General features: G+C 55.1%; 7 protein-coding genes and 2 non-coding genes across 19 annotated transcripts; 5 read left to right on the forward strand and 4 right to left on the reverse strand.

Annotated features, from left to right (window-relative positions):
• The first annotated feature begins 270 nt into the window (after nt 1–270).
• Nucleotides 271–18,968, forward strand: MED1 (mediator complex subunit 1). The gene is made up of 17 exons (XM_059868948.1): nt 271–444; nt 2,524–2,630; nt 3,367–3,445; nt 4,062–4,116; nt 5,461–5,593; nt 6,310–6,338; nt 6,684–6,755; nt 6,928–7,002; nt 7,337–7,410; nt 7,628–7,717; nt 8,633–8,744; nt 9,370–9,494; nt 10,091–10,209; nt 11,118–11,319; nt 11,896–11,991; nt 12,093–12,198; nt 13,224–18,968. The coding sequence occupies exons 1-17, from the start codon at nt 417–419 to the stop codon at nt 16,468–16,470; spliced, it is 4,749 nt and encodes a 1,582-aa protein (XP_059724931.1). The 5' UTR covers nt 271–416; the 3' UTR covers nt 16,471–18,968.
• Nucleotides 18,969–19,147: 179 nt separating this feature from the next.
• On the forward strand, nt 19,148–57,621 carry FBXL20 (F-box and leucine rich repeat protein 20). Of its 4 annotated transcripts, XR_009489575.1 has the most exons (16): nt 19,861–19,978; nt 33,851–33,912; nt 41,315–41,369; nt 43,044–43,118; nt 45,463–45,557; nt 46,931–46,999; nt 47,328–47,423; nt 47,667–47,793; nt 48,259–48,333; nt 49,698–49,828; nt 50,965–51,025; nt 51,712–51,756; nt 52,703–52,759; nt 54,029–54,241; nt 55,329–56,635; nt 57,203–57,621. XR_009489575.1 is itself a non-coding variant. In XM_059868950.1 (15 exons), the coding sequence occupies exons 1-15, from the start codon at nt 19,255–19,257 to the stop codon at nt 55,434–55,436; spliced, it is 1,290 nt and encodes a 429-aa protein (XP_059724933.1). In that variant the 5' UTR covers nt 19,148–19,254; the 3' UTR covers nt 55,437–57,621. The 4 variants fall into 4 exon arrangements, 3 of the variants coding, with proteins under 3 accessions (XP_059724933.1, XP_059724932.1, XP_059724935.1); XM_059868950.1 differs by lacking the exon at nt 19,861–19,978 and adding an exon at nt 19,148–19,275 and having other exon boundaries at nt 55,329–57,621; XM_059868949.1 differs by having other exon boundaries at nt 55,329–57,621.
• Nucleotides 57,622–59,737: 2,116 nt separating this feature from the next.
• LOC132339081 (transcription factor CP2-like protein 1) lies at nt 59,738–63,207 on the reverse strand. Its single transcript, XM_059869121.1, has 14 exons — nt 63,103–63,207; nt 62,871–63,022; nt 62,723–62,793; nt 62,129–62,234; nt 61,957–62,063; nt 61,708–61,860; nt 61,418–61,528; nt 61,241–61,338; nt 61,115–61,169; nt 60,912–61,005; nt 60,747–60,837; nt 60,565–60,641; nt 60,191–60,336; nt 59,738–60,061 (listed from the first exon to the last, which is right to left on the reverse strand). The coding sequence occupies exons 1-14, from the start codon at nt 63,183–63,185 to the stop codon at nt 59,738–59,740; spliced, it is 1,668 nt and encodes a 555-aa protein (XP_059725104.1). The 5' UTR covers nt 63,186–63,207.
• An 848-nt stretch (nt 63,208–64,055) lies between these two features.
• Nucleotides 64,056–67,543, reverse strand: RPL19 (ribosomal protein L19). The gene is made up of 6 exons (XM_059869278.1): nt 67,455–67,543; nt 66,664–66,770; nt 66,047–66,169; nt 65,213–65,333; nt 64,764–64,874; nt 64,056–64,246 (listed from the first exon to the last, which is right to left on the reverse strand). Exons 1-6 carry the CDS (start codon nt 67,457–67,459, stop codon nt 64,123–64,125), a joined length of 591 nt encoding a protein of 196 aa, XP_059725261.1. The 5' UTR covers nt 67,460–67,543; the 3' UTR covers nt 64,056–64,122.
• A 208-nt stretch (nt 67,544–67,751) lies between these two features.
• CACNB1 (calcium voltage-gated channel auxiliary subunit beta 1) lies at nt 67,752–86,225 on the forward strand. 5 transcript variants are annotated; one of them, XM_059869273.1, is made up of 16 exons: nt 67,752–67,793; nt 68,890–69,103; nt 70,592–70,786; nt 71,942–72,028; nt 73,747–73,866; nt 74,574–74,696; nt 74,786–74,922; nt 75,020–75,096; nt 75,322–75,473; nt 77,795–77,875; nt 77,968–78,026; nt 79,049–79,158; nt 82,016–82,167; nt 82,261–82,356; nt 83,411–83,596; nt 85,209–86,225. In XM_059869273.1, exons 3-16 carry the CDS (start codon nt 70,700–70,702, stop codon nt 85,569–85,571), a joined length of 1,830 nt encoding a protein of 609 aa, XP_059725256.1. In that variant the 5' UTR covers nt 67,752–67,793; nt 68,890–69,103; nt 70,592–70,699; the 3' UTR covers nt 85,572–86,225. The 5 variants fall into 5 exon arrangements, with proteins under 5 accessions (XP_059725256.1, XP_059725260.1, XP_059725257.1 ...); XM_059869277.1 differs by having other exon boundaries at nt 67,758–67,793; nt 70,658–70,786; XM_059869274.1 differs by lacking the exons at nt 67,752–67,793; nt 75,322–75,473 and adding an exon at nt 77,636–77,655 and having other exon boundaries at nt 68,819–69,103.
• Nucleotides 86,226–87,259: 1,034 nt separating this feature from the next.
• On the reverse strand, nt 87,260–88,418 carry LOC132339082 (dickkopf-related protein 3-like). The gene is made up of 4 exons (XM_059869122.1): nt 88,227–88,418; nt 87,761–87,938; nt 87,426–87,621; nt 87,260–87,314 (listed from the first exon to the last, which is right to left on the reverse strand). The coding sequence occupies exons 1-4, from the start codon at nt 88,416–88,418 to the stop codon at nt 87,260–87,262; spliced, it is 621 nt and encodes a 206-aa protein (XP_059725105.1).
• Nucleotides 88,202–88,291, reverse strand: TRNAI-UAU (transfer RNA isoleucine (anticodon UAU)). Its single transcript is given in 2 exon segments — nt 88,202–88,237; nt 88,254–88,291. It is a non-coding gene; the product is annotated as a tRNA-Ile (tRNA).
• Nucleotides 88,419–94,872: 6,454 nt separating the features above from the next.
• On the forward strand, nt 94,873–94,944 carry TRNAC-GCA (transfer RNA cysteine (anticodon GCA)). The gene has a single exon. It is a non-coding gene; the product is annotated as a tRNA-Cys (tRNA).
• Nucleotides 94,945–95,176: 232 nt separating this feature from the next.
• PLXDC1 (plexin domain containing 1) lies at nt 95,177–119,587 on the forward strand. 4 transcript variants are annotated; one of them, XR_009489610.1, is made up of 16 exons: nt 95,177–95,328; nt 96,566–96,690; nt 98,485–98,628; nt 99,361–99,430; nt 100,029–100,151; nt 100,410–100,528; nt 100,628–100,727; nt 103,529–103,624; nt 104,407–104,488; nt 107,188–107,245; nt 110,586–110,721; nt 114,192–114,227; nt 115,272–115,420; nt 118,556–118,687; nt 118,756–118,799; nt 118,848–119,587. XR_009489610.1 is itself a non-coding variant. In XM_059869285.1 (15 exons), exons 1-14 carry the CDS (start codon nt 95,274–95,276, stop codon nt 118,673–118,675), a joined length of 1,413 nt encoding a protein of 470 aa, XP_059725268.1. In that variant the 5' UTR covers nt 95,177–95,273; the 3' UTR covers nt 118,676–118,687; nt 118,756–119,587. The 4 variants fall into 4 exon arrangements, 2 of the variants coding, with proteins under 2 accessions (XP_059725268.1, XP_059725267.1); XR_009489611.1 differs by having other exon boundaries at nt 118,930–119,587; XM_059869285.1 differs by having other exon boundaries at nt 118,756–119,587.
• Nucleotides 119,588–124,223: the final 4,636 nt, after the last annotated feature.

Below are 124,223 nucleotides of genomic sequence, written 5' to 3' on the forward strand. Positions count from 1 at the left end.
CCCTAGCGCCCGGCCCGCAACAAAGCTCCATGGCGGCGCCGCCGCCGCCCCGCCGGCCCGGCCTCCCGCCGCTCTCCCGCTCCGCCGCGCTGCGCTCTAAAGCCGCCGGCGGGTCGCTGTCGAGCCCGCCCCGGCGCACCGCCGGCTAACGGGCGGTTAATGCTCCGTTAGGGCTGCACAGCGACCGCCGCCGCGCTTCCAGCAGGCTGAGGGGGCGGGGCGTGCTGGCTCCCGAGCCACGCCCTCCCCTGCGGGCGCGGCGAAGTCTCGCGAGAGCGCGGCCGCGGGCGCAGCGATGGCGGCGGCCGCAGCCGTGTGAGGGCGAGGGCGGCCCGGCCGCCGCCCCCGCTGCCCGCCCGCTCCCGATCCCTCTCCGCTCCCTCTCCCTCTCTCGATCCCGGCCCCGGACCTGCAATATGAAGGCAGCGCCGGGCAGCGCCGAGGGTGAGTGCGGCGCAAGGGACGCGGGGGTTCCCGCCGGCCCCGTGAGGGAGCCAAGGGGGCCCTGTGGCTCCGGGGCTCCGGGGCTGGGCAGCCCCGGGCTGGGGATGAGGTGAAGCCCCGAAAGGTGAAAGGAGCGAGGGTCTTAAAGGTGATTTGAGGTCTGGGCCATCTCTGTGATGAGGAGGGAGCGCGGAGCCGGGCCTGGTTACTGTGGAGAAGGTTGAGAGGGGATCCCATAATCCGTACAGAAATCCTCAGAGGGTGTCAGAGCTTGGTGCCAGACTCTGTTCAGTCAGGGACAGGACGAGGAGCAAGGGCCAGAAACTGAAACACAACAAATTCCACCTCGGCATGAGGAAGAGTTTCTTTTCAGGAAGGTGTCAGAGCCTTGGAGCAGCTTCCCGGGGAGGGTGTGGGATCTCCCTCTCTGGAGAAATTCCACACCCACCTGGGCACATTCCAGGTGACCCTGCCTGGCCAGGGGGTTGAGCTGGTTGAGTGATCTGCAGAGGTCCCTTCCACTTCTCTCCTGGGATTATGGATAACTCACTGTTGGTTGGGGAGGGGGCTTGGACCAGCTGAGCACCAGGGGTCCCTTCCCACCTCCAGCATCCTGTGTTGATGCAGCTGAGAGGTATAAAGTGCCTGAAAACAAAACCCCAGAATAGCTGGGGTTGGAAGGGACCTCTGGAGATCATCACCAGTCCTACCCCTCTGCCAAGGAGCAGGGAATACAACTGGGTTTGGAATGTCTCCAGAGCAGGAGACTCCAGAACACCCAGCACACATTCATTCCTTCCTTACACTTGGATTTGGAGGACTCACTGTAAGGTCTGTGGGCTAGGAGAGCATCAGTAAGGAACCCAAACTGTGGAAGTTTGGCAGGTGGATCCTGTGAGGTGACACTAAAATGTCCTGTTTGCCTTGGACCCTCTGGAGCTGGGGACAGGGTTTATTCTGGAATGATGCCCACTGGGTTTTTTTTTTTTTTTTTGACATGAATGTGTGGAAAGCTCTGTCTCTTGGTAAAATACAGGATTTGAGTGCTCCTGAAAGCCATGTTCTCTCTGTGTCACCTTCCAGTCACTCATCCACTCCTTTGTCCCCTCCCAGCAGAGGGAGCCATGTCCTGGCTCTGGAGCAGCACTGAGGGGACACAGCCCTCAGCTTTGGAGGGATTGTGGAGTCATGGAATGTCCTGAGCTGGAAGAGACCCACAGGAGCATCAACATCCAGCTCCCAAAAATCCCACCCTGTCCCTCAGAGCCTTGTCCAAACACTCCTGGAGCTGTGTCAGCCTTGGGGCCATGATCATGCCCTGGGGAGCCTGGGCAGTGCCTGAGCACTCTCTGGCATAAGAACTTTTCCCAAAATCCGACCTAAACCCCTCTGGCACAGCTCCAGCCACTCCCCCAGGTCCTGCCACCCTCTGGGATAGGAACTTTTCTCAAAACCCAACCTAAACCCTCCCTGGCACAGCTCCAGCCACTCCCCCAGGTCCTGCCACCCTCTGGGATAGGAACTTTTCCCAAAATCCAACCTAAACCCTCCCTGGCACAGCTCCAGCCACTCCCCCAGGTCCTGCTGTGAGGCAGGAACGTGTCTGAGCACAGAATTTGTGACAACTGGCAACTGGGATGACTTGGTTGAGGTTTTTCGTGATGGAAGGTGTGAGGACCTTTCAAGAAGTTGGGAGAGAGAGCAGAGGGGGAATCCAGGACACAAAACCCACCTCGCTGCTTTAACCCTGTGTTTCCCAAACCCTCAGTTTCCTGCCCCAGGTCTAACCCTGGGGATCCTGTTCTGGCAGAACTGAAGTTGTTGAGGCCACATCACTCAGGGATGGTGCAGAACAGGAGCTGGGCATTTTCCAGACAGGAATTCCGTGGGATTTTCATGATCCTTTAGTTTTAACAACCTGGGATAGTCCATGACATTTACTTCACCTCGAGGTCTGGGGTTAAACCAGCAGAAAGAAAATTCTTTGAAATCATCTTCAGCTTAAAGGTGGAAAGTTTTCTGAATTGTAAAGCTTCCAGTATTGGCTCATTGTGTTTCCTGAACATTCCTGTGTCCCAGAGGCAGAGAAGCTGAACAAGATGAGCTCCCTCCTGGAGAGGCTCCACGCCAAGTACAGCCAGAACCGGCCCTGGACAGAAACCATGAAGTTGGTCCGGCAGGTCATGGTGAGCATTGCTGGGCTCTGAGCAGGACCTGCCTGCAGCTTCTCTGCTGATGGCTTTGTGTTGGGTTCTTAGAGCTCTTCCAGCTGTTTTTGGTTTGGTTTGGTTTCACTCTCTCCTGAGGGGTGCAGGGGAGGGAGGGATGTCCAAACCCTCCCTGCCTGTTGTGTCTTTCCCTCCCCCAATTACAGATTAGTGCCAGGGAAAGGGTCAAACTTGTATTTTTCTTCTACTTACCCTTCCAGGATATTGTTTCCTGGAGCAGTGACTTGTTGTTTTGTGGATATTGGTTTTGTTCAGTGACACTCAACACTCAGCCCTGGGCTTAGTCAAGAAATAGGCTTGAAATGTTGATGTGGGTGGGGGAAGGAGGAGCAGGAGGCAAGGGAGATCTCAGCAAAGCCTCCTGCCCATACTCAGGTGTTAAAAGTTTGCCCAGCTCTTTATTTTTCTGTCACCTCTTCTAAAACTCTCAGCTCAGGCCTATAAAAAGTTGCTACATTCTGTTCTTCCAGCTGGGCAAGTTGCTAAAAAGTAAATAACTCAATTCCAGGCCTGCCGTTGTAATCTGCAAACAGATACTGTTCACCTAGAGGAATCAAGATGTTGTAATTTGGGGATGAAATCTAATCTGCTTTAATTATCTAAATAAACCTCATTTGGCTGCTCAGAAGTTGCCATAATTCCCTTCTACTGAGGAACAAGGAAAAATGATGTATTTTTTTTCTGTCTGCCCTAGGAAAAGCGTGTGGTGCTGAACTCAGGGGGACACCAGCACCTGGTGAGCTGCTTGGAGACCCTGCAGAAGGCCCTGAAAGGTTGGTGTGTCCTCTGTGTGCTCTCCACAGGGTGGAAAATCCTATGGAAATGCTCCATAAAAACCACACAGGGTGTTGCTGCTGTGTTTCACAGTGTTCCTGGTGCTCAGGGGTTCGTCACACACTGAGCTCAGTGCCAGGCAGGACAGTCAGGCTGTGCTGCTTTTATTGGGAAAATAAAATTCTCTTTTTATCCAGAGAATCTGTGGCTGCCCCATCCCTGGAAATATCCAAAATTGGACAGGGCTTGGAGCAACCTGGGAGAGTGGGAGGTGTCCTGCTCATAGCAGGGTAGGTAGGACTGGATGGGCTTTAAGGTCCCTCCCAACCTAAACCATGCCATGATTCTCTCAGTGCCCATGCCTGGATTCCACTTGCAGAAGAAATTCCATTCTCTCCTTGCAGTTTGGGAATATTTGGATTTGGGAATATTTGGGTTTCTCTGTGCACACCCTCGTGTCTGTATTTGGGGACAGGTCCTGTGTGGCTGCACATGGGACAGTGTGAGCAGACATGGGAGGGAGTAACCAGCTGAGATTTGGTTTATTGCTGATGAGAATTCCTTAGGGAGTGTTGGATCATTCCCCTAAAGTTTGGTTTTTGTTCCCTCCATCAGTGTCATCTCTGCCTGCCATGACCGATCGCTTGGAGTCCATCGCCAGGCAGAGCGGGTGGGTCTGCTCCTCTGGCTCATGGAGAGACTTCTGCTGCTGCCCTGCCCACCCCAGAACCTTGTGCTGCTTGGGTTGGGGGGTTCTGTGTGCTTGGGTTGGGGGGGTTTTGTGTGCTTGGGTTCGGGGTTTTGTGAGCTTGGATTGGGGGCGTTTTGTGTGCTTGGATTGTGGGGTTTGTGATGGGTTGGGGGATTTTGTGTGCTTGGATTGTGGGGTTTGTGATGGGTTGGGGGATTTTGTGTGCTTGGATTTGGAGATTCTGTGTGCTTGGGTTGGGGGGTTCTGTGTGCTTGGGTTGGGGGGTTTTGTGTGTTGGATTATGGGGTTTGTGTGCTTGGATTGGGGGGTTTTGTGTGCTTGGATTGGGGGGTTTGGGGTGGGTTTTGTGTGAGTTTGTATGCTTGGGTTGTGGGGATTTTGTGTGCTTGGATTGTGGAGTTTGTGTGATGGATTGCGGGATTTTGTGTGCTTGGATTGTGGGGTTTGTGTGGGTTTGTGAGCTTGGATTGTGGGGTTTTGTGAGCTTGGATTGTGGAGTTTGTGTGCTTAGATTGGGGGGTTTGGGGTGGGTTTTGTGTGAGTTTGTATGCTTGGGTTGTGGGGATTTTGTGAGCTTGGATTGTGGAGTTTGTGTGATGGATTGCGGGATTTTGTGTGCTTGGATTGTGGGGTTTGTGTGGGTTTGTGAGCTTAGATTGTGGGGTTTTGTGTGTTGGATTATGGGGTTTTGTGAGCTTGGATTGTAGGGTTTTGTGTGCTTGGATTGAGGGGTTTAGGGTGGGTTTTGTGAGTTTGTATGCTTGGTTTGAGGGGATTTTGTGTGCTTGGATTGTGGAGTTTGTATGATGGATTGCGGGATTTTGTGTGCTTGGATTGTGGGGTTTGTGTGGGTTTGTGAGCTTGGATTGTGGGGTTTGTGTGGGTTTGTGAGCTTGGATTGTGGGGTTTTGTGAGCTTGGATTGTGGAGTTTGTGAGCTTGGATTGTGGAGTTTGTGTGCTTGGATTGGGGGGTTTGGGGTGGGTTTTGTGTGAGTTTGTATGTGAGCTTGGATTGGGGAATTTGTGTGGTGGATTGGGGGATTTTGTGTGCTTGGATTGTGGGGTTTGTGTGGGTTTGTGAGCTTGGATTGTGGAGTTTGTGTGATGGATTGCGGGATTTTATGTACTTTGTGGACTGGGGAGTTTGATGTGCTTGGATTGGGGGATTTTGGGTGAGTTTAGGGTGGGTTTTGTGTGCTTGGTTTGGGGGGTTTAGGGTGGGTTTTGTGTGTTGGATTGTGGGGTTCTGTGGGTTTTTTCTGTGCATCTCACAGCAATTTCTGTTCTGTTTCCTCTGGCAGCCTCGGGTCCCACCTGAGTGCGAACGGCACCGAGTGTTACATCACCTCAGACATGTTTTATGTGGAGGTGCAGCTGGACCCTGCAGGGCTGCTCTGTGATGTTAAGGTGGCTCACCATGGAGAAAACCCCGTGGTGTGTATTCCTGGGAAAGAGGAACCCTTGTGCTTTTGGGATTCCTGTTTATCTCCCTTTATTTTGAGTGGAGAAATGGGTTTTATTTAACATTCCCTTAGACCCGGAGTTACACCCTTGCTGCTCATTCTAGTGGGAAGTAAAATCCTCCAAGGAGTAGTTTGCTCCTGTGGGAATTTCTAATCAATGCACACTATGGGTTCACAACTTGCAAAATTATTTGGGGAAGTTACCTCAATTTTTCTGAGAATTTTATGGAAGTTTTTGCTGTGTTTCCAAGGAAAGGAAAAGGAAATTATTCTTACACAGCTCAGATCTGGGAATGGAAAGTTCTAAAATGTGAAATGCTGGGAGAAAATGCCCTTCTGCATGTGGAGGAGAGTTTAAGCTTGGTGTTTGATTGGCCTCTCCTCAAAACAACCCATCTTTAACATCCCTATGTAAGCTCATAGATTTTCAACCTAAATCTTCACAGCTTGAGAAGTTTATTTCAAATTAATAATTTAAGAGGAAATGTTATTACCTGGACTTGTCCCAGCAGAGCTTGAAGAGCACAAGTAGAACCACATCAAGTGGTTGTGAGCATTGTGTGGCTTCCCAGGAAAAGCTGATGCTTGGGAATTCCCCTGCCCTGATATTTCCCAGCTGCAGAGCTGCACAGAGCCTGGAGTGGCTGCATCCCACACTGACATCCTTGTGTGTTCTTTCCTTTCCAGAGCTGTCCAGAGCTGGTGCAACATCTGAGGTGAGTGACAGGGGTGGGTTGTTGTGTTTTCTCTTTGCTGTAAGGATCTGATGCTATTTGATGTCTGGAAACACGAAATTCTTCACAGCTGCTCCTTCCCCACAAAGTGTCTTCACTTCTCCAGGGGATTTTCTGGCTTTGGCTCAGATCTTGTGATTCTGGCTGCTGTGCAAGGTATCTTCAAAGCCCACAGCACATTAAAGCTGGAACATTTACAGAACACATTTTCATGTAGCAAAAGTCTTTTTTTCAAGTGGCTCAGCATCTTATTAATATCACTTTTTAAAATGAAACCTATCTGTTACTAATTTGAATACTTGGTAACTTCCTCCTTTTTCCTTTCAGAGAGAAAAATTTTGATGAGTTTTCAAAGCATCTGAGGGGACTTGTGAACCTGTATAAGCTGCCAGGGGACAAGTAAGTCCAGGGTATATTTATATCCACAGATATAAAATGAAATAACAAATCTAGAATACATTTATTTATGCACACATATAAAATTAAATAAACCCTTCAAGCTTGTAGATTTGCACTGCACAGTTCTTTCAAGTTTTCTTACATTTTTTTATTGTTTTTTTTTTTCCCTAAGCAAACTTAAAACTAAAATGTACTTGGCTCTGCAGTCCTTGGAGTTGGATCTCCAAAAGATGGCTGGGATGTATTGGTAAGTTTTGTGGTGTCTGTGTGGTTTTCTAAATATCTATAAATGCTTAGAGCTCTGAGAAATTCCTTTTTAACTGCAGGATTTGATTGGAAGAGAGTCTAAAAGGCAAAATAAAAGTTTGTAACCAGGTGGATTCAGTGATGATGTGGTTTAAATTGAGACTGCTGTAGAGGGTAAAGCAGCTTTTGTTTTGCCTGTACAGTGAGAAGTTTTGGATCAACCCCTCTTTGGGTCCCAGAAATGTGAATTTTGAGTTGAAATCAGTCTCAGCACATGGATTTTGGCTTCAGGTGTGACTGTGGCTTGTTTCAGACTGTGATTGCCTCTCTTGCAGGCAAGCCACCAATGCAAACCCCCTGGACAAGATCCTCCATGGCAGTGTTGGCTATCTCACCCCCAGGAGTGGAGGTACCTGTGATTCACTCTTAAAAAAAGGAATTAATTTTAATTAATAAGAAAAAAATATTTCTTCCTGGCCTCAAGTTTGGGTCATAGTTCCACATTACTGCTGACAAATAATAAAGTAAAAGAGGGACAAAGTCTTTGGGTGTTTGTGTGGCTTGGTGGGGTGGGGGTGATCAGGATGACTTCTCAGGATGCCTCATCAGGAGTTTCTCTCCCCCAGGTCTCCTGATGAACCTCAAATACTATGTCTCCCCCTATGATTTATTTGAGGATGGCACTGGAGCCCCTGTGGTTTTGCACGAGAACAATGGTAGGTGAGCTGTGCAGCTGCTGGGGGCTGCTGCTGCCTGAAGGAGGGAAGGGAGCAGAATTCCAGCCCGGCCTCTGCTGTCACCCTGTCCAGCAGGACAGTCACAGGCTGTCCTGTGGGTTTAATGAGCCCAGGTGTAGACACTGGCCCCGGGTGACCATTGGCCATTGTGGCTGAGCTCCTGTGGGCTCAAGGAGTGACAGTTTGCAGGCAGAGCCTTTTTCTTTGCAGTGAATCTCATTTTCACATGGAATTTGTTTTGTTACCTGAATAAAAACATAGAATCCCAGAATGGTTTGGGTTTAAACCAAGCTCATTCACTTCCAATCCCCTGCCATGGGCAGGGACACCTTCCAGTATCCCCCATCCAGCCTGGTGCCTCTCCCATCATACTGGAAGGTTGTTTTTATACATGGACATCTGGCTCTTGTTACAATGCCAAAACCAAGCTCCAGTTGTGAGGGAAATTTTCCAAAATCATAATTTGTTTTGCTTTGCAAAGAGCAAACTACGAACTCAAAAATGCATTTGGAAAATAATTTGAGGGTGATGCAATTGGTCCACCTGGCAAGAGGGAAAAGGAGATTTGGGTAGAACAGTCAGTTTGGCTGTTGTCCATTTGGGCCTAAAGGTAAACAGTGAACTCTGTGCCTTGTGGGGAAAGCCAGAATAATATTTTATGGAATCACAGAATATTTTGTGTTGGAAGAGACCCTAAGGCTCATCCAGTTCCATGGGCAGGGACACCTTCCACTATCCCAGGCTGCTCCAAGCCCCATCCAACTTGGCCTTGAACACTTCCAGGGATGGAGAATATATTTAATTCATATTCAATCCACAAAACTTGCCACTGGTGGGTTTTTTTTTCCATCAGCTCATGTCCTTGTTGTGCTCTTCTCCTGCTTCCCCCTGCAGTTCCTCGCTCGCTGGGGATGAACGTGTCGGTGACAGTGGAGGGAACCATGGCAATGCACAAACTTCCAATTGCTCCACTGATCATGGGCTCCCATCCTGTGGACAGCAAAGGGTAAGGGCAGCCCAGCAGGCCAGCACTCAGCTGGGGGAGTGTCACAGCAATACAAGAATTCCACACGTGCTGCCTTTAGGCCAAGAAACGCCTGTTTCAGTGTGGTGTTTTCTGAGACCCCCAAAGAAGGAACAGAGGAATCTGACTCCATGTTCTTAGAAGGATAATTTATTATTTGATGATATTATATAAAAGAATACTATGCTAAAACTGTACTAAAAAATAGAGTAAGGATACTTACAGAAAGCTTAACAAGATACTAATGAAAAATCAGTCACTCTTCCAGAGTCCTGACACAGCCTGACCATGATTGGTCATTCAGTTAAAACAACTCACATGCTGTTTAAAAAAAAAAATCTCCAACCACATTCCAAAGCAGCAAAGCACGGGAAAAGCAGATGAGATAATATTGTTTTCCTTTTTCTCTGGGGCTTCTCAACTTCCCAGGAGAAAATCCTGGGCAAGGGGATTTTTCAGAAAATATGACAGTGACATTTCAGGGCTGTCAGGTGCTTCTGAGGGGCCCCTTCATTTTTAAGGTGTATTTGAGCAAACATAAATGTTGTGTCAGGTGAGAGCAGAAGCCCTGCAGTTCACAGGAACTTTTGTCCTCCCATTCTTCCAGAACTCCATCTTTCTCCTCGATCACCAGTGCCAACAGTGTGGACTTGCCTGCTTGTTTCTTCCTGAAGTTCCCACGTCCCATTCCAGTGTCTCGAGCTTTCATCCAGAAGCTGCAGAGCTGCACAGGTGGGTTGCAGACCTGTCAGACACATCTCTGGGGTTTTATTAATGTTCCCTTGTGTCTATCAGTAAATGCTGCTGATTTTTAACATGTCCCAGGGGCGTTGCTCAGGGTTTTGTGCTTTTTTCAGTAACACCTGGACAGGCTTTAATTGTATTTGCCAGATCCCCAGACGAAGGAAGGAATGACGAATCTGACTCCATGTTCTCAGAAGGCTAATTTATTATTTTATGATACTATAATATATTAAAGAATGCTACACTAAACTATACTAAAGAATACAGAAAGGATACTTACAGAAGGCTACAAAGATAATAATGAAAACTCGTGACTCTTTCCAGAGCTTCAACACAGCTTGGCCCTGATTGGCCAATGAGTCAAAACAATTCACAGAAACCCAATGAAACAATCTCCAAACATACTCCAAATGAGCAAAACACATGAGAAGCAAATCAGATGATGATTGTTTTCCTTTTTCTCTGTAGCTTCTCAGCTTCCCAGGACAAACTCTTAGGCGAAAGGATTTTTCCAGAAAATATGACTGCCACAGGTTTTCCACTGGATTCAGGTGCCCTCATTCCATGCTGTCTTGTCCTTTCAGGTATCCCCCTGTTTGACACACCACCCACGTTTGTGCCCCTGTATGAGCTGATCACACAGTTTGAGCTGTCCAAGGAGGCCGATCCCCTGCCCCTGAACCACAACATGCGATTCTACGCCGTAAGTGTGCCCTCCCAGCCAGCCTGGGCCACCTCCACAGCACCATCTCAGGGCCTTCAGCTGCCTTCCAAGTGGGTTAAACAAAATGGGTTCCTTGTGCTCCCAATCACACACGTCTTGTGTTTATCCAGCAGTTCTGGAGCTGTTCTGTGGTTGTTTGGAGGAGGGAAGAACTCAGAGCCATGCTGAAAATTCAGTGCCAGATGTTGAACTGTAGCTACTTATTTTTGAGTTTGTTGGTTACACAGGGCTTTTATCACCTCAGTCACGTTCAGAACAGAGCAGGACATTTATTCACAGAGAGAACTTGTTCTTCAAGCATTAGGATTCATGTACAGGGTCCTGGCACAGGTTTCCCAGAGAAGCTGTGGCTGCCCCATCCCTGGCAGTGTCCAGTGCCAGGTTGGACAGGGCTTGGGGTAATCTGGGATTGTGGGAAGTGTCCCATTCTGTGGCACTGGATGCAATTTAATGGCCTCCCAAGCCAAACCATTCCATAATTCTGTGATGAGCATGGTGCTTAGGAAAATTAGGTATTGAAAGATGCTTTGCTGTTGGAGTGCAGCTGCAGGGAGGAGAGCAGAGGGGCTGAGCCTGTCCCTTCCTTTTGTCCCATGATGTGTGGCTGAATGAATTGCAGCATTTTGGGAGAAATCCTTAAATTTGTGGATGAGTGTTGACTCCAGAGGATTCTCTCCCCAGAAGGGAAGCCATCCAGTGTGAAACTGTTGTAGTGGGAGCAGTGAATGCTGTTGGGCAGTACTACTTCTGAGAAATTCAAATGTTTTCCTTGATCAGAGTGGAAGGAAAACATCCTCAGTGTTTGTCCAAAGGTGACATAGTGTCAGTGGCCTCTGAGCACTGCTGGGTGTCCATTATCCCCTTCTAAAGCAGGGATTGTTGGTCAGGCTCTTCCAGGACAGCAGCACTGTTACTTCCTGAACAAGGACGCGCCTCTCCCGGACGGACGGAGCCTGCAGGGAACTCTGCTCAGCAAGATCGCGTTCCAGCACCCCGGCCGGGTGCCCCTCATCCTCAGCCTGATCAGGCACCAGGTGGCCTACAACACCCTCATAGGCAGCTGTGTCAAGAGGACAGTCCTGAAGGAAGGTGGGTGCCACCTCCAGAGGAGTATCAAGTGGGAATGATGAACTCTGGGGGGTTTTCCTCATCAGAAGTGAAGCTTCTGCTGCTTCCCTTGGTTTTTTTCCCCATCTATGTGAGGTTTTGAGGCTCTGGTTTATTGTATTGGTGGCAGGAAGGAATGATCAATCTGACTCCATGTTTTCAGAAGGCTAATTTATTATTTTATGATACTATAATATATTAAAGAATACTATGCTAACTATACTAAAGAATACAGAGAGGATACTTCCAGAAGGTTAAAATGATAATAATGAAAACTTGTGCCTAACACAGCTTAGCCCCAACTGGCCAATGAGTGAAAACAACTCAGAGCAGAAACCAATGAAACAACCACCAGCTGGATAAACAATCTCCAAACACATTCTAAAGGAGCAAAACACAGGAGAAGCAAATCAGATTAATTATTGTTTTCCTTTTTCTCTGAGGCTTCTCAGCTTCCCAGGAGAAAAATCCTGGGCAAAGGGATTTTTCTAGAAAATGTGAATGCCACACTTTTTCATCTCCACTCTTCCCTCAGTTAGAAGTTCTTTTGTTTTTCAGATTCTCCTGGGATCCTGCAGTTTGAAGTTTGTCCTCTCTCTGACTCCTGTTTCAGTGTGTCCTTCCAGCACCCTGTGAATGACTCCCTGGTGTGTGGTGAGTGGCCTCAGGGGCAGCAGGAGCAGCATTTCTGGGAGGGCTGGCAGGCTTTCCTCACCCTGTGAGCAGGATTTTGATCTCTCCCTGCTCTCTTGCAGTGGTGATGGATGTGCAGGACTCCAGCCATGTGAACTGTAAGCTGTACAAAGGATTGTCTGATGCCCTCATCTGTACAGATGATTTCATTGCCAAGGTTGTTCAAAGGTAAGCTGGGATTTTGTTCACCTTGAGCTCCCAATCACACAGATGAGCTCTGCTCCATCTCGTGTTTATCCAGCAGTTCTGGAGCTCTTCTGTGCTTGTTTGGGGGAGAGAAGAACTCTGAGCCATGCTGAAAATTCAATGCCAGACATTGAACTGCAGCTACTTATTTCTGAGTTTGTTGTTTACACAGGGCTTTTATCACCTCAGTCACCTTCAGAACAGAGCAGGACATTCCCAGGGCACAGCACTCCTGTCACCTTTTGGGTGGGAACCACTGGTTTTGCTTCCAGCATGTTACAGACTTGTTATTCCTCAGGAGAATGTGGTGTTACCATTGATTTTTGAGCTCAAAAAGCTGCCCCTGCCCATGGCAGAGGGGTAGAACTGGATGGGCTTTAGGCTCTTCCAACCAAAGCAATTCTGGGATTTTTATAAGGTTGTAGGATATCACATTTACCAAGGTGTTTTCTGCCAGAATTGGAGGAACAACCCAGAATCCTTCAGAAGATAGGACAAGGGGAATGGCTTTAAACTGAAGCAGTAGTTCTAGGTGGGATGTTGGGAAGAAATCCCTCCCTGTGAGGGTGGGCAGGCCCTGGCACAGCTTGCCCCAAGAAGCTGTGGCTGTCCCTGGATCCCTGGCAGTGCCCAAGGCCAAGCTGGACGGGGCTTGGAGCAGCCTGGAACAGTGGGAGGTGTCCCTGCCATGGCAGGGGGTGGGACTGGATGGGCTTTAAGGCCCCTTCCAAACCAAAGCATTCCATGATTCTGTGCTTTTTAACTAGCAGATAATGATCTGTCAGCTATCAGTCATTAGAGATAATTGATTAATCCTCCCTCTGGGATTGCAAGTGCAGGTGACTCTCTGAATTCAAGCAGAACAGCAGGACATAAAACCTGGACCTGCTGCTCTCCTGTGCAAGCCCCTGGGTGCTCATTTTATACCTGCTGGAGGTGTAAAACCTCCCCAGTGGCCTTTGCTGAGGGCAGCCAGCCCCACCCTGACCCTGTGCTGTGTCTTGCAGGTGCATGTCCATCCCTGTCACCATGAGAGCCATCCGTAGGAAAGCAGAAACCATCCAAGCTGACACGCCAGCCCTGTCCCTCATTGCAGAGACAGTTGAAGACATGGTGAAGAAAAACCTGCCCCCAGCCAGCAGCCCAGGGTATGGCATGACCACAGGCAGCAACCCAATGAGTGGGACCACCACCCCAACCAACACTTTTCCTGGGGGGCCCATCACTACTTTGTTTAACATGAGCATAAGCATGAAAGAGAGGCATGACTCGGTGGGCCATGGGGAGGACTTCAGCAAAGTGTCTCAGAACCCTATTCTCACTAGTTTGTTGCAGATCACAGGGAATGTGGGGTCTACCATTGGCTCAAGTCCAACCCCCCCCCACCACACACCACCACCAGTATCCTCACCAGCCAGCAACACCAAGAACCACCCCATGCTCATGAACCTTCTTAAGGAGAATCCTCCTCAGGATTTCTCCACTCTTTATGGGAGCAGCCCTCTGGAAAGGCAGAACTCTTCCTCTGGCTCCCCCAGAATGGAAATGGGCCCTGGGGGGAATAAACAAAAGAAAAAAAAATCCCGCGTGCCGGCCGACAAGCCCAAGCACCAGACTGAGGACGATTTCCAGAGGGAGCTCTTTTCCATGGATGTTGACTCCCAGAACCCCATTTTTGATGTCAACATGACTGCAGACACCCTGGACACCCCTCATATTACTCCAGCACCCAGCCAGTGCAGCACTCCTCCTACCACGTACCCCCAGGCTCTGCCCCACGCCCAGCCCAGCATCCAGAGGATGGTTCGCCTGTCCAGCTCGGACAGCATCGGGGCCGATGTCACCGACATCCTCTCGGACATAGCCGAGGAGGCTTCCAAGCTGCCCACCAGTACTGAGGACTGCCCACCCATTGGGACTCCAGTCAGAGACTCTTCTAGTTCAGGACATTCACAAAGTGCCCTCTTTGACCCCGATGTTTTTCAGACCAACAGTAGTGAGAACCCCTACACAGACCCCGCAGACCTGATCGCGGACGCCGCTGTGAGCCCCAACAGCGACTCCTCCAACCATTTTTTTCCAGACGGGGTAGATTTCAACCCTGACTTGCTGAACAGTCAGAGCCAGAGTGGTTTTGGGGAGGAATACTTTGATGAGAGCAGTCAGAGCGGAGACACTGATGATTTCAAGGGCTATGCCCCCCAGGCTCTAACTAATTTGGGGGTGCAAGTCTTGGGGGGTGATGGGGGGGAAAATAAATTTAAGGGGAGCGCTCCGTCCGATACGGTGGATTTTAGTATTATTGCAGCTGCCAGCAAAGCACTGGGGTCCTCTGACATCATGGAGCACCACAGTGGAGGTCAGAGCCCTTTGCTGAACACGGGGGATTTAGGAAAAGAGAAGTCTCAGAAACGGGTAAAGGAAGGCAATGGGTCTGGAAGTGCCATGGCAGGTGCTGGGATGGATGGGAAGCCGGGGAAGCGCAGCCGGACGCCATCCAGTGATGGCAAAAGCAAAGAGAAACTTCCAAAGCGGAAGAAGCAGGAGACAGATGGGAAATCTCCATCCCACAGTTCATCCAACAGGCCCTTCACGCCACCAGCAAGCACAGGTGGGTCCAAATCTCCGGGGAGTTCGGGCAGATCCCAGACTCCTCCCGGGGTAGCTACTCCTCCTATTCCAAAAATAACCATTCAGATCCCAAAAGGAACAGTGACTGTTGGCAAACCGTCTTCACACGGCCAGTACACGAGTAGTGGTTCTGTCACCTCCTCCAGCAGCAAAAGCCATCATAGCCATTCTTCCTCCTCCTCCTCTTCTTCCTCCTCTTCAACCTCAGGCAAAATTAAAAGCAAATCAGAAGGGTCTTCTGGCTCAAAGATGAGCAGCAGCCTCTACTCCAGCCAAGGCGGCTCTGGCTCGGGTCAGTCCAAGGGCTCGGCCCAGTCGGTGGGAAAGCCGGGATCCTCCCCCATCACCAAGCACGGCCTCAGCACCGGCTCTGGCAGCACCAAGATGAAACCTCAAGGAAAGCCATCGTCCCTCATGAACCCTTCCATGAGCAAACCAAACATCTCCCCGTCCCACTCGAGGCCCTCGGGGGGTTCTGACAAACTCGCCTCTCCCATGAAACCTGTCCCGGGTACTCCCCCGTCGTCTAAAGCGAAGTCACCCATCAGTTCAGGTTCTGGTGGGTCCCACATGTCTGGGACTGGATCAAGCTCGAGCATGAAATCCTCTTCAGGAATGGGATCCTCCGGGTCTATGTCACAGAAACCGCCTCCCTCGTCCAATTCCTCCACGGCATCTTCATCTTCCTTTTCATCCAGTGGGTCTTCCATGTCTTCATCCCAGAACCAGCATGGAAGCTCCAAAGGCAAGTCCCCCAGCAGAAACAAGAAGCCATCTCTGACCGCAGTCATCGACAAGCTGAAGCACGGGGTGGTCACGAGTGGGCCTGGTGGAGACGACCCCATGGATGGGCAGATGGGGCCGAGTTCCAATTCCTCAAGCCATACAATGTCCTCCAAACACAACATGTCTGGGGGGGAGTTCCAGGGAAAGCGGGAGAAGAGCGACAAGGAGAAATCGAAGGTCTCCGTTTCTGGAGGATCCGTCGACTCTTCCAAGAAGAACTCGGATTCCAAAAATGTTGGAAGCACTGGAGTGGCCAAAATTATCATCAGCAAACACGATGGTGGCTCCCCCAGCATTAAAGCCAAAGTAACTCTGCAGAAACCCGGGGAAGGGGGCGGGGACGGGCTGAGGCCTCAGATGGCTTCTTCCAAAAGCTACGGATCGCCCCTGATCAGCGGCTCCACCCCCAAACACGAGCGCTGCTCGCCCAGCCACAGCAAATCCCCGGCCTACACCCCCCAGAACATCGACAGCGAGAGCGAGTCGGGCTCCTCCATCGCCGAGAAATCCTACCAGAACAGCCCCAGCTCCGACGATGGCATCCGGCCCCTGCCCGAGTACAGCGCCGAGAAGCACAAGAAGCACAAAAAGGAGAAGAAAAAAGTGAAAGACAAAGACAGGGACAGAGAGAGGGAGCGGGAGAAGGACAGGGATAAGAAGAAATCCCACGGGATGAAGCCTGAGAGCTGGTCCAAGTCTCCCATCTCGGCAGATCAGTCTCTGTCCATGGCGAGCAACGCCATCCTCTCGGCCGAGCGGCCGTCCCGGGCCAGCCCCGAGTTCCTCATCGGGGAGGAGGATGATGATCTCATGGATGTCGCTCTAATTGGCAATTAATTCTCTCAATGAGCTGTCTGCAAGTCCTGGAGGGAAGGAAGGAAGGATTCATCTCAAACCTGCCACACGGATCTTCACGGGGTGTGTGTTTGGAGAGGGGAAAAATAAGTATTTCTAAGGTATTTCCAAGTTTTTCAGACCACCAGGGTCTGTGCAGAAGGATGTGAGTGCCAGCAGCCAGGTCCCTGCCTGTGGCCTTCATCCTGTGGGCACTTCCATTCTTCCTGAATTTATGAGTATTATCATCCCTGTGGGAGTTCGTGGGGATGAAGCTGAGTGTGGGAATGTGGGAGCAGCTCCCAGACGTAGGCTTGTCTGGGAGATCCCAGCCCCTCTGCCCTCTTCCCATTCAGGATAAGGTCCTTTTGGATGTAGGAAGTTTTAAAGTAATTATTTTAGGAAATGTTTTAGGGCTGGGTTTTAATTCTTTGGAAGAAGGAAAACCACAAGGTTTTTAATTTATTTTATTCCCATGGCATTCCTTCATTCAATGCCTGGCTTAGCACAGTGCCTCTGGCACAAGCTGGGCACTGTTTCCTCATGGAAATCAGGATTTTATCCCAGGTCACAGCTCTGAGGGATTGCTGCTGCCTTGGGTTTGCCTTCCCATTTATTTTAGCTATTTATTCACCTCCATGTGGGAACACCTCATGCTCCTTGTTTTCCCCCAGTGGGAGTTTGGGTAGAGCCCAAATTTGGGGTTTGGGTGGCTCTGCAGCTTTGGTGACATTCCAGCACAGTGAAATTCCAGCAAATCTCAATGGAAAAGGGACTCCTGCCTGCACCAACAAGCTTCCCTGGAATCTCCTCGTGCTGCTGAAGCTGGGAATTGTGGTCACACACAGGAGCACTGCCCTGGGAAGGATTCTCCAGCTAAGGGAGCTCTGTCCTGCTTGGAAAACAGTCCCAGAGTGGCTCAGCTGGGATCAGAGCTGCAGCAGAAGTGTTGATTTCCTTAAAAGATGGATTTTCCCCTTTTGGCTGGAATTAGGAGCATGACTCAGGCATCCTCTCCGGGCTGATCTTGTGGTCCCTGAAAGGAAAAGAGACTCAGGAGAGTGTTTTATTTTTAAAAGCAGTTTCATCTGATTCACTGAAGTGGAATGTGGGAAATCAGGAGTTCTGCAAACAAATCTCCTGTGGAATTATGTACTGAGCAGGATCCTGCTCCCACTGGATTTTTCTGTGGGTGCTGGAGGCCAGGATTTCCCCGTGGGAATGAGGTTGTGCTTCACCTTGGGGGATGCAGTGTGAAAAGTTGGCAAGGATTGGAGTTTTTCTTTTAAACTACTGAAATTTCCCATCCTGGGCTGTTTGGTTTCCAGCTTTTTTGGAAAGTTTTTAGTAGGTAAATTGTAGGGATTTTTTACCCCTTCCTCCTGCCTCCAGTTTAATTCCAGGGTTCCTGCAGAGTCTGGGAGCCTGAATGTCTCCCAAACTTCCCCCAACTCTGGAGAACTTTTCCCTCCTTACATTTTCCAGTATTTATCCTTTGCTCCTGGTGTCTTGCACACCACAACCTCGCCCTCACCAGAGCTTGAAATGATAGGAAATGGGAATTAAATCCAAGCCTGGAGCAAACACTGATACCTGGCACAGTGTTGGAATTGTGGAGCTGTGGGGTGCTGCAAAGAGGATGTCAGGAACAAAATCCCAGAGGGATTCAGCTGGACACCCTCCTCCAGTGGCTCTCCAGCCTCTGGAGCTGCCCCCATCTCCTGCTTTTATTTAATCCATTTTTTTTGACAAAATCCCTCGGATTGAGTCGTGCAAGGGGGCACAAGCAGCCTTCCAAAAGAAGCACTTTCAAGTGGAATCCAGGCTGGGAATCCCCCAGGATGGCTCCCTGGACTCGTCCTCAGCCAGAGCTGTGTTTTCCTGCTGTGCTGCACGCTAAAAGTTGGAAGGGAAAGCAGCAAAATTGACACAAAAACCTGTTTTAAAAGGAACAAGCTGCACTCGTTTCCTCTCCCCTCACCCAGACCAAAGCTCAGTATCCAAAATTCCCCCTGTGGAAGGTGGGAACAGAGGGAACAACGTCTCCTCCAGCCCAAATTTAAAGCTTTTCACCCCATTTTGGTGCCCTGTCCCCTTCCAATGACGTCAGTCCTGGGAGAACTGAGGTGCATGACCACACAGAGGCTTTGGGGTGTCAGTGCTCGGGCTCTGAGAAATGGTTTATTTTTGGAATATTTTTGCTTATATTCTCAATAATTTTACATCTTTCAGTATTCAGAAAGATAAAAATAAAGTGAAAATTAAATATAAGCCAAACCTTTTAATCTCAGGTGGTGAAGTGAACACGGAGATTAAAAGAAACTGGTTCTTTTCCTCGAGTATCATGATGTACATAAATCCCTGGCTGGAAAATCGCTGGAATTGTAAATATCCCGGCTCCCGCAGCAGTTTTTTTTGGGCGGACAGTGAAATTTCAACTTTTTTGGAAATATCGCAGAGAACATGTTTATTTACATGCAAATAAACCCCTTTGGTACAAAGCGGTCTCGCCTCCGTGCTGGGGGGGAGGGTCACAAGGGCATCCCCGCCATGCTTGATTTTCCCGCGAGAATGACATCACCGTGACGTCATCCCCACGCCGAGCGCTGATTGGTTGAACTCGCTGCTCCCGGAAGGGACCGGAGGGGCGGGGGACGGCCCCCCCCCCCCTCCCGGGACCCCCGATCCCCGCAGCCCCCCGGACAACGGGGGGAGGATCCTGCGGGCCGGGGGGGTCCCGCACCCCCGGCACCGGGGCAGGGGGCGGGCGGACCCCACGGCGGCGCGATGGGGGCGGCGGCCTGCGGGGTAGGTGGGGTGGGGGGAGCCTCGGTCGTGTGTGTCCCCCTCCCCATCCTTTCACCCTCCCCGGGACAACCCCGGACCCCCATCCTCAAGGCAGCCCCGGTCGCGATACCCCCGGCTCCCCTTTTCCGCACCCATCTTTTCTTCCCCGGTGCGCTCCCGCTTCCGCCCTCCTCTCCCAAACCCCCCATTCCCCACCTCTCCCTCTCCTCGGTCCTCTGCCCCCTGCTCCGGGACCCCCTCCCTTCGCCAGCCCTGCTCTCGTCCCCCTCTTTCCCGCACCCACCTTTTCTCCCCGGGGTTCTCCCTTCCTCTCCCCTCGCTCCACCCAAACCCCTCATTCCCCACCCCGCTGCTCGCCCCTCTCCCTTCCCTCCCTCTCCCTCTCCCTTCCCTCCCTCTCCCTCTCCCCTCCCTCCCCTCCCTCTCCCCGATCCCCTCGTCCCCCCCCCCCCTCCCCGCGGCGCCCCCCCCTCCCCGCGGCGCGCGGCGGCCGCGCCGTCCAATGAGCGCCGCCGTTGCTGGCAGGTGCGGAGTGTTTTTGTTTTGGGTCGAAGTTGAGGCCGGAGCGGACGCGGCGGCGGCGCCGGGCGGAGGCCGCGGCTCCGGCACCCCCGAACCCCCCGGGCCCCGCGCCCCCCGCCGCCCCCGCGCCGGCCCCGCCATGCGCAGGGAGATGAACGGGGTCACTAAGAGCCGCTTTGAGGTGAGGCCCCGGCCGGTCCCGCGGGGGGAGGCCCGGCCTGGCCCGGTGGAGGAGGCGCGGGGGTGGCCCGGGCCGCGCTGTGAGCGACCCCCCCTGAGGGCCCTGGGGTCCCTCCCCGACCCCGGCCCTGAGGCACGAGCGGGTCTGTGTGAATGGCGCTGGGATGGGGGGTGGAGATTGAAGGCGGCCCGGGGGGCTCAGGGCTGTGCCCCCCGGGTCTGGGGGGAGCTCGGTGTGATATTTCTCCCCTCCACCCCCCATTTTTGGGGGGGATGCTCTGCTGACGGATGTGAACTCCCGCGGGGGGGTCTGTGAATGGGGCTGGGGGTCGGGGGTGACTTTGGGGACAAAGAGGAGAGGCTCAGGGATGTGACCCCCGGGTTTGGGGGGCTGGTTTTAAACTCCTCCCCGACCCATTTTGGGGGGTCCTGTGGGGGGCTCAGTGTGAACGAGGCTGGGGAGGGTCTGTCATGGGGGGGGCTCAGGCCTGGACTCCCGGATTTGGGGGGCGTTGGTGTGAAACCTCTTCCCCCTCCATCCATTTTGAGGAGGGGGTTCCTCCGTCTGCTTCTAACTCGAGGGGGGGCCTGGCCTGAATGAGGCTGGGGAGAACTGGGGGGGGGTGCGAGTCTTGGGGGCGGTGTGAAACTTCTCCCCCGCCCCATTTCGGGGGTCCCCCCGCCTGTTACACCATCCCGGGTGGGTTTGGGGGGCACAGAGCTGCTGCCAACGTGTTGCTGCGGGTGCGAGAGCTGCCTGCCAAGTTGATGATGGAGCAGGAGCTGTGGGAAAATGCGCCTGGAAAACACCACAGCCTTTGGGGAGCGGGGCTGGGGGGGCGTTCAGGGGGGAAAGGAGCCCCCAACGCCGCTTTTTTTATTTTTGGGGCAGTAGCCAGGGGGAAAAAAATTTGCTTACGGGGAGGTGGGGGATGGAGAGGACGGAAGGAGAGGAGGGTAAACAATGAGATCTATTCAAAGGCCGTGGCACAAAGCGGAGCGTGGAGCCAGGGCGATTCCAGCCGCATTGTTGTCCCAGCTGTCTTCCCGTGGGAGGAGGAGGAGGGGGTAGGGAGGAAGGGCAGCGGCGGGATTTACTTCCCATCGCTGCGAGAGGCTGTGGAGGATGGAAATCCCTGCTCGCTGCTTCTCCGGACTGCCCGGCCCGTGTGGGGGACAAAAAAGAGCCTGGAATGGTAAAGACGTGGCTGTAGGAGAGGGGTGGGATGGCGGTGCAGGGAAAATGCTGGTTAGTGGTGAACCGGAGAGGCTCTGGTTCCTCAGCTCTGGGGTTGAGAAAGGTGCAGGAAATGCTGGTGGTCTCACACTGCACGTGGGGTTGTTTTCTTCCTCCATCAGATCCGTGTGAGAGCTGTGAGATTGGGGTGGGCTCAGGTGCTTTAAATGTTGTGATATTCGTGTTCTGTAGCACTAAAAGCACCCTGGGAACTCCAGAGAGGAGCCTGCACGTGAGCCCTGCATTATCCAGGGTTATTGTATTTACTGTTCTGGGCTCTTCTTCCCTGCACTGATGTATTTATTTATTTTTTTTTACCCCCTGAGAGCTTTTTTTTTTTTTAATTTTGTACTGCTGCAGAGTGGCTGGATACAGAGTAAAAGCAGGTTGGTGACAGATTTTGGGGGGAATGTCTCCTAGGAAATCAACATCCTTTGCTTCCTCAGCCTTGCAGTGCTGGAGTTCATTCCAATTTTGGGAGGGTTTTCATCAGGGTTGCACCAGGACACGATGAACCCAGTTCACTGGGGAAAAAGAGTGGGGAAGAGCCTTGTTTGGCCTGTTTTGGGTGGGGTTTTTTTCTTTGCTGGAATGTTATTTTCTTCTCATAGTGAAAAAACAGACGAGCTGGAAAAGGAGCAAAATGCTCGAGGAGCCTTTGAGGCCTAAAATTAATTTTTAAAACCTATATTTATACAGGAAGAGTTGGTGTGTTATAGAAAGGATTATTTTGAGCTACAAGGAGTGCCTTTGAACATCATCCTGTTTCTTGGCTGTTTTGGTTGCCTTGTCCTGTGGCTGCCCCATCCCTGGAGGTGTCCAAGGCCAGGTTGGAGAGGGATAATCTGGGACAGTGGGAGGTGTCCCTGCCCATGGCAGAGGTGGCACTGGATGAGTTTGAAGGTCCCTTCCATCCCAAACCATTCCATGATTATAAACCCAAGGAATCCTTCATTCCCCCCATGGATTGTCTCTGACCCACTCACCTGGATAACCTGGAATGTTTCAGAGCTGTTTTCCTTTAAATCTGTGATTTTCCACTGAGGTTATGTTGGTCAGAAGAGTTTCCAAAATGTGTGTTCACACTTAGATTTATTTTCCAGAGGGGCAGAATGGGTGGAAATTCCTCTGTGCTTCCTAGAAACCAGTTTGTGATGGTTGTGCTGTGCAGGTGAAAGGTCTGTGAGAGTTCACATTTCATGGCACAGGGGGAAAATTGGGCAGAAATGTCTGGAGAGACTGGGAGCTGCTCTTCAGAGCTGTGGAATACATGAAGGCAATGGGTGTTTAGTTCTCCTCTTCCTCCTCCTCTTCCTCCTCACCTGTGGGTCCTGCCAGGGCAGTTCCCCAGGCTGAGCAGGGGGAAGTAGCCCCTTTGAGTCTGGAGTGTTATTTAGGGGTAAAAATAGCCCGATCTGGGGCTGTGACTAATATATTGTGTCTGTTTCAGGCTTGAAATAACGGGTGAGTTGTGGAGGGGGAGGCTGGGTTGGGTTTGCACTTGGTTTATTGTCTTTAGTGGAGCCACGTAAACAGATTCCTGAGCCATTGTTGTTGGGTAATTCACAAATCCAGTCGTGGGGGGGGTTAATAATAATAATAATTCCTTGTTGTAGGAATAAAATATGGGCAGAGCTCCTTCAATTGGACTTGCATGTGGGTTTCTGATTCCAGGAAGAGTGGAATTCTCTTTTTCCTGGGAATGCCATGGAACATATTGGGATTAGTCCCTTTACAGGCGGTGTGGCCACCACAGAGAAAATCAGCACTTACTGCAGCAGAGCAAACAAAAAGGGAAAACATTACCCAGATTGACTCCTAATTCTCTGTGGTGTTGGTTTCATACCCCAGCAGCTCCCAATCCATGCTTATGTGCTCATATTTGGGATTTCTCAGCTTCCTGCCTGATGAAGAGCAGCCAGATAACAGCAGAGAGGAGGGGAGGCATCTCCTGGTGCTTTGAATGACTCCTGATGCTCTGGGAGGACTCATCCACCAAGGCCCAAGTTCTCTTTTCCATCTTCTCATGCCCTAGGATGTCACCTGGAGCTGTCCTGGGTTTCCCTCAGCCACCTTGTCAGGATTAAGTAATTCCAGGGAATTTTTTTCTTCCTCTGTGAACCATCCGTGTAGTCTCCTCTACATCCTCAAAAACAGCAGCACACAAACAGCTCCATCCTTTCCAGCTTCCCTTGGGAGTCCCCAAAGCCTGCAGTGAGCAGGAGCTGCTCCTGGCTGTGAAGTGTGGGTTCCATGGGGCAATTTGTCCTGCTAGAAAAAAAAAAGTGAAATTTTGGCAACTCCAGGGATGTCTCTGAGGAATGAGAGTCTGTGGTGAGCCTTGTGAGCACCTTCAGCCTGAGAAATGCTCAATCCGTGGCATTTCTGTGCTGGATTCAGGGTCCTCAGTGGGAGGGAATCCTGACCTTTCTGAACTCCTGTAGTTCCCAGGTCTTGTTTGACTGCAGAGAAGTGACATGAGCTAAGCTGGATGCAAAATGGGAACCTTCAAGTGCTCCAAAATCGAGCTGCCTTCTAATAATTAATCCTGTCTGTGTTCAGAAATTGAATAATCTCACTGACCCTAATCCCATTTTGGAATCTGCTGCATCCCTGCCTCTGAAATGCTGCTGCTGTGTTTTCAGGGGGTTTGGCTCTTTAGGGCTGATCCTTTTGGGGTTTTCCCTGCTCCCTTTCCTGGGCTGTTGCTGTATTTTCAGGGGGTTTGGCTCTTTAGGGCTGATCCTTTTGGGGTTTTCCCTTCTCCCTTTCCTGGGCTGTTGCTGTGTTTTCAGGGGGTTTGGCTCTTTAGGGCTGATCCTTTTGGGGTTTTCCCTTCTCCCTTTCCTGGGCTGTTGCTGTGTTTTCAGGGGGTTTGGCTCTTTAGGGCTGTCCTTTTGGGGTTTTCCCTTCTCCCTTTCCTGGGCTGTTGCTGTGTTTTCAGGGGGTTTGGCTCTTTAGGGCTGATCCTTTTGGGGTTTTCCCTGCTCCCTTTCCTGGGCTGTTGCTGTGTTTTCAGGGGGTTTGGCTCTTTAGGGCTGATCCTTTTGGGGTTTTCCCTGCTCTCTTTCCTGGGCTGTTGCTGTGTTTTCAGGGGGTTTGGCTCTTTAGGGCTGATCCTTTTGGGGTTTTCCCTGCTCTCTTTCCTGGGCCGTTGCTGTGTTTTCAGGGGGTTTGGCTCTTTAGGGCTGATCCTTTTGGGGTTTTCCCTGCTCCCTTTCCTGGGCTGTTGCTGTGTTTTCAGGGGGTTTGGCTCTTTAGGGCTGATCCTTTTGGGGTTTTCCCTGCTCTCTTTCCTGGGCTGTTGCTGTGTTTTCAGGGGGTTTGGCTCTTTAGGGCTGATCCTTTTGGGGTTTTCCTTGCTCCCTTTCCTGGGCTGCTCCTTGTGCTCCTGGCTGGGGCTTTGCTGTTCCAAGGAATGGAGGTTGTGCAAACAGGGCAAGGAGCAGGGAAAACTTTGCTCTGACTCTGCTTGCAAAAACTGATGTAACACCATGGAATCTGATTTTATATGGGAAGAGAAACTGTTGGTGACATAACCCAGGGAACACCTGAGGTTGCACAGCTAAAACAGGTTCATTTTTTGATGGTATCTAACAATGTGGCTCATAGATAACGAGGAAAAACTGTAAAAAATAAAGATTTTGGGAGGAGGTGTCCAAGCTGATGGATTTTCCATATTCCTGTTCACTCCTCCACCCTCATTTATTTTTAATTTCAGTGTCGTGCCACATCACACGTAACACTTTTTAAACCAGGGCTTCGTTTGGGCAGGTGAATAATAAATAATAAACTGTTCATTTATTTGGTTCAAAGTGGTGGTTGAAACGATGAGATGGGCAGAGAGGTAAACCACAAGTTGTGTTTCACACCCCCACTGTGCTGCTGCTGTGGCTTGAGTAGAGGGAAGAGGGATTTGGAGCAAAAATTGGTTGTGCAAAAGGGAGACTGGGGGGTCCACTGGGAAAATGGCTTTTGGCCTCAGCCTGGGTGACCTGAGAGGCAGCTCTGGTGTCCCAAAATTATTTTTATTGCTATTTTTGCCTCAAATAGGATTCACTTCCTTCTCCCTCTGGCAGGGGTTGGGTGACAATGGGAGTGTTGGCAAAGTGCTTTTACAGAATCCTGGCACATTTTGGGTTGGAAGCACCTTAAAGCTCATCCAGTTCCACCCCCACCAGGGGTACGTGGCTTTTTCCATCATAAGGAAAAAGGAGAGGGTTTTAAACTTAGAGGAGAGATTTGGATACTGGGAAGAAATTCCTCTCTGGGGGGAGGGTGGTGAGACCCTGGCACAGATTCCCAGAGCAGCTGTGGCCACCCCTGGATCCCTGGCAGTGCCCAAGGCCAGGCTGGACAGGACCCTGGGCCAATGGGAGGTGTCCCTGCCATGGCAGGGGTGGCACTGGGTGAACTTTAAGGTTCCCCCAACCCAAACCATTCCATGATTTCATGTCTGACTCCAGTAAGGGATTTCCTGGCTGGTTCTGGGGATGAACAGCCCAGGGTGACTTCACTGGAAGCTGCTGGTTGGAGCAGCTCCTACCAGGGACATTTTGGGGATCCCAGGTGGCCCTGGGGACAGGGGCTGTGCCCGTCCATGGCCGCCTGCGTGGCGGGGAAGGGACTCAGAGCTGGCACATCCCATTTCTTTGGGACACCATCATTAATTGGGGCCTGGGACACTGCACTAATTACTGTTTTCGCTGGCTGGGAGCTTCCTTTGAGTCACACCGTTGGGAAAGTCAGCCCTGGGAGGGTTTTATCCTCCCTGATCCGGGGTGAAACCTGGATCTGCACGGCCCTGAGGAGGAGCCAGCCCCCCCTTATTGGGGTGTGGGCATCCCTGCCTGATCCCACAGTTCTCCTTTGGGACAAATTCCCCCATGCTCTGGTGGATTCTTTTATCGAGGACACCATCATTTGACTTTATTTCCCAATATTTATGCCAATGATCCCAGCATCTTCTTACATAATAGCTGGATACAAAGCCAGCAGTGAAAAAAACACCTTATTACCAATAATAATCATAGTAATAATGACAATATTACCAGTAATAATAAAAGAATTGCAGGTGTTGGGGAGGGACAGAACTATAATTTATCAAAGCAGCTTATTTGAATTGTGATGAGCCTCAGAGAGCTGGGTAAGTCTTGGGTTTAGGCTGAAAATACTGAATCATGTCTCAGTTGTTGGGTTTGATTTTTTTTTTTTTTTAATCCATTCTAAGTGTATTTGTAGCAAATTGTTGCCCTGCTAAAATGAGCTTTTAAAAAGATAAAAATAAATGCTGGTAGTGGGTGTTTTATGGCCAGGGACTATGCCATAGGCTGTCCTGAGAAAGTCAGGAAGTCTGTCTTATTTATACTCTTCCTTTTTGGGTCTGGATGTTGTTCTTATGGGCAGGGCTCTGTATTTAAAACCTTGGCAGGTGTGTGTGACAAAGCAGCACCATTTTCCAGCAGAAATCTGTGCTGGGCCACTTCAGGTGTCACCTCTCAGGTGTCACCTGTGGGCTTGGAGCAGCCCTGGCAGCAGGGATGGGGTTGGTGCTGCCCAGCCCTCACCCTGGCTGTGTCTGACGTTGGGGAGGGGTTTTCTCATTCAGCTGGTGGGGAATTAAAGCTGATTAAGGGAGAGCTGCTGCTCCCTGAGCTGTGCCCAGGCTGCTCCAGGTCCTGCCAGGGCCACCCGGGAGGAGCCGCTCGGATGCCGCCGGTGGCCCTCGGGTAACTCGGGGCTGGAATTGGGGTTTCAGCTGAGCACAGGGAGGGTCAGGGCTGGTTTGGGGTGGTTGGTGTGGGGAGAACTGTCTGGCAGCCGGGACTGGGGGAGGAGAACAAAACAGGTGAACAAAAAGAGGCTGAATGTGCCCGTTTGGTGTCTGGCAGCAGATTCTGGAGGGGAACCCTTTCAGTGGGATATGGGCACGTGGCAGCTGAAATGGGAGTTGTGTTTCACACCCCCACTGTGCTGCTGCTGTGGCCTGAGTGGAGGGAAGAGGGATTTGGGGAGATTTGGAAGCAAAAATCAGCTGGGGCTTGGCCCATGCCCCAGGGAGACTGGGGGGGGTCCACCAGGAAAATGGCTTTTGGCCTCACCTGTGTGACCCGAGAGACAGCGCTGGTGTCTCAAATTTTTATTGCTGTTTTTGCCCCAAACAGGATTCACTTCTTCCTTCTCCCTCTGCCAGGAGTTGTGTGACAATGTTGGCCCTGGCAAAGTGCTTTTACAGAATCCCAGCATATTTTGGGTTGGGGTTTTGGTATCTCACCTGTGCCTGTGGAGTTTTCCTTTCTGGAGGCAGCAGCGCAGCCTCGTCCCTTTGCCCATCCAGCACTGAGGGATTTCCCTGAGGGAGGTGCAGCTGGAAGAGCTTCATCCTGAGCTCCATTCCTATAGGGTTTGACTGATCTGGATCATTGCTGGTTCAAAAATCCTCAAAAATGCTCTTTATTCGATGTGTCCTAAATGCAGGCTGAGCTCAGGTAGCTCCTCCATCCCAGCAGGAATTTAAACTTCCCCAACCAAGCAGCGATGTGACAGTGCCCATCCAGCCCCCTGCCTATCCAGCTATTTTTAGGACTAATAAGCCTTTTTGGCTGGGCTCTATTTCTGTTTGTCCTGCTTAGTCAGGATTTTGCCTGAGCAGAGCTCTGGTTGGGAGCCAGAGGGGCGAGCGTGGCCGGGGCAGGAGGGCAGCGCCCGCATTCCCATCCCTCCTGATCCTGACAGAGCATCCCAACGGCCACACCAGAGCCTCTGACAGCCTGGCCTCATCCAGCAGCCTGCCATTTCCTTGGAGACTTCATGCAGATTAAACTGGATGGGTTTTTAAATAAAATTCCCTGTGTAAGTACAGGCTGGAGGGAAAATTCCCTCGGTCGGAGCTGCTCGTGGATGTAAACAACTTCATTCTTTGGATGGCGTCCTCTGAGGAGCCCTTGGATTTCTCTGTCACTTCACTGTGACTTATCTCTGCAGTGTAATATTTTCTTTGCCTCCAGGAAGGCAGCTCAGCCTGCTCCAGCTGCTGCTTCCCAAAATCTTGTCCTGGGAAGGGAACTGATGTCTCTCATGTCTCTGTCAGTTGAGCTTTGTCACAGCGGTGGAATTTTTTTCCCCAAATGAGCAGAACTCGAGGCAAGGTGTCAGTACATATTGAGCATGTTTGTAATAAGTTGTCTCAAAGCTTCACTGAGCTTTTCCAAAGGAAATGCTGAGTGAATTCCACATTTTTCCTGTTGTTTTGTGGTTCATGCTCAGCTGTTTTCACTAGATGGGAGTTGTGGGTGAGGTTTGCTGTGACTCTTGTCTTGTGTCAGTGACTGTGCTGGGATTGTTCATCTCCATGTGGACCATGACAGATAAAATTGGTACAAATTCTACCAGAAATCCTGGAATTTGGGCTGGGAGCCAGCAGCCTTACAGCTGGAGAAACCTCCCAGTGCATCTCAGAGTCAGGGTTTAAACTCTGAACAAATTCACACAGAGCTTTCAGAACAGAAAAGACTTTTGGAGCTCGGAAGTTTCATCTCCAAAGTGTCTTGATAGAGTCTGGGTGGGCTGTAAACTCCAAAATATTCAAGCTATGGATGTAATCCTTATTTCTGCCACCAGTTGTTGATTCCCCACCGTTTCCAGAGCACATTATTTGTTCTCTAATAATTAATAATTGCAGCCTGTTTTCTGGCTTGGTTTGAGTTGCTTAATTTCCTGTGGTTATGTGCAGTTGTGGAGGGTCTGGCCAGCATTTCCTGGTGGATCAAGGCTCACAGAACCCTGGAATATCCTGAGTTAGAGGGGGCCCATGAGGGCAGGGAGCTCCAGGCCTCACAGCAGCTGCAGTTTCATCCTCAGCACACCATTACCCACAAGTTTGTCATCTCACAGTTTCTGTCCCAAAAATAAACAAGTTGGAGCCGTTTAAAATCAAAATATTTACTAATATTTAATAGATGATAGTTTTAAATTCTGCATTGTTTCTTTGGCATCAGCTTTTTTTAACATAGAGACATGCAGCACTTTATTGCTTGTGCTTCTGGGAATGTTTTTTGCTTTTATTTCCTGCCCACCTCTGTGGGTGTCTCTTGGTTGGTTTTGTAGAAATGGGTGTCACCTTGACCCTTCCCCCTGTGTCTCCCTTGGTGTCCTTGTGCTGTGCTGGTGCTTCCCAGGCTCTCCAGAGGTTCCAGATCCAGGTTCTTTTTCCCTGCAGTGAACATCAAGGTGGATAATTCTGTCTCTTGCTGTCACAACTGACCCAGGTGCCTCCTCTAACCCTGCAGCCACTAATTCCCTAAAGCTCTGAATTATCTTCATCTCTTTTTCTCCATTGAGCTTTGAATTTTGTGTTTGCAAGTGTTTGGGTTCAGAGTGAGCATCAGGAAGAGTTTTTAAAGGAAATGGGCAATTGCATGTTGTGCTGAGTGTGAGGCTGTCAGAGCTCTGCCTTTTGGTCACTTTTGTCCATCTGTTTTCATAAACTTCCTCAATTCCATGGAGTTTCATGTCCTTGCTTGCTGAACCATTGTAACTTTTTCTACTTTCAGACTTGGCAGCTGCTGCTAGCTCTGAGTTTTTTCTGTTCTTTCTGTTTCTAAGGGCTGCTTTTGCAGCTTTCTGCAAGTCTTGTTACCTTTACCATTTCCCACAACTTTTCCCCATCTGTTTTCATGAACTTCCTTAATTCCATAAAATTTCAGTCTGGTTTGCGTTGGACCTTAAATCCCACTCAGTGCCACCCCTGCCATGCCAGGGACATCTCCCACTGTCCCAGGCTGCTCCAAGCCCTGTCCAGCCTGACCTTGGACACTTCCAGGGATCCAGGGACAGCCACAGCTGCTCTGGGAATTCCATCCCAGCCCCTCCCCGCCCTCACAAGGAGGAATTTCTTCCCAAAAATCCCATGTGGCTTCACACAGCAGCACAGTTACTCCTTGGTGGAGGATTCTGTGTTTGGTACAGAACTGAAAATTTCCATACAAGAAAATTGTGGTTTTCTGTGTCCTGTCCAGGATAATCTCTTATTTTTGACAACAACAAAGAGATGTTAGGAGAAGCAAAGTTGGGGCATTTAGTTTTTATCCCTTGAAGCATTTTGAAAGTCTGGAAGTCTAGAATAGCCACTGACATTTTTTCAGAGCTTTATTTTTGTATGGACTTGCCAGAAGGTCCCCATGCCCGTGGTATATTTAGCTGTACGTGCTGCCATGACTTAGCAAAATCCCAATTCCAGCCTGTTTTCTGTTTCTTCACCCAGCCTCTGCCATCTGAGCCTCAGGCTTTGAAGGAAAGCTGGAGAAAATAGGTCTGGAGATGCATCCTGGCTGCTGCCAGGGTTCCAGGGAGGGGGAATTCCAGGGCTGAGGTTCTCCCCTGGAGCCCTTCTTGCCTGGGCCCCATCACGGTTTAAGTCCAAGGGCTATTTTTAGTAAGACAAAAAACAAACATTCCTTTAGATTATTGCTGGTCAAAGGGAAACTCCTGCAGAAAGCAGTCTGGGGATGGGATTTGTGCTGGGACTGAGGTGAGATTTTGCTCTGAGGGGTTTGGTGGGCAGAGTTCTCTGTGATCAGGCAGAGGAGGCTCCTGGCTGCTTCTGGAATCTCTGTTTTAACCCTTCCTACCCTTGTTCTGCTCTGGTTCCTTTTTGGAAGTCTGTTCCTGCTCTCTGATTGCTCCTTTAATTTCTCTGATCCATTTTTTGGGAGGAGAGTCCTGGTTCAAGGTCTGGGCAGTGCTGGGAAAGGTTTTGGATCTGTAACTGGGGGGAAAGGAATCACATCTCTTTTTCCCATGAATAATTCCTCTGCATTCCTCCTCCATGATTTCCTCCATCTCCTAATCAATCAGCTAATCAGTTTAATTAGCTGGTCCTCTCCCAGATGTGCAGGTGCTGCTTGGGAATGTCTGTCCCCACCCACTGTGGCTCCAGAGTCACCTGGAGATGGGAGGGAAGAGCCCTGGGAGAGCTGTGTGAGCTGGGAATGGCAAAAGCTGAGTTTAATTAGCAGCAAATTGGGCTGAGAGCTGCCAGTCTGGTTTCTGCTCAGGACTTGTGATATTCCTGGTGGGAAGTGATGAAAGGGTCTGTGGGGGAGCAACACTTCTGCTGGCTGGCATTTTGGGATGGAGGTTTGAGAGTTCCCACTTCAGCACCGTGCTCTGGTGTCTTGGGATAATTGAAAAGGAAACTGGGATTTGGGAGCACAGCCTGTGACTCTGAAATCCTGGGGTTTGCTGTTCTCTGGGGTGATGGTGTTCCTCAATCCCAGTTCTCCATCACCAAAAGGAGCATTTAAAGGGCCATTCTGTGGGGGAAGTGGTGAATCCTTGCTCAGGGACAGGATATTTGGGGTGTGATGGGATTGGATCCTTGCTCAGGTACAGGATATTTGGGATGTGATGGATCCTTGCTCAGGTACAGGATATTTGGGATGTGATGGATCCTTGCTCAGGGACAGGATATTTGGGATGTGATGGATCCTTGCTTAGGTACAGGATATTTGGGATGTGATGGATCCTTGCTCAGGTACACGATATTTGGGATGTGATGGATCCTTGCTCAGGTACAGGATGTTTGGGGTGTGATGGATCCATGCACAGGTACAGGATATTTGGGGTGTGATGGGATTGGATCCATGCTCAGGTACAGGATATTTGGGATGTGATGGATCCTTGCACAGGTACAGGATGTTTGGGATGTGATGGGATTGGATCTGTGCTCAGGTACAGGATATTTGGGATGTGATGGATCCTTGCTCAGGTACAGGATATTTGGGGTGTGATGGGATTGGATCCTTGCTCAGGTACAGGATGTTTGGGGTGTGATGGATCCTTGCTCAGGTACAGGATATTTGGGGTGTGATGGATCCTTGTTCAGGTACAGGATATTTGGGGTGTGATGGGATTGGATCCTTGCACAGGTACAGGATGTTTGGGGTGGGATTGGATCCTTGCTCAGGTACAGGATATTTGGGATGTGATGGATCCTTGCACAGGGACAGGATGTTTGGGGTGTGATGGATCCTTGCACAGGTACAGGATATTTGGGGTGTGATGGATCCTTGCTCAGGTACAGGATATTTGGGGTGTGATGGGATTGGATCCATGCTCAGGTACAGGATATTTGGGATGTGATGGATCCTTGCACAGGTACAGGATATTTGGGATGTGATGGGATTGGATCTGTGCTCAGGTACAGGATATTTGGGGTGTGATGGATCCTTGCTCAGGTACAGGATATTTGGGATGTGATGGGATTGGATCCATGCTCAGGTACAGGATATTTGGGATGTGATGGATCCTTGCTCAGGTACAGGATATTTGGGATGTGATGGGATTGGATCCATGCTCAGGTACAGGATATTTGGGATGTGATGGATCCTTGTTCAGGGACAGGATATTTGGGGTGTGATGGATCCTTGCACAGGATATTTGGGGTGTGATGGGATTGGATCCTTGCTCAGGTACAGGATATTTGGGAAGTGGTGAATCCTTGCACAGGGACAGGATATTTGGGATGTGATGGATCCTTGCACAGGTACAGGATATTTGGGATGTGATGGATCCTTGTTCAGGTACAGGATATTTGGGATGTGATGGATCCTTGCTTAGGTACAGGATATTTGGGATGTGATGGATCCTTGCACAGGATATTTGGGATGTGATGGATCCTTGTTCAGGTACAGGATATTTGGGGTGTGATGGATCCTTGCTCAGGTACAGGATATTTGGGGTGTGATGGATCCTTGCTCAGGTACAGGATATTTGGGGGGGGCTGGATTTTCCCCATGGCAAGACAATACTAAATCTTGGAACTGTTTTTATTTAGATTCTTCTCGTGAGGCTTTGCTCTCTGTTTCCCTTGGGACTCCTTGAAAAAGAGAAGTTTCTCTTGTTCTTACAGTGTCTGAGATGCTTTTACCTGGTCCCAAAGTCCATCCAGGTGCACCAGGTGTTGTCCCTGGATTTGGAGGGATCCAGGAACCAGCTCTGGCCTCATTGCCTTGGCAGAGCACAGAGCTTTCCCAGCATTATCTCTCCTCCTGGTGCAGCACCAAAGATCTCAACTCCCTTTAGGCCATCCTTGGTGGTTTAAAAATCAGTCCTGTGTGTCCCAGGGCTCCTGAGGGCTGGAAGAACATTCTGGAGCACCTTTTCCATCACAGAAACCAACCCTCCTGTACCTTTCACCTCTGTTTGGATATTTGGGCTGCTGGACCCTTCTTCCTCTCCCCTCCAGCCCCTTGGCCAGATGTTTGGTCTGTAAAACCTCCCAGTTTCGAGGTGTCTGTGCCTTGGTGCACCCCAGAAATGCTGAGGGAGCCTCTCCAGCTCTCAAGCACATCCTAATTATCATTTGCTTCACTGGAACAGCTGCAAATCTCAGTTTATATTTCATCTATCAATTTACAGAGCATCCTTGCACCGTGGTCTAAAATATTTTGATGTAATGCTCCATCCAGCTGTGGTCTAGAAACTGGAAAGCTGCAGCACAAAGTTTATCTGTTAGGAATTTCTTGGTCCAGATATCTGGAAACAGCCCCATTAACCAACCACTTCTTCCCTGAGGTAAAGCAGGGTTTGTTCCCTTGATTTGTGGCTAAATGGTGCCATTTTTTGTGTTTGCAGATGTTCTCAAACAACGATGAGGCTGCAATCAACAAAAAACTGCCCAAAGAGCTGCTGCTTCGGTGAGTCCTCCCTGGACACCGGTGGGTTGTTATTTACATCCAGGATTTTGCTGCTCTGCTCCCAAATCATGAGCTTGGATCAGGTCACTGATAAAGCCAGAGCCAAACAGAGGCAGGTCAAAGGTCTGTGGCAGCAGTTTGTGCTAAATGGGATTCAGTTTTGGGGTTTTAAATGCTGGGTTGCTTGGTAGTCTGTTTGGTGGAGGGAGGAGTGAGGATCCTCTCATTAATGCTCCTGGTGGGGATGGGCTGATGTGGAGAGCAGGATTCTGCTTCTCTGAGGGCTTGAGTTGAAAGCAAAAGTGAATCCCTTTGCTCCACTTACACTCGAGTGGACTTTGTCCTGTCCCTTGTCAATAGGAGCCAGATGTTCAGCTCCTGGCAGGATGGTCCTGTTGACAAACACCAAACAGATCAGGCCTGGTGGATTTTTAGGGTTTGAAAGTCCTTAAAGGTCTCTGTGGATAGTTCTGCTCTGTTGGCAAACACCAAACAGATCAGGCCTGGTGGATTTTTAGGGTTTGAAAGTCCTTTAAGGTCTCTGTGGATAATTCTGCCCTGTGGGAAGCAGGAGGGGAGTAGGGGGGTGATTGTCCCTCCTTTTGGGCTCTGGGGGTGATTGTCCCTCCTTTTGGGCTCTGGAAGTAGAGCAGAGTTTCAGTGCTTTGAGCTCAGGTGTTGGGCTGGAAATGGGGAAAGCAGGGGCAGGGGGAAGCTTGAATTATTAACAGCAACAACGTTCTTACACTGCAAGAAACTGGTTCTGTCACCACTCAGTGACAGTGAAGTCTGGGGAGGGGAGTGTGACTCAGGGAAGTGTGCTGGCTCACTTCTGGAATGAAAGGAGCAGGGAGAAGGGATGGCTGTGTTTAATTTTCAATGCACTGGCTGCCCTGGAAAGGTATTTCCCACCTGATCCCATTGGTATTTCCCACCTGATCCCATTTCTTTTATTCCTCACCCCAGAGTGTGTGGCTGTTAGAGCCCTCCCTGCTGCCAGGGTGGATATTTGGGATTGGGGCCTGGGAAGTGATTGTCCATGGGTGTGGAGATCCCTGTGTGAAACCAAAACCTGGGACCTGGGAGTGAGGGGCACCTGTGGGAGGAGCAGGATGGAGTCACAACCTCCACAGGAGGAGTTTGCACAGGGATTTGCAGGTGGCAGCTGCTGTGCTTGTCCTGAACCAGGAAAAGAGTGGTAAAAAATTGTCTTCCTGGATTTTCTGAGATGATTTTCTTTTTCTGATGGGAGTAGATACAACAAACCTGGGTTTTTGTCCCTGTGCTGAGGTGACCAGACAGAGGTAGGTTGGGGACAGATTGTGAAGCCCTGATGGGTGAGGCAGGGAGTCTGTGTGGCACTGGGAGTGTGGGGTAGGGAGAAAAAGGTTGGGTGGTGGAATGTAAATTGGATTTTGTATGGATGTCAGGGGGAGGAGAAGTGTGAGGGCATGGGGCTCCCAGGAGCAGAACTTCTCTTGGAGCTGGGTGAAGTTTCTGACAGATGGAAGTGGAATGATCCTGAGTGGAGCCAGGAGCTGAGGTTTGGCTCATTGCTGTGTGTGTGAAGGTACAGCCACCTCCAGAGGTGTCACCTCCTGGCTCTCAGGTGCAGCAGTGCCAGGACATGGATTGGTCACCACCTGCTGGGGCTGGGGCTGCTCCATCCCTGGCAGTGCCCAAGGTCAGGCTGGACAGGGCTTGGAGCAGCCTGGGACAGTGGGAGGTGTCCCTGCCCATGGCAAGGGTGGCACTGGGTGGGATTTGAGGTCCAACCCAAACCAGACTGAAATTCTATGGAATGAAGGAAATTTATGAAAACAGATGGACAAAAGTTGTGGGAAATGGTAAAAGTAAGAAGACTTCCAGAAAGCTGCTGAAGCAGGCCTTAGAAACAGAAATAACAGAAAACTTGGAGCTAGCAGCAGCTGCCAAGTCTGAAAGTAGAAAAGGCTTTAAGGTCCCTCCCAACCCAAACCATTCCCTGAATTCCATGAACACTGCTGGACAGTTGGAGAAGGGTTTGTGGCAGGAAGGAGGGAAGGTCCTGCATGGAGCAGGGAATTTCATCAGGACAAGCCCAGTGTGGCTGAGTTCCCTCACTCCTGCCCTGTGGAAATGTCTGTGCCTGTTGTGTCCTGCTGTCCCTGGTCATCCCAACCTGCTGGAGAGCAGGGAATTGTTCAGGATCTGGTGGAACCGAGGGGAAATCAGGAGTTGATAAATGTTTAAAGCTCATAAGTAATGGTTTGGAGAGCTGGAATTCACTGTTAGCATACTGTGAAAATTAATTACTGTGCATTGACAGTGCAGCCTTTGAAAGAGGAGCTTGGATGGGTTTTCTGCAGGAATCTCCTGTAAATGGGTGTCACTGTGTGCAGGACAAAGGCTGGTGTGTTTGGGCACTGCTCTGTGAAGTCCTGTCCCTGCTCTGGGCACTCTCAGACAGCCTCGGGGTCCCCTGTGTGTGGAGTGAAAGCTGCACTTGGGCAAAATAGAGGAGGAGGATGTGAAAGAGGAGAACAGCAGCCTTTGTTATCCCTAAAATCCAGGGATGGGCCAGGAGGGTGGTGCTCCTGCTGGCCCTGTCCTGAGCCTGGGATGCTGCAGTGACAATCCTGTTCTGCCCCACCTGCAATGGGGACATTGTCCTGCATGTCCAGGGAGCAAGACAGGGTGGGCAGGTCAGAGAATCCTGGAATGGTTTGGATTGGAAAGGACCTTAGGGATTGTCTGGTTCCACCTTCCATGGGCAGGGACACCTCCCACTGTCCCAGGCTGCTCCAAGCCCTGTCCAGCCTGGCCTTGGGCACTGCCAGGGATGGAGCAGCCCCAGCCCCAGCAGGTGGTGACCACTGCTGCACCTGCTCCAGCTGAGAGCCAGGAGGTGACACCTCTGGAGGTGGCTGTACCTTCACACACCCAGCAATGAGCCAAAGCAGCAAAAAGCAGAATTCCCTGTGCCCCAGCTCCTCCCTGGGCAGTGACTCCCAGAGGTGAATCCACGCTCCCTGTAGGCTCCAGCTGTGGCTGTGTCCCCAGAAGGACATCCTGTCCCTTTCCCCTGCATTCCCACTGCTGTTGGAGAGGTGCTTTCCTTCCCTGAGCCTGGGAGCCACCCCCCAGCCCCAATTTCCCTGGCAGAAGTGGTCTGTGCTGCCCTCCTGGAGGAGGTGGCACTCCCAGTGCTGCACAGCTCCTGCTTGGCCCCAGCAGGATCAGCCTGCAGGAATTCAGCTGTCCCTGCTGGGTCACAGGCAGGTCAGGCAGTTTGCAGCTCTCTCCTGGCCTAAGCAGCTTTGACTCCCTCTCTGCCCATCCAGCCCTGCCCAGCACATGCCCAGCCTGGCTCTGCCATGCCCACACGCTGGTTTATCCCTGGGAGTTGTGCCCATGGGGAGCTCTGAGTTGGCAGCAGAGCCGTGGTGTCTGTCCCCCTGCCCAGCCCGTGGGAGCAGGGCTGAACTGGGAGTAAGCTGGGATTGAACTGGGATGGTGGAGGGGTTTGCTGGCACAAATTGGTGTTGGTAATTTTAGAAGGCTGAAGGTCTAAGCTGGCTCACCTCAGAGCCTGCAGCATGCAGGGATTTCATGAGAGTCTTGGCCCTAATCTAATTAGAGCAGCAGTGGGAAAGTGAGGAGTCCTAGAAACCCCTGAGTGGATTAAGAGGTTGAAACCTGAAAATTGCTCAAAGTGAGTGTTTTACCCAAATTGTGCAGAGCTGAACTGTTCAGACAAAATCAAACACGCAGGGAGTCCCTTTGCAGTGAGATGATTTAATCTGCTGCAATTCCAGATTTAATTCCTGTTTGGGAAGCTCAGTCTGCCTTCATCTGTGATCAGTGTTTGATGATAAAGTTAATTTTGGGGATTTTTTTCTCTACTGAGATCTCTGAAGAATAAAAAGACCCATGTAAAAGGGCTCACCAGGCAGCTGTGAGCAGGACAGGAATCCTGTTTGGCTGGAAAAATAAATGTCCCAGCATGGTGCTTTTGGGCCTGTTAATGCAGAATTGGGAAAAATCATTCAATTAGTGCTGATCAACCTTCTGCTGCAGCTCAGTCACTGCTTGTTTGTGGGGTTTGGGGTATTTTAGTGTTCCTTGGAGAGGTAAATCCCATCCTCAGGGCTGCAGGGGAATTCTCAGCTGGGATCATGGTGCCTGCTGCTCTTCCTGGTCTGGACCCAGTTCTGAAATGATGAAAATCCACAACCAAGGAGTGCCTGCTGTGAAGAAGTTCTTTTTGCAGCCTGATTGTGCTGAATCATCCACTCAGGGTCTTGGACGAGTGCAGGAGATGCTGAGGGAACACTGGGAAAGTCTCTGGAGCTGCTCAGGGCTGAGATCTCCGTGCTGGGGAAGGCAGAGGGGGGAGGGTTTGGCCAGGGGGAATCCCCATTGATGTGTGGGCAGGCTGGCAAGGGAGGAGCAGGAAGTGGAGGAGAATTTATCCCACATTTCCCAGCCCTGAGAGAGGGATGAGGTGATGATTAACAGTCTGGGATTCCCATGGAATAGGGAATTTTAATGAAAATAGAGACAACTTCCATAGTGAGTGACCCATAGAATTGAAGTTTTATTTTCTCCTGCGACAGGAATTTGAAAGTAAGAATTTTCCCCAGCTTCTCTCATTTCCCAGCCTTTCCTGGTGGTGTTGTGCATGGACATGGTGCTGAATAAACCCTTGGACACCAATAAATGATTTTGGGCTCAGGGGGAGCCTTGTCTGCAGGCAGGGAGGATGGAAGTGCTCTGAAATCCAGAATTTGGGATTCCTGACAGCGTTAAAGTGCACTGGGCACTTCTGCAGAGTTTTCCCCAGCACATCACTGTCAGATTTGTCTCATGGTGAGATCAGAAGTGCCTTGACCCCCTTGGGTCTTAACTCCTTAACTCCTGGATCCATGAGTATCCATGGGAAGTGCAAGAACACAGGAGGGAATGTTCATCCTGATTTAGCTGAGTGCTGCTGTGGGATACCTTTAGCATCCATCTTCTGATAAATAATCTGCATTTACCCTCCATCAGGAACACCCTTTTCCCCCAATATTGATGTTTCTGAAGGGCTTTTTCCATCCCTGCTTCTCAGAATGCTTGTGGCTGACAACATTTGCCTTCTCTTTCGAGTGGCCTTCAAGTTGAAAATATTAAATTAAAATATCTAAGCACATTGTGGTTGAACTCTTGTATTATCTTTGCAAAAACTCCAGTTTTATAATTGTTCCCAAAGGGAACGAGACCTTGATGTCCTCCCACCCTCCACTTGACCTCATTTGTTTTGGGACACCATTGTTTGAATAACCAGAAACCCTCAAATGCCATTGAAATCCCATTGAATTTTATCCATTATTGATGTCTTGGTGCAGACTGGGAGCTTTCCATGGGCTGGGTGCTTCCTGCATCCCCAGCTGGGGGAGTGTGATGTGATCCCCAGGGCAATCCTGGCAGTCTCAGCTGTGTCATTCCTTTGTCCCAATAATAGCCCAGCAGTCCTGGGCGTTGGCTGGGTCCCCAGGGTGTGCCCTGGCCCAGGGTGCCACCCAGGAGTGACCACAGTGTCATTGTCCCTCCTGGATGAGCACATCTGGCTCTGCCACTTGTGGAAGTGCAAAATCCTGGAATGGTTTGGGCTGGAAGGGACCTTAAAGCCCATCCACTCCCAGCCCTGCCACTGTCCCTGCTGGCTCCAAGCCCTGTGACACTTCCAAGGATCCAGGGGCAGCCACAGCTTCTCTGGGAAACCCATCCCAGCCCTCCCCACCCTCACAGAGAGGAATTTCTTCCCAGTATCCCATCCAGCCTTGCCCTGTGGCAGTTGAACCCCATTCCCCCCTGTCCTGGCACTGCAGGTACTTGGAAATGTCCCCTGTCCATCTTTCCTGTCCCAGTTCAGGTGCTGGCAGGCCACAGTTGGGTCACCCTCAGTTCCCTGGGCTGGGCAATCCCAGCTGGCCCAGCCTTCCCTCCCAGCAGGGCTGGGATCCTCCCTGGGATCACTCTGGGAACCAGGAATGATCCGGGCACCAAAACCAGTCTGGAGTGGGTGATGAGGGCTGGCAGTGCCCACACTGAGGGGTGGCACTGCCCTGATCCAGAGCTGGGAATGAGGGATGGCAGTGTCCTGATCCAGAGCTGGGAATGAGGGATGGCAGTGCCCACACTGAGGGATGGCACTGCCCTGATCCAGAGCTGGGAATGAGGGATGGCAGTGCCCACAGTGGGGGATGGCAATGTCCTGATCCAGAGCTGGTAGTGAGGGATGGCACTGCCCCATTCTCGGAGCTGGGAATGAAGGATGGCAGTGTCCTGATCCAGAGCTGGGAATGAGGGATGGCACTGCCCAATTCTCGGAGCTGGGAATGAAGGATGGCAGTGTCCTGATCCAGAGCTGGGAATGAGGGATGGCAGTGCCCACACTGAGGGGTGGCACTGCCCTGATCCAGAGCTGGGAATGAAGGATGGCAGTGTCCTGATCCAGAGCTGGGAATGAGGGATGGCAGTGCCCACAGTGGGGGATGGCACTACCCTGATCCTGGAGCTGGGAATGAGGGATGGCACTGCCCTGATCCAGAGATGGTCATGAGGGATGGCACTGCCCAGTTCTGGAAACTGGTAGTGAGGAATGGAACTGCCCACACTGAGGGATGGCACTGCCCATTTCTAGGAGCTGGGAATGATGGATGGCTCTGGGCCACACTGAGGGATGGCACTGCCCATTTCTGGGAGCTGGGAATGAGGGAGGGCACTGCCCGCACTGAGGAATGGCACTGCCCATTTCTGGGAGCTGGGAATGAGGGATGGCACTGCTCACACTGAGGGATGGCACTGCCCATTTCTGGGAGCTGGGAATGAGGGATGGCACTGCCCATTTCTGGGAGCTGGGAATGAGGGATGGCACTGACCATTTCTAGGAGCTGGGAATGAGGGATGGCACTGCCCACACTGAGGGATGGCACTGCCCATTTCTGGGAGCTGGGAATGATGGATGGCTCTGCCCACGCTGAGGGATGGCACTGCCCATTTCTGGGAGCTGGTGCTGAAGGTGTTGAAGTGTTCAGTTCCCTCCTGTGCAGTCAGAGCCAGCCCAGATCCCTGCTGGTGCTCCATGTCCTGGAGGCTCCTGCAAGGCTCGCTGGGGGTGAGCAGGCAGTGCTCTGGGTCAGGACCCACTCCAAGGTGGGAGGTTTCTGTTTCCCAGTGGCTCCATGGCCGTGTTTTGTTTCCATTTGGGAACTGCTGCCTCTGCACTTCCTTTCACAGTTCAGCTTTCAGCCAAATCACAAAGAAGTTTTGCTGTCCCAGTCCTTTTTATTTTTCCCCCCTCCCCCGCTTTGTGTGACACGTCCCCTTTTGTTTTAAATGTCAAAAATCTATAAGGTATCTCTTCTTTCTGTTCCAGAATTTTCTCTTTCCTGGATGTGGTCACTCTGTGTCGTTGTGCTCAAGTTTCCAGGGTAAGAACCTTCCTCTTTCCTGGTGGATTTTACCAGGGGGTTGGATTTGGGTGACAATCCTCCCTACCCAGGGGGTTGGGCCAGGGAGCTTTGTGCCACTCAGCTGGGGTTGTTTAGTGTCCCCTGGCAGTCCTGGAAAATTCCCATAGCACCAGTGAGGGGGAATTCCAAGCTGGAGTAGCATTTTCCAGTGTCCCAGGTACAGAGGGGAGGGGGCTGATGTTTTGCCCAGAGCTCTCCCCTCATTCTGGCTTTTACAGGGAGCTCACCCTGCTGAAATCCCCAACATGGGATGAGCCCAGAATGGCATCCTGTGGGTTTGGGTGGAAATTTTAATTCACAGAGATGCTGCACAGTCAATAAAAGTTCATTTTCTCCTTGGATGGAAATAAAGTGAGGGGTTGTTCTTGGATTAATCCAGCTTGGATTATTTGCTTGGGAGAATTCCTCCAGCTGGACTGGAAGGTTCAGTTATCTGGAGCTGCCAGATTTATTCAGGTTTTTTTTCCTGCCAGTGTCTGGTAACTCCCAGGGGAAGCAGCACAGCAAGGGCAGGCTGGTGATCCAGGGAAGGTGTTGGAGAGCTGTGTTCCCCCTCCTGCCTGGGTGACACCTGCACAAACCCATCAGTCCTGGCTCCTAACCTCAACCACCACTGATTTAATTACCCTAAGCACATTGGAATTTTAAAAAAAGTGCTTAAACGTTGTTAATTGCATTAAAAAATGACCCTGTGTGGTGTCTGGGCATTGCAGTTGTCACTGAACAACACAGGTTGTGCAAGGAGAGCTCCCAGCTGAAATCCAGCAGAGCAGTGCTGGCAGAATGGGCTGCCAGGGATTCTTTGCCAATGTCAGGCTGTTCTCCTGGCCTGTCCCAGCTCCTGTTCCATGGCACAGCACAGGGAGTTCCTGCAGGGATGTGCAGGAAGGTTCTGGAACGTTCCCTGCACTGCCCATGGAATTATGCAGCCACTGGGGCGTTTCCCACTGCTTTTCTCCTGGCCATAACCAGACCTTAAACATCAGCAGTGAGGTTTAAACCCCAGAAATTCAATTAATGCTCACTTCTGTCATCTGTTGTAACTCTGCACTAGCTCCTGCCCAAGAACTGCTGCTCTGTGCTGGGGAGGAGCTCGGTGCAGGTGGGATTTGGGATGGAAAACCCCCCTGTGTTCACCCCTGGCTCTTGCCCAGTGCTGCCTCCTGGTTATTACAAGATCCCCTTGTTCACCTTGATGATGTAACTGAAACTTTAAATTCACCTGAGGACACAGCAACCAACTCTGAGTTCCTGCCTCTCCTTTGGAGCAGGAACCACGGGAGATTTTGGTGATTTAAACAAAACCCAAACCCTTTGGCACTGCAGCTGTGGGGTCTCCCGGGGGACTCACCTGTGCCCAGGTGTCCTCTGAGGTGCTGGGCAGGAAATTCCAGCCAGGAATGTGAAATTCCTGCCTCACACCTGCACCTCCAAGGGAGTGGAAGCAGCCAGGGCACCTCTTCCCTGACTGAAGGACTCAGAATTCTGAATTTTGAGGGCACCGAGCTCCTGGTTGCTTCCCCTCCTGGGACAAAATGTTGTTTCTCAAAGGAACAAACTGTGACTAGGTCCCCACTGACCTTTTCTTATTTTCATATTAACCACACATTTACATTTTTTTCCCCGATAAAGGCATGGAATGTTCTGGCCCTGGATGGCAGTAACTGGCAGCGAATTGACCTGTTTGATTTCCAGAGGGATATTGAGGTATAATTAAGTGACATACAAACCCATTTTTTCTTGTTAAAATGTAATTACACTCTACCATGGATTAATACTCCCAGTGTAACCCTTTCTACCTTCCCTGGAGATAGAAATGATTAATTTCAGTTCTCCAGCTTGAGGGAGTTTTTAAAGTCTTGGCAATCCATTCAGCTTTTGAAAATGGACAGAATTCTGTATCCCTAGCAAGACTTAAGGGTTTTAATAGAAAGGAAGTAGTTTTTGTCTGTTCTGAAAACAGAAATTAGTAGAAAAGGTACTTTTTGGGGGCAAAGCTGCTGCATGTATGGAAGAGAATTTAAGCTACTGCTCCTTGCACTCAGATCAGACCACGAGGACTGAATGTCTGTTGAATTATGGCCTAAAATATTTCTATCTTTAATACCAAAAATTGAAATTGAAGTGATTTGGGAAGGACAAGGTCCAAATTGTCCCTAAAAGATGCAGCTTTGGAGCTGCTCCATTGTAGCTGAACCTGTGGGATGTGGATTCTGCAGCAGCAGTGGGGATGGAGGCTGAAAATTCCAATTGCCTTAAACAGGAAAATGGATGAGGAAAAGCCCCAATGCTTAAATCTCTTATCAGGATTTTTTAAAACACGTTGGAAGAGGGAGATTGGGAACATTTCACATTGGAGGGAAATGTGTGGCTTTAATTGGTGGTAGACAGAGGCATCAAACAGCTGCTGAGTAAAGGTTCCAACCTGGTGGGAAATCCACCCCTGATTTTGTAGGGAAGTGTTAAAATAATCCTTTTGTGCAGCTGAGAGTCAGGGATGAGGAGCAGGAGGTGGCACTGTCACCTCAGCAGGGTCTGAGTGGCCTGGGGGAATGAAATGGGGGATTTGGGGTCTTCTTAATGAATCCTTCACCTCATAACGTGCCCTAGAAATGCCAGAGCCATGGAATTATTTATTTAGAGTGGAGTTCTCAGGGTTCCTGATGTGTGGAGTGGCAGGAGGTGGCACTGAGCAGCTCAGCCTGGGAGGAGGGAGAGGCTGGGAACACAAACCAAGCTTTTCCCAATCCTCAGTGCTTTTGGGGTGGTTTTCATGTCCCTGCACATCAAACCCCTGTTCTTGCCTAAGCCCAGGCTTCCCTTCTGAAAACAACATTTGTTGTAGCTCACCTCAGAGTTCCTGCTGGGCATCCTCAGGCTCTGCTGTAACAAACCTAAATCCATCAGTCCATGTAAATTTTTGATAGAAACAAGTTTGGCTCCTCTAATTCAAGCAGAATTTATAGGCTTGCTATAATAGAATATAGAATATAGAATTGAAAATTGAATAAAGAGATAAAATGAAATGAATAAAAGAGATTCTGGAAGGAAATCTTCATCTCACAGAGGTCCCAAATGCCAGTTAGTCCTGGAAGGACCAAGGGGTGCTCCTGCTCTCTGAGGGGCAGCCAAAGTGCAGGGGAAGGTTCTGGGTTTCTGGTGCAAATATTCTCCAGTGGTTTTGCCCTTTGGTCCCAGGGGAAGGATAAATCCTGGCTGTAATAGGGTCTTTGGGTCCAGATTTGAAATTAAAAACCATTTTCTGGATCTCTGGAGCACAAATGGTTGAATCCATTTTCCTGCAGGGGCAGAACTCGTGGGCTGCTGTGACAGTGATCACAGGGGTCCCAGATGAGGGAGGAGATGAGAATCTTGACTCCATGTTTCAGAAGGCTTGATTTATTATTTTATGATATGTATTATAGTAAAAACTATACTGAAAGAATAGAAGAAAGGATTTCATCAGAAGGGTAGCTAAGAATAGCAAAGGAATGAATAACAAAGGTTTGTCTGTGACCAAGACAGTCTGGACAGCTGGACTGGGATTGGCCATTGATTAGAAACACCCAGATGAGACCAATCCCAGATCCACCTGCTGCATTCCACAGCAGCAGATAATCATTGTTTACAGTTTGTTCCTGAGGCCTCTCAGCTTCTCAGGAGGAAAAATCCTAAGGAAAGGATTTTTCATAAAACATGTCGGTGACAGGCTGGTTCTGCTCACCTCTGCTTTGAGTAGAAACTGGGGTTTATCCACTGGCTGTGCTTGGGGATCTGGGGTGTAGCTCCTCTCACCTCCCTTGGGGAGTCTCTGCCCATGTCCAGGAGCTCCAAACCGAGGAAATTCCTCCAAGTGCTTTAGCTGATTTGCTTTAGGGGATTGCTCCTTGTCTCTCCATCTTCAGACGCTGAACAATTCTCCCTCCCCTCCCTTAGCCCGTGCCCATTTTTCTCCCCTTGGCAGAGTTTTCCCTTGAATAACAAACTGTTGTCAATCTGCAAAGTGTTCTGAAGCTCTGGGGGGCTCTCACGTGGCTGCTGTGTCCCCCAGGGCCGAGTGGTGGAGAACATCTCCAAGAGATGTGGGGGATTCCTGCGGAAGCTGAGCCTGCGCGGCTGCCTGGGAGTGGGGGACAACGCCTTAAGGTACTCGGCAGGCCTGGGGACCCCAAATTCCTCTTGGCTCTGGGGATAGAGGGGGGACTTATCCCCACTTCAGGTCTGAGACACTCAGGATCTCAAAACCTGCAGAGCCGTGACAGAGGTTATTCATTTCTTATTTAATTTCTCATTTAATTAATTTATTTATTATTTTATTAATCATTTATATCATTTAATTTGTCTTTTTTTAATCATTTAATTTATTGGGGTTTTATCTAAATAATTAAATTGTAAATAAATAAAAATTAAATTAAAAATTAAATTTGTAAAGATATCACTACATTTATATATATAAATATATAACAATTAATATAGTGTAAATATATTATCTATAATATATAAATATAAATAATATCTAATATATAATTATATTTATATAATATTAAAGTATATTTATATAATATATATTAACGTAATATAAATATTCAATAATAAAATAATATATTAATATATAATAAATATAATGAATTAATATAAATACTATAGATACAATAGATCAAGAAATATATATTAAATAAGTAAATAAGTATATATATAAGTATATATAAATATATAAGTATATGTTTTATATATATATAAAATACAGAAACATATATAAGTATATTTATTTATATAGGTATATATAACTATATAAATATATATTTTATATATACAAAGTATATAAACTTATATATAAAAGCATATATACTTATGTAAGTATATATAAATATATAAGTCTATGTAAATATAAATATATTAATTACTATAAGTAAATTAAAATAGATTACATTAATAAACTACATTATATTTATTATAATAATACATTATATTATATTTATTATTAAAATAATAAATATAATAAATTAATAGAAATATTATAAATGTATCATTGAATTTAAATACATGTACGTATATAAATATTCATTTATAGAAATAAATGCTACTAGAATAAATTAGTAAATTAAGTAATAAACATAATTAATTAATATAAATATTATGAATATATCACTAAATTTATTTTAACCTCACCCAGCAGCCACTTCTCTCAGTTCTCATTCAAATAAAGCCAAGGGCTGAGGGGGGTGGGCACTGGGTGAGTCTGGTGCCTCCAGGCTGGCACATCCCAGGGCAAAGCTGGGGCAGCAGAAATCAGGGATTTTCTTGGGTTTGTTCCTCTTTTTGTTGAGCATTTTCTTCTTTAGAGATTCTTTCCTTCTTGATTTTCTTCTTCATTCTTTCTCTATTTCATTCTTGATTTCCTTCTTGATTTTCTGTTTCCTTCTTTAATCAGGTTTGTAAAACTTTATTCTGAGGTGTCACAAAGCACCTGGAATTCCATTGCCTGACAGATCCAATGTTTTCCCTCTCCCTCCCCCCAGGACCTTTGCCCAGAACTGCAGGAACATCGAAGTGTTGAACCTCAATGGTTGTACCAAGATCACGGACGTGTGAGTCCAGCTCTTCCCTGGGTGCCAAAAAAAGCCAGGCCTGGGGGTGGGGGAGGTTTTCCATGGAATCATGGAATGGTTTGGGTTGGAAGGACCTTAAATCCCATCCATTCCCACCCCTGCCATGGCAGGGACAGCTTCCACCATCCCAGGCTGCTCCAAGCCCTGTCCAGCCTGGCCTGGGACACTGCCAGGGATCCAGGGGCAGCCACAGCTGCTCTGGGCACCTGTGCCAGGTTCCATCCTCACCCCAGCCTGCCCATCCCATGGGATTTCTGTGGCCTGGCATGAATCCATTGCAGGAGTTGTCCCTGTGTGTCTCTTCCAGCACCTGCACCAACCTCAGCAAGTTCTGCTCCAAACTCAGGCACCTGGATTTGGCTTCCTGCACCTCCATAACCAACCTGTCCCTGAAAGCACTCAGGTAGGAGCTTGGCAGCAGGGGTTTTCCATGGAATTTTAGAACCATTAAAGCTATAAAAGACCACTGAGATCTTCCAGCCAAGCCAGCATTCCCTGCAGAGCCTCCCTCTGGAGCTGGGCTCTGCCCGGTGTCCCCTGCTGGCTGCAGGGCTGCTCTGTGGCTCCCAGAAATGGGAACAGCAGAGCTTCTGGCTTGGAGCAGGATTTCTCCTGAGGCTTTCCATGTGTGTCCCTGTGTCCCCAGCGAGGGATGCCCGCTGCTGGAACAGCTCATCATCTCCTGGTGTGACCAAGTGACCAAGGACGGGATCCAGGCGCTGGTGCGGGGCTGCGGGGGGCTCCGGGCCCTGTCCCTCAAGGGCTGCACCCAGGTACAGCTGGAAAAGGGGCAGTGGGCACAGCTGGGGTGTCCTGCTGCTCCTCAGGGTGTGGGCATGGAAATTCAGGGGTTTGGGTGATTCCCTTCTCCAAAATCCCCATGGTGTTGGAGATCAGGTGCTGGCATGGAAGTTCTTCAACAGCCCCGAGGAGTGGGACAGGGAATAAATCACTTGTGGAGCTGGAGAATCTTTTTATCCCAATTTTCCTTTTCCCACTGATCCTTTGGAGGAGGTCACTGTGATCCATGGCCAGATCTGGGCTCGAGGGCTTTCATGGCAGTCCTTTCCTCTGGCTGCTCTGCTCCTGATGGGGTAAAAAACAGGAACACTCCTGGTGCTGCTGCTCCTGTGCTGCATTTCCCTCCTCCCCAGAGGAAATCCCCATTCCCTGCTGTCCCAGCTTCAATTCCTGGATCCCGGTGCTCCCAGTTCCCATCCCTGTCATTTCCCTTCCAGCTGGAGGACGAGGCCCTCAAGTTCATTGGTGCCCACTGTCCCGAGCTGGTGACCCTGAACCTGCAGACCTGCCTGGTGAGTGGCACTGCCAGGGTTCCCTCGTGGAATGTGCTCCATCCCCCTGCCCATGGGACACTTGCCACCAGCAGCTCCTTGGTGGCACTTCAGGGGCACTGAGCCCCACACCTTTGCAGTGTCAGGGGTGTTTCTCTCTTCCCTCTGAGCTTGTCTGTGGGATGAACTGGAAAAATCCTTTCCCATCAGGCTGGGCTGGTTCTGCCAGGCCTCTCCTCTGGTCTCCCTGCAGAACTGAGCCTACACAGGCACTTTTCCTGTGCACAGAAGGGTCCTCAGCCAGCTCTGCAGTGCCAAAAATGTGTGTTTATACCAAAAAATAGATTTGTTTTGGCATGGGCTCTCTGTCTGTGTCGTTACAGTCTGACACAGGCACAGGGATGGATGGACCCCCTGTGTCCAGGGGTGGGATTGGATGGACTCCCCATGTCCAGGGACAGGGATGGACAGACCCCCTGTGTCCAGGGATGGGATGGACTCCCCATGTCCAGGAACAGGGATGGACAGACCCCCTGTGTCCAGGGACAGGGATGGACAGACCCCCTGTGTCCAGGGACAGGGATGGACAGACCCCCTGTGTCCAGGGATGGGATGGACTCCCCGTGTCCAGGGACAGGGATGGACAGACCCCTTGTGTCCAGGGACAGGGATGGACAGACCCCCTGTGTCCAGGGACAGGGATGGACAGACTCCCTGTATCCAGCAATGGGATTGGATGGACAGACCCCCTGTGTCCAGGGATGGGATGGACTCCCCATGTCCAGGGACAGGGATGGACAGACCCCTTGTGTCCAAGGACAGGGATGGACAGACCCCCTGTGTCCAGGGACAGGGATGGACAGACCCCTTGTGTCCAAGGACAGGGATGGACAGACCCTCTGTGTCCAAGGACAGGGATGGACAGACCCCCTGTGTCCAGGGACAGGGATGGACAGACCCCTTGTGTCCAAGGACAGGGATGGACAGACCCCTGTGTCCAAGGACAGGGATGGACAGACCCCTTGTGTCCAAGGACAGGGATGGACAGACCCCTGTGTCCAAGGACAGGGATGGACAGACCCCCTGTGTCCAGGGACAGGGATGGACAGACCCCCTGTGTCTTTCCAAGCAGGAACTACCAAGCCCTACAGGACTCCCAGCACCTTCCCCCATCCCTGATGGGGTGCAGCTCCAAAACATTTCCCTCCAAATTCCTTCCCTGACATTCCCAAATCCAGCAAGGTTTATCCTCCCTGTGCTGCTTCTCCATAACAATTTTGGGGTGAAACATTTCCCTAACACTTTTTGGGCCAAAAAGAGCCAGAATTTGGAACTGGGTGAGGCAAATCCTACCTGGACTGAGACAGCTGTGCTTTCCCTGGCAGCAAATCACAGATGATGGGCTCATCACCATCTGCAGGGGCTGCCACAAGCTGCAGTCCCTGTGTGCTTCTGGCTGCTCCAACATCACCGACGCCATCCTCAACGCCCTGGGACAGAACTGCCCGCGCCTCCGGTGAGTTCAGCCAGCACTGCCCCCGTGGAACACCCAGCAGAGGCTCCTGGTGGTCTCTGAGCCATTTCACCCCCAAGGGTTTTCCCATTCTGAGCGTTTTTCCCAGGTGTTTGGAACAGGGTGGTTGTGATTTTTGAGTTGTCCACAAATTCTTGGGGTTTAAAAGAGCTGCCAGTGTGGTGCCCACAGAAGAGTTTGGGATTGGGTGAACCTTTCCAGAGGTGCCAGGATGAGGAGCAGAAACTCAACCAGGACAAATCCCACTCCAAATTCCAGAGGAGGAATGCCAATCTTCAGCTTCTTTTTCTACCTCTGTTGGTGTCAGGATTGAAGGCACTGGAGATGATGGTTTATGTTCAGACTCAGGTGTTTATTATTTATTATCAGTGTTTATTATTTATTATCAATGTTCCACTCTCACAGCAGTGAGTTCTGCAGGCTTTCATTAACAAGGCACAAAATGGCCAACGCTCTTGTTACAAGGCCTTTTAAGGCTAAACTATCCCATTAAGAAATGACACCTAAATTATTTTCCCTTTTAACACAGTAACTGATCCCTCAAAGCCTGCACTGTGGACTCTTCTGTCCAATTACAAAATACCACTCAAACCCATGAAGAAGAAGGTGAAGAAGAACCAATCTCCACCCTAAAACCTCCATCTTGCTTCATATTTATTGCTATATTCTAAAACCCCAAACTCTGATTTTCCACCCTGTGATGTTACACACTTCTAACCAACTCCACACCATAATCCCCGTGCTGTCAGTCAATTCTGGCAGCTTCTGCACAGCCTCAGGTCCAATGCAGTGCTCTCCTGGCAGTCAGAATCTGTCAGCACAGAAAATCTGCAATTCCAGAACTCCACAGCAGAGCTTCTGGCTTGGAGCAGGATTTCTCCTGAGGCAAACGAGCTTTCCATGTGTGTCCAGCATGGAAAGAGCTCCAACATCTGAATTCCTTCCCATGGGGGTGGCAGATCCCAGAGCAGCTCCATGAGGACGTGGAGTGTCCCTGCCTGGGGACATCCCTGTGTCCCCTGGGCGGGGGGTGGGACTGGGGGGGTCTCCTGAGGTCATTCCCAGCCCTCTCCTGGGCTCTGGGGGCTCCCCCACGGTTCTTTCCTTGTGTCCTGCAGAATATTGGAAGTGGCGAGGTGTTCCCAGCTGACCGACGTGGGCTTCACCACCCTGGCCAGGGTAAGAGCCCTGCTCCTCCTCCTTCCCCTCCTGCTTTTCCTTCCTTTTCGTGGCAAAAAAATACCCCAGGAGCTTTGGAAAAACTTGGAATTTGGGTGGAAGCTTAAGGCCCAAAAATTTGGTTTTGTGGGATCTTTGGCATCGTCCTGGCTCGCACACCTGGGAGGATTTGCATCCAAACCACAGGAAACGTTAAATATTTTAGTTATAAACTTTACTGGTTTGTCTAAATTTAACTCCCTTTACCCTCTGTGATTAAAAAAACCCTTAAATGAGTGAAATTTCCTTTATTATCCTTCAGAAACTTTGTATGCTTTCCTTCCAGTTGTGATATTTCATGGAGAAACCCCTTAATTTTTAAAGCAAGCTATCTTTGTGGTGGTATATTTATATTTATAATTTTATTTATATAAATATATATTTACTTTTATTTATCCTTTTATAATGTATATATTTATATTTAATTTTTATTTTTATATTTGGTTGTGTGCTTATATTTCTATTTATTGTTTCTCTATTTGCATTTATAATATTTGTATTTCATATTTATATTTCAAATACATTATATTTACAACATAATGTATTTCTATTATTTATATTTATTCTATTTACAATTTTTATATATTTATATTTGCTGTCTGGACTTCACACTCACCATGGTTGTTTGGAATTTTCTTTATTCCTAGAATTGCCATGAGCTTGAAAAAATGGATCTGGAAGAGTGTGTCCAGGTAGGAATGCCACCTCTCTTGCAGCAGTGTGGAAAATTGGTGGAAAATTAAGAGATTTTCTCCAAATCAGAACTTAATGTGGAATCCTGAGTGGGAAGAGTGGCTGGATTTGGAGAGGAAAATGTTGGGAATGAGGTTTTGGATTCCATGGGAACGCTGCTGTAAATAAGAAATATTTAATAGTGAGGGATCCTGGGTCAAATAGTGGATTTGTGAGAGAAAATCCCAGATTTTTGAGGGGAAAACCCCAGAGAAAAATCTTATCTTGCTAAAAATAATGGGAGTTCCTCCTGATTTGGAAAACCATGGGGAAAATTTTGAAACAACGATGATTTTAGGGGATTGAAATCATACTGGGCTGAAGCATTTCCAGGGAAAAGGGTGGAATTGACTCACAATTCCATGAAAAAACCTCCAAGTAGAGACAAAGGGAATGGGATTGGGATTCCTGGGAACAGCTGGACCCCGTGTCCTGGGCAGAAATTTGGGATATAAAGAGGGAATGGCACCAGCCCAGCAGGAAGGGATTGGGAATGAACCCTAAAAAGGGAGAAGCAAAGCTGAGCCAGGGCACAGACCCATCCCAGGCAGCTCCTGTGGGGATTTGGGATTGGGAATCTTTGTAGGGATTCCTTCTTGCTGAGGAAAACCAGGAACTGGGCAATCCATAGGGTGTTCAGAGGGCATCTGAGCCCTCCTTGTCCTTCCAGAGGCACATCTGGGAGCTGATTTCAGCCCCTTAAGGAAGCTGAAAACAATCCAGTGATGCCTCTGCACCCCAGTTCTCCAAGGGCAGGAGGTGATTTCCATGAGGATTCCTGAGGGGCTGTGGGGACATCTCATGGAATAGAGAAAATCCAGCAGTTTTGCTTTGGTAGAAAGGCAAAAAAAACCCCAAATCCTTGTGCCCAGCACCAACATGAAAGAATTTTTCCTTCTTTTCCAGATTACAGACAGCACACTAATCCAGCTTTCCATACACTGTCCACGGCTGCAGGTCCTGGTGAGTATCCCAAGGGACACTTCAGCATTTCCTTTCTCCAAACAGAGGGATTGTAAACGCTCCCTGACTTCACAGTTGGAAGAATTCTGCTGCAAACCTGACCCTGAGGAACCTCTTATCCCAGGCTCCCACAGGAAAAGGGTTGTGGGGATTCTCCCAGGAGCAGAATTCCAAGTGGGATCTGCCTGCACAGGAGCTGTCAGTCTGTCTGTCTGTGGGAGAGGAACCTGCAGGGCAGCCAGGAGCTGCAGTGCCTCTGGGAAGCCTTTGGGGCTGAAACTCTGGGAATTTGGTCTCTGTCAACCCTGGGGTTGAGGGATCCTGTCCTGGGAGGTGTGGGGATGTGGGTTCTGCAGTGCAGTCATCCCTCAGGAAAGCCAGTTCCAGCTCCTGCCTCAGGCCCTGCTTCCTCCTGGAGGACTTGCCAGGTGAATCCCCCTGAAAATCCACACCAAGGGGGGACCATGTGTTCCTGCTGCTTCTTGCACCTGGGCCAGGGCCCTTCCCACGGTGGGTGAGGCCACAGGTGTCCCAAAGGTGGGTCCTTGCATAGCTCAGCTGTGCTGGAATTTCAGTGCCACCCTGGAGGTCTGCATTCCCCTGGAACCATGGAAGGGACCTGTTCCCATGGGCAGGGACACTTCCACTCCCCCAGGTGCTCCAAGCTCTGCCCAACCTGACCTTGAACACTTCAGGGATCCAGGGGCAGCCACAGCTTCTCCTCCCCACCCTCCCAGGCAGGAATTCCCCCCTCCAGCTGGAAGTTTTCCCCTTCCAGCACATCACTGCTCAGAAACCCACAGAACCCAAGAGCAAGCACAGCCCAGCCCAGCCCCACCAACCACTGACCATCCTCCCATCCCCAGCGAGCTTCTGCCTGGATTTTGGGCTGTTAGGAGCTGGGTGTAACCCCTCTGTCTTCTGGGGACAGAGTTTAACCCCTGTGTCTGGGGACAGAGTTTAACCCCTGTGTCTGGGGACAGAGTTTAACCCCTCTGTTTGGGGACAGAGTTTAACCCCTCTGTCTGGGGACAGAGTTTAACCCTTCTGTTTGGGGACGGAGTTTAACCCCTCTGTTTTGGGACAGAGTTTAAACCCTCTGTTTATGGACAGAGTTTAACCCCTCTGTCTGGGGACAGAGTTTAACCCCTCTGTCTGGGGACAGAGCTTAACCCCTCTGTTTTGGGACAGAGTTTAACCCCTCTGTCTGGGGACAGAGTTTAACCCCTCTGTCTGGGGACAGAGTTTAACCCCTCTGTTTGGGGACAGAGTTTATCCCACTGCGAGCTGATCACGGACGATGGGATCCGTCACCTGGGCAACGGCGCCTGCGCCCACGACCGGCTGGAGGTGATCGAGCTGGACAACTGCCCCCTGATCACCGACGCCTCCCTGGAGCACCTCAAGAGCTGCCACAGCCTCGAGAGGATAGAACTGTACGACTGCCAGCAGATCACGCGGGCCGGGATCAAGAGACTCAGGGTGAGCAGGGATGGGGAGGAGCTGGGATGGGGAGGAGCCGGGATGGGGAGGGTTCAGCCATGGGGAGGAGCTGGGATCTGGGGGGTTTAACCATAGGGATGGGGAGGAGCTGGAATGGGGAGGATTTATCAATGGGGAGGAGCTGGGATGGGGAGGTTTTATCCACAAGGAGGAGCTGGGATGGGGAAGGTTCCTCTGTAGGGTGGAGGGAGAAGCTGGGATGGGCAGGGTTTATCCGTAAGGAGGAGCTGGGATAGAGAGGGTTCATCCAAGGGGAGGGTTTATCCATAGGGAGGAGCTGGGATGGAGAGGGTTTATCCACAGGGAGGGTTTATCCACAGGGAGGGCTGAGCTCCCGTCACCTGATGCTCATGCCCAAAAGAGTTGTGAGACCCATCAGCAGTGGGTTTGGAGTCAGGGGAAGGTGGAATGGTTTGGGTTGGACACTTTCCACTATCCTGGGTTGCCCTGGACACTTCCAGGGGTGCAGGGACAGCCACAGCTTCTCTGGGTACCCTGTGCCAGGGCCTCACCCCCTCACAGGCAGGAATTTCCTCCCAGTATCCCCTCCTGAATCCATTTCTCCACGTGGAAAAGAAGAGTAGTGAAAACATTTTCCCTGCCAAGAGAATATGGATCTGCAAAGTGACACCATCAAATGATGGAATCTTTGGGTGGTTTGGGTTGGGAAAGCCCAACCAGGGACCTTCCACTACCCCAAGCTGCTCCAAGCCCCATCCAGCCTGGCCTTGGACACTTCCTAGGATGGGAAGTAGGAAGCCACCAAGCAGGTACAGGAGAGGAGGTCTCAAGGGACAAAGGACACCTGGATGGCCCAGTGCCCCCCCAGGGCTAGTGTGGGAATTTGCAGGCAGCCTTTACATGGGAAGAGATGAGAATCTTGACTCCATGTTTCAGAAGGCTGATTTATTATTTTATGATATATATTATATTAAAAGAAAATGATTTATTAAAACCTCTGAAACACGGAGTCTCTTCCCTCATCCTGTGAACACCACCACAGGAGGGAATTACCAGGGCAGGAACCCGAGGTTCTGAGGTAAAATCCCGACGTTTGCCCTTCCAGACCCACCTGCCCAACATCAAAGTCCACGCCTACTTCGCCCCGGTGACCCCCCCGCCCTCGGTGGGCGGCAGCCGACAGCGCTTCTGCAGATGCTGCATCATCCTATGACCCTGGAGCCTCCTCCCGCAGGCTGGGGCTGGAACCACGCCCGGGAGCTCCGGGCACGCCAGAACCTTGGAGGAAAAGCGCCCCCAGTGTCATTTGCCAGGGCCAGTGAGCAGGGCTGGGCTGCCCTGCAGCCACCCACACACCCCCTGTGATCCCGGCGGGATGAGGGACTGGGGATGGAGCTGCAGCTGGGCCGGCTGTTCCCGGGCTGGATTGGCCTGATCCTGAACCATTCCTGCTGGGAATTGCTGGGAATAGCCCTGGCCAGGAGGGGAGGGCTCCCAGCCTGGAGGGACTGATGCTGCTGGTGAGGTTGGAAAAGGAACCGAGATCCTTGGAAGTGGGGAGAGGGCAGAGGAGAGGAACATGCTTTAACCCCCTTGTGCAGAAGGAAAAACCCCAACAAAACCTGAAAACCTCAACAAGTTCCATGTCCGTTTGTCAGTGAGGGAATGGAGCAGCAGCTGCTGAGCCAGGATTTCCCTGGGATCCAGGATTTCCCTGGGATTCAGGATTTCCCTGTGGCCCAGGATTCCCCTGTGCTTCCTGCTCCCACCTGAGCATGCTCACATGAAGGCTCATCTTCCCTGTGTCAGAGGCTTCCCAGATTCTTCCCAGATTGTTGTGATAGAGCTTGGAATTTCGAATTCCACATATTTTACCCTCCCCAAATCCTCCTTTTTCTTTTTTTTTCTTTCTTTTTTTTTTTTTTTTTTTTTTTTTAGATTTTTTTTCCTTTTTTTTTCCAAATTCAGTCATTTCTTGAGATTTCCCAGGCCAAAGCCAGAAATCCATAAGGAATTTTTTCCCAGGAGAAGCCTGAGCCTGTGATGAGCTGTCAGGAAGATTTTAAAGGAGCACAGGGAGCTGCACCCCAGGCTGGGCTTTCCTAGGCTGTGTGATGAAAGATTGAGTGTCCAAACCTATCCCAAATCCAGGTTTTATCCCAATGACAAGGATAGGGAATAATATCTGTACAAATCTGTAATTCTCAGCACAGGGAGAAAGTTCCAGTCCGTGTTCCAACGACTGTGAGTTCCCTCCTCCTGTCCTTTCCCTCCATCCCTCCCCCAAGGAAAAGCCAAGTAGAGCTTTTTGCTTGTTGCCCTGATGAAGAATTAAGGATTCCCTGATGGAGCAGGGCTGGGATCCTCCCTCACTCCCTGTGGGGGCCCTTCCTGACCTCCCCACCTGCCCAGGTAAGTGTGGTGCCCTGCAGGGAGCCCTGGATGGGCTTTGGATGTGCCAGGCCCAGCTCTGGGGGAGGGGTGGGGGGGTCGGTGGCTGCTTTTTTGGGGTGTTTCAGGCTCCAGGGGAGCCCAGAGTGATGAAATTGCAGGGGCCCAGAGTGGAACTGCTGGGCAGATCCCAAGGGTTGAAGGGGGCAGGGCTGGGCAGGTCCGTGTCCGTCGTTCCCGCTGTCCGTGCGGGGAGCTCGGGGCTGGAGCTCCCCTGCACCGAGGGCTTCGGCTCCCCTGGGTGCTGAGGAATCTCCTGGTGGGGAAGGAGCAGCTGCAGCACCAGGAGTGGCTGCTTTGGGGGCTGGGGAGGGGGATTTTCCCACCAGGAATTCCAAGGACAGTGAGCTGTTCCCAGCAGGAGGGTCCCAGGTGCCCCTGGAGCTGCTCCCCTTCATCTCCCCCAGCCCCCCCAGTCTGTGCTCACCCTGCTGGGAGCAACTCCAGGCTGCTGTGGTTAAAAGGATACTGTCAATGCCCTCCTGTAGATGGCTTTTAATCCCTTATATTTATTCAAATCCTCTTTAGCGCTGTGGATTCTCCCCCTCTCCTCGGGCGCCTTCATTTCCAGAACTTTCTCCAGGTTTCAGGGTGGCAGAAGATGGTGGTGACAGACTGGACGGGCGAGGGGTCACCCAGCAATCACAGGATTTGCACAACTCTGGGAAAATAAAAAAACAAAACCCTTTTGTTTAGTTCCTCCTGTGGCAGGGGAGAGCGAAGAGCAGGATTTTGGCTGGCTGATCCCTTTGTAACAGAGCAGAGTTTTCCAGGGAAAACTCCTGAACACAGAACCCAAAGCAGTTTATTTTCTGTTTGCAGACCAGGGTGACAGCATTAAGGTAGCTCAAACTTCTTGACAGTGTCCTTTTAAGTCAATTATCCGTCTTCAAATGGACTCTTCCTGATGTTTATATTTATAAATACCAATAAACACCATTTTCCAAGCTGTGTCTCGCTGGGGGAGTCACTGGGTGGAGCAGAATCCACCTCCTGCTTGGGGCAGCTCCTGAGGGGGAGCTCTGAGTGTTTGCATGGAGTCAGGGGTGTTGTTTTTGGGGTGGAAGGACCTCGGAGCTCATCCAGGACTCCTTCCACAGCCCGGGATGCTCCGAGCCCTCTCCTTTCCTGGGGTCTTCCTGGGTGGGATCTGGTGGCTGTGGGGGGCTCAGTGCCCAGAATTTGGAGGAATTGCTCCCCCCTGGGCTTTCTCTGGGGGCTCTGGGACAGCTCCAGCACAGAGCCAGCCCTGGGTGAGGATCCCATCCCATTTCCAAGCCAGATCCCTTCTCCAGCCTCGGCTGGGGCAGCTCCTTCAGTTTCACCCCCTGAGCTGTTCCCTGTCCTTGGAATCCTCCCTGGCTGTGTCCCCCAGCCGTGGAGCAGAGGCTGGGCTGTCCCCACCTCCCAGCAGAGATTGCTGGAGCCTGGATCTGCCTTCCAGAACCTTCCAGCTGCCCCTGGACTCCCAACAGGAGCAGGGACCTCTCCAGGGAACAGCCTGGGACCTTCCAGTGAGCAGATCCTCAGCAGATCCAGTGGAACCAAAAAAAGAGAATTTCCTGGGCCTTGGAGACACTGCAGCACCTTTTGTCCCAGTTCTGTGGCAGGGTGAGGATGGGGCAGGTGGGAAGTGCTGTCCCAGGGCTTGTTTCAAACCAACAAATTCCTGGTTTTTCCACATCTCTGTAATTCCTTGTATTTCTGTTTGGTTGTCTCTCTGTTGTTCTTGGCTGGCTGCTGCTGCTGTGCGTTTTGGGGTAATTTTGGGGCTTTTTTGCAAGACAGTGGGTTGGGATCAGTGTGACAAGGTTCTTGGCTACAGTGTCCTGGAAAATATCCTAAAACATTTTGGCTTTTTTTGGTGAAGGGTTGTGTGCTTGATGGGCCTGGGGGTGTTTTGGGGGGGTTTATTCCTTTTTGCTGTCTTTCCTGGCATCCAGGTCAAGGTTTCTGCCCTCCCTCTGTGCCAAAGCCTTGCCTGAGGCTCCTGTGCTGCAGCTTGGGGGATGTGGGGCCAAAACTCTGGAGAAAATCCAGGAGAAGCTGATTTTCCTCCTCAATTCCAGCTCAGTCCGTGCCCTCCCAGCCCTTTGTTCTCCTCTGCCCCTGCAAGGACCCATCCTGGAGTGCCACCAGTGTCCCATCACCTCCTCATCCCTGTCCCTGCCCCGAGGCTCTGACTGACCTCACACGGAAATCTGGAGCTGATTTTTTAAGGGATGGGGGAAATCCATCCCCTGCTCCCACCCATCCCTGTCCCAGGCTGGGAATGTCACCCTGTGCCAGCAGTGCCACACTCGGGGCTCTTTGTGCTTCATCTGTGTCCCCAAAGGTGCGGCTGAGCCCACCCGGGGGTCCCCAGGGGCTGCGACCCCGGGGTGAGCCCCCTCCTCTGTGCAATCCCAGCCCTGTCCCCTTCCCTCGGGGGCTTTGACACGTTTTAACTCGGGGGTCTCCCGGTGGCTGCGCGGTCCGAGGGGCTGGACACAGGAGCTGGACCCCTCCCTCCCCTGGCCTGGGGACAGAGAGAGCTGGAAAATGTCCTTTCAATGGTCTGGTCTGGGCTTGTCTTGGCACTGCGGGTGTGACAGCGCCGTGAGCTGGGAGGAAATTATAAATGCACGTGGTTAAGGTGGCCCTGGTGTCTGCGGGGACAGAGGGGACGGTCGGGAAAGGGCTGGTGGCACTCTGGATCCCCATGGAGTGGTTTTGGGAGGGTTGGAGATGTTCCCTTGTCCCCTCCAGCGATGGGTCCAGGGCCCCGTGTCTGTGATGGCAGCTCCGCTCCGGGGCTGTCCCGGCTCCTCCCGGCCCTCCCCTTCCTGCCCCGCTCCCGCTCTGTTTATCCCAAACCCGTTCTTTGCCCCCAAGGACGTCCCGGTCCCGCTCCGCCGCCTCTGCCCGAGGGGGCTCCGGGCAGGATCCGGTGTTTGAAACAGCCCCGTCCCGACCGGCCTGAGCCGGGTGTCCCCTGCTGGGGACGAGGGACTGTCCCGCACCCCAAATCCACCCTGGGCACCCCAAACACGAGGCCGTGCTCGGGGCCGCTCCCGCCGTCCTTTAATGCAAAGCGGGGACACGGAGAAGGACGCGGGGGGACAGGACGGGTCCCGTCCCCTCGGGCGGGCTCTGGGGGCTGCGCCAGCCCCGGGCTCCTCTCTCCGTCCCTTCCCAGGGCGCCGCAGCTCCGGGGCCGCAGCTCCGGGGCCGGCTCCTACCGCAGCAGCAGCTGGAAGCCCTCGGGGCCGGGGGCTGCGGGGAGGGGACGCGGCTCAGCCGGGGCCACCGATGTCCCCCTGGCCGGCCCCGCCCGCCCGCGGCCACCGCGGTACCTTTGCCGATCGCCACCACGAAACTCGTCTCGTCCTGGAGGTTCCTGATCATCTGCGGGGCAGAGGGGGGAGCTCAGGGGGGCTCGGAGGGGGTGGGACCCTCCTGCTGCAGCACTGGGGACCCCGAGGGGCTGCGGGGTCTGTCCCTCCCTCCCCTCCCCGGCTGTCCCCGTGTCCTCACCGCGTCGCTGACGAGGACGTGGATGCCGGCGGGTCCCTGCCGGGAGAGCCGCAGGATCTGCCCCGGGGGCAGCCCCAGCAGCTCCGCCAACTTCCCGGTGAGCTCGGGCACCGTCAGCTGCTCCAGGTGCAGCTCCTGGTACAGCCCTGGAGAGGGGAGGGATGGGATGGGATGGGATGGGATGGGATGGGATGGGGCTGAGTGCCCACCCTCCATCCCCGCGCTGCCGCACACCTGAGCCCCCTCCCCGCACACCTGAGCCCCTCCCTGCACACCTGAGCCCCCTCCCCGCACACCTGAGCCCCTCCCCGCACACCTGAGCCCCCTCCCCGCACACCTGAGCCCCCTCCCCGCACACCTGAGCCCCTCCTCACCTGATCCCGCATCCTCCGCACTCTCAGCTCCGCCGGGCTCCCGCGCCACGTACAGGGTCAGCCGGGGCCGCGGGCACCTGAGGGGGCACAGAAGGCTCTGGCGGGGGTGCAGGATGGGGCCGGGCCCCACGGTTCCTCCCGGGGGTCCCCAAAAAGCGGCACCGGGGGCACGGGAGCCTCACCTGCCCGTCAGGGCGTGGCAGAGGCGGATCCCGTCGGGGGCTCCGCAGATCTGGATCAGGTCCCGGCGGGAGAGCTTCAGGAGATCCGCTCCTGCGGACAGGGGGGTTTAGGGGGCGGCAGGAGCAGGGCCCGGCTCTGTCCCCCGGCCCGGCCCGGGCTCTCACCGGTGAAGTTGGCGAAGACGCGGGCGCAGGCGGAGAAGCGGCGGCGGAGCAGCCACTGCTGCGTCTCCAGGGGGGATGCGCAGGGGCTCAGCGCCTGTGGGGGCTCAGCGGGGGCTCAGCGGGGCACGACCCGAGCGGGCACAACCTCAGCCCCTCCTGGGGGGCCGGGGGAGGCTCTGGGGCTGCACCGGCGGCTCCCTCACCTCGCCAGGACTCTCCGCGGGGCCCTCGGCAGCGCAGGCGGGTGACACGCACACCCTGTGGGGAGGGTGGGCTAAGAGGGGGATCCCAGCAGGGGGGAAAGGGAGGGTCCGGGGGTCCCCGCTCACCTCTCGGGGCTCAGCAGCTTGAAGGGGTGCGGGGACGGCAGCCCCGGGGTGCCCGGGGGGCTGTGGGGGGCACCCAGCGCGTCCGGCCACGGGGGGCACTGAGGAGGAAGGGGGGTGATGGGTGCAGGGTCCTGGGGGTGCCCTCGTCCCACGGGGGGTGCCAGGGCCGGGCCCCACCTCGGCCAGCACGGTGCTCTCGTAGGCCGGCTGGAATTTCTCCCGCTCCGCCGCCGGCTGCTTCTCCACCTTCTCCCGGTCCGTCTTCTGCTTCCTATCGGCGCCCTTGGGCTGTGCCGGGGGGTGAGGGCGGCCCCGGGACCCCCCGGAACCCCCGCGGGCACCCGGACCCTCGGGGTGCCCAGACCCCGCCATGCACCCACCCCCCAGCCCAGAGCTGGATCTCCCAGTAGTGGGGGGGCACTGGGGGCACTGGGAGCACTGGTTTCCCCCCCACCCCTCCCCGGTACCTTGAACACCTTGACCAGGCAGCTGGCGGAGTGCAGGTGCTCGGGGGGGTCCCCCTTGCCCCCCGCCCCGAAGGTGTCGATCTGGATGCGGAAGGGGACCCCTTTCTCCCCCCCGTTCTTCCGCAGCGTGAACTCGGTGCTGATGCAGTGAACCTGGGATGGGGAGGGGGCAGCGGGGTCGGGACTGGGCGCCGTGACCCCCCCAGGACCCCCCCGAGCCCCCCCACAGCGGCCAGGCCTGGCTCCCACCTGCACGAACACGGATGTGCGTCGGGAGGGGTCCCAGAGGAATTCCACCGTGTTGAGCAGCGTGGGGTGGATTTGGGGTTCCAGGATCCCGACGGAGAGCGGGATGTCTGCGGGAGCGGGGTCAGCGCGGCCCCTGCAGCCCCCCCGGGACCCCCCCAGCCCCGGCACCCACCGATTTCCAGGATCCGGTCGCCCGGGCGGCTCCAGCGCCAGCCCTCGAGCTGCTGCTGCTCCGAGTACTGGAGGCGCCGGTCGTGGAAAACCACCCGGACCACGCTCTGGGCAGGGGCACGGCCTGAGCCACGGCCCCGCCGGACACGGGGCTGGACTGGGGCTGAGCTGGGCTTGGACTGGGCTTGGACTGGGGCAGAACTGGGGCTAGACTGGAGTTGGACTGGGGCACAGCTAGCACTGGACTGGGGCTGAAAGGAGGCTGAACTGGGGCTGCACTGGGGCAAAACTGGTGCAGAATCGAGGCTGAGACATGGCTGGACTGGAGCAAAATTGGAGCTGAACTGGGGCAAAATTTGGGCTACACGGGGGTTGAATTGGGACAGAGTTAGGACTGGGACTGGATTAGGGTAGAACAGGGACTGGACTGCGTTAGGACTGGGACTGAAAGGAGGCTGAACTGGGGCTCAGATGAGGCTGGACTGGGGCAAAACTGGGTCTGGACTGGTGCTGAGATGGGTCCGGACTGGGACTGAACCGGGACTTCTGCGCAGAGCTTTGCCCCGGGGCTCTCCCTTGTCCCCACCCCGCTCACCTTGACCATCCTGCGGCCCTCGGCCGGGTCCCCCCGGGCCGTTCCCATCATGCGGATCTCGTACGACTGCCCTGGGGAGGGGGCCGGGAGCGGGAGCTGAGCCCTCAGCAGGGGGGGGGTCCCTCCTCCCCGGCGCCCCCAGACTCACCCTGGTTGAGGTAGGTGAGGGTCTCCTCGTGGTGCCGCACGGCCGGGGAGGTCGGGGCACACAGGACGTACTGGAAGGGCGGGAGCTGCGGCTGCGATGTGGAGATGCCGTTGGGCTCCTCCTGCTTCAGGTAGGGCAGGACCGGGGGGTCCCTGCGGGAAAACACCCCCCGGAAAGGGTGGGAGCTCGGCCGTGCCTCAGTTTCCCCGAACCCAGCGGATTTGGGGGGTACCTGAGCACCCCGGAACTGGGCAGGGGGTACATGTCCCCTGGGCTGGACCAGTAGTGGTCGGGCTGGCCGTGCCAGAAGAGCATGGTGGGTGGGGGGAGCAGGGGGGACACCCCGCGAGCAGAGGGTGACAGCAGAGAGGGACAGGTGGGCGGCCCCACCCCCACTTTTATAGGCACGGGGAGGGGTGATGGGAGCGGGGCTGGGCCCAGTTTGGCCCAGTTGGGACCAGTTTGGGGTATTGACAGTAAACACTGGGGAGGGAGGGGCACCGTTTGCTGTCAATACAATGGGGGGGACGACACCAGAGGCTCCCCCAGTCCCTTTGTCCCAGCCAAGAACCCCCCCTTGTGTGTCCTGTCACCACCCCCCTTGAATTTTGGCCAGATTTGGCTCTTTTTGGGTAAAAAAAAGGCGTTTGCAGAGCCCCCAGGGTGGGTGCTGTGTCCCCGACTTGGGTGTCAGGGTTATCAGGTTTAGGGGAGGGGAGGGTCTATGGGTGCTGTCCCTCCTCATGGTGACACTGCGACAGGACACGGGGGTGTCACACACAGGGGGTGTCACACAGGGGGTGTCACACAGAGCAGGGGGGTGTCACACACAGACCCCTCACTGTGATCAGCTGGGAGGGTCTCAGCTCCATTCCAGGGGCGCAGGGGACCCTCCCCAGCTCACTGAACCCCCCCAGGTGAGGGGCAGAGCCGATCCAGGCTGTGTCTGTCTGTCTGTCCAGCCATTCCCAGTGCGGGATGGGGCTGACAAGGAGCTGCTGGGGGAGTTTGGGGGGTCTGCACGTAGCTCTGGGGGTTCCCTAGTGCGAGCTCCAGCCCTCCCAGCTCCTTCCTGAGCCTTTGGGGGGTTCAGGGGATCCCCTGTGCCCGTGGGGAAGGGTCCCACTCAGGGATCCCCAGCAATTCCCCGTTCCCTCCCTGCAGCAGACACGGAGACTCGGCGGGAAGAGTCCGGGATGTTTTATTGGAGGCCTGGGGATGAAACACGCTCGGGGCAGGGCACAGCCCCAGGTCACTTCTTGGCCTCCTCCTCCTTGGACAGGGTTTTGATGATCTCCTCCTTCTTGGCCTGCAGCCGCTCCTCCCGGCGCTTCCGCGCCTCCTTGGTCTTGGAGCGCCGCGCCTCCGCCTGGTCCCTGCGGGGTCGGGGCCGTGAGGAACCCACAACAGACCCACAACGGCCCCACGCCTCCCAGAACGGCCCCACAACACCCAGGACAACCCCACACCACCCTGTCCCATAGCCCCACACCACCCTGTCCCCTGTCCCTGGGCCCTGCTGTCCCACACCACCCCTCCGGATCCCGGGGATTTCCCGGGGATTTCCATTCACTCCATCCCAGGAGCAGCTGTTTGGGGTCACATGTCTCTGCTGAATCCCAGAGTGATGAGATTCAGCTTTTCCCCCCAAGGACACAGCAGGATTTTGCAATCCCTCCCCTCCCCTGCTCAATCATTCACCCACTCCAGCTGATCAGGAATCTCCCAGATCCCACCTCGGTGAAACCCCAAACCCCACCAGCCCCCACATTTCCCTGCTGCCAGCCAGCCAGCCCTGCCCCGTTTGGGATGGATTCCTCCCAGAACCCCCTGGAATGCCCCACAGGGGGTGAATTCTTCCTGACAACCCCTCCTGCCTGGAGCAGGACTTACGCCAGGAGCTTCTTGCGGGCTTTGTCGGCCTTCAGCTTGTGGATGTGCTCCATGAGGATCCGCTTGTTCTTGAACACGTTACCCTTGACCTTCAGGTACAGGCTGTGGTACCTGTGGGGCACAGAGGGCTGGGGACATCAACATCTGACTGGGACGGACTGGGATGGGATGGACTGGGATGGGATGGACTGGGATTAGGGGATGTCCCCACCCCACTGGTGGTGTGGGAAGGGCCAAGGATTCAGGGCTCGCCCCAGCCCTTCCTGGCAGAACTGGACCTGTCCAGGGACTGGTCTGGCCCATACTGGGAGGACTGGTCGTGTGCTGTGCCTAACCCTAATCCTAACCCTGACCCTAACCCGCCTTCCCAAGGCTGGGATTGCCCAGAGAGGGCTGGGAATGCCCAGGGCAGGTGGCACTGTGGCTCTGGGGGCACACACAGCACTCACATGTGGCGGTCGATCTTCTTGGACTCGCGGTAGCGCCGCAGCAGCCGCCGCAGGATCCGCATGCGCCGCATCCAGGTGACCTTCTCGGGCATGCGGGCGTTGGCCGTGCCCTTCCTCTTACCTGGAGCGGGGGAACGGGGTGAGGAGGAGCCCAAATTCCTGCCAGCTCAACCCCACAGCCATCCCAAAGCTTTCCATCCTCCCCTTCAGCTCAAAGAAACAACCACGGACACAAGCCAGGGGTTTCCTGTGTCCCAAACCCGGGAGGTGATTCCCCAATTCCCCAGGGTGAGGGAGCAGCAGCTGCAGGAGGTGGGGAATTCCCTCATTCCCAAGGGGACTGGGCACACAATCCCCCCATTCCCCAGGAGGATGCGGCACTCCCAGATGTGCATTCCCCCATTCCCAAGGGGATGGGGCACTCAATCCCCCCATTCCCAAGGGGATGGGGCACTCAATCCCCCCATTCCCAAGGGGATGGGGCACTCAATCCCCCCATTCCCAGGGGGATGGGGCACTCAATCCCCCCATTCCCAGGGGGATGGGGCACTCAATCCCCCCATTCCCAGGGGGATGGGGCACTCAATCCCCCCATTCCCAGGGGGATGGGGCACTCAATCCCACCATTCCCAGGGGGATGGGGCACTCAATCCCCCCATTCCCAGGGGCACAGGGCTTTCCCAGATGTGCATTCCCCGTTCCCAGGGGCTCTCCCAGCTGTGCAGTCCCCGTTCCCAGGGGCTCTCCCAGATGTGCAGTCCCCGTTCCCAGGGGCTCTCCCAGATGTGCATTCCCCGTTCCCAGGGGCTCTCCCAGCTGTGCATTCCCCCTCACCGATGCCCATGTGCCGGCCCTTCCTGCGGGCCAGCGTGTTCTTCCTGCAGCGGGCGCGCGAGTGCACGGTCACGGGCTTGCGGATGATCAGCCCGTCCTTGATCAGCTTCCGGATCTGCTGCCCTGCAAGAGCACCCAGCACCTCCTGTGGCTGCCAGGCCAGCCCCGACCCCGGGGAGGGACAGAACCCAACACCACGGAGAAGGCAGTGCCCTCCTCAGAGCTCTGTGCTCCCCCTCCCTCCTCACAGCCCTGTTCTCCCCCTCCTCACAGCCCTGTTCTCCCCCTCCTCACAGCCCTGTTCTCCCCCTCCCCAGACCCCTGTACCCCTGTCTCCACCCCCCTCACAGCCCTGTGTTCCCTCCTGTTTCTCCCATTGAACCTCCAACAATCCCCATTCCCTCACTGATTATCTCAGAACCACCAGGCACCTCACCGGTTCAAATCCTGAAATTCCTACTTAAACCTGCAAAGAATTTGTTGAATTTCACCTAAACCAATTCTTGAACCAAATACTTTTGGGAGATCTTTCCCAGACTCGATGACTTTACCGAGCTCCCCAAACCTCTGTTCCCACCCTCCTGGAGGATCCCTTTCCCGCAGAGCCCCTCACGTACGGGAGTTGGCATTGGCGATCTCATTGGTCTCGTTGGGATCGAGCCACACCTTCTTCTTCCCGCAGCGCAGGACGCTGGAGGCCAGCCTCTTCTGGAGCCGGAGCATACTGGGAGCGAAATGGGCACGGATCGGGGGGTCGGCACCCACCGCGGGACCCTACAGCCCCCTCAGGGACCCTACAACGCCCCCTTTAGGGACCCTATAGCCCCCTCAGCGACCCCTGACCCCCCCCCTTTAAGGGCCCTACAGCCACCTCAGGGACCCCTGACTCCCCCTTTAGGGACCCTCACCCTCCCCTAGGGGAGCCCGCACCCCTCTGGGAGGGTCCTCACCAACACCAAGAGACCCTCACCCACCCTCAGGATACCCCTCACCACCTCAAGGTCCCGCATCACCCCTCGCCACCCTCTGAGACCCCTGACGGACCCTCACACCCCTCAGACCCCTCCTCACCCCCCTCAGGTTCCCAGCCCCAGTTCCCCAAACACCCCGCGCTGCTCCAAGGGGCGCATCCAAGGTCCGCAGAGCCCCAGACCACCGCCCCCACCCCGCTCAGCCCCCCAGACCCCACTCACGCCCCCCCGGCCCTCAGCGCGGCCATGGCGCCCCTCCGCCATCTTCCCGCCAGGCCTCAGGAGGCCGCGGCCGCCTCACAGCGTCCGGGGCCGTCATCCAGCACGGCCCAGCCGCCACCCCCATTCTGAGAACGCTCCCCCGCTCCCCTCCGGCCCTCCCCGGTGCCTCCCGACCCCCGTTATCCCCCGAGCAGGGGACGCGGCCCCGCTCCCACCTCATGGTGGCGGCGGCGCCGGCGCCGGAGAGACGCAGCGGCGGCGCTGACCCCGCCCCCTGCGTGCGGCACGTACCACCCCACCTTCCCCCCCGCGCCCGTCCCCGCGGCCTCGCCGCAGCCCGAAACGCCAAAAAAGATCAAACGCGATAAAGTCACGCGTGGTCGCTTATCTGAAAGACCAAGACCCACGCGGAACGCGTGGGAGAGGAATGGGTACTGCCCGGCTCCCCCCTCGGCTGAAATAGAATGGTACAGCCCGCGCGTGCGTGGCGGGAAGGGCTGGGCGGGGGCCGCGCATGCGCGGTGTGGACGGGGTGGCACGTGGAGGGAGCGCTGGTATGAACTGGGAGCACTGGGATGGACTGGGATGGGATTAAAATGGGATTAGGGGATGTCTCTGCCCCGCTGGCGGCGTGGGAAGTGCAGGGCAAAGGGTTCAGGGCTCGCCTCAGCTCTTCCTGACAGAACTGGACCTGTCCAGTGACTGGTCTGGCCCATACTGGGAGCACTGGTCCTGTGATTTGCCTAGACTGGTCTGTACTGGGAGACCTGAATCTGCTTTGGGATCGTGCTGGGAGCCCAAAATCACCTAGTGAACCTTGAAATCACCTGGTTACCCCCTGAATTCGCCTGGTGAACCCCCAAAATCACCTGGTTACCTCTGAAATCACCTGCTTACTCCCCAAAATCACTTGGTCATACCCCAAAATCACCTGGTTGTCCCCAAAATCACCTGGCGAACCCCTGAATTTGCCTGGCGAACTCCCAGAATCACCTAGTTATTCCCTGAAATCACCTGATTATACCTGAATCACCTGGTAAACCCCCCACATCACCTGGTTATCCCCAAAATCACCTGGTGAGCCACAAAGATCACCTGGTTGTCCCTGAAAATCACCTGATTACCCCCAAAATGAACTGGTGAACCCTCAAAATCAACTGGTTATGCCCCCAAAATCACCTGGTGAACCTTGAAATCATCGGGTTATCCCCTGAAATCATGTGGTTACCCCCCAAAATCACTTGATTATCCCCAAAAATCGCTTGGTTATCCCCTGAAATCACTTGGTGAACCCCAAAAATCACCTGGTTATCTCCTGAAATCACCTGGTTATCCCCCAAATTCATCTGATTACCCTCCAAAATCACCTGATTACCCCCTGAATTCGCCTGGTAGTCCCCCAAAATCACCCGATTATGCCCCAAAATCCCCTGATTACCCCCAAAATCCCCCGAATCTCCCCCAAAACCCCGCGGTTCCCCCCGGTTCGGGGTCGCTGCCGCCTCCCGGCGATGTGGCAGAGCCGCCATATGGCGCGGGCTCGAGGAGCTGCTGCCGCCAGATTTTTGGTTCGTTTTCCCAGAAAAAACACGGATAAACACAGGCTCTCGCTGTTTCCCAACTGCCTCATCCTTTTCCTTCAACAAACAGCCCAGCCCGGAGCCTCCCGGGGCGGGAATTGCTGGCACCGGGTGTCCCCGCACGGGGACGGGACAATGCCGGGGACAGCGGTGCCACCGAGCCCTCGGGAAGTGCCACCGAGCCCTCGGGAAGTGCCACCGAGCCCTCGGGAAGTGCCACCTCGTGCTTCCCAAGGATCCCAGGAGGAGGAAAAGCAGCTGAGCCCGAATTTGAGGGGTTTCAGGTAAGGATGCTGCTGCTGCTGCGTTCTCGGGGGGTTCCGAGGAGTATTCCCGTCCTTTTTTTTTTTTATTTTTGGATTCCTGGGAATTTCCGTGGTTCCAGGTTCGTGGAGCTCCTCCCGGGAGCAGAGGGGGTGCCCGGGGAGGCGGCAGCGAGGAGGAGGAGATGCCGTGATTGTGCCAATCTCCCCACGCAGTGCCAGGCGATGGTGCCCGCCTCCACCCCCGGGCACCATCGCGGCTGGAAGAGCCCCCCAAAAAACACCCCCAGAGCCCCCCCGGGGGTTTCATCTCCATCCAGGGGAGCAGGGTTGGCTTTTCCAGGCATGGGGAGTCAGGGTTGGGGTCCCTGGGATGACCCGGAGCCCCCCCATAAAACACCCCCAGAGATTTAATCTCATCCAGGAGAGCAGGGTCCGGGTTGGGGTCCCTGGGGTGACCCGGAGCCCCCCAAAAACACCCTCAGAGACCTCCCCAGGGGTTTCATCTCCATCCAGGGGTGCAGGCTTGGCTTTTCCAGGCATGGGGAGTCCGGGTTGGGGTCCCTGGGGTGACCCGGAGCCCCCCCTCAGCTGCTGCTGGAGGGTGGAAAATTCTCTGCCAGCTGTCCCTGGAGCCGGGATGGGGACAGGAAAATCCCCTCCTGGGGGTGGGCGCGGAGGGATTGGGAACTTTCCGACAGCCGGAGGGAGGTGACACAGCGGGGGGACTCGGCTGGGGACAGGGGGGGATCGGCCCCTCCATCCCGGGGGGCTGGGGAGGGGGGGATTGTCCCCAAGGAGGGGGGGATTGTCCCCAGGGAGGGGGGGATTGTCCCCAGGGTGCTGCCCTGGGGGGCAGGGGACACTGCCAGGACAACCAGAGGGGTGTGGGGGTCCCTCCCTGTGCTCACCCAGCGGAGGTTTTGGGGGGAAAAGGCGGATTTTTGGGGCAGCCTCGTCCCGAGGGAGCGCTGGATTCGGGATGGGGATGGGGGCTGCTCCTGCCTGGGGTCTCTGTCCCCCCCACCCCCGCTTATTTTTGGGGTCCCCCCGAGCCCTAAAGCGCGGCGGGGGGACCCCAAAAATTTGGGGGTGGGGGGGACAGAGACCCCAGGCAGGAACAAGAGGGTGCTGGAAGGTGCCCCCTACCAATTTGGGGAGGGGGCACCCTCTTGCACCTGGGGATAGGGGAGGGGGCGAGAGGAGAGCGCTGGACCCCCCAAAACTCCCCCTAAAACTGCCGGGGATGCTCCGACCCCCTCCACCTCCGCTCGGGGGGGCTCGGGAAGGGGATGGGGAGGGGGGCGGGCATTGGGGGGGGCACCCTCAGCACCCCCACTGTGGGATCGAGCTGGGGGGGCGGGGGGCGCATTCCCGCATCCCCCATCCCCCCGGGAAGGCGGTGCGGGAGCGACCGCCCATCCCTCGTCCCCCCCCACCCTGCGCCATCCCCACTCCTCCTTCCTCCTCCTCCTCCTCCTCCTCCTCCTCCGTCACCGCGGGGGCCAGGCCTGAGCTTCATCGTCATCGTCATCATCTTCCTCTGTGCGCTGTGTGTGCTTCCCACCCACCCAGCCATCCCAAAAATCCCAAAATCCCGCCGAGCCCGGCGCTTCCATGGTGCGGGAAGGCGGCATGGCGCGGACCCCCTACAGCTCCTCGCAGGACATCCAGATGGACGTCTTGGACAACGCCGCCCTCCAGGTGACACCCCCGCGGCTTTTTGGGGGTGCCAGCATCGCCCGCACCCCCGCCGGGCACGGCGGGGGCGGGGGAGGGGGGGGCATCCCATGGAATTCCGCCCTGGGGGTGGGAGGTGGGGTTCAGCCCTTCCCCCCCCCACCCCAAATCCCTACATTGATTATGGGGTCCCGCCCCCCCCCCCCAGCACCCAAAAATAAAGGGGGTGTCCTTGGGAGAGACCCCAGATCCACGCACCCCCCCCGCCCCAGTTTGGCAGGTTTGGGGTTTTTTTGGGGGGGGGTGTTGTGCCCAAAGGGAAAGTTTTGGGAATTGGGAAAACTCTTGGGGTGCTCCCCCCCCCCACCTTCCCTCGGTTTGTCCCCTCTGGTTTGGGGGGGGGAGCAGGGACAGTCCCCTCGTGGTCCCAGAGGGGTGGGGGACACTGGGGACAGACCCCCCCCCGTGCTCTTGGGGACCACCAATTTAGGGAGGGGGGCTGTGACAGTTTTTGGGGTGAGGTGACAGGTTTTGGGGTGGGGTGACAGTTTTTGGGGTGGGGTGACAGTTTTTGGGGAACCTCAGCACTGTGGGTGGCACTGGGGGGGTCCTGCACCGACAAACACCCAGCATGGGGACCCCCCCACCCCCAGGGGTGGCAGCTGGGCCCAGCTGTCCCTTGGGGACACTGGGGGGGTGACATCCCCCTCCCCCCAGCGTTTAGCCCCCTTTTACCCCCCAAAGGGCATGGGGGGCACTGGGACACCCCGAGATCCCAGCAGGAGGGAGGGGGGGTCCCGTGAGGGTGGGTTCCCACGCTGGTGGGGGGTCTCGGGCACTGGGGTGGTGGAGGGGGGCGTGGTGTCACCCCCCTTCCCGGGGGGGCTGTTGGGCTCTGGTTGAAATGGGGGGAGCTGGAGTTTGGGGGGGCTGCGACCCCAACCCCGACACGGTGGGGCCTGAGCGGGTGCGGGGTCGCAGCCCCCCAATACCGGGGGAGGGGCGCCCCCATCCCCATCCCGACCCCCCCGAGCGGGGTTCAGCTGCAGGGCGGGGGTGGAAGGGGTTGGAGCATCCCCGGCCGCGGGGGCTGGGGGGGGTGCAGAGCTGCCCCCCGAGTTTTGGGGGAGTTTCGGGGGGGGTCCAGCGCTCCCCTGTCGCCCCCTCCCCTGTCCCCAGGGCAAGTACAGCCGGCGCAAGAGCCGCTTCAAGCGCTCGGACGGCAGCACCTCCTCGGACACCACCTCCAACAGCTTCGTCCGCCAGGTGCGGGGGGGTCCCGGCGCTCTCTGGGGGGTCCCCGCGCTCCTTTGTGCCCCGAGAACTGAGGGGGGGTCGCACCGAGCCAGGCCTGGCCGTGCCCTCCCCCTTTCTGTGCTCAGCCCTGGCTGTTGGAGGGACCCCCCCCCTCAAATCGCAGCCCCCCAGGGGTCCCCTGCCCCTTTTTGGGGTGCCAATGGGGGGGGGGGCACAGCCCTGCCATCCCGCAGCTGGCACCAAAATTGGGGCTTGGCAGGGCCCCCCCTCTTTGAGCCCCCACCCCCTGCCCGGCACCCGGGCTAAATTTACCCGGGTGAAACCTGACCCCCCCCCGCGGCCGGCCCTGCCCCCGCCCCGCTCCCCCCGGCCCCGCCACCATGGAGGTCCCCGGCAAAGACCCCCCGGCTGCCCCGGTGAGCGACCCCCCCCCGGCCCCGCAGCCCCCAGGACCCTCCGCCCGCTGTGCCCCCAGCGCGGGGTCCCCTCGGCTCCTCCGCGAGATTTGGGGGGTCTGCGGGGCGGGGTGACCCCCCCAGTGTCCCCTCCGTGGGGCGGGAGGGAGAGGGGTGTCCCCACCATGGGTTTTGGGGAGGGGTCCCATCCCCCCCGGGCTGTGCAAAGGGGTGACCCCCAAATTTGGGGTGACAAATCAGGGCTGGGGGGGTCCTGCAGCCCCCGGGGGCTCGGGGTGGGGGGTGGGGGGGTGTCCCACATGTCACCCACCGCTTCCCTGGGGTGTCCCCGCTGTCCCTCTGGGGGTGGGGAGGAGCAGGGGGTCCCCGATGCCACCCCCGGGTCCCCCCAGAGCGCCCTGTCCCACACCTGGGGACACTCGGGGGGGACACCCGGGGGGGACACTCGGAGGGACACTCTGGGGGGGGTCCCCGCTGCCCTCCAGGGTCCCGGAGAGGCCCCGGGCAGCGGGACGGGAGCGGGGCCGGTGTCACGTTCCCGCCGGAGCGGTGGCGACAGCTGCCGTGTGTCCCTCTCCTGCCGTGACCCCGCCGCGGTGGCACCGGGGTGGCTCTAGGCAGGAACAGGGTGGCATCGGGGTGGCTCCAGGCAGCACTGGAGTGGCACTGGGAACTCCATGGTGGCACCGGGGTGGCTCTAGGCAGGATCAGGATGGCTCTGGGCAGCCCCGGGTGGCTTCAGGCAGCCCTGGGGTGGCACCGGGAACTCCAGGGTGGCACTGGGGTGGCTTTGGGTAGGACCAGGGTGGCACTGGGGTGGCACTGGGTGACTCTGGGCAGCACCGGGTGGCACCGAGCAGGACCAGGGTGGTTCCAAGGTGGCACTGGGCAGCACGGGGGTGGCTCCAGGCAGCACTTGGGGCTCCAGGGTAGCACCAGGGTGACTCTAGGCTGGATCAAGGTGGCACCGAGGTGGCTTCAGGCAGCACAGAGGTGTCTCTGGGTGGCACCGGGCAGCCCCGGGGGGCTCTAGGCAGGACCAGGGTGGCACTGGGCAGCACCAGGCAGCCCTGAGTGACTTTAGGCAGGACCAGGGTGGCACTGGGCAGCACCAGGTGGCACCAGGGTGGCTCTAGGCGGCCCTGGACTGCCCCGAGGTGGCTCCGTGCAGGACCAAGGTGGCTCCCAGTGGCCACAGCGATGGGCACCGGCACAGTGAGAGCGTGCAGAGGGACCAGAGGGCTGGAATTTGGGCTGGGCTCGCCGTCCTGGGGGGCACAGGCTGGGCTGAGCCCCCTCCCCACCGCGCAGGGCTCGGCTGAGTCCTACACCAGCCGCCCCTCGGACTCGGATGTGTCGCTGGAGGAGGACAGGGAGGCGCTGCGCAGGGAGGCCGAGCGCCAGGCCATGGCTCAGCTGGAGAAAGCCAAGGTGGGAGAGCCGGGATGGACCCCCCCGCACCCCCAGCCCTGGCACAGGGACCCCCCCGGTGCCCCCTGCCCCCCAGCCCTGCCGTGTCCCGGCCCCCAGGGGCACTGGGAAGGCAGTGGGGTTTACTGGGAGGAACTGGGAGCTGCACCTGCCTGGCTGGGATGGGGTGAGGGGGTGGGATCTCCCTGTTTTGGGGTGGCAGAGGATGGGATCTCCCCATTTTGGCGTGGCAGAGGGTGGCATCTCCCCGTTTGGGGGTGGAATCTCCCCGTTTTGAGGTGGCAGAGGTTGGGATTTTCTTGTTTTGGGGTGGAATCTCCCTGTTTTGGGGTGGGAGAGGGTGAGATCTCCGTTTTTGGGGTAGGATCTCTCTGTTTTGGAGTGGCAGAGGGTGGCATCTCCCCATTTTGGGGTGGCAGAAGTTGGAGTCTCCCCATTTTGGGGTGGCATCTCCCCGGTTTTGGGGTGGCAGAGGGTGGGATCGCCCCATTTTGGGGTGAAATCTCCCCATTTTGGGGTGAAATCTCCCCATTTTGGGGTGGCATCTCCCCGGTTTTGGGGTGGCAGAGGGTGGGATCGCCCCATTTTGGGATGGAATCTCCCCATTTTGGGGTGAAATCTCCCCATTTTCGGGGTGCCATCTCCCCGCGGCGGGGCTGGGGAGGAGCTGCCGAGCGCTGTCCGTCCGTCTGTCCCACCCCGTGCAGACCAAGCCGGTGGCGTTCGCCGTCCGCACCAACGTGGGCTACAACCCGTCAGCCGGGGACGACGTGCCCGTGCAGGGCATGGCCATCTGCTTCGAGCCCAAGGACTTCCTGCACATCAAGGAGGTGGGAGAGGCCCGGGGGGAGCTGGGGGCAGCGCTGGGGTGGGCGTGGGGGGGGGTTCAAGGTGTTTTTCCCCCCCCTGCCTGGAGCAGAAGTACAACAACGACTGGTGGATCGGGCGGCTGGTGAAGGAGGGCTGCGAGGTGGGCTTCATCCCCAGCCCCGTCAAGCTGGAGAACATGAGGCTGCTGCAGGAGCAGAAGATGAGGCAGAACCGCCTGAGCTCGAGGTGGGGCTCCCCCCGACCCCCCCCCCTCCGCTCTCAGCTCTCCCCGGACCCCTCCCCATCCCGCCCTCACCGCTCTCTCTGTGCTTCTCCCACGCAGCAAATCGGGTGACAACTCCAGCTCCAGCCTGGGCGATGTGGTGACAGGGACACGCCGCCCCACCCCCCCCGCCAGCGGTAAGAGTGTCCTGGGGGTCCCCACCCCCCCCCCGGCAGCTCCAGCGTGGGGGTCCCTCCCCAGCCCCCCACGGGTGCAGGCAGGGCGCCCCCATTTCCCGCGGGACCCCTCTGCTTCTCCTCTCCCGCCCTTCCCAGCCTCCCCATCTCCATTGGTGCTGTCTTCCATCGCCATTGTCGCTCTTCTTCTCTCCCCGCCGTCCCCGCGGCTCCGGCGGTCCCCAGGTGGCCTGGACATGGCCAGCTTTGCCTTTGACCCCGATGAGTTAGAGGAGGAGGAGGAGGAGGCCCTGGAGGCGCAGCGCTCCCCTAAGAGTAGCGTGAGCAGTGTCACCACCCCCCCCGCCCACAGCAAGCGCATCCCCTTCTTTAGGAAGGTAACGGCCCCCGCCCCGCCTGCTGCACCCGCTGCCTGCCCTAACACTGCCGGGGGGCTGGGGGCACCCACCAGGCACCCACGGGGCTGGGGGCACCCACGGGGGCACCCACGGGGCTGGGGGCCACGCACGGCCCCAGGGCTGCAGCACGGGATGAGCCCTGCACCCGGGACAGTGCGGGGCTGACTCCTCCTGCTGTCAATGGGATGGATCAGGCCGTGGCTGACCCCCCCCCGTGATGTCAATGGGATGGATCAGGCCATGGCTGACCCCCACCATGGGCCGTGGGATGGATCAGTCCATGGCTGACACCCCCCACCCCGTTGTCAATGGGATGGATCAGTCCGTGGCTGCATCCCTCCTGTGATGTCAACAGGATGGATCAGTCTGTGGCTGACCCCCCCATTGTCAATGGGATGGATCAGTCCATGGCTGACCCCCCCCCACTGTCAATGGGATGGATCAGTCCATGACTGACCCCCCCCCACTGTCAATGGGATGGATCAGTCCATGGCTGACCCCCCCCCCACTGTCAATGGGATGGATCAGTCCATGGCTGACCCCCCCACTGTCAATGGGATGGATCAGTCCATGGCTGACCCCCCCACTGTCAATGGGATGGATCAGTCCGTGCTGTGCTCCCCCTGTGATCCGTGGGTTGCATCCATCAATCCATCCACGCTGATATTCCCCCATGACCCATGGGATGGATCAGTCCATGGCTGTGATTTCCCCCCCCGTCCATGGAATGGACCAGGCCGTGCCCCCCCTCCCGGTTGCCCCCCCGCAGTGTGCGCATGGTGTGTTCCAGCACGGCCGGTGTGTCACCCCCCCGCAGCTGAGAATGGACCATTCCTCCCCCGCCCCCCCACGCCGGGCATAAGCTTGGGGGGGGGTGTTTGGGCGCTACCAACCCACGGGACGGGGGGGTCTGCAGGGGTGAACCGGCCTGCAGAGCCCCCCTGGCACCCAGAGGGGACAGTGCTGCTGTGTCACTGTCCCCAGGGCCCCCCCGGTCACACAGGTGTCACCTGGGCACCCCTTGGGTCACACACGTGTCCTTTGGGCACCCTGTGTGTGACATGCATGTCCCCTGGGTCACCTCTGGGTCACACGAGTGTCCCCTGGGTCACACACCTGTCCCTTGCATCACCTCTGGGTCGCTGCTAGGTCACCCATGTGTCACATTCCAGGTCACACTCGTGTCTTTGGGGTGTCTCGGAGGGTCACACATGTCTCTGGGTCACCCCCAGGAAGGTCACAATGTGTCACTGGTGTGTCCGTGGCTCAACCCTGGGGGGGTCACACCCGGGTCCCTGGGTCACACAGGTGTCACTGGGTCACCCTTGAGGGTGTCACACATGTGTCACTAGGTCACCCTTGGGGGTGTCACACCCAGGTCCCTGGGTCACACAGGTGTCACTGGGTCACTCTGCAGGTCACACGTGTGTCCATGGCTCAACCCTGGGGGTCACACCTGTGTCCTGGGTCACCTCTGGATCACACACATGTCCCTGGCTCACCCCCAGGGGTGTCACACACGGGTCCCTGGGTCACACACGTGTCACTGGGTCACCCTGCAGGTCACACACGTGTCACTGGGTCACCCCTGGAAGGTCACACCCAGGTCCCTGGGTCACACAGGTGTCCCTGGCTCACTCCAGAGGTCACACACATGTCCCTGGCTCTCCCCTGGGGTGTCACACCTGTGTCCCTGAGTCACACAGGTGTCCCTGGGTCACCCTCCAGGTCACACAGGTGTCACTGGGTCATCCTGCAGGTCACACATACGTGTCCCTGGCTCACCCCAGAGGTCACACCCGTGTCCCTGGGTCACACCTGTGTCCCTGGCTCACCCCAGAGGTCACACGTGTCCCTGGGTCACCCCAGAGGTCACACCCGTGTCCCTGGGTCACACCTGTGTCCCTGGCTCACCCCAGAGGTCACACATGTGTCCCTGGATCATACCTGCGTCCCTGGCTCACCCCCAAGGGTGTCACACCCGTGTCCCTGGGTCACACAGGTGTCCCTGGGTCACCCTTGGGAGGTCACGCACGTGTCCCCGGGTGTCCCCCGTGTCCCCGTGCCCGCGGTAACACGCATGCCTTTGCCTTTGCCTTTGCCTTTGCCTTTGCCTTGTGTGTCTCTGCCCCGGGACGCAGCCAAGCAGAAGCAGAAGTCGGTGAGTAGCGCCAGGACCCCGGTGGGAGGGGGAGGGAGGTGCCCCCCCCCGCTTGCAGCCCCCCCAAAACACCCCGGAGCCACCCCCAGGGGTGCCCCGTGTCCCCCGGTGGCCCGGTGACACCCGGCTGTGTCCCCAGACCGAGCACGTGCCCCCGTACGACGTGGTGCCCTCCATGCGCCCCATCATCCTCGTGGGGCCCTCCCTGAAGGGCTACGAGGTGAGCAGGGGCTTGGGGGGCGCTCGGGGGGCTCGGGGGACCCCAGCCCTGCATTGTCCCCGTGTCCCTGCTGTCCCCGTGTCCCTCCCCAGGTGACGGACATGATGCAGAAGGCGCTGTTCGACTTCCTGAAGCATCGCTTCGATGGCCGGTGAGGGGGCACGGCCGGGACCCCCGAGCCCATGGAGGGACCCCTGAGCCCATGGAGGGACCCCTAAATCCGTGTGGGACCCCCGAGCCCATGGAGGGACCCCATAATCTGTGCGGGACCCCTAAATCCATGTGGGACCCCTAAATCCATGGAGGGACCCCTGAGTCCATGGAGGGACCCCTAAATCCATAGAGGGACCCCTGAACCCCCGAGGGGACCCCTAACCCCATAGAGGGACCCCGTAATCCATGTGGGACCCCTAAATCCATGTGGGACCCCTGAGCCCCTGAGGGGACCCCATAATCCATGTGGGGGCACCTAAACCTATAGAGGGACCCCTAAATCCATGTGGGGGACCCTTAATCCCATAGTGGAACCCCTAAACCCACAAGGGGACCTCTAACCCCATAGAGGGGCCCCTAAATCCACAGAGGGACCCCTAAATCCATAGAGGGATCCCTAAATCCATAGAGGGACCCCTGAACCCCTGAGAGGACCCCTGAGTCCATAGAGGGACCCCTAAATCCATGTGGGCACCCTAAACCCACAGAGGGACCCCTGAGCCCCTGAGGGGACCCTTAAACCCATAGGAGGGACCCCTAAATCCACGTGGGGGCCCCCAAACCCACAAGGGGACCCCTAAACCCATGGAGGGACCCCTGGGCCCATAGAGGGGACCCCTAAATCCATGTGGGGCCCCTAAATCCATAGAGGAGCTGGGTGTGGGATGTCAGCACGGGGGTGACAGTGGGGTCTGGGGGTGACAGTGGGGTCTGGGGGTGGCACTGGTGTCCCGGTGGTGGCTGTGGGGTGACACTGGTGTCCCGGGGGTGGCTGTGGGGTGACAGTGGTGTCCCGGGGGTGGCTGTGGGGTGACACTGGGGTCCCGGGGGTGGCTGTGGGGTGACACTGGGGTCTGGGGGTGGCACTGGTGTCCCGGGGGTGGCTGTGGGGTGACAGTGGTGTCCCGGGGGTGGCTGTGGGGTGACCGTGGATGTGGGGTGTCCCCTCTGTGTCCCCAGGATCTCCATCACGCGGGTCACAGCTGACATCTCCCTGGCCAAGCGCTCCGTGCTCAACAACCCCAGCAAGCACACCATCATCGAGCGCTCCAGCACCCGCTCCAGCCTGGGTACCGCCCCCCCCCGGACCCCCCAAAGCCCCCCTGGCACCCCCCAAATCCCCCAGACCCCCCCCCCAACCCGCGGGACCCCCCCAAGCCTCCCTCTGTATCAATCACCCAGCCCAGCCTGGGGGGCTCAGCCCGCTCCTGGGTGGGGGTGACTGACCCTGTGCTCCCCCTCATCATCCTCCTCCTCCTTCCTCCTCATCATCCTCCTCTCCTCCCTCGTCATCATCATCATCCTCCTCCTCCCTTCTCCTCAGAATCCTCCTCCTCCTCCCTCTTCCTCATCATCCTCCTCCTTCCTCCTCATCATCCTCCTCCTCCCTCCTCATCATCATCCTCCTTCCTCCTCATCATCCTCCTCCTTCCTCCTCAACATCCTCCTCTCCTCCCTCCTCATCATCATCATCCTCCTCCTCCCTTCTCCTCAGAATCCTCCTCCTCCTCCTTCCTCCTCATCATCATCATCCTCCTCCTCCTTCCTCCTTCCTCCTCATCATCATCATCATCCTCCTCCTTCCTCCTCCTTCCTCCTCCTTCCTCCTCCTTCCTCCTCCTCCCCATCTTCTTCCTCCTTCTTCCTCCTCATCCTCATTCCTCCTCCTCCCCATCCTCTTCCTCCTTCTTCCTCCTCATCCTCCTTCCTCCTCCTCCCCATCCTCTTCCTCCTTCTTCCTTCTCATCCTCATTCCTCGCCCCCATCCTTTTCCTCCTCCCCATCCTCCTCCTCCACCTCCTCCTCCTCTTCCTCCTCCCCATCATCCTCCTCCTCCCCATCATCCTTCTCCTCTTCCTCCTCCCCATCCTCCTCCTCTTTCACGGTCTCTGTTGTTTTTGTTCCCATTTCTCTCCTCTCGGTTCCTCCTCCCCGCGCTGCCTCCTTCCTCCCCCGCTCCCGCTCCAGATGTCCTGGGTACGTACAGGGCCCGCCCTGTCCCCCCACCCTGCTGGCCTCAGGGACACGCTCTGGGGCTTGGGGACACCTCGGTGGCACCTGTGACCCCCCCGTGGGGGTGGGTGTGGTTTGGGGTGGGGGGGATGTGCAGGTGCCACCTCCCTGCCGCGGTGACACCGAGGGGGCCGAGCCTCGGGTGTCCCCAGCCCTGCATTGTCCCCAGCCCCGTCCTGCTGCTGTCCCCGGTGCTGTGGCACTTGGGAGGTGGCCTCAAAAATAATGGGGACTGGGGAGAAATGTTAATGTATAGATCTGTATGGATTATCTACATATTGATATCGATATCTATTTCTATATCTTTATCTATATCTATAAATATATCTATATCGACATATATATCTGTAAATATATCTATAAATATAAATATAAAATACAAAATGTATATATAACTATAACTATATAACTATAACTAACTATAACTATAACTAGAAATATAAATATAAATATAAATTTATATATAGTTATATATATCTCTGTGTATATATATATAGCATATATGGATATATATATATAAATTTTATCTATATATAGATATTTATATTGAATCTGTCTATCTAGAATATATATATATCAGTATGTATCTAGATATATAAATATGAATATGTATTTTTATATATAAATATATTAGTATTTATATATAGATATATATATAAAAATATGGATATGTATTTTTATATATAAATAGATTGATATTTATATCTAGATATATAAATACGAATATGTATTTATATATAAAAAAGATTAATATTGATATATAGATATATGTTTATTTATTTATTTATTTATATAAATAGATTGATATAGATATATATATCTATATATATTAGTAGTGAATATAAATATATATCTATATTGAATGTATATCAATATATAGAGATTTATATAGATATTAGATATCTATTTATTGATATATAGGTATATAGAGATATATAATTAATATATATTAATATATATTATATATATCTATATGAATATATAGATATATATTGATATATTTATATTGATATATATTGATACATACTGATAGATCTATATCTATATATAGATCTATATATTATATATATTGGATATATATATGAATATATATCTATATATAGTATAGATATAGAGAAATATCTATATATAGATATCTATCTATATCTATATTATATAGATATTTATAATATATATCTATATATCTAGATTTTATATATATGTTATATTTTTTATATCTATATATCTACATATATATTAAATATTTTTATTGAATATATATGTATCTATTTCAAATATATATCAACATATATCCAAATATAGCTATAGATATATTTATATATAGGTACATAGAGATATATATATATATATATTCTAATATATATATGTTTATTTATTCTATATGAACATACATCAATATGAATATGTATTGGTATAAATATGAACATATGTACATATATTCTATATACCTTTAGAGATATATAGAATATATATATTTTATTGAAAGATCCTTTAGATTAGGACCCAAGAGGGGTAATTCTAAAGGATTGCCTTCAAGGCATTTGCAGCAAAATGTGGCAAAACCTTATGGGCCAAGGAACACTTGCAGTGTGCTGTAATTAAGAAATAGTTAATAAAATAGGAAATAGCTAATAAATATCCTAAATATTAGGAAATAGTTAATAAATTTCCTGAATATTAGATAATAGTTAATAAATTTCCTAAATATTAGGAAATAGTTAAAAACCAACTAAATAGATTAGCTTCTAACTGTGCTAACACGAATTACAGCACCTGCATTGTCCCACCCTTCACATGAGACTGAAAATAAAAGTTTTAAAATGCCTCTAAGTCAGAAAAATCCTTCACCCAGCCCCTCCCCACGCTGTCCCGTGTCCCTGCCCTCCCTCACGCTGTCCCCGTGTCCCCTCCCAGCCGAGGTGCAGAGCGAGACCGAGCGGATCTTTGAGCTGGCCCGGACGCTGCAGTTGGTGGCCCTGGACGCCGACACCATCAACCACCCTGCCCAGCTGGCCAAGACCTCGCTGGCCCCCATCATCGTCTACATCAAAATCACCTCCCCCAAGGTGGGTGTGAGCCCGGGGGGGCACTGCCAGCCCCTCCCTGGGGACACCGGGCAGTGTCCCCACGGCCACCCCGTGCTGTCCCCTCCTGCCCAGGTGCTGCAGAGGCTGGTGAAGTCCAGGGGGAAGTCCCAGGCCAAGCACCTCAACGTGCAGATGGTGGCCTCGGACAAGCTGGCACAGTGCCCACCTGTGAGTGTGCCCTGGTCACCGTGGTGCCACACAGACTGACCCCACCCTGTCCAACTGTCCCTGACCTGTCCCAGAGATCCTGCCCTGTCCCATTGTCCCCGGCCTGTCCCATAGGTTCTGCCCCATATCCAGCTGCCCCTCCCTGTCCCACTGTCCCCACCCCACGTCCAGCTGCCCCTCCCTGTCCCATTGTCCCCTCTCTGTCCCATAAGGCTCCACCCTGTCTCATAAGTTCTGCCCCATATCCAGGTACCCTACCCTGCCCCATTGTCCCCACCCTGTCCCATAGGCTCTGCCCCATTGTCCCCACATTGCCCCATTGTCCCCACCCTGCCCCATTGTCCCCACCCTGTCCTATTGTCCCCTCCCTGTCCCATAGGTTCAGCTTCATATCCAGGTATCCCTCTCTGTCCCATTGTCCCCATCCTGTCCCATAAGGCTCCACCCTGTCCCATTATTCCCAACCCATATCCACCTGTCCCTCCTTGTCCCATTGTCCCTACCCTGTCCCATAGGTTCTGCCCCACTGTCCCTGCCCTGTCCCATTGTCCCCTCTCTGTCCCACTGTCCCTGCCCTGTCCCATAGGCTCTGTCCCACTGTCCCTGCCCTGCCCCATAGGCTCTGTCCCATTGTCCCCTCCCTGTCCCATAGGCTCTGTCCCACTGTCCCTGCCCTGCCCCATAGGCTCTGTCCCATTGTCCCCACCCTGTCCCATAGGCTCTGTCCCACTGTCCCTGCCCTGCCCCATAGGCTCTGTCCCATTGTCCCCACCCTGTCCCATAGGCTCTGTCCCACTGTCCCTGCCCTGCCCCATAGGCTCTGTCCCATTGTCCCCACCCTGTCCCATAGGCTCTGTCCCACTGTCCCTGCCCTGCCCCATAGGCTCTGTCCCATTGTCCCCTCCCTGTCCCATAGGCTCTGTCCCATTGTCCCCTCCCTGTCCCATAGGCTCTGTCCCATTGTCCCCTCCCTGTCCCATAGACTCAGCCCCGCTGTCCCCGCCCCGCCCCGCTGTCCCCGCCCCGCCCCACCTCGCACCGGTCCCTTCCCCAGGAGATGTTCGACATCGTGCTGGACGAGAACCAGCTGGAGGAGGCCTGCGAGCACCTGGCCGAGTACCTGGAGGCCTACTGGAAGGCCACACACCCGCCCAGCAGCAACCCCCCGAACCCGCTGCTGAGCCGCACCATGGCCACGGCCGCGCTGGCCGCCAGCCCCGCGCCTGTCTCCAACCTCCAGGTACAGGTGCTCACCTCCCTGCGCAGGAACCTCAACCTCTGGGGCCGCCAGGCCACCCCCAGCCCCCCCGGAGCCCCCCTGGAGGAGCACGCGCTGTGAGGTGGCGGCGGGGACGCTGGGGACACCGGGGACAGCGGGACACGGGACAGCGGGGACACCCCGCAGCCCTCGGGAGATCCCTGGGATCGGGGACGGCTGGGGAGTCACAGCCACTCTGAGGTGTGGGATTGTCCCTGGGGTCACCTGTCCTGGGATCAGGGACAGCCTGGGGAGTCACAGCCCCCCATAGGTGTGGGATTGTCCCTGAGGTCACCTGTCCTGGGATCAGGGACAGCCTGGGGAGTCACAGCCCTCCTGAGGTGTGGGATTGTCCCTGAGGTCACCTGTCCTGGGATCAGGGACAGCCTGGGGAGTCACAGCCCCCCACAGGTGTGGGATTGTCCCTGAGGTCACCTGTCCTGGGATCGGGGTCACCTCAGGGGAATGTGACCCTTCACAGGTGTGGGATTGTCCCCGAGGTCACCTGTCCTGGGATCAGGGTGACTCCAGAGGAATATGACCCTTTTCAGGTGTGGGATTGTCCCTGGTCCTGGGATCGGGGTGACTCCAGAGGAATGTGGCCTTCCCCAGGTGTGGGATTGTCCCTGAGGTCACCTTCCCTGGGATCAGGGTCACCTCAGGGCAATGTGGCCCTCCCCAGTTGTGGGATTGTCCCTGAGGTCACCTTCCCTGGGATCAGGGTCACCTCAGGGGAATGTGGCCCTCCCCAGGTGTGGGATTGTCCCTGAGGTCACCTGTCCTGGGACAATCAGACTCTCCACCCTGGGATTGGGGCCACCCCTGGGGTTAGGGTCACCCCATGGGACTGTGATCCCCAGGTGTGGGGTCACCTGCCCTGGGGACCCTGGGATCAGGGCAGCCCATGGGATTGGGGTCACCATGGGGAAGCAGAGCCCCCCAGGAGTGGGACCAGCCCTGGGATTGTTCCTTTGGGAACCTGTGCCCCACCCAGGGGGACTGCAGGGACTGTTCCTGGCATTGGGGTCACCCCAGGGAGCTGCTCCCGTTCCTGGATTGGGGCCATCCCGGGGATCTCTCCCTGCCTGGGACTGCTGCCAGCCCCACATTTGGGGTCTCCTGGGAGTCGGTGCCTCCTCCTGGAGCTGCCCTGGAGATTGGGGACCCCCAGGATCGGCCCCTTTCAAGACCCACCCTGTGCCTTCCAGACCCCTTTCCCACACCTCTGGGGGAGCCGTGCTGGGGGAGAGGGTTTGGGGGTGTCCCTGGTTGGGTTGGGTGGGGGGCACAGCCCCATCCCACCGTGTGAGCCGGGGCTCCTGCAGCCCCCCCCGGGGCTGGGGACAGACAGGGGACAGAGAGGGGACACGTGTCCTGTGTTGTCTGTCGCTAAATCTCCCAGTGAGCCTGACTTGCTGGTGCTCCATCCCCCTCCCCCGTGCTGCTCCCCCTCCCCATTCCCCGCCCCGCTGCCATCGTGTCACCCACCAGAGGCTGGCCAGGAGCGTGTGTCCCCCACTAACCCCCCACTAACGCCCCCCGAGTGACCCCAGCCCGTCCATCCCCGCATGGTGTGCTCGCTTCTCGCACCCAGGCTCCGCACCCGGAGGGGGAGCACGGCCGCCTCCGGCAGGGCCCGGGGGACTCGGGGGGCCGCGGGCAGGGCAGGGTCCCCCCGCCGCCCTCCCGCCCGGGCCCCCGCAGCCTGGCCCGCCAGGACACCTTCGACTCGGAGGCTCCGGGCAGCCGGGACTCGGAGCCCGGCGATTCCTGCTGCATGGACATCGAGATGGATCCCGTCGAGGAGGAGCCGCCGGGCACCCCCGGGGCCGGACCGCAGCCCCCGCCCGGCTCCTGGGACGGGGCCGAGCCCGGGCTGCGGGGCCGAGCCAAGGGCCAGGAGCCCCTGGGCCAGAGCGATGGCGAGGGCTGGGGCCGGGACGTTTACATGCGTTAGGATGAGGGGGTGCGGGCAGCGCTGGTTTTGGGGTGCGGGCCAGCCCCGCTGGTTGCCTTCGTGCCCCCCCTTCGTGCCCGGCCAGCAGTGCCCCAGGGGCTCCCCCTGCCCCGCTCTCGGCTGAGGAGGGGTCTCCCCCTGCCGCAGCCCCCCAGCATCGCGCGGTGCCTCGGGCCCTCCCTGCCCGCCAGGGACAGCAAGTGACCAAAGGGGACCCGGCGTGTCCCCGTCCCCCAGGCGCGGGGTGGGGGCCGTGCCCCCCTCGCCAGCCCTGCCCGCTGGGTGCCCCCCGCTTCTCCATGGTGCTCTCGGCTGCGGGGTCCCCGGAGCTGGCCGTGGCCGTGGGGGGGTCCCCGCCAGCTGCCCCCCAGCCCGGCAGTGCCCTGGCACTGCCCCCACAGCCCCCCGCCCTGCCGGGGGGTGCATGCGTGTGTGTGCAGGGCTCTGGGGGCTCCCCGCTGCCCCAGGCTGTGCCCCCCGAGGTGCTGCCTGCCCGAGGGGGGGGGGGGGGGCGGTCTGCATGTGTTTGCCTTGGAGGGGCTCTGCCTGAATTGGGGGGTGGGGGGTGAATCTGAGCCAGTTTTGGGGGTCTAACCTGTGCTAACAGCTGCCCAGCCCTGGCCTGCTGGGGGGGTCGTGCTGTCCTGGCACCGCCAGGTCCCGGCCCCCCCCTTCCCCAGCCCCCCCTCCCTTCCCGTTTCAACCCCCCCCCCCCCGCCGTGCCTGTCCACGCTCGCCCTGTCCAGCCGTGTCCGTCTGTCCGTCTGTCCGTGAGCCTCTGTCCGTCCCCGCCCTCCCGCACCCCGGGGCACTGCCTTGTCCTGTGCCCGCCCCGGGGCGTCCCCTGTGCCCCCCCAGCTCTGCGGGGTGACCACACCAGGGTGGCCTGGGGACACCCCCATGTCCAGCCCTCACCGCGGGACGGGGCTTGTCCCACTTTTGGGCAGCCCCTTGCCCCCCACCCCCATTCCTGGGGGTCCCCGGGGTCACTGCCTTACCCAGACCACCAGCCCGGGTCGGGGGGCTTGGGGGCACCCAGCTCTGCCGCTGCCAAGCCGCCACCCACGTGTGCCTCAGTTTCCCCCTTTTTTTCGGGGGGGGGGACTCGGTGTCACTGCCTGCCAAGTGCTTTGAGCCCCCCCTGCCCCAGCGCTCGCCCCCGTGGCGGCCAAACTCCGGGCAGTGGGGCCCCCCCGGCCCCCCCCGCGGGGCAGAGGGACGTCCCGTATTTATGTCACTCCACAAACTTTTAATTTAAAGACCCGACAAAAATGTATTTTATTTATTTATTCTCGTTGGCGTGTGTGTGCGTGTGTGTGTGGCGGGGGGACTCGCCCCGCTCGCTTGGTTCTTTGTAATAAACATTTCGGTGAGACCTGCCCCCCCTGCCTGAGCCTGCTGGGGCCTGGGGGGACACGGGGGACACGAGGGGACACGGGGGGGCTGCGGTCACCGCCGCTGGACGGGGCACAGCTCAGCTCTGAGGATGGAGCCGGGACCCGCCCGGCTCTGAGGAAGGGGAAGGGGCGAGGGTCCAGCGCGAGGGTCGGGGGGCTCCAGCCCCCCGGGGGTGGCCAGCGCCAGCCGCCGGGCTCAGCGCGGCGCTGGGCCGGGTTTATCGGCGCTGGGCCGGCTCGGGACACGCTGTGGTCGCGATATTTACAGGCAATAAATTACACCGCGGGCGCTCAGGGCCGCCGGCACCGCCACTCGCTCTTCTCCGGCCGGTACTCGAACGCTTTCCTGCGGACAGCACACGGCGACATCGGTGACACCTCAGCCCTGTCCCCCCCACCCAGGGCTGCACCCAGGTGTCCCCCACGCCCCCCGCCCGGCCTGGCACCCCGTACTCACTCTCTGGAGGGCACCGAGGGCCGGCACACCAGCCCGGCCTGGCAGGGGCACACCTGGTTGATGCTGAAGGCGAGACCCCCGGGGGGGACGTGGCAGCTCTGGGCCAGCGCCAGGCGCCGCTGGCAAACCCGCTCCCCGTGCTGGCGAGCGCAGCAGCCGCCGGGCCCGCACTCCTCGTCCCGCTGGCACCGCGCTCCTGGTGGCACAGAAAGTGGCATTAGGCGACGGGGACCCCCACTCTGACCCGCAGCACCCCCTGGTTTAGCACCGCTCCAGCGTGGCATCCGAACCAAGCGAGAGGGGCGAGTCCCCCCCCGCGCCAGCCCCCCACTCACCGTCCTGCCCGGGGGGCACGGGCTGCTGGCACTTGCCGAACATGCAGACGAGCCCGGGGGCGCAGTGAGGGTCGTGGCGGCAGTAGTGGCCCGCGGGCCGCGTGGGCAGGCACAGCCCGAAGTGCTCGTCACAGAAGTGCCCGTGGGCGCAGGGGGTGGCGGGGCTGCACGGGGTCACCTGCGGAGGGGGGGACACGGCACGTCAGGTGGGGCCACGCATCATCCCCCAGCCCATTCCAGTCCTGACCCCGAGACAGGCGCAAAACCCCGTCTGCTCAAGGCTGGTGCGGGGTATTGGGGTGATTTTGGGGTGCCGAGCGCTCTGCCAGCCTGGGGGGCTCCATCCGCAGCGCTTCCAGGATTTTTTCCTCGGGAAAAGAAAACCGAGCGGCGGGGCAGGGGGGGAATACAGGGGGGCGACGCGATCTCCTACAAAAGTCCTGCTCCAGGTGAGGCTCGAACTCACAACCTCGGCATCGCTCGTGTACCGCCCTATAAGTACCGCGCGCTGACCGATTGCGCCACTGGAGCGCCCGGCGCCGCCGGCCGCCACCGCGCCCCCTGCCGGCCCCGCGCCGCCGCGCCCCGGCCGCCGCCGCACCCCGTGGGCCCCCCGGATGGAGATGGAACCCCCTCGTGTCCACTCCCGGCTGGACATGGACCCCCCGTGTGCCCCCCCGGATGGAGATGGAACCCCCCCCGTGTCTGCTCCAGGCTTCAAACGGACTCCCCGTGTGCTCCCCGGATGGAGGTGGAACCCCCTGTGTCTGCTCCAGGCTTCAAACGGATCCCCGTGTGCCACCCGGATGGAGATGGAACCCCCTGTGTCTGCTCCTGGCTTGAAACGGACCCCCGTGTGCCACCCGGATGGAGATGGAACCCCGTCGTGTCCACTCCCGGCTGGACATGAACCCCCTGTGTGCCGCCCCGGCTGGAAATGGATCCCCCGTGTGCCCCCCCGGATGGAGATGAAACTCCCTTGTGTCTGCTCCAGGCTTCAAACAGACCCCCTGTGTGCCCCCCGGATGGAGATGGAACCCCTCGTGTCCACTCCCGGCTGGACATGGACCCCCCGTGTGCCCCCCCAGATGGAGACGGACCCTCCGTGTCTGCTCCTGGCTTCAAACGGACCCCCCCCCCCCCCCACCGTGTCCACCCCCGGCTGGTCATGGACACCCCGTATCCGCTCCTGGCTAGAGATGGACCCGCCGTGTCCCCTCCTGGCTGAAAACAGACTCCCCGTGTCCACTCCCGATTGGACATGGACTCCCCGTGTCCGCTCCCGGCTAGAGATGGACCCCCAGTGTGCCCCCCCGGCTGGAGATGGACCCACGCATCCACTCCTGACTGGACATGGACCCCCCGTGTGCTCCCCGGCTGGACACGGACCCCCCATGCCCACTCCTGACTGGACACGGACTCCCCGTGTCCACTCCCGGCTGGAATCAACCCCCGTGTCCCCTCCTGGCTGCCCGCCGGCGTCCGTGTCCCTGTCCCCGTCAGAGCACTGTGGGGTGACCGCGGGTGACACTCGCTGCAAACCCGTCCCCTGCTCCCACCCCGGCTGCAGCTTCTGCACCTGCCCTGCACCCCCTCTGTGCCCACCCTGCTGCAAATTCTGCCTCCAAACCACCCTCGTACCCCTGAGCCCACCCTGAGCCCACCCTGGCTGTAAATTCTGCCTGAGCCCACCCCCGTGCCCACCCTGCTGCCACCCTGGCTGCAAACCCAGCTCTGAGCCCACCCTGAGCCCACCCTGAGCCTACCCCGGCTGCAAACCCAGCTCTGTGCCCACCCTGAACCCACCCTGAGCCCACCCCGGCTGCAAACCCAGCTCTGTGCCCACCCTGAGCCCACCCTGGCTACAAACCCAGCTCTGTGCCCACCCTGAGCCCACCCTGGCTGCAAACCCAGCTCTGAGCCCACCCTGAGCCTACCCTGGCTACAAACCCAGCTCTGTGCCCACCCTGAGCCCACCCTGGCTACAAACCCAGCTCTGAGCCCACCCTGAGCCCACCCTGGCTGCAAACCCAGCTCTGTGCCCACCCTGAGCCCACCCTGAGCCTACCCTGGCTACAAACCCAGCTCTGTGCCCACCCTGAGCCCACCCTGGCTGCAAACCCAGCTCTGAGCCCACCCTGGCTGCAAACCCAGCTCTGTGCCCACCCTGAGCCCACCCTGGCCGTCTCCCATCCCTGCTGTCCCCCAGGACCCCTCACCCGGGTGTCCCCCCCCTTCCTCACCTCCTCCAGGTCGGTCCCGGGGGTCCTGCCCAGGGCGGCGGCATCGGGCGAGTTTTGGGGCAGGGAGAACATCCATGCCCAGAGGTGCCCGGCGGCGGGTGGCAGGAGCCAGGCGACGAGGCAGAGGACGGCCGGCGATGTCACCATGGTGCTGGCGGTGGCGGTGCCAGCCCGGCCGGCCCGCGGGGTTTTTGTAGCCACGGGCTAGCTGGCCCCCCGCCGCTAAAAGTGTTTGCCCACCTAATGGGGTGGGAGGAGGCAATCAGGGGTTAAGGGATTTCCATAATTGCCAGCCTTCCCCTCGGGGGGGGCACCGGCCCCACAGCAAACAGCCCCCCCCGGAGCAGTCTGGCTCCGGCGCCAGCCCTGGGCACAGCCTGGGGTGCCCTGCGTGCCCCCCCACCTCAGAATGACGATTTTGGGGGCAGTTTGGGGTGTCCTGTGTGCCCCCCTCCTCAGAATGACGATTTTTGGGGCAGTTTGGGGTGCCCTGCGTGCCCCCCCACCTCAGAATGACGATTTTGGGGGCAGTTTGGGGTGTCCTGTGTGCCCCCCCCCCTCAGAATGACGATTTTGGGGGCAGTTTGGGGTGTCCTGTGTGCCCCCGCAGCTCGGGGTGGTGATTTTGGGGTTCTCTGTGTGCCCCACAGCTCGAGGATGGCAATTTGGGGTGTCCTGTGTGCCCCCATAGCTCAGAGTGATTTGGGGTGCAGTTTGGGGTTCCTTGTGCCTCCCCCGCAGCCCGAAATGATTTGGGGTGCAGTGTGGGGTGTCCTCTGTGCCCCCACAGCCCGGAATGATTTGGGGTGCAGTGTGGGGCTCCCCGTGTCCCCCCACAGCTCGGAATGATTTGGGGTGCAGTGTGGGGCTCTTTGTGCCTCCCCCGCAGCCCGGAATGATTTGGGGTGCAGTGTGGGGTTCCTTGTGCCTCCCCCGCAGCCCGGAATGATTTGGGGTGCAGTTTGGGGCTCCCCGTGTCCCCCCAGAGCTCGGAATGATTTGGGGTGCAGTGTGGGGCTCTTTGTGCCTCCCCCGCAGCCCGGAATGATTTGGGGTACAGTGTGGGGTGCCCCCCACATCTCAGGAGGGCGGTGGGCGCAGTTTGGGGTGCTCTGTGTCCCCTCCAGCCCCTCAGATCCTGCACCCCACGTCTCGAGGATCCCCCCCACAGCTCGGGGGGCTGACTGGTACATTTTGGGGTACCAAACCCCAAATTCCATGTTTTTTTCCCCTTTCCCGGAGCAGGCACTGTGGGAGGCAGAGGGAAAAGTGGGGGGCAAAGGCTGCGACCCCCAAAAGGGGCAGCGATGGGCACAGAGCTGGCACCAGCCCCGTGTTTGGGTGTCCCCTGTGTCCCCCCATCGCCGCCCCCTCCCCACGGGGGTGAGGGGATCTTGGGGATCCCCCCATAGCTCAGGGGGCTGACTGGTACATTTTGGGGTACCCTGTGCCCCCCAACCCCACAATTCCCTGTTTTTTTCCCCTTTCCCGGAGCGGGCACAGCAGGAGGCAGAGGGAAAATTGGGGGGGGCAAAGGCTGCGACCCCCAGAACGGGCACAGGGCTGGCACCAGCCCCGTGTTTGGGTGTCCCCTGTGCCCCCCCATCGCCGCCCCCTCCCCACGGGGGTGAGGGGATTGGCACCTTCCCTAACGCCCCCGCGAATGGGCTGCGAGCCCGGCCCTTATCGCCCGGCCCTTATCGCAGCCCACGGACCCCCCCCCCGCCGGGCGCGTCCCCCAGACGGTGTCACCTCCGTGTCCCCAAACGCGCGGGGGGCTCCGGCCCCGCGCTCCCCCAGAGCCCTCCAATACACTTCGGGTCCCTCCAGGTGCAGTTTGGGGGGTCCCGTGTGCCCCCAACCTCGGAATGACGATTGTGGGTGCAATTTGGGGTGTCCTGTGTGCCCCCACATCTCGGGATGGTGATTTGGGGTGTCCTGTGTGCCCCCATAGCTTGGAATGATTTTGGGCACAGTTTGGGGTGCCCTGTGCGCCTCCACAACTCAGGATGGTGATTTGGGGTGCCCTGTGTGCCCCCACAGCTCGGGGTGGTGATTTGGGGTGTCCTGTGTGCCCCCACAACTCAGGATGGTGATTTGGGGTGTCCTGTGTGCCCCCACAGCTCAGGATGGTGATTTGGGGTGCCCTGTGCGCCTCCACAACTCAGGGTGGTGATTTGGGGTGTCCTGTGTGCCCCCATAGCTTGGAATGATTTTGGGCACAGTTTGGGGTGTCCTGTGTGCCCCCACAGCTCAGGGTGGTGATTTGGGGTGCCCTGTGTGCCCCCACAGCTCAGGGTGGTGATTTGGGGTGCCCTGTGTGCCCCCACAGCTCGGGGTGATGATTTGGGGTGCCCTGTGTGCCCCCACAGCTCAGGGTGGCGATTTGGGGTGCCCTGTGTGCCCCCATAGCTCAGGGTGGTGATTTGGGGTGTCCTGTGTGCCCCCACAGCTCAGGGTGGTGATTTGGGGTGCCCTGTGTGCCCCCACAGCTCAGGGTGGCGATTTGGGGTGCGATTTGGGGTGCCTTGTGTGCCCCCCGACCTCGGGGTGCTGATTTGGGGTGTCCTGTGTGCCCCCATAGCTCAGAATGATGATTTTGGGTGCGATTTGGGGTGCCTTGTGTGTCCCCCGACCTCGGAGTGATTTTGGGTATCCTGTGTACCCCCACACCTCGGGGTGATGATTTTGGGGTGCAATTTGGGGCATCCTGAGTGCCCCCATAGCTCGGGGTGGCGATTTTGGGTGCAGTTTGGGGTTCTCTGTGTGCCCCCACAGCTTCGAATGATTTTGGGGGCAGTTTGGGGTGCCCTGTGTGCTCCAACGGCTCGGGGTGACAATTTGGGGTGTCCTGTGTGCCCCCACGGCTCAGAATGATGATTTGGGGACAAATTGGGGTTCTGTGTGTGCCCCCATAGCTTCGAATGATTTTGGGGACAGTTCGGGGTGCCCTGTGTGCCCCCACAGCTCAGGGTGGCTATTTGGGGTGCCCTGTGTACCCCCACATCTCGGAATGATGATTTTGGGTGCGATTTTGGGTTCAATTCAGGCTGTCCTGTGTCCCCCCACCCCTCGAGGTGACAATTTGGAGACCCCCCCCCTCCCCTATGTTCACCCCCCCGGGCCATCCCCGCTGCCTCCGTGCCTCAGTTTCCCCAGCCGTGAATCGGGTCGCTCTGGGGGTGACACAAGCACCGTGGGGTGACCCCAAATTTTCCTCCCGGTGCTCCGGGACCGGCGGGGCCGCCAAGATCCGCCCCCCACCCCCCTCCCGCCCCCTCCCCGCGTGTTTGCCCAGCGGCTTTGGGAGCAAATATTGACCCCGCTCCGGGACACCATCGCTGTCCCCATCCGTCCCCCGCTGCGGCCCCGCCCAGCGCGACATGTCGCGATAATCCGCCCCCCCCCCCCAAGCGCCACGGGGGTCCCGGCCGGCGGCTCTGCCCCCCCCCCCCCAAACCCCCCCGTCTGGCGGTTTGGGGGGTCCCGCGCACCCCCAAAATGCTGGAGGGGCTGGAGGTGCCGGGTGAGCGCTCGGGGCTGTCCCGGGGGGTTTGGGGGTTTGGGGGTTTTGGGGTTTGGGGGTTTTGGGGGGTTTTGGGGGGCTTTGGGGGCTTTGGGGGTTTGGGGGTTTGGGGTTTGGGGGTTTGGGGTTTTGGAGGGTTTGGGGTTTTGGAGGGTTTGGGGGTTTTGGAGGGTTTGGGGAGTTTGGGGGGTTTGGGGGTTTTGGGGGGTTTGGGGTTTTGGGGGGTTTTGGGGGTTTTGGGGATTTTGGGAGTTTTGGGGTTTGAGGATTTGGGGGTTTGGGGTTTTGGGGGGTTTTGGGGGGTTTTGGGGGTTTTGGGGATTTTGGGAGTTTTGGGGTTTGAGGATTTGGGGGGTTTAGGGGTGTTGGGGGGGTCGTGTTCCCCCCAGAGGCACTCGGGGGGAGTTGGGGGGGGACATCGGGGTGTGGGGCAGTGGGGAGGGTTCTGTGGGTGGGAGGGGGTTTCGTGAGTGGGGGTGTCCGTGTTTGTGGGGTGTCTGTGGGGGGGATGTCAGGGACTGGGGGTGTCCGTGGGTGGGGGGGTGTCAGTGATTAAGGGCTGTCCGTGTTTGTGGGGTATCTGTGGGTGCGGCATGTCCGTGCTTGCGGGGTGTTTTGGATCGGGGGCGTCCATGATTGAGGGGTGTGTGTGATTAAAGGGTGTCGTGTTTGTGGGGTGTTCGTGGGTGCGGGGTGTCGGTGGCCAGGGGGTATCCATGGTGGAGGGGTGTCCGTGTTTGTGGGGTGTCTTGGTTTGGGGGTGTTCGTGGGTGCGGGGTGTCCGTAATCGAGGGGTGTCAGTGGGTGGGGGAGTCTTGGATTAGGGGTGTTTTGGATTGAGGGGTGTCAGTGATTGGGGGATGTCCGTGTTTGTGGGGTGTCTGTGGGGGGGTGTCTGGGTTTGGGGGTGTCAGTGGGTGTGGGGTGTCAGTGATTAAGGGGTGTCCCTGTTTGTGGGGTGTCTGTGGGGTGGTGTCTGGGATTGGGGGTGTCTGTGGGGGGGTGTCTGGGATTGGGGGTGTCTGTGGGGGGGTGTCTGGGTTTGGGGGTGTCAGTGGGTGTGGGGTGTCAGTGATTAAGGGGTGTCCGTGTTTGTGGGGTGTCTGTGGGGGGGTGTCAGGGATTGGGGGTGTCTGTGGGGGGGTGTCTGGGTTTGGGGGTGTCCGTGCGTGTGGGGTGTCAGTGATTAAGGGGTGTCCGTGTTTGTGGGGTGTGTGTGGGGGGGTGTCTGGGATTGGGGGTGTCAGGGATTGGGGGTGTCTGGGAATGAGGGGTGCCCGTATTTGTGGGGTGTCCTGGATCAGTGACAGTGCTATTGCCGGCGGCGGGCAGTGTTCCACGGCGGGGGTATAGCTCAGTGGTAGAGCATTTGACTGCAGATCAAGAGGTCCCCGGTTCAAATCCGGGTGCCCCCTTGTTTTCTCACCTTTTTGGGGGGTCCCACTCTGTTTTTCTCACCCCTTTTATTTACCCCCCAACTCCCCAGCAGCGAGGGGAGGCCGCGTCCCGGGGATGGACGAACATTCCCGAATCCCTGGGCGCAGGGGGGTCCTGCTGCCAGCTCTGCCTCCATCCCTTCCCTTCCTTTCCCTTCCCATCCCATCCCGGCCCTTCCCAATTCCCTCCCCACCCCCGGGCCCGCCCCCGGCCCCGCCCGGCTCCGGCTCCGGCTCCGGCTCCGCTCGGTGCGCGGCTCCCGGGGGTCCCGGCCCATGGCGGGGCGCTGAGCCCCCCGACCCCCACCATGCTCTGGGGGGGCTTCCTCCTGCTCTGCCTGCTCCGCGGGGCGCTGGGCGCAGGTACGGGGGGCTGGGGGGGAGAGCTGCGGGGGGACCGCCGGGACTGGGGGTGCAGGGGGGTCCCGGCCGTGCCCTGGGGGTCTGTCCGGGGGTCTGTCCGGGGGTCTGTGTGCCCCCCCTCTGCTGTGCTTTGGGGGTGTCTCCGTGTCCCCCCCCCCAGCCCGCAGGTGCGTGTCCCGCTGCGCCCCGCGGGTGGGGGTCCCACTCCCCACCCCGTGCTCCCCCCTGCCCCAAAATCTCCGCAGCCAAATTGGGGTGCCCGGACCCCCCCATCTGTGCTGGGCAAGGTTGGGACGGGGGGGAGGGGGGGGCTGTCTCCGCTGCTGGGGGGTCCCCACGCAGGGTTCCCCCCCCCCCCCGCGGCACGGCTGGCGCTGTCCTGGCTGGGGGTGAGATTTTGGGGAGCCTTCGGGGGGGTCTCTACTCTCTGATAGGGTTGGACCCCCCTGTGCCCCCCAGGGATGGCAAGTGTGACCCTCCCCCCGGCCCAGAGCCCCCCTCTGCCCCTACGTCCAGCCCAACCCTGCTCCCCCCGTGCCTCAGTTTCCCCTCCCGGCGACCCGGGAGCAGAACCCAGCCCCGGGAGCTCATTAGGCAGCAATTAGCAATTAACTCCCATGGGGTGGCGGAGGGACCCCGCTCCCACGGGCGGGGGAGGGGGGGCTGTGCAGTGTCCCCGCTTGGGGACAGACGTCCCGGCTGTGTCCCCGCCGTGGGCGAGCTGCCGTCCCCACCGCCTCCGCCCGCGCCGCGCTGCCAGAAACCTCCTGATTCTCGGCAGATTTGGTCCCAAATGCCTTTTTTATCCTCCCCCCCTCCCCAGCCGTGTTCCGGCCTCCGCGGGGCTGGGGAGATGCGTGGAGGGGGGCAGGGAGGCGGTTTTTGGCTCCTTGGGACCTGCCCTGGCACCTGGACCCCGTTCCAGCCTGGGATGCTTGGGGACATCGAGGACACTGGTGTCACACTGGTGCCACATTTGTGTCGCTTTCCTCTCGTTGGGGTCGCGCTGGTGCGTGCGGGGGCTGCCACTGCCACTTGTCCCCAGCTGTCCCCCCCTGGCCGCGGTCGCTGTCACCTGTCCCTGCACCTGCGGCCACCGCGGCCCCTTCCCCGCCTCTCCATCCCTGCAGTGACGCTGCTCACGGAGGCTCAGACCCCTCAAACTCGTGTCCCAGCGTCGCTGGGGGACACGACTGACCCCGGGGGGTGCCACTGACCCCTCCCCGTGTGTCCCCAGGACGCCCCCCCGGCAGCGAGGCGCGGAGAGCTCGGGACGCGGCCGAGGGGACCCGCATCAGCCAGGACCTGGGGGGTGGCAGCCTGGCCATCGACACCCTGCCGGCCAACGAGACCCGCATCGTGGTGAGTGTCCCCGCCTCCGGACCCCCGCCCCGACCCCCGCCCGCATCTGTGCCCCGACCCCCGCCCGGAGCCGCCCCCGCCCCCCGAGCTGTCCCCAGTCCTGCTCCAGTTCTGTGGGGCTGGATCCCTCATCCCCAGGGGTTAATTACACCCCCAGAGAAGATAATTACACCCAGAGTGGATAATTACAGCCCCGGGATCCCTCCCGGCCCTGCCCGTGCTTCGCCGTGCGGGTGACACGCGGGGACAACTCCGCTGTCCCCTGGTGTCGAGGGGGGTCCTCTGCTCGTGTCACCTTGTGGGACACCTCCCCCGGCTCTCCCAGCCTAATTAGCCGCCCTCAATTAGCTCCGGGTTATTTGTGGCAGCCGCGGGAGTTCCCCGCGCTCTCAGTGGGGGATGGGAGGGGTTTTTGGAGGACGGTGACATGTCCCGCTGGTTTTGGTGGCACTCAGGGGACAAAGCGGCTTTCACTCTGCTCCAGCTCATCCTTCGGGGATGGAGAGGAACCATGAAAAATCCCAGTGTGGAAGGGTTTAAAAATACCCCAAAACCACCGGTGACATTTTGGAGATGCTGGGGAACCACAGGGAGGGTGTGATGGTGCCTGAGGAGGGAAAAGCAGCAATTTCCCGGGAAATTTTTGGGATCTGCCCCTGGATTGGGGCCACGGGCAAGGTCACAGGTGCATCTCACCCTGTGCAGGGCCTGGTGGGGTTTTCCCCTCTCTCCTCACAAAATACCCCAAGTTTGGAGGTATTTTATTATTTATTATTTAATATAATTCAATTTTTTTAATTTAAGAAACAATTTTTTCCATTTTTCTCCAAAAAATATTTTTTTCCAAACCAACTAAAAAAACCCCAAACAATTAAACCTACTTTCCAAAAAAACCCTTCAAAATTCTCTCCCTAAAGCAAAACAAATACATTATCCCGGATTTATCCCAGATTTTCCCTGGGTTTTTCCTGGGTCTATCCTGGATTTTTCCTGGGTTTATCCCAGATTTTTCCAGGATCTATCCCAGTTTTTTTCCTGGATTTATCCCAGATTTTTTCTGGGTTTTCCCTGGATTTATACTGGATTTATCCCAGATTTATCCCGGATTTTCTCTGTATTCTCCCTGGATTTTTCCTGGATTTATCCCTACTTTCCTACACTGGATTTATCCTGAATTTATCCCAGATTTATCCATGCTATCCTGGATTTTCTCCAGATTTATCCCAGATTTCCCCCTGATTTATCCCAGATTTTCCCCAGATTTATCCCTGGATTTATCCCAGGTTTATCCAGATTTTCCCCTGATTTTCCCTGGATTTATCCCAGATTTATCCCAGATATTCCCCTGATTTTCATTGGATTTATCCCAGATTTTCCCCTGATTTTCCCTGGATTTATCCCAGTTTTATCCAAGATTTATCCCTGGATTTATCCCAGATTTTCCCCTGATTTTCCCTGGATTTATCCCAGTTTTATCCAAGATTTCCCCCTGATTTATCCCTGGATTTATCCCAGTTTTATCCAAGATTTCCCCCTGATTTATCCCAGATTTTCCCTGGATTTATCCCAGTTTTATCCAAGATTTCCCCCTGATTTATCCCTGGATTTATCCCTGGATTTATCCCTGGATTTATCCCAGATTTTCCCCTGATTTATCCCTGGGTTTATCCCTGGATTTATCCCAGATTTATCCCAGATTTTCCCTGGATTTTCCCTGCTTTATGCCGGGACCCCGTCCCTGCTGCTCAGCACCCTGGCACCCCGCGGTCACCCCGTGTCCCCGTGTCCCCGCAGGAGGACAACCACAGCTACTACGTGTCGCGGGTCTACGGCCCGGGGGACGCGCGGCGCCGCGGGCTCTGGCTGGAGCTGGCCACGGCCAACGGGAGCCACGTCCGGGTGCATGGGATCCTCTCCAACACGCACCGGCAGGCTTCGGTGAGCCCCGGGTGTCCTCGTGTCCCTCGGTGAGCCCCGGGTGTCCCCGGGTGAGCCCCGGGTCCCCAGGGGCAGCGGGGGCCCTGTGAGAGGCTTGGGAAGTTCCAGGGTTTGGGAAGTGTTTGTGGCCTCCTGCTCATTCCAGGAATGAAGGAACCTGCAGGGTCCCTCTCTCCCATCCCTCTCTCTCCATCCCTCCTTCCCATTCCTCTCTCCCATCCCTCTCTCTCCATCCCTCCTTCCCATTCCTCTCTCCCACCCCTCTCTCCCTCTCTCTCTCCCATCCCTCTCTCCCTCCCATCCCTCTCTCTCCCACCCCTCTCTCCCATCCCTCTCTCTCTCCCATCCCTCTCTCTCTCCCATCCCTCTCTCTCTCCCATCCCTCTCTCTCTCCCATCCCTCTCTCTCCCCATCCCTCTCCCTCTCCCATCCCTCTCTCTCCCATCCCTCACTCTCTCCCATCCCTCGCTCTCTCCCATCCCTCTCTCTCCCCATCCCTCTCCCTCTCCCATCCCTCTCTCTCCCATCCCTCACTCTCTCCCATCCCTCGCTCTCTCCCATCCCTCTCTCTCCCCATCCCTTTCTCCCTCCCATCCCTCTCTCTCCCATCCCTCTCTCTCTCCCATCCCTCTCTCCCATCCCTCTCTCCCATCCCTCTCTCTCCCCCATCCCTCTCCCCATTCCCAGAGTTTCCCGAGGGCTGATTGTGTCTGTCCCTGTCTCCATCCACAGAGGATTGTCCTGTCCTTTGACTTCCCCTTCTACGGCCACCTCCTGCGGCAGGTCACCATCGCCACCGGCGGTGAGCGGGGCCAGGACACGGGCTGGGATCCGTGGGATGGGCTGGGATCCGTGGGATGGGATCCATGGGATCCACAGGATGGGATCCATGGGATGGGATGGACAGGATGGGACAGGATGGGGTAGGATCCATGGGATGGGATGGGATCCAGGGGATGGGATTGGATGGGATGGGATGGACAGGATGAGATCCATGGGATGGGATGGACAGAACAGGATGGATTTGGGATGGGATCCATGGGATGGGATGGAGTCCATGGGATGGACAGGATGGGATTGATGGGATCCATGGGATCCATGGGATGGGATGGGATGGAGAGGATGCAATGTGATGCCCACAGTGGGGCCTGGACATGGCGCTGGCTCTACCCTCACCCCCCATCCCCAGCCCCAGGGAGCTCAGAGAACGGGGTCCAGCCCTTCCAACCCCTCCCTGCACCCCAAATCTCCTCGGGGAGCCAGCAGCTGCTGCTCCCTCTGCTCCTGCAGAGACCGGGGGGACACAGCGGGGTCAGAGAGGAAATCCAGAGGGGATCCCTAAAAAAAGGGATGGCCGAGGCAGGAAGGAGGAAGGTGAGCTTCATCCTCTGCCCACTCAGGTTTTATCTTCACGGGGGACGTCATCCACCGCATGCTGACGGCCACCCAGTACATCGCCCCCCTCATGGCCAACTTCAACCCCAGCTACTCCCGAAACTCCACCGTGCGGTACCTGGACAATGGTGAGTGCAGCTCCCCCTGCTCCTCCCCCAGCCAGGTGGGCTGGAGACACACCTGCCTCAGCTCTGTCACCGCCGAGGCAGGGATGGATCAGAAGATCCCTCTGTCCCCATCCCTCTGTCCCCATCCCTCTGTCCCCATCCCTCTGTCTCCATCCAGTTTTGCTCTGCTCCCGGTGGTTGCTGCAGGCTGGGGGGTGAGGTGGAGGTCGGATGGAGCAGGGGGAGAGGGAAGGGCTGAGCAGCTCTGGTCGCCCCCAGGGACGGTGTTTGTGGTGCAGTGGGACAAGGTTTATCTGCAGGGCAAGGAGGACTTGGGCAGCTTCACCTTCCAGGCTGCCCTGCACAGCAGCGGGAGGATCGTCTTCGGCTACAAGGAGGTGAGGTGGTGGGGCAGGAGGGGCCCTGTGGGGCTGGAGGGGGCTTGGACATTCCTGGGATGTGTCCCATGCTCTGTCCCACCCTCTGTCCCCGGGCAGATCCCTGTGCCCGTCCTGCAGATCAGTGCCAGCCAGCACCCGGTGAAGGCCGGGCTCTCCGACGCCTTCATGGTGCTCAACCCTTCTCCCGACGTGCCTGGTGAGTCCTGGGGGGGCTGGTCCCACGGGGAGAGGGGTGGGATCCTCGTCCTGGGGGATTTCAGGGTGGGAGGGTGCCCTGCTTGGATCCCAGTGAGTGTGAGGAGGGCTCTGGGGTTTGCCCGCCCCTCATTTTCCCTGTGACCCTTTTTGGGATCCCCTTTTGGGATCTCCTTTTATGATCCCTTCTGGGATCCCTTCTGGGATCCCTTTTGGCATCTCTTTTTGGGATTTCTTTTGGGATTCCTTTTTGGGATCCCCTTTTGGGATATCTTTTGGGATCCCTTTTGAGATCCCTTTTGGCATCTCTTTTTGGGATCCCTTTTGGGATCTCTTTTTGGGATCCCTTTTTGGGATGCATCTCCCCACGGCCTCACGCTCTGGCTGGAACTTTGCCCAGCCCACAACCTCCAGGAGCTTTTCCCTGATTCCCAGCTGATGAGGAAGAGGAGGGAAACCCAAGCCTTCCTCAATTCCCAAGGGAGCTGCAGACGGACAGGAGGCTGGGGGGGTGCAGGGTGTCCCATTCCCATAGACAAGGGAGGTTTGGGGGGGGTCTGCAGCTGCCCCAGTGCGTGTCAGGGTTCTGCCCCTGTGTCAGCAGGATGTCCCAGAGATGGGACAACTGAGAGCCATTTAAAAACTTTTATTCCATTTTCACTTCGTGTGAAGGGTGGGACAATACAGATGTTACCATTCAGGCCATCCCAACCAGAAGCCAATTATTTCCTAATTACAAAACACCATCAGCGTTTTTTGGCTTTCCAGCCTTTGCTGCACCGTGCTGTAAATGCCTCAAAGCCAGCGTTTCTTATCTCAAGGTTTGCATGCAGACACTCATTTTAAACACCCCACAATCACGCTCTCATCCATGCCATGTGGGAATGCTTATTCCCCGTGTGTCCTGACCTTCAGGACTCCCCAAAAAAGTCCCTCCCAGCCTCTCCAGCCACGCAGAGCCCAGCCCTGCCCCTCCCCGTTATTTCGGAGCTGGCCCTGGTTTATTCCCCGCTCCCTCCCCTCCCTGGGCCGCTCCCTCGGTCCCTGCCCCGGGCTGTGAGGGCAGGAGCGGGCCGGGGGAAGCCGGCTGGGGAGGAGGAGCAGGGCTGGGAGGGATGGAGAGCAGCGGAGGATGCTCGTCCTGCTCATGCCGTGCTGAGGGGGGCTCGGGTGTCCCGCGGTGACAAATGTGGAGCATCTGGGCGGCGTCACCATCCTGAGCGAGGGACAGACCCCGCTGGCCCCGGGGCGGGGCAGGAGGAGATTTTTGGGGGGAAGCAGCTGCAGGAGCCCTGGGAGCTTGGGGTGGTGCCTTGAGAAGGCTGAGCTGGAACTGAGGCCAGAATTAGAGAATAAAGCAGGGATTTGTTAAAAGGATCTCCTCCATGGATCCACCTGGGGCAGCACAAGAGCCCAGCCAGGGCTGCACCAAGGACGGACCAAAATGGTTGCAAAATGAACCCAAAATGGTCACAAAATGAACCCCAAAATGGTCACAAAATGAACCCAAAATGGTCACAAAATGAACCTAAAATGAACCCAAAATAGTCACAAAATGCCCCACCGCTCACGGGGTCTCTCTCTTTTATAAGTTCTGCTCCATCTGCATATTGGAGTTAATTGTGGAGTTAATTACAGATTTAGGTTATGAAGTTCCATTCTTGTTTTTCTCTCTCCAGCCCACGGTGTTTGTGCTCCTGGGCTGAGATTTGGATCATTTATCCTTGGTCCCAGCTAGAGCAGGAATTGTTTTGTCTCCCTGCTCTGTGCAGAGAGCTCGCCATCCCATAATATAAAGCCCAGACCCACACACTAAAGCAGCACAGGATCTAAAAATTATAAAAACTAAAACCTGAGGCATCAGGGGGAGTGAGTCAGAGCCGAGGGATGTTTGTTTGGAGCTGTTTGGGAGCGGCTCAGGGCTGGAGCCCGGCCCTGGCTGGAGAGGGAGCTGGGCCGAGCTGGGCCGGGCTGGGCCGGACTGGGCCGGACTGGGCCGGACTGGGCCGGGTTGGGCCGGACTGGGCCGGGCTGGGCCGAGCTGGGCCGGACTGGGCCGGACTGGGCCGGGTTGGGCCGGGTTGGGCCGGGTTGGGCCGAGCTGGGCCGAGCTGGGCCGGGCTGGGCCGGGTTGGGCCGGGTTGGGCCGGGTTGGGCCGAGCTGGGCCGGACTGGGCTGAGCTGGGCTGGGCTGGGCCGGACTGGGCCGGGTTGGGCCGGACTGGGCTGGGCCAGACTGGGCCGGGTTGTGCTGGGCTGGGCCGGGCCGGGCCCAGCCGAGCTGGGCTGAGCTGAGCCGGGCCGGGCCGGGCCGGTCAATCTCCGAGCCCCTCCTGTGCCCTGGCACCTCCCAGCCTGTCGGATTAAGCCCTTTTCTGACCCAGAGATGGGACAACTGTGAGGCATTTGAAAAACTTTTATTCCATTTTCACTCTCATGTGAAGGGTGAGACAGATGTTATAATTCTTGCCATCACAACCAGAAGCCAATTATTTCCTAATTCCAATACATTATAAGTGGTTTTTTGGCTTTTTTCCAGTTTTCCCCTTAATGGACGGGAGACACAAACCCCAACCCATCCTCCCTCCTGGCAGCTTTTGAGGATTTCCTACAAATCCATTTCCCACCCCTGCCCTCCTCCAAGGGCACAACCCCACACCTGGGCCACCTGTGCCTTTCAGCAGCTCCCAGAGCCCGGCCCAGCCCTGGGCAGGGGGGTTTAAGCCCGGCCCAGCCCTGGGCAGGGGGGTGAAGCCTTGCAGAGGGGTTTAAGCCTGGTTTAAAGCCCAGGCTCTGCTGCAGAGTCCCGGCGCCGGACGATCTACGAGTACCACCGAGTGGAGCTGGACACCAGCAGGATCAGCAGCCTGTCAGCTGTGGAGTTCACCCCGCTGCCCAGTGAGTGCCACTGCCCCTTGGGCACCCCAAATAGCACCCACAAACCCCAGCAGCCTCTGAATTCCAGCCTGAGGAAGCAGCCAAGGCGGGGCCGGGGGTGCTGGGGGGTGACGCCGCCCTTCTCCTGGGGTTTGGGGTCTGTGGGGTTGGGGAGGGAGGGGGTTATGTCAGCAGGGAGCAGCTCAGACCCACCCTGGGGAGGAACTCAGACTGTCCTGGGGTCCCTGGGGAGGAGCTCACCCCATCCTGGGGTCTCCAGGGAGGAGCTCACCCCATCCTAGGGTCCCTGGGGAGGAGCTGGCCCCATCCTGGGGTCCCTAGAGAGGAGCTGACCCTGTCCTGGGGTCTCCAGGGAGCAGTTCACCCTGTCCTGGGGTCCCCAGCTCAGCCTGTCCTGGGGTCTCCAGCCCATCCTGGGGTCCCTGGGGAGGAGCTGACCCTGTCCTGGGGTCCCCAGAGAGCTCACCCCCACCCTGGGGTGCCCAGGGAGCAGCTCACCCTGTCCTGGGGTCTCCAACTCCACCTGTCCCTGGGGTCTCCAGCTTGTCCTGGGGTCCCCATGGAGGAGCTCAGCCTGTCCTGGGGTCCCTGGGGAGCAGCTCACCCCCACCCTGGGGTCTCCAGCCCATCCTGAGGTCCCCAGGGAGCAGCTGACTGTCCTGAACGATGCTTGGGGAATTTATGTTTCTCTCTGTGGCCAGGGAGCTGCTGCCCCACCAGGCTGGAGCCTCTCCCCTCTCCCCTCTCCCCTCTCTCTCCTCTCCCCTCCTCTCTCTTTTCAGCCTGCCTGCAGCACCAGAGCTGTGAAACGTGCCTGAGCTCGGAGCTGACCTTCAACTGCAGCTGGTGCCACGTCCTGCAGAGGTACTGCCACCATCCCTCCCCTGCCTGCTGCCCCATGCTCTTTCCATCCTTTTTTTTGGATAATTTCCCCTTTTCTGTTGTTTTTTGGGGTGCTGCTCTCGGCCCCACAGCTGTGGTTCAGCTGTGACCCCATCTCCAATTCCAAGCCACTCCAAAGCTGCATTTCCTGGGGGTTTTTTAGTCCTGGGACAAGCTGGGACATGAGGCAGGGCTCAGATTTTTGTCAGTGAGCTTAAAAACGAGAGAAATGTGTCTTGGCTGGGGCTGGGATCGGTGCAGGGCAGGGAGGGGAAGGACAGTAGGGAGGGGACAGCGTTGGGGACAGGAATTGCTCATCAGGAATGGGGCCGGCAGAACTGGGGGGGGAGGGAATTTTCAGATGTTTTGGGGTTGGATGGAGGACGTGGAGCTGTCCCTGCTCTCCTCCAGCTCGGGCAGGGCTGTGCAGAGCAGATTTAATGAGATTGAGCTGCAGGATTTATTGAGAGCTGGTGGCAGGGGAGGGGACCCAGTAACACAGATCCTGTGCTCTGCTGAGGGCACCTGCCACCCCCCTCCCCGTCCCCTGAGCTACCCCAGAGCACCTCGGGGTCCTTGTGACACCCCCGAGCAGGGTGGTGGCACTTGGCAGTGACAGTGGCTCCGTGGCACGGGGACATTCTCGTCCTGGTGTGGCTTTGGTGACAAAACTCGAGCCTGGGTCTGGTTTGGGCTGAGCCTCGTTCAAACCCTTCCTTGTCCTGCTTGTTCCCAATTCCAGGTTTGGGCAAATGGGATTTTTTCAGAGCGTGGAATCCTGGAGTGGTTTGGGTTGGAAGAGACCTCAAGGTCCCTCCAGTGCCACCCCTGTGCCATCAGTGCCACCCCTGTGCCACCAGTGCCACTGTCCCTGGGTCCTCCAAGCCCTGGGACACTGCCAGGGATCCAGGGTCAGCCACAGCTGCTCTGGGAATTCCATCCCAGCCCTTTCTCACCCTCTTTAACCCATTTTCACCCTCTTTAACCCTTTCTCACCCAGCTGCTGTTGCTACTGTTCACTCCTGTCCCCGGTGCCACCTTGGCTGGCAGCCCCACATCCCTGGGGACAGCTCAGCTTCCCGGTGGGAATTCCAGCTGGCAGAAATGTTCTGGGAATGGAGATCTGGAGCAGGAGGGTCTCTGTCATCCCTGGCTTCCTGCAGATCCTCCCCAAAGAGCTCCAGCCCTGGAGCTGACATCCCAACCTCGTGATTCCAACCCTGAGTGCTCCCAGCTCTCTCCTAAATCATAAAATCTGTATTTTTGTTACCTCTGCTGAGCCCAGAATTGTGACAGGAGCTGGACTTGAAGCAAAAGATCTCAGAAGTTTCTTTGTGGTTTCTCCTCTCCCTGGTGGGTAAATGGATTTTTGCAGGGGTTGTTTGGGGTTTGAGCCTTTCCAAAGGTCAGAGCTCTGCTCCATTCCCTGTTCCTGCAGGGAATTCTCGGGCTGTGTTTGTCTGATGTCATCTGGAGCTCCTGCAGTGTTTTTCCTGTGCAGATGTTGCTGGAAGGAGCCCAGGGAACCTCGTGGGTCTCACAGCCTTGCCCTGGCACCGAGTCCGGGGAGTGGAAACTCAAACTCAGCCCAGGCCTCTCTCCTTGTTTCCCCTCTCCTTTTCTCCTCATTTCCCTCTCCTTATCTCATTTCCCTCTCCTTATCTCCTCATTTCCCCTCTCCTTTTCTCCTGATTTCCCCTCTCCATTTCCCCTGATTTTCCCCTCTCCCCTCCTGAATTTCCTCTCTTTTTCTCCGGATTTTTCCCTCTCCTTCTGATTTCCCTTTCCTTATCTCCTCCTTTCTCTCTCCTTATTTCCCCTCTCCTGATTTCCCTCTCCTTCTCTCCTGAGTTCCTCTCTCTCCTCTTGATTCCCCCTTTTCTTTTCTCCTGATTTCCCCTCTCCATTTCCCCAGATTTTTCCTCTCCTGCTGATTTTTTCCCTCTCCCTTTCTCCTGATTTTCCCCTCTTCTCCTGAATTTCCTCTCTTTTTCTCCTGTTTTCCCTCTCATTTTCTTCTGATTTCCCTTTCCTTATTTCCTCCTTTCTCTCTCCTTTTCCCCTCATTTCCCCTTTCCTTTTCTACTCATTTCCCTCTCCTTTTCTCCTGTTTTCCCTCTCTTTTCTCCCAGTTTTCCTCCAATTTTCTCCTTATTTCCCCTCCCATTTTCTCCTGATTCCCCCTCTCCATTTCCCCTGATTTTTCTTCTTCTCTCCTCATTTCTCTCTCCTTTTCTCCTGTTTTCCCTCTCTTTTCTCCCCATTTTCTCCTCATTTCCCCTCTCCTTCTGGCTATCACTTTTAGCCACACCATGCTGTAAATGCCTTAATCTAAAATCTTAATCTAAATTTACCCCTCATGGCTCCTGCTACAATGCAACTTCTATTATATACATTTTAATATTTTATTTACATATATATATTATATTTTATTATATAAAATTCTTCTCTTTTTATTGTTTCTCCAAAGTACCCAGTCCTATTTTCAAGGCCACCTTTTGAAACTTGTTTCTAATTTCATTTTTCTCTCAACAATATCTGTCCTACTCCCTATCATTTCCAAATCAACATTTCTCATCTCAAAGTTTTCATGTCAATGCACGCTCTGTGAACCTTCTGTTGAGTTTCAAACATTTCATTTAAATCCATTTCCCACAGCCTGGCCCTGATTTTCCCCACAGGTGCTCCAGTGGCTTTGACCGGTACCGGGAGGAGTGGCTGAGCTACGGCTGCGGCCAGGTGAGCCCAGGGAGTGCCAGGCCCAACCAATCCCAATCCCAACAAATCCCAGGCCCAACCAATCCCAATCCCAATAAATCCCAGGCCCAACCAATCCCAGGCCCAATAAATCCCAGTCCCAATCCAAATAAATCCCAGTCCCAGTCCCAATCTGAATCGATCCCAGTCCCAATCCCAATAAATCCCAGTCTCAATCCCAGTCCCAATAAATCCCAGTCCCAGTCCCAATCCAAATAAATCCTAATCCAAATAAATCCCAGTCCCAGTTCCAATCCCAATAAATCCCAATCCCAATAAATTCCAATCCAAATAAATCCCAGTCCCAGGCCCAGTAAATCCCAATCCCAGTCCCAATCCAAATAAATCCGAGGCCCAATAAATCCCAGTTCCAGTCCCAATAAATCCCAGTCCCAATAAATCCCAGTCCCAGTCCCAATAAATCCCAGTCCCAGTCCCAATAAATCCCAGTCCCAATAAATCCCAGTTCTAGTCCCAGTCCCAATAAATCCCAGTCCCAGTTCCAATCCCAGTCCCAGTCCCAATAAATCCCAGTCCCAATAAATCCCAGTCCCAGTTCCAATCCCAGTCCCAATAAATCCCAATCCAAATAAATCCCAGTCCCTGTCCCAATAAAGCCCAATCCCAATAAATCCCAATCCAAATAAATCCCAGTCCCAGTCCCAATCCCAATAAATCCCAGTTCCAGTCCCAGTCCCAATAAATCCCAGTCCCAATCCCTTCCTGAGGGCAGGGAATGGAGCTGAGCTACAGGAAATCCACGGCCCAGCTCAAAAAAATGGATGTGTGACCCACGGTGCTCTGGATTAGACTAAGCATCCCTTGGGATTTCCCTTTGTTCCCTTTTGATATCCATTGGGATTTCCCTTTTTCCCCATTAGATTCCCCTTTATTCCCTTTGGATATGCATTTAAACATCCCTTTATTCCCTTTAGATATCCCTTGGGATATCCCTTTATTCCCTTTAGATTCACCTGTAGCTCGTTCTTTATTCCCCTTAAATATTCCTTTATTCCCTCTATATCCCTTTATTCCCACTTCCCCCATTTTCCCCATTATTCCCTCAATTCTCTTTTCCCCCAATTTTTCCCTTTATTCCCCTTTATTCCCCTTTATTCCCCTTTATTCCCATTTTCCCCATTTCCCCTTTATTCCCTTTTTTCCCATTTCCCCCCATTTCTTCCCATTATTCCCATTTCCCATTTTTCCCTTTTTCCCATTTTTCCCCATTTCTCCCCATTATTCCCATTTTCCCCCTTATTCCCATTTCCCCCCCTTTATTCCCTTTTTTTCCTTTTTCCCCTTTTATTCCCACAATCCCCCTTTATTCCCATTTCCCCCCCCTTTATTCCTTTTATTCCCATTTTCCCTTTATTCCCGTTATCCCCCCTCCTCCTGGAGCGTGACTCTTACTCACTGCAGGCAGGAAGGAGCGAGCCCTGTTTGTGTCCCTGGGATCAGCTCTGACCAAACATCTGCTTCTGCTTTGGCCCTTTCTCTTTTTTTCCCTTTCTTCTTTTTCTTTTTGTTCCTTATTTTTGTTTGCTTTTTGTGGGTTTTGTTTTTTGCTTCAATTTTCGTGTTTTTTTTGTTTGGGTTTTTTGTTTTGTTTTGTTTTTCTCTGGTTTTGGTGTGGTTTTTTTGTGAGTTTTTTTTTTTTTTTTTTTTTTTTTTTTTTTTTTTGTGGTGGTTTTTTTAGTGATTTTATTCTACTTTCCTACTGAAAATTCAGCTTTATTTCACCAGACCCTTTGAGGTCACTGGACCTACATGGGGTCACCTGAGGTGCACAAAGGATTTGTCCCAGGATTTGTCCCCAGAACCTGTCCCAGGCTGTCTCCCTGGAATTTGTCCCCGGGATTTGCCCCAGGCTGTGTCCCCAGGCTGTGTCCCAGGGTTTGTCCCTTGTCCTGCTGAAATCCTTCCCAAATTTTCCTCCCCCTCTCCCCGCTCTGGGTCACTTCTGGCCCTTCTCCCCCCCTTCCCCTCCTGGAATTCCCGCTGGGCAAAACCAGCTCCAAACTCCCCTTTTAACCCAAATCCTCCCCTTTTAACCCAAACTCTCTCCTTTTAACCCAAACTCTCCCCTTTTAACCCAAACTCTCCCCTTTTAACCCAAATCCTCCTTTTAACCCGAACTCTCCCTTTAACCCAAACTCCCCCCTTTTAACCCAAACTCTCCCCTTTTAACCCAAACTCTCCCCTTTTAACCCAAACTCTCCCCTTTTAACCCAAACTCTCCCCTTTTAACCCAAACTCTCCCCTTTTAACCCAAACTCTCCCTTTAACCCAAACTCTCCCCTTTTAACCCAAACTCTCCCCTTTTAACCCAAACTCCCCCCTTTTAACCCAAACTCCCCCCTTTTAACCCAAATTCCCTCCTTTTAACCCAAACTCTCCCCTTTTAACCCAAACTCTCCCCTTTTAACCCAAACTCCCCCCTTTTAACCCAAACTCCCCCCTTTTAACCCAAACTCTCCCCTTTTAACCCAAACTCTCCCCTTTTAACCCAAACTCACCCCTTTTAACCCAAACTCACCCCTTTTAACCCAAACTCCCCTTTTAACCCAAACTCCCCCCTTTTAACCCAATAACTCCCCTTTTAACCCAAACTCCCCCCTTTTAACCCAAACTCCCCCCTTTTAACCCAAATCCTCCTTTTAACCCAAACTCTCCCCTTTTAACCCAAACTCCCCCCTTTTAACCCAAATCCTCCTTTTAACCCAAACTCTCCCCTTTTAACCCAATTCTCCTTTTAACCCAATTCTTTTTTTAACCCAAACTCTCCCTTTAACCCAAACTCTCCCCTTTTAACCCAAACTCCCCCCTTTTAACCCCAATTCTCCTTTTAACCCAAACTCCCCTTTTAACCCAAACTCCCCCCTTTTAACCCAAACTCTCCCCTTTTAACCCAAACTCCCCCCTTTTAACCCAAACTCCCCCCTTTTAACCCAAACTCCCCCCTTTTAACCCAAACTCCCCCCTTTTAACCCAAACTCCCCTTTTAACCCAAACTCTCCCCTTTTAACCCAAACTCTCCCCTTTTAACCCAAACTCCCCCCTTTTAACCCAAACTCTCCCCTTTTAACCCAAACTCCCCCCTTTTAACCCAAAATCCCTCCTTTTAACCCAAACTCTCCCCTTCTAACCCAAACTCTCCCCTTCTAACCCAAACTCCCCCCTTTTAACCCAAATCCTCCTTTTAACCCAAACTCCCCTTTTAACCTAAACTCTCCCCTTTTAACCCAAACTCCCCTTTTAACCCAATTCTCCTTTTAACCCAAACTCTCCCCTTTTAACCCAAACTCCCCTTCCCCCCCAGTCGGATGGACAGACCTGTGAGGATCTGGCCGAGGGCGGGCACTACTCGGCGCCCCCGGGCAGCTCCGTGTCACCGCAGCCTGGCGCTGTCACCTCCCCCACGGCCTCGCTCTTCCTCGACAGCCTCACCACCGAAGGTGGGTCCTGGACAGGTGACCCCGGCCCTGGGGGTGTCCCCAGACAGGTGACCCCGGCCCTGAAGGTGTCCCTGGAAGGGTGACCCCAGCCCTGGACAGGTGACCCTGGTCCTGGGGGTGTCCCTGGAAGGGTGACCCTGGCCCTGGGGGTGTCCCTGGACAGGTGACCCTGGCTCTGGGGGTGTCCCCAGACAGGTGACCCCGGCCCTGGAGGTGTCCCTGGAAGGGTGACCCCAGCCCTGGACAGGTGACCCTGGCTCTGGGGGTGTCCCTGGACAGGTGATTCCAGCCCTGAGAGTGTCCCCAGACAGGTGACCCTGGCCCTGAGGGTGTCCCCAGACAGGTGACCCCAGCCCTGGACAGGTGACCCCGGCCCTGGGGGTGTCCCTGGACAGGTGACCCCGGCCCCGGGGGTGTCCCTGGACAGGTGACCCTGGCTCTGGGGGTGTCCCTGGACAGGTGATTCCAGCCCTGGGAGTGTCCCCAGACAGGTGACCCTGGCCCTGAGGGTGTCCCCAGACAGGTGACCCCAGCCCTGGACAGGTGACCCCGGCCCTGGGGGTGTCCCTGGACAAGTGACCCTGGCTCTGGGGGTGTCCCTGGACAAGTGACCCCATCCCTGAGCCCTGGGACAGGTGACCCCACACCTACAGCCCTTTTCCCGATCCCTGGGAGGTGATCCCCCATCCCTGACCCATGGGAAGTGATCCCCCATCCCTGATCCATGGGAAGTGATCCCCCATCCCTGCTCCTGATTCCTGGACAGGTCTTTCACCTCTTCAAAAAGCAAATCCAAATCCAAGTAAACCCCAGATGGGTTTTGGAGCAGAATCCTGGAATGGTTTGGGTGGGAAGGGACCTCAAATCCCACCCAGTCCCACGGGCAGAGACACCTCCACCATCCCTCCCAGGTGCTCCAAGCCCCATCCAGCCTGGCCTGGGACACTTCCAGGGATCCAGGGGCAGCCACAGCTGCTCTGGGAATTCCATCCCAGCCCCTCCCACCCAAAATCTTCCCAAAATCCCCTCCCGAGTCCATTTCTCCACCTGGATCTGTGAAGTTCTGCAATCCCAGGAGGATTTGGGTTGGAAGGGACCTCAAAGCTCACCCCATCCCCGGGGCAGGGACAGCTCCCACCCCGCCCAAACCCCGTCCTTGGGGAGGGATGAGAACAGGAGATGATGGGAAGAGCAGCCAAGAGGTGACACCCGGGGCAGTGAGGCACGGTGGGAAGAATTTTGGGGATTTTCCAGCTTTTTTGACTCATTTGTGAAGGTCAGAGAGCGACCAAGCCCTGCTGGGGAGAATGCTCGGGATCCTAAAGGGTCAATCCCAGAGGGAGCAGGTTGGGATTTCACCGGTGCCAGCACTCTCAGCCTGGAATTCCCGCCGTGATCGCTCATTTCTTGGGATTGCTGCTCCTTCCAGCCCCACAAAAAGCCCCGATCTCCCTGGAGACCCCCGGCATCCAAAGCTCCATAATCCCATTAACGCGGGGCCGGCTCCGCCGGTCCTGGCGCAGGTAGCGCCGCAATTTGGCTGCTTAATAGTCCCTAACGCAAAGTGCTAATTAGGATAAATAGAAAGGAGCGTCGGTAATTGTCCTTCAGCGCCAGGAAGGAGCTGGGTGGGGGAACGAGCTCCTGCCTGGCAGGGCTGACTTTGAAAGGAGCAATTAAAGGCAAGGAGGGGGGGTTGGAACTCCGCCACGAGATTGTTTTCCAGCCCGTCGCTGGTTCTTGGAAAAAAGGAGCAAGAGGCTCTGTGTGACACAGAGCATGAAGTTAATTTGTGATCTTGGAAGGGAGAAACGGCAGCTGCAGAGGGAGGGGAGTGGAGAACAGCAGAGGAGCAGCCCCACCAAGGAGGGGAGCTGGCCCTCAGTGTCCTCTTCAACCAGCCTGGATCCGTGTCCTGTCCAACCAGCCCAGATCCCTGGATCCACATCCTTCCCAGCCAGCCCAGATCCCTGGATCCGTGTCCTGTCCAACCAGCCCAGATCCCTGGATCCACATCCTATCCAACCAGTCAGGATCCCTAGATGTGTGTCCTGTCCCACCAGCCCAGATCCCTGGATCCTCATCTTTCCCAACCATCCCAGATCTCTGGATCCGTGTCCTGTCCCACCAGTCAGGATCCCTGGATCTGTGTCCTTCCCAGCCAGCCCAGATCCCTGGATCCACATCCTTCCCACCAGCCCAGATCCCAGATCCCTGTGTCCTTCCCAGTCAGCCCAGACTGGTGGATCTGCACCAGCCCAGATCCCTGGATCCACCCCCTCACTGTCCCAGATCCATGTCCTCCCCATCAGCTGAGCTCTCTGTATCTGTGTCTTCCCCACCAGCCCAGATCCCTGGATCCTCATCTTCCCCACCAGCCCAGATCCCTGGATCTGTGTCCTGTCCCACCATCCCAGATCCCTGGATGTATGTCCTGTCTCACCATCCCAGATCCCTGGATCCCTGTCCTCCCCAGCCAGGCCCATTTTTGGATCCTCATCCTCCCCAGCCCTTCCAGCCCCCCCTGGTGCTGCTCCTGGAGCTCTGGTGCACGGCCAAGCCCTGGGAATTCTGGATTGGATTTGGAATCCCAGCCCTGGGAGTTCTGGATCAGGGTTTGGAATCCCAGCCCTGGGAGTTCTGGATCAGGGTTTGGAATCCCAGCCCTGGGAATTCTGGATCAGGGTTTGGAATCCCAGCCCTGGGAGTTCTGGATCAGGGTTTGGAATCCCAGCCCTGGGAATTCTGGATTGGATTTGGAATCCCAGCCCTAGGAATTCTGGATTGGGATTTGGAATCCCAGCCCTGGGATATCTGGATTGGGATTTGGAATCCCAGCCCTGGGAGTTCTGGGTCGGGATTTGGAATTCCAGCCCTGGGATATCTGGGTTGGGATTTGGAATCCCAGCCCTGGGAATTCTGGATCAGGGTTTGGAAGTCAAGCCAAGCCCTGGGAATTCTGGATTGGGATTTGGAATCCCAGCCCTGGGAGTTCTGGGTCGGGATTTGGAATCCCAGCCCTGGGAGTTCTGGATCAGGATTTCTGGTGAGGGTGATCATGTGGAGCCAGTTGAGGGACGAAGCCTGGTCTGGTAGATCCTTCCAGAACGAGCCAAGGGATGAAGTGGATTTAGATCATCCCGTGGGTTTGTTTGGGATGCAGATTCCACAGGCTGGGCAGGGACTCCAGGGATGGATCAGAGCTCCCACCAGGAGCAGAACGACCCCTCGGGCCCTTCCTGGGGACATCCGTGCTCCAGGTGCCCCTCAGGGAAGGGATCCCACCCCCACACCCGCTCAGCCCTGGCCTTTTCCAGGCGCTTCTCTTTCCCACAGAGATCTAAAACTGCCCAAATTCCCATCCTGGGGGAGGATTTGGGTGGAAAACACCCAGTTTGGGTGGGAAACACCCCATTTCTGCCACCCCTGAAACCCCAGGCTTTCTGTTCTGCTGTGCTCTCTCCTTTCAGATGACACCAAGCTCAACCAGTTTGCAGGAGGAGAGGGTAAGGATGGCCTTCATCCCTCTCCCTGCTCCAGGGGAGCTCAGCATTCCCTGGATTCGGGAGCACAGAGTGATCCATTCCTGTTGGCCTCACCTTGATTAGTAATTAGCAATTAGTAATTAGCAATTACTAATTGCTCTGTTCTATCCTGATGAGAATTTTGTATTGTTTGAATTATTTTATTGTGTTAATTTTATTTTAAATATTATATTTTTATTGTTTGAATTGGTTTTATTGTTTGAATATTTTATTTTTATGTTTTAGTTGTTTGGTTTTGTTAAATTATTGTTGATTTATGGGGTTTTGATTTATGGGGTTTTTATTATTAATACTTATATTATATTATATTATATTATATTATATTATATTATATTATAATATACTATACTATACTATACTATACTATAATATAATATAATATAATATAAATTACATTACATTATATTTTATGTTATATATTATTCTATTATTCTATTCTATTATTTTATTATTAATTATTTTTATTGTTGATTTTTTGGTTTATTAGTGAAAAGCGTTACAGCATTTAAAGGTTCTTTTATTTAGTATAAGCTTTTTTTTGAAAAACTTCATTTTGTTTGTAATAATTTGTGATTTGGATGAGGAATAGAACAAATACTTGAATAAATGTAATAATGTATTTTTGTAATTTTTTTTTAATTTGTAAATTTTAAAAATCTGTAGTTATTTTAAATTTTAAATTTTTAATTTTGTTAATGTTGAAAATTTTTAATTTTAAATTTTGTAAATATCTTTAATTTTTAAATTTTTAATTATGTAAATATTTTATTTTTTAATTTTTATTTTGTAAATATTTTAAATTTTAATTTTGTAAATATTTTTAAATTTTTAATTTTAGATTTTGTAAATATTTCTATATTTAAAATTTTAAATTTTGTAAATTTTAAAAGAAGTTTTAATTTTAAATTTTGTGAATATTTTTAATTTTAAATTTTGTAAATTTTTAAAAACATTTAAAAGTAGCAGCTTTCTGAAAGCCCCCTGACCCTCACCATCTCCCCCCAGGGAGCGCCCTGCCCTCGCGGGGTGCCCCCATCCCCACGGGCACCCTGGTGGGCATCGTGGTGGCCGTGCTGGTGCTGGCTGGGGCCATCCTGGCCGGGATCTACATCAGCGGCCACCCCACGTCCAGCGCCGCCCTCTTCTTCATCGAGGTGAGCCAGCAGCTCAGCCCTGCCCGGGGATCCTCCCATCCTGCTCATCCTCCTCATCCTCCCCATCGTCCCCATCGTCCCCATCCTGCCCATCCTCCTCATCCTGCTCATCCTCCCATCCTCCCCATCGTCCCCATCCTGCTCATCCTGCTCATCCTGCTCATCCTGCTCATCCTGCTCATCCTGCTCATCCTGCTCATCCTGCTCATCCTGCTCATCCTCCTCATCCTGCTCATCCTCCTCATCCTCCTCATCCTCCTCATCCTGCTCATCCTCCCATCGTCCTCATCCTGCTCATCCTGCTCATCCTCCTCATCCTCCCCATCGTCCCCATCCTCCTCATCCTCCTCATCCTCCTCATCCTCCCCATCCTCCCCATCGTCCCCATCCTGCTCATCCTGCTCATCCTGCTCATCCTCCTCATCCTGCTCATCCTCCTCATCCTCCTCATCCTCCTCATCCTCCCCATCGTCCCCATCCTGCTCATCCTGCTCATCCTGCTCATCCTGCTCATCCTCCTCATCCTGCTCATCCTCCTCATCCTCCTCATCCTCCTCATCCTCCTCATCGTCCGCATCCTGCTCATCCTCCTCATCCTCCTCATCCTCCTCATCCTGCTCATCCTCCTGATCCTCCCATCCTCCTCATCCTGCTCGTCCTCCTCATCCTGCTCATCCTGCTCATCCTGCTCATCCTCCTCATCCTCCCATCCTCCCATCCTCCTCATCCTCCCCATCCTCCCCATCCTCCCCATCCTCCCCATCCTGCTCATCCTGCTCATCCTCCTCATCCTGCTCATCCTGCTCATCCTGCTCATCCTCCTCATCCTCCTCATCCTGCTCATCCTGCTCATCCTGCACATCCTGCTCATCCTCCTCATCCTCCTCATCCTCCTCATCCTCCTCATCCTCCCCATCCTCCCATCCTCCTCATCCTCCTCATCCTCCTCATCCTCCTCATCCTGCTCATCCTGCTCATCCTCCTCATCCTGCTCATCCTCCTCATCCTGCTCATCCTCCCCATCCTCCCATCCTGCTCATCCTGCTCATCCTGCTCATCCTGCTCATCCTCCCCATCTTCCTCATCCTGCTCATCCTGCTCATCCTGCTCATCGTCCCCATCGTCCCCATCGTCCCCATCGTCCCCATCCTCCTCATCCTCCTCATCCTCCCACTTCCCTGCGTCTGGGTCCTCCCAGCCAGGCCGGATCACTCAATCCGTGATCCTGATCTGTGATCTTCTCCCATCTCAGATCCCTCAGTCTATGATCCTGGATCTGTGTCCTTCTCCCATCTCTGATCCCTGGATCTGTGTCCTTCTCCCATCTCTGATCCCTCAATCCGTGATCCTGGATCTGTGTCCTTCTCCCATCTCAGATTCCTGGATCTGTGTCCTTCTCCCATCTCTGATCCCTCAATCCGTGATCCTGGATCTGTGTCCTTCTCCCATCTCAGATTCCTGGATCTGTGTCCTTCTCCCATCTCTGATCCCTCAATCCGTGATCCTGGATCTGTGTCCTTCTCCCATCTCAGATTCCTGGATCCATGTCCCTCCCACCATCTCAAATCTCTGGATCTGTGTCTTACCCCCATCTCAGATCCTTGGATTTGTGTCCTTCCCAGCCAGCCCAGATCCCTGGGTCTGTGTCCTTCCCCATCTCAGATCCCTGGATCTGTGTCCTTCCCCCATCTTAGATCCCTAGATCCATGATCCTGGATCTGTGTCATCTCCACCACCTCAGATCCCTTCATCTGTGTCCTCTCCACCACCTCAGATCCCTGGACCTGTGTCCTCTCCACCATCTCAGATCCCTGGATCCACATCCTTTCCCCCATCCCAGATCCCTGGATCCGTGTCCATCCCATCCAGTGAGATGCACCCATTCCAAAGAACCCTTTAGAAGCATGAAACAACATTTTAAAATTCACTTTTATCACTCAAAACACTCGCACCTAGAGTGCCCTTTGTGCCCAGGACTCTTTCCCCCCATTTCTCCCCCCCCCATTTCTCCCCCCCCCATTTCTCCCCCCCCCATTTCTCCCCCCCCCATTTCTCCCCCCCCCATTTCTCCCCCCCCCATTTCCCCCCCCCCATTTTTTCCCCCCAATTTTCCCCCCAATTTTCCCCCCATTTTTCCCCCCCATTTTTCCCCCCCATTTTTCCCCCCCATTTTTCCCCCCCATTTTTCCCCCCATTTCCCCCCCATTTCCCCCCCCATTTCCCCCCGATTTTCCCCCCGCGATTTTTCCCCTCGATTTTTCCCCCCGATTTTCCACCATTTTTCCCCCATTTCCCCTCCCATTTCCCCTCCCATTTCCCCTCCCATTTCCCCCCCATTTTTCCCCCCCATTTTTCCCCCCCATTTTTCCCCCCCATTTTTCCCCCCCATTTTTCCCCCCCATTTTTCCCCCCCATTTTTCCCCCCCATTTTTCCCCCCCATTTTTCCCCCCATTTTTCCCCCCCATTTCCCCCCATTTTCCCCCCATTTTCCCCCCATTTTCCCCCCATTTTCCCCCCCATTTTTCCCCCCCATTTCCCCCCCCATTTCCCCCCCCATTTTCCCCCCCATTTTCCCCCCCATTTTCCCCCCCATTTTCCCCCCCATTTTTCCCCCCCATTTTTCCCCCCCATTTCCCCCCCATTTCCCCCCCCATTTCTCCCCATTTTCCCCCCATTTCTCCCCATTTTCCCCCCATTTTTCCCCCATTCCTCCCCCATTTCCCCCCCCATTTCCCCCCCCATTCCCCCCATTCCCCCATTCCCCCCATTTCCCCCCCCATTACCCCCCCATTCCCCCCATTTCCCCCCCCATTTCCCCCCCCATTTCCCCCCCCATTTCCCCCCCATTTCCCCCCCCATTTCCCCCCCATTTCCCCCCCTCATTTCCCTCCCATTTCCCCCCCCATTTCCCCCCCCATTTCCCCCCCCATTTCCCCCCCCATTTCCCCCCCATTTCCCCCCCATTTCCCCCCCATTTCCCCCCCATTTCCCCCCCCATTTCCCCCCCCATTTCCCCCCCCATTCCCCCCCCATTTTTCCCCCCCATTTTTCCCCTTTCCCCCCCCATTTCCCAGCAGGATCTGGGGCCCCAGGCCCTGTCCCAGCTGCTCACCTGTCCCCGTCTCTGTCCCCAGCGGAGGCCGCACCGCTGGCCCGCCATGAAGTTCCGGAACCGCGGCAACCACGGCTCCTACGCCGAGGTGGAGGCGGCCAGCCAGGAGAAGGAGGGGTTTGTGGAGGCCGAGCAGTGCTGAGCGCTGCTCCCGGGGATCCATCCCGAGGGATCCTGTCAAAACCTGAGGAATCCATCCTGAGGGATCCCAAGGAATCTTGAGGGATCCATCCCGAGGGATCCATCCCGAGGGATCCTGTCAAAACCTGAGGAATCCATCCTGAGGAATCCATCCCGAGGAATCCTGTCAAAACCTGAGGAATCCATCCTGAGGAATCCCAAGGAATCCATCCCAAGGAATCCCGAGGGATCCATCCCGAGGAATCCTGTCAAAACCTGAGGAATCCATCCTGAGGAATCCCAAGGGATCCATCCCAAGGAATCCCGAGGGATCCATCCCAAGGAATCCTGTCAAAACCTGAGGAATCCATCCCAAGGAATCCATCCCAAGGAATCCTGACAAATCCTGAGGAATACATCCTGAGGAATCCTGACAAATCCCAAGGAATCCCAAGGAATCTTGAGGGATCCATCCTAAGGAATCCCGAGGGATCCATCCCAAGGAATCCCGTCAAAACCTGAGGAATCTATTCCAAGGAATCCCAAGGAGTCTTGAGGAATCCATCCTAAGGAATCCTGACAAATCATGAGGATTCCATCCCGAGGAATCCCAAGGAATCCATCCTGAGGAATCCCAAGGGATCCATCCTGAGGAATCCCAAGGGATCCATCCTGAGGAATCCCGAGGGATCCATCCTGAGGAATCCCGAGGAATCCATCCTGGCAAATCCTGAGGAATCCATCCTGAGGAATCCCAAGGAATCAATCCCGAGGAATCCCAAGGAATCCATCCCAAGGAATCCCAAGGAATCCCGAGCCTCCCGTGTCCCAAAGTGCCAGGATCCCTTAATTAATTTGCTAAATTGCTAATTGCGACCTTTGGCCCCGAAGGAGACAGAGAGAGGGGGGAAATAAATCTGAAATTCCACCAGAATTTGTCTTCTGATGGCCAGTGGGAACAGAGAGGGATTGAGGGACACAGCTCTGGGATAAATCCTGGACTAAATCCAGGATTCAGATCCGTGAGGGGCGCCTGGACGTGGCAGGAAACCTCAAAATCAGGCCCTTAACCTCATCATTTTCAGTTTTTTTTTCTGATTTTGCTTCCATTTCCCCCTGCCTGGGACGAGCCCCTGCCTTGGGATGGATTTTGGGACACCCTGACCCCGAGCCAGGCTTTGCCCTGGGAACCTCCCAGCGTTTTCTGCTCCTCCTGTGCCCCCAAAATTCAGGATTCACCTGCAAAATAACCCCCAAACTCAGGGGGAAAAAACCAAAACCAAAACCCCAAATCCAGCAGGAGGTAAATTTCCATTCCCCCACCACAAATGCTGTTGGATTATGGATTTTTTTTTTTCCTCCCCCATTTATTTTTAATTTTCTCCTGCTCCTCAGCTATTTATTCTGATAATCAAATTTTGGGTGTGTTTTATCCCCTGGCTGGCTCAGCTGTCGCTGCTGGTGATTAGTGCCACAGGCAGGGTCTGTCTAATTAATATTTTCCTTCTCATCTGCTGAATTTATGGAACAATTACAGATAAATATGGATGCTTGGTGGCACTCAGACCCCAAATCCAACTTTCTTGCAGCCCCTGGGGACTTTTTTTTGCTGTGTTTTATGATATAAAACCACCAAAATGCTCCAGCTGAGTCCTGATCATGCCCAGATTTGGAAGTTTTATTCCCAAATCAAGAATTTCCCTAAAAATGGGTTCTTTCCCCCAAGTGGGAAGAAAAAGGGAATTTATCACCCATTTTCTTTACCCCAAATCTGATCTCCTTTGTCATGGTGGTGAGTTAATGTGGGTTTTTCTCTGGATTTCACCTTTTTATTTCAATGGTTAAATTTGGAATTATTAATTCCAATCGTTTCAGGCCTGGCTTTTCCTGTTTTTCTGCACATGGGAACAGCAAGATTTTGGGTTTTTCTCTTCCCCCGCAGCCCCTGGAACTGCTGGGAAACATCCAAGAGTTCTGAAATGCCACAGATTTCAAGAAAAAACAGATTTTAAAGGGCAAAAATTGTACCAGTCCCTGGGGTTTGTGCTGCAGCTGGGATTTTGGGAGAAAATCTGGATTTAGGGAAGGATTCAGGTGAGGAATCCTTCAAATATATAAAAAAAAAAATCACTTCAAGGTCATTCATAACCTGAGACCTCTGGGTATAATTTCACATCCAGGCTTCCTTTTTTTTTTTTTTAAATCTGTTTATTCCCATTAGAAAAATAAATAATAAATCTATTTTTTCCCATTTTTCCCTTTCACCCTGTTCATTCCTCTTTTCCTTCAGGCTGGGAGAAGCTCTGCTAGCAATGCAAACAGGTAGGAGTTAATTAGTTAATTTAATTTAATCAAGGTTAAAGAATTCTCCCATCCTGGTGCCTTGTTCTATTTCTCTGAGTGGAGAAGCAGCAGATCTGCAATAAGAGATGGAAATATTCCATTTTTATATTTAAAAAAATCCATTTTTTTACAGTTTATTCCAGTAATACACACACACATAAATCACCAATTTTAGCAGAAAATAAAGAACAATTTAAAAATCTGTCCAAAAAATGATTTCCACACCAAACAACACCCCCCAAAACAGGGGGAAAATCACCTCAGCCATGCAAATAAACAGATTTTTTTACCCTGGAAATGCAACCCCAGGTCCAAAGCAGCATCTTGAGCCATAATTAACAGCACTGACAGCAAGGAGGGAGCAGATTGCTCCAGCAGGGCCCGTGGGTGGAGGAATAAAACCTCAAATAGATGCTCTGAATCTGCATTTTCCAGGCAGAATTCAGCTCTGGGGGCGAGTGGGAGCAGGGAATTTGGGTATTAAATGGATTTATTGTGCCTCACTCAGCAGGGAGGGATGGGAATGGTTTCATTCCTTGCGAAGAACCTGGGGATTTGCTGGGTTTTTTGGGAGATGTTTGCAGGGAAAAGGGGATTTTAAGGCAGGGTGGAATCACCTGGAGCTGCTTTTTCCCCTCCCAAAAGGCAGGAATGGGATGAGGAGAGGGCAGAATCCCAGGGTGGGATAATTACCACCACAATCCTCCCAAAAAAATGGATTTAAAGGAGCAGGAAACACCTGCACATTTCCCTTCAGCTGCCACCAGAGGATCCTGGAATCACCCTCACCTCCCCCCACAATTTTCCTGTTGAAAAACCCAATTCTGAACATTTTTCGTTTATTTTTCTTCCTTTCTCCCTTTATTTTTCTTCCCTTTTCCCTTTTTCCACCCTGCAAATCCCATTGTTTACCAAGTAGGTCAGGCCAGGCAGGAATTTTCCCCCATTTCCAAGAAAACTCAGCTAAATTTTTCCCTCCTTGATTTCAGCCATCAAACATTGACAGGAGGTTTGGCTCATTTTTTTTTTTAAAAAAGCTGACAAAATTTCTGGCAGAACTCATGTAAACCCTCTGATTTTTTTTATCCCTGCAAAGAGATGACATCACCAAGGAAAAAAAGAGGAAAAAAACCTTTGAAATTTGCTTTTTTTAAGGAAAAAAAGAGGAAAAAAAACCTTTGAAATTTGCTTTTTTTAAGGGCTGCAAGGAGCAGGTTTGGAGGGATAATTGTGGGTTGGGTGCTCTTTGAGGAGCTGCAGGCAGGTTCCTCCCTGGTGCTGCCCTTGAGGGGTTTTTCCATGATTCCTCCTGGTTGCTGGAGGATTTTTAACTCCTCCAGCTGAGGAGGGGACTTCCAGAATAAAGAGAAAATCCAGAATAAAGAAAAAACCCAGAATAATGAGAAAATCCAGAATGAGAAAATCCAGAATAATGATAAATTCCAGAATAATGAGAAAACCCAGAATAATGAGAAAACCCAGAGTTCCAGAATAAATAGAAAATCCAGAATAAATAGAAAATCCAGAATAATGAGAAAACCCAGAATTTCAGAATAAAGAGAAAATCCAGAATAATGAGAAAACCCAGAATAAAGAGAAAACGCAGAGTTCCAGAATAAAGAGAAAATCCAAAATAATGAGAAAACCCAGAGTTCCAGAATAAAGAAAAAACCCAGAATAATGAGAAAACCCAGAATTCCAGAGTAAAGAGAAAATCCAGAATAATGAGAAAATACAGAATTCCAGAATAATGAGAAAATCCAGAATAATGAGAAAATCCCGAGTTCCAGAATAAAGAAAAAACCCAGAATAAAGAGAAAACCCAGAATAATGAGAAAACCCAGAATTCCAGAGTAAAGAGAAAATCCAGAATAATGAGAAAATACAGAATTCCAGAATAATGAGAAAATCCAGAATAATGAGAAAATCCAGAGTTCCAGAATAAAGAGAAAACCCAGAATAAAGAGAAAACCCAGAATAAAGAGAAAACCTAGAATTCCAGAGTAAAGAGAAAATCCAGAATAATGGGAAAACCCAGAATTAAAGAGAAAACCCAGAATTCCTGAACAATTAAAGGTGAGGATTTCTGAGCTCCTTCACCTTTCCCATCTGGAAGAGGTGGGGATGACTTGGTAGAAGGTCCATGAGAAAATGAGGATCTGTGGTGGCTCCTGGAAGAGTCTGACAGGAAAAGAGACACAAGTTTGGGTGGGATCCATGAAAAACAGAGGATTTGGCACTGGGAATTTGGGATTGCTGGGCAGGAGTGGGACCTTTATGACCTGGAAGGGTTGGAGCACCAAAAATGGAGCTGGGAAGGGTTTGGAGAAGCGGGGATGGAGCTGGGAAGGGTTTGGAGTGGTGGGAGTGGAGCTGGGAAGGGTTTGGAGTGGTGGGAATGGAGCTGGGAAGGGTTTGGAGAAGCGGGGATGGAGCTGGGAAGGGTTTGGAGTGGTGGGGATGGAGCTGGGAAGGGTTTGGAGTGGTGGGAGTGGAGCTGGGAAGGGTTTGGAGCTGTGGGAATGGAGCTGGGAAGAGTTTGGAGTGCTGGGAATGGTGCTGGGAAGGGTTTGGAGTGGTGGGAATAGAGCTGGGAAGGGTTTGGAGTGGTGGGAGTGGAGCTGGGAAGGGTTTGGAGTGGTGGGAACGGTGCTGGGAAGGGTTTGGAGTGGTGGGAACGGTGCTGGGAAGGGTTTGGAGTGGTGGGAACGGTGCTGGGAAGGGTTTGGAGCTGTGGGAACGGTGCTGGGAAGGGTTTGGAGTGGTGGGGATGGAGCTGGGAAGGGTTTGGAGTGGTGGGATGGAGCTGGGAAGGGTTTGGAGTGCTGGGAATGCAGCTGGGAAAGGTTTGGAGTGCTGGGAACAGAGCTGGGAAGGGTTTGGAGCAGTGGGAATGGTGCTGGGAAAGGGTTTGGAGTGCTGGGGATGGAGCTGGGAAGGGTTTGGAGCAGCAGGAATGGAGTTGGGAAGGGTTTGGAGCATTGGGAATGGTGCTGTGAAGGGTTTGGAGCACTGGGAATGCAGTTGGGAAGGGTTTGGAGTGGTGGGAGTGGAGCTGGGAAGGGTTTGGAGTGGTGGGAACGGTGCTGGGAAGGGTTTGGAGCACTGGGAATGGAGCTGGGAAGGGTTTGGAGTGGTGGGGATGGAGCTGGGAAGGGTTTGGAGTGCTGGGAACGGAGCTGGGAAAGGTTTGGAGTGCTGGGAATGGAGTTGGGGAGGGTTTGGAG

Source organism: Haemorhous mexicanus, chromosome 28 (genome assembly GCF_027477595.1).
Source record: "Haemorhous mexicanus isolate bHaeMex1 chromosome 28, bHaeMex1.pri, whole genome shotgun sequence".
Classification (NCBI taxonomy): Eukaryota; Metazoa; Chordata; class Aves; order Passeriformes; family Fringillidae; genus Haemorhous; species Haemorhous mexicanus.

Excerpts from the sequence above, each read along its gene's own strand:
- MED1 (XM_059868948.1), top strand. The coding sequence starts at position 417 with ATGAAGGCAGCGCCGGGCAGCGCCGAGG. Across the intron at positions 5,594-6,309 it reads ACCATGGAGAAAACCCCGTG|AGCTGTCCAGAGCTGGTGCA; the intron begins GTGTGTATTCCT and ends TTTCCTTTCCAG. Across the intron at positions 7,003-7,336 it reads AAGATGGCTGGGATGTATTG|GCAAGCCACCAATGCAAACC; the intron begins GTAAGTTTTGTG and ends CCTCTCTTGCAG.
- PLXDC1 (XM_059869284.1), top strand. The coding sequence starts at position 95,274 with ATGCTCTGGGGGGGCTTCCTCCTGCTCTGCCTGCTCCGCGGGGCGCTG. Across the intron at positions 104,489-107,187 it reads TGGTGCCACGTCCTGCAGAG|GTGCTCCAGTGGCTTTGACC; the intron begins GTACTGCCACCA and ends TTTTCCCCACAG. Across the intron at positions 114,228-115,271 it reads CCAGTTTGCAGGAGGAGAGG|GGAGCGCCCTGCCCTCGCGG; the intron begins GTAAGGATGGCC and ends ATCTCCCCCCAG.
- RPL19 (XM_059869278.1), bottom strand. Across the intron at positions 65,334-66,046 it reads GGGCCGGCACATGGGCATCG|GTAAGAGGAAGGGCACGGCC; the intron begins GTGAGGGGGAAT and ends CCCCCGCTCCAG. Across the intron at positions 64,875-65,212 it reads AAGAAGATCGACCGCCACAT|GTACCACAGCCTGTACCTGA; the intron begins GTGAGTGCTGTG and ends TGTGCCCCACAG.
- FBXL20 (XM_059868949.1), top strand. The coding sequence starts at position 19,937 with ATGCGCAGGGAGATGAACGGGGTCACTAAGAGCCGCTTTGAG. Across the intron at positions 33,913-41,314 it reads CCCAAAGAGCTGCTGCTTCG|AATTTTCTCTTTCCTGGATG; the intron begins GTGAGTCCTCCC and ends TTTCTGTTCCAG. Across the intron at positions 51,026-51,711 it reads GCTTCACCACCCTGGCCAGG|AATTGCCATGAGCTTGAAAA; the intron begins GTAAGAGCCCTG and ends CTTTATTCCTAG.
- LOC132339082 (XM_059869122.1), bottom strand. The coding sequence starts at position 88,418 with ATGTCCAGCCGGGAGTGGACACGAGGGGGTTCCATCTCCATCCGGGGG. Across the intron at positions 87,622-87,760 it reads CGTGCCCCCCGGGCAGGACG|GAGCGCGGTGCCAGCGGGAC; the intron begins GTGAGTGGGGGG and ends CTGTGCCACCAG. Across the intron at positions 87,315-87,425 it reads CCCTCGGTGCCCTCCAGAGA|GAAAGCGTTCGAGTACCGGC; the intron begins GTGAGTACGGGG and ends TGCTGTCCGCAG.
- CACNB1 (XM_059869273.1), top strand. The coding sequence starts at position 70,700 with ATGGTGCGGGAAGGCGGCATGGCGCGGACCCCCTACAGCTCCTCGCAG. Across the intron at positions 70,787-71,941 it reads TGGACAACGCCGCCCTCCAG|GGCAAGTACAGCCGGCGCAA; the intron begins GTGACACCCCCG and ends CCCTGTCCCCAG. Across the intron at positions 73,867-74,573 it reads CTCAGCTGGAGAAAGCCAAG|ACCAAGCCGGTGGCGTTCGC; the intron begins GTGGGAGAGCCG and ends CACCCCGTGCAG.
- LOC132339081 (XM_059869121.1), bottom strand. The coding sequence starts at position 63,185 with ATGCTCTTCTGGCACGGCCAGCCCGACCACTACTGGTCCAGCCCAGGG. Across the intron at positions 61,529-61,707 it reads GCCTGGTCAAGGTGTTCAAG|CCCAAGGGCGCCGATAGGAA; the intron begins GTACCGGGGAGG and ends CCCCCGGCACAG. Across the intron at positions 60,062-60,190 it reads ACGTCCTCGTCAGCGACGCG|ATGATCAGGAACCTCCAGGA; the intron begins GTGAGGACACGG and ends TCTGCCCCGCAG.